Consider the following 144,179-nt stretch of genomic DNA (forward strand, 5'->3'; position numbering starts at 1 on the left):
CCTGCCGGAATTATTTCACAACTGAAATGCTTCTCTTCCGACTTGTTTTTTTCTGTCATGTGCTGTTTGCCTTTGTCGTGGATAGGGCAGTGAAGATCATGACGGGAACAGAGTTAGAGAAAGAGACAGGGAGGGCAGGGTTGGGGGAACAACCCAAGCTGGACTCGAACCTATACAGTGCATTAGTGCGGTTAGCTGCTTTCACTGCCATCTAACTTTGATTCTTGAACACACATGTCCCTTCACACATTCCCCAAAAGTCTAAATTACACAATACACACTAACATCAGATCCTTTACATCCAGTCGGAAAGCATCGATGCATGCGGATAAAGTAAAAAGCATATCTTTTCTGCTCACTGGCAGCAGTATTGCTATGTTTGCACCTTGATATACTGTACTTCAGCATGTTTGTAGTCTGATACTCTTTAATGGCACAAGTCAGCTGTTTGCCTGAGTCACACTTACTTCCCATTATGTAGCTGCTTGACGCATCTTGAGTTCAGTTCCACAGAAGTGTCACGCAAGGCCCGTCGGCAGGAGAGGTGGGGGCAAAAGGATATGTTGTCCAGGGCCCAGGGTGATACGTAGGGGCTCCAGAATTAGGTCCCCATTCAAATTGTATAATTGTGTAATTGTAAGGGGCCTTTTCAGATGACTTTGTCCTGGGCCCAGTGAAAGCTGTCAACGGCCCTGCCCATGGCAATGATAATGTATAACCAAAATGTCTCAGTCAGTCTTTCATTTCTGTAGTGTACAGTATAATCTTAGTTGTTTATTTTCTTAATGTATGCTGCCATCACCAATGATCTCTTCATGAATATTTACTAAGTAATAAACCCATACTACTGTATATTTACTTGGCTGACCAAAGTACACTACGTTTTATAGCCAAAGTTTCTCCTGGCTGGTAATGAAAATGGCAGACATGGAGAAGATCCACCTACTCATGCATGAAACGTGTACATTTCCAAGTCATAATTAAAGGTGGGGTTGCATGTTAAAGGTGGGGGTTGCAGGTTAACCATTTTAAGAAAATGTACTATTGTGACATCACGTTGGGGGTTCCGCAGGATCATAGGAGTCTATGTAGAACCTTAGAATCCTGGCGGAGTTCCCCCAACGTGATGTCATACCTGCAACCCCACCTTTATTAATATTATGTAGGCTATATTATCATACATTTGTGGTGGTGGAAAAGATAACATCTGTGAATGGGCGGAGTCCATCCTGGAAATAAACTACTAAAAAAAAAGAACTCTACCTTTAAAATACCAGTCAAATCACTGGTCACCATGGGGAAACAAGGTAAGAGTGAGGGTATAACACAAGCTTGTAATTGTGGTTTTACCACAGGTGCCACCATGATGTCATGAACTGTGAATGTTGCATCATTTAAAAATGCCATCAGTAAACAGACTGATAGATTAGCTTAAGTTGTGAATATGTTTATTACTGTTGAAGAATTTTGAAGGTGTTTTCCTATTCCCATCTAGCCTAAAATTATTGCCAACTTCAACATATACAGTTGATCAGTTTACTGCCTCAGGAAGCTATTTGAACTCCTAGAGACATGTTTTGTATACAAAATACATGGTCTCATCATCAATAATGAAAGCTTTTCAGAGTGAGATAGAAAACCCACAACCCAGTTGACATATGGCTCTGGTTGGCAGCTGTTGTACATGTATTGTATCCAGTACATTTTGAGTTTCTGGTGTTGACACCTTGTAATGTTTCAAAACAACGACTAGCTCCATCTGCTGGACAAAGGCAGTGCTCAAGTCACTTGACGTTTTGCGGATAAACTGTACATGATGAATGACATAAGTTTAAGGAAGTATGTTCAAAAATAAATTACGAATACCATCTGGAAAACAATATACCGGTAGTGTATACTTTTACATTTCTAATTGAAGATTTACATACCAGCTTTTCCTAAAATAATAGCCAGAGCTATTAGCAACATTTGGTAGTACCAGGCTACAATTTGAGGACTTTCATACAAAAAAGACACCAGCTGTTACGCGAGGCAGGCTTTTATTTATTAACAATTATTTTAGGCCAAAAGAGGCAGGTGACTATGGGGCCAGGCTATACAGTACATTGAGGTATAGGTTAAAAATGTCCTGCTATTGCACATTAATTCTTATGTATTGTGAAGTATTCTAAGATGGCAGCACTCGATTTACACAGCCCTCATCTACAGCAACTAAATGGCACACCTGTCTCATATCATACTGTCATGGACTAACACAAGTCCATGACAAGTCCATGACTTAGAGACATCAGGTGAATTTCATTGAGCTTGGTAGCAGCTGCTTTGCCTCCTACCTTGGCATTTGAAAAGTGTTTACTCCTGAAGACCACAGCACCTCTGGACTGGAAAGCACCTACATGTAGCACATGCATGGGCATGCATGCATACCTTTAAGGTTTCATAGTAAGCCTTCCCTACAAGGAAATGCTTTTCAACAAAATAAACAAACATGGCTGAGCCAAACACCGTGAGCATAACATAACATGGTACAGCAGGCAGGGAAGCTCACAGAGAAAGACAAAGGGGTCACTTGTCCCGGGCTGGTGGAGAGAGGGGCCCCAGAATTGGGTCCCCATTACACTGCATGTATTGGGCTTGGGGCCCTTTCAGATGATTGTCCTGGGCCCGGCCAAAGCTGTCGACGGACATTACAGTAGGTCTACTTTGGGGAGCGTCAAAGGTAACCCTTCCTTTTTCCTCAGCAGTGTACTAGTGTCTCTTTTTGTTACATAGTCATAAAGTAGATTTTACTGTCTTAGTAAAGTCAACATCACTATTTGAGTTCATGTAAAATTCTTTTTTTATTTGTGCATAATACAACACATAGAGAATGGATATAAAATGATTATCAATTTTTGTTTTCACAATAAATGAAACATTTCAAACCTACCACTGGCAGCACTGATGAGTCAGACTATACTGATTGTAAGAGGACATTTTTAAAAGATGCTATATGCAGGAAAAGTATGGCAGGTAGTTAGAAAATATTCCTGATGTCACCTGAGACTAAGTAAACATTACATTACATGGAAAAAATATATAGTTTTCAAAAACTACATTAAGTTCATAATTTAAAACTAAGTCTCCAGCACACTTTTTTAAATGTACAGTATTTTGGATTTAGTTTCATATCCACCTTTGTTTACCATCCTACATATAGCACCTTCTATGAAATGTGATCGATCATGTCACATTTTTGAATGGCATTGGGACTCTGAACGTCTTTTAGAAACTTAACAGCTGACACAACCTCAGGTATGGCTTTTTCTCTTTCATCTGCACAGTAGTATATAATCTGGCATATAAAAAAACAAACAAAATAACAATTACAGTCACTCCATTAAAACCAGCACAAGATAAATAATATTAAAAGTTAAATTATACATATTAACATGGGCATGCGGAAATTAGTACGGTAGGAATACAAACCCTGAGCCACGCGCTGAAGGCCAGCAAAACAATAATAAGAAATAATCAACTGATCCAACAGACATCTGCTCACATAAGTTAATTTGGCACATAATGACGACGACAGGAAGAGAAAATAAAACAACTGAACTGAAGATCCAACAGCCGTCTATTAGTTCATCCCATCATTATAATGACGAGTAAATAAGCAAAAACATTTAACAATTGAAATTGAAATGGCCACAGAAAAAAAAGACGAGTGGTTTCTAAGTATAAAGGATGTATACCGCTATGATAGCACTGCTGTAGTATATACTGTAGAGCTGGGCAACTGCATAAGTGCAAATGCTCTTTCAGGCACCTGGGGGATTTCATGTCCTGTACTGTACATATACTTTGGTGAATAGCTGGATGTAGTGTGTGTACTATAGTGTAGTGTAGTGTAGTGCAGTGTAACGTGTAAGCTGATATTGCAGTGTAACCGCACAAATACACCTACCGCGACATGAGCGAAGCGAGCGACGGAAGTAACTAACTTTGTATTGAGTCGCGTGACAAAAGCGATTCTGGAGACTTGTGGCGATTCACGCGACGAGAGCGACAGTTTGAAGTTGAATCAACTTTCTATGACGCGGTTCGGCGACCAGCCGCAACAGCCAGTGACTGTATAGAGGTCAGTGACCACAGCCAAATGGGAATGTTTGAACGCTTTGCCTTCTGCCTGTGCGGACATACTCTGGTCTCTTCAATCGCTTCGTAACGCTTGCTGCTGCACTCTGTACCTTGAATCGCATCGCGCCTGGTCTATTCGTGCGGTAATGTGTAAGCTGATAGTGCATTTGATACTGCAGTGTAGTATATAGGGGCTGATAGAGTATTTGATATTGCAGGGTAGTGTAGTGTAGAAGGCCAGATTTTCCATTAGGAGCCAGCAGCGAAGTGCCCAGGGGCTCATACCATTTGAAACATTACATTACATTACATTACATTGCACTTAGCTGACGCTTTCGTTTTTTCAAAGCGACTTACAACTATTATTCAGGGTATTGGTTACAGTCCCTGGAGCAATGTGGGGTTAGGTGCCTTGCTCAAGGGCACTTCAGCCATGGATGGAGTGGTCAGGGGGGATTCGAACCGGCAACCCCTAGATTGAAAGACCAACTCTCTAACCACTAGGCCACGGCAACCAATGAGGGGGCACCACATAGCACAAGCTTGAGGCATGAAGGGGGCACCTGCCATGTAAAGTGCCCGGGGGGGTACCGCATCAGCTTAATACAGGCCTTGGAGTGTAGTGTAGTGAAATGTAATGTAATGTAATGTAGAGTAGTGTGCTTGTGTAGTGACTGGCTGGTTGTGGCTCGCTGGATGGTGTTCTGCTGGTGTACAAAGCAAAGAGTCCATTGTGTGTGTGTGTGTGTGTGTGTGTGTGTGTGTGTGTGTGTGTGTGTGTGTGTGTGTGTGTGTGTGTGTGTGTGTGTGTGTGTGTGTGTGTGTGTGTGTGTGTGTCAGGCTGTCTGTGTTAGTAATCATGCAGATCTCTGGTGTTTTATGTCCTAAACACCAACAAAGTGTCCATTGTGTGTCCTGTTTGTCTGTGTGTGTGTGTGTGTGTGTGTGTGTGTGTGTGTGTGTGTGTGTGTGTGTGTGTGTGTGTGTGTGTGTGTGTGTGTGTGTGTGTGTGTGTGTGTGTGTGTGTGTGTGTGTGTGTGTCAGGCTGTCTGTGTTAGTAATCATGCAGATCTCTGGTGTTTTATGTCCTATACACCAGCAAAGTGTCCATTGTGTGTCCTGTTTGTCTGTGTCTGTGTGTGTGTGTGTGTGTGTGTGTGTGACAGAGAGAGAGAGAGAGAGAGAGAGAGAGAGAGAGAGAGAGAGAGAGAGAGAGACAGAGAGAGAGTGTGTGTGTGTGTGTGTGTGTGTGTGTGTGTGTGTGTGTGTGTGTGTGTGTGTGTGTGTGTGTGTGTGTGTGTGTGTGTGTGTGTGTGTGTGTGTACGTGTTAGTAGTCCTGCAGTTCTGCGTTGGTCTGCGTGCGCTCCACCATGAAGAAGCAGAGTGTGCCGATGAAGCCCATCACCACCATCAGCAGCAGCTGCCAGCTCAGCAGCAGGTAGCCACTGTAGAAGAAGGCCACCGCCGCAAAGATCGACTGAGGAGAGATGGGAGGGTAGACAGGGGTGTAGACAACCTCAACAGTTTGGTATGGTTGAACTGTAATAACCCTTCGGTGAATACCCGAAACGTCAGGGAAAAATAAAACAAGTGGGAGCATAAAAACCCTGGTTGAAGCGGACTTTTTTCTCTTTTTTATCTGATCATTTTCTTGTCCTGCACCCAGATCAGACGTTTGGATGTGCAGACTTTAACTCACTCTTCGAACGCTAATAACACCTTGACAAGACTACTAATCACCAGGACCTTGTTTATCGAAAGCATGGTTGCTAAGTTGCTAACTTAGTTAGCAGCGATGTTGTCGAGAAACGTACCCCAGACTAACAGTCAGTGTTTGTAACTCAACGTCTCTGTGTTCTTTGCTAAATATTATAACAATAATCAAATAATATCAAAAGGGTATTCTATGGATGATTTACCTCATAAAATGTATTGTGGACACTTAAATTACACACATAAATTTGTTTTTTTTTTAACAGCTGAAATATGATTTACCTGGATGAACTTAAAGATGGCAAAGGCAGGCGCGCTTTGCTCGGCGTACACGCGGCCCAGAATGCTGTAGAGCTGGGTGTTGAAGCAGCTGTCTCCCAGGCCCAGCAGGAAGCTACACAGCAGGGCTATGGACACACTGAGGAGGGAGAAGCATGGAGAGACAGGTCAATACACACCAGTAGGGCTGTGACGATATTGTGGCGAACCGAGAAATCGCGATACGTTTCTCTTACCAACGTTCAACGTTCTGTTACCCTTCAGTCCAGAGAACAACCACATGATATGATGTGATAGTGCTTCCACGCTTCAAAAAATATTATTTTTAAACTTTTAAAAAACTATTAAAAGTCTCTTGTATGCTATTCTGCCTATAAACGATCATCAAATAAATCGTTTTTAAAATCGTGGGGTATATCGAACCGTAGGTCAAAAATCGTGATACGAACCAAAGTATGAGTTGAGTGTATCGTTACAGCTCTACGCACCAATACATGTAATCATAAAGAAGTTGCACAACAGGGCTATGGACGCACTGAAGAAAAGGAGAAGCAAATAGGCCTCAATACATTAAATCATTAAGACCTAAAGATAAGTACGTAAAAAAACTCATCCAAAACTTCAATAATATACAAATCGTCTAGAAGCTGAATAGGGCAACGGTGGTCGATTGGTCATACTTAATGCCACGTGACTGAAAATGAAAGATGGTCACATCTGTATGGACTAATACTATGCAGTAAGATGAGCACAACAAGGGACCACATAACAGTGACCACACCTGTAGAGACTTAACAGTAGCAGTCGCAGTGACAACACACTCGGGAGCAAGACTGCATTACACACTTAGCTGATGCTCCTACAATTATTTAGGTACAGGGTATTGGTTACAGTCCCTGGAGTAATGCAGGGTCAGGTGCCTTACTGAAGAGGACGTCAGCTGAGGATGATGGTACAGTCTACCACCCATATTCTCACTACTGTTACGGGATTTGAATCTGCAATCTTGCAGTCCCATCGTCACAACTTTCTTAATCATTGATATCATTGGAGTCACAGTGAGCACAAACCAAGACACTAGCCAGTTGGCTAAGGAGCCATAGCATATATACCCGGGGGACCGGGGTTGGAGTCTGGCTCCAGGTCATTTTCCCATCCTTCCACAATTTCTCTCCCACTTCTATCCACACTTCTATGTTTATATTCAGACTCTCGAACTGTCCTGTCCAAATAAAGGACAGAGGTATAGGTCACTCAGATGGCGACGAGCACGCTTCAGCAAAAAAGTTGTCCCATCTGCCATCACGGCACTGAGCAACCTTCCATAATAACCCTGTATGGTCCCTCCCTGCCTGTGTATATAGTGTATAGTACTGTATGTGATTGTTGGTGTGGTGGTTGTACGGCTTTTTGTTTGAGTATGTGCTTATCTTTTCTGACAATATTTGTGTTGGAGTGTGCATGTATGCGTGGGTGTAAGTGTGTGTGCATGTGACAGTATGTGGTTATGGTGTCTGACAGTATTTGTATGTGAGTGTGCCTGTATGGTGCTTGATGTCCTTATGATATCCTTGTGTACATGTATTGTGTATTAAGTTGTATACTTTTTCATCGTCTTCATGTTGGCTGTAATGAGTTATGATGATGGTGAAACACAAATGTCCCTTAGTTTGGGACAATAAAGGCTATCTAATCAAAGGCCAAAACACATCTTACAAAATGATGCAGTGATCACACACCTGGGGGCCAGGTAATACAGTATAAAGGTGAGAAGTACACACCTGGGGGGGCAGGGTGTTAGTCAGCACACATCTAGGGGGACTAGGTAGGTAAGTATAAAGGTAAGTACTAGTACCTAGGGGCCAAGCAATATAAAGGCTGCAGTGAGCAGTAGGGCTGTCTTTAACGATTATTTCTCTCCCGATTAATCTATCAACTATTTTTTTCGAATAGTCGATTAGTCGAACGATTAATTTTTCAAGTACTCTAGCAATTTAATCTTCAAGGAAATTGGGGAAAAAAGAAAGAAACCGTTAAAATTAGGTCCCTGAGCTCACAATGAGCTTTAAATCAAGATAGTAGCTTATTTATTCCGAGATACAACGTCCAATTCATACGTGCTGGGCAATTTTAGGTTTCAATAAAGTAATAAAGCATTAGTAAAGTAAGTAAAAAAGCATTGAATTAAATGAAACGATTAGTCGACTATGAAAGTTCTTGTCGACTAATTTTTATAGTCGATTTGTCACGATTAGTCGATTAATCGTCCCAGCCCTAGTGAGCAGTACACACCTGGGGGCCAGGTAAGGCCGGCGTTTCGTAGGGGTCCATAAGACCACAGGGGCGTCGTCGGGGATGTTCAGGAAGATCAGGTAGAAGGCCACAAAGTGCACCACCATGCCCAGGAAGACCACGGAGGTGCGGCGGAAACGGTTGTTCTTGCACACCAAGCCGAACAGGCCCCCACCTGTAGGGGAGAGAGACAGATGGGTAGAGGTGCCAGGTTCCTACTACTTACTAATTTGTCCTGCACAGACGACTTTTGATTCTTGTTTCATCAGCTGTTTTTATCAGCTTAATGCTTTCATTTAGCATGCAAAGTTGCCCATGTGTCAATCAGTTGTGTTTTTATTGTTTTATTTCTGTGCAGCACACTGAGTGGCATGCGTCTTTGAAATGCGCTATACATAACATAATATTGCCTTGCCTCGCCTCGTCTCGTCTCGCCCTGCCTTCACAGGCTACATGAACAACCTGTTGCGAGTGGATAATACAATCAGATAACATGTGGCAAGGTGTTTGGCTTCTGATCATGTCTGTTTAACTTCTGTCACTGCTCAGAAGCTGGTATTCCACATGCATTGCTGACAGTTGTCGTGCTGTGTGTTCTGACATGGGTGAGCGACTCACACAACAAAAGTTAATAAATGCCCTTCAGCAAACTTTACTGGTAGACTCGTTCATAAGGTACAGTAATACAGTCTTCGTCTAAGGCAAGGCAAGGCAAGTTTATTTATATAGCACATTTCATACACAGGTGCAACTCAATGTGCTTCACAAAGTTAACAAATGTAAATGAAAGGAAACAGGGAAGAAAGAAGGAAATAAACAAAGTCAAGAAAGTCAAAAAACATTTAAAACATAAGGTAAAAATAATAATAAAATAAAATAAAAAATAAAAATTAAATAAACCAACAAGTTTTGCATTTCTTAGATGTAATTTCCTGCATTTTAACGTCCCATGTACCGTTTCAGCTCGATACGGAACCCACACTTTTATCTCTAAATTCCCAAACAATTATTCAGTATTTCAAGGGGCTTGTGGGGGGCCAGAACCTTGCCGTGGGGCCGCCATTTGAATAGCCCTGGTCTAAGGCATTGGCGACTCTAGCTGTGGCGCAGACAGGAGATCTTCATCTGTCCAAGCTAATGAGTGGCGAGCCACAATAAACAACAACCAAAGACTGCATGCATTGCTTGTCATGTGCATTGCTCACTACAGAATAGCCTCATGGTTGAATCAGCTGCTCAATATACAGTTTCTCCTGCCTTAAAAGATACATTTGTCAGACATCTGTACACACAGTACAAGCAACATGTTGCTTTCTCTGCGCTATTTTCAACATAGGATAACTGTACATCTGAGTACACCGGTACCTTCTCATCACTGTGTGTATTTCGCGCAGCAACCTTTCTAGGGACTGATGTAATATAGTTGAGGAATGTACATTCTGGTTAAGTGAATTTTCCAGCCTCAGTCTGTGTTAATGGCGTTAAGTCTGTGCAAGTCATAGGACCTCACATGTATGCAGTATGTATAGCAGCAGTCACAGGACGCCACCGCTATACAGCAAGAGATGACATTGGATTGGCTTGTATAGCAGCGTATTACATCATTTGCATGCCATCGTTTTCGGAAAACCTTCCAGGAATGAGTAAGTGGGCAATAAACTGCCCATGTGTCAAAAACAAGGAGGCAAGCATATTAAATTAATAAAAGTACTCTACCTTACCCTACTTTTCTAAAAATAAGCAGGGAGGCCTCAATGAGACCACAATTTTAGGAGGAGAAAACAACGGGTGCTTTCACTAACTAGAACTTTTATCATTAGCTAGTACAGACATTACTTGCAAGCTGCAACAGAACAAGTTTGCGTAAAACCTGCATGATTGGGTTCTCAAAATGCTGAGGGTTTTTTTTGTCAGATAGAGGTTGCAACCCCAGCTCTCCATAAGAAAGACCAAGGCCATGATGAACTTACCCACGATCTCTCCGATGCCAACCACTATGCCAGAGAGGCCGATCAGGCCCCTGGCTTGGTCTCCAAAATGAGCTGTGGCCCCGATGCAGGTGCCATACACCCCACTGTAGAACGACAGCTCCAGACCTGCAAAAGCGGAAGGCAGGGTTTTTAGTTTGAATGGTGAGCCAACTTATTCATGCATAAAGCATCAATACTGGATGCTGTTTAAGTTTGAAATGCAATACAGGTACAAAGATATATTTTCTGTTCTATATATTGATCGATATACCAACCCATTAGTGATAGGCCTTTACAGATTAACTTAAAATATGAATCTATGATGATATGATACATTTAATGTGGTATTATACTAATATAATGTATTTATGTGCATGTTTCATCACCTTACCACTGTAGGAGAGTATATCATATAATTTATATTATATTAATATAATATAATATAATATAATATAATATAATATAATATAATATAATATAATATATCATCTTACCACTGTAGGGGAGTATACTGTATATAATATAATATAATATAATATAATATAATATAATATAATATAATATAATATAATATAAAATAATATAATATAACATAACAGCTTACCACTGTAGGCCATGCAGCAGCTGAGGAGCAGTATGGTTTTACTGCCAAGCAGTCCCAGGACTCTCCCTGGGAAGAGCATAGCAATAAATATGTGTTTATTAGCACATGGCAGATCTCACAGGCAGGAAGATTTATTTCAAACATTAGCGGTGATGACTTCACTTACCGAACTCACTCCTGGCCTCCTTCACTGCAGAGTTGGCTCTTTGCCTATACCTAAAAAGGACAAGAGGGGAGAGAAGTATAATTGGTCAAAATATGACCTGAGCTTTGTCTATACCTACAAAAGACATACGAGAAGAGAAGTGTACAGTTTGTTAGAACAAGTGAAGTCAGTAAGGGTTTGCGTGTCAGGCCGAGCATGTCTAAATAAAGTTTCCTTTTTATCTCCTGAAAGCTAACACTCAGTAAAGAATATATGGAAACACCTATTCCCCCTTGATGTACACACACACACACACACACACACACACACACACACACACACACACACACACACACACACACACACACACACACACACACACACACACACACACACATACACACACACACACACACACATTACAGAGTGATCGTGTTAATGTGGTGGAGGTAGCATAGTGAATGTGAGTGGATAGATAGCCTTACATTGTAAGAATGTACAGCCTCACATAAACTAAAAAATTAGATACTGTAGGAACGGAAAATGGGATTGCTGTGTGTTTATTGACTACAAGTCCCAAGATGCTTTGTGTGTTCGATTGGCAGAGATGCTTTTGTATGTATCCTAAGAAGCTTGGTGAATTAAGGGATTCTGGGAGAGAAATAAGTAAAGACTTGCCTTTTCAGTTCGAGCTCGTATTGTCTGTGAGTTATTCCAGTAAGAACCCATACTTGAAATTACTAGGTTTTACACTGGTGGCAGCCGTGCTCTACTCACGTTCGAGTTTCGTCTGAAGCTTTTGTTTAAAATCTGATAATCTGACAACAGTTCAGCCTAGGGATGGCGAAAATTGAAAAAACTCTTAACCGGTTACTGAGACTCATTAACCGGTGGTTAACCGGTGGTTAACCGGTAATCTTAAATTTTAAAACGTTCGCGTGCCTGATATACACAGCACTGATTTTTTTTCATTTTTATTTTTCACATAAGCCTTTTTTTTGCTGCGCAGACAGGACCTGCCATGTCCAGCCACTGTTGCCAAATGGAAAATGCTGAATTATCGTACTAAAATCTCAAAATTATCGTTTTTTGGGAGGAAATTATTATTATAATTATTAATATTATTACAACCGGTTAACCGATGGCAGAAAATTTTAACCGGTTAAAGTTGATCCGGTCGATTATCGGTTAACCGGTTACCGGTTAACATCCCTAGTTCAGCCCAAATGTCCGAGGAGCAAGCTAACATTATTTATTAACCCGCCGGCCCCGAATGGACCCGAGTTGCCCCCTCCACCAGCCGGACGGAGGGATGGGGTGGTAGCACCACAGCTAATTCACTGACAGGGGGTCTAGTGTCAATCCTTTTTGGGGCCTTTTCACCTCCAACAATCAGACAGGACAGGTGTGAGAAACCAGTGGGGGGAGAGAGGGGGAAGGATCGGCAAAGGACCCCGGGCAGGAATTGAACCTGGGTCGCCGGTGCTATGGCACAGCGTCCCGGCCTATTGAGCCAACGCACCCTCGTCTAGTGCCAATGTAAATGGACTTTGAATTCATGCTCCTAAGACTGACTGACAAATCATATAGGAGCAATATTTAACCTTCTCTAAATGTCCTGGTTGCATGCAGAGGGACTTGAAAGGCAACTTTTCAACCCACAGGGGCAGACTACAATTTGACGGAGGCTTTTAATACAAAAAGAACACAAAATACCATAGAGAAAGACACTAACTGTGGCACAGGGTACTAAAAGAGGCAGGCTTTTATTTTATTTTTTAAGTTTTAGACTAGGTTATTAAAAGAGTTAGACTATCATTAGGAGCCATGCTATGACACTGAGGAAATAAGGAAGAGGTGTCGAAAGTAAAAGTAAATTCAACAACACTAGTACATGATATTACATAGCTGTTACACCGTTAACTCTGAGATAGATAGACTGTGTTGTTACTAAAAACAAAACCCACTAAAAACCTAGTGCAGCTGATCCTAGACAAGTACACCAGTCTACTGGTAACTCAGATAAGTTACCTGTGTTGGATTTTTTTTTAACTTTTACTTTTGACACCTCTGAAATAAGGTACATTGTCATGTCTACAAGATGCTCAACACAGGAGCAGAGCACACACGCCTATCCGTATAATAAGGGACAGGTAATCAAAAGTCGTGTCTACACTGTGCAGTTCTAGGTTCTATGGAACTAAAAGTGGAACTATGGAACCTTTTTGGTTTGTTTCACACCAGCACGGTTCTTACCTGGGCCGTGGGTGGAGTGAGTGGAGGCTGGGAGTGGCCACAAAAACGATGGAGATGTCACACAGATGTCAAACAGCAGCCCAAAGAGCACAACGGCTCGCAGTCAATAAAACATGAACATCAATCGGAGCATTCTTCCAGATGACTCGCCTCACTAGTTTTGATCAAAACAGTCTCAAAACTACGCTTTCCACTGATGTAGCTAAAAACACCTATTCACTGCAATTCACAATTTCAAGGCTATTGTGCCACCCTTTAACATACATCGAACGCGCTGACAATTTGCAAGGAAGTCATGGTAGTACAAAGGAACAATGCTGCAAGAGAAGGGCAGGATTTTGTCCTCTTCATTTTCAAGGGGCTCTTGATGCACACTTTTACAGACAGGGCAACACGTCACATGTTAGAACCAGGCTTCTCATGCTTAGAACAACGGCAGAGGGAGTTGTACAAATCATGCCGGTTTACTGGAATCTGGGCGGAGTTAAGACAAAAAAAAATGGGGTGTGACCATGCGATGGAACTTCAAACGCATGGAACCAGTGCTAAGTGTAAAGGACATAGTAAGGTCTTACATGGAAAAAAGGAAAAAAAACGGAAGCGCTGCGTGGATCCAGATCTTTTGACACGGGTGCTCTACCAGTAAGTGGATAAAGTTGACATCAAAAAAAATGAAGAGCAGGAAACTGTGGCACTCCGTTTTCTTATTTTTTAATAGTTCAAAGGCAAATAGACTTCATTTTTTTAAGGTCTTACATGATTTGCTTGGAGAGCAGGCTCTGGCTCTCCTCTTCGGACATGACCTCCTGGCTGTGATGGGGCGACCTCAGGACCAGGAAGCACAGTGTGCCCACCACCGACACCACCAGCAGAGAGATGAACATCACCCGCCGGTTCTCCTCTAGCACACGCACACACACACACAGTGATTAAAATCTGCTATTTAGTTCAGTATTATTGAATAGAGGAAACGCAGGGTGCCCCTCACCAACACCACATCATCACCATCACCTGCCTGTTCTCCTTCTAACAGACAACAGAACAGCCACCAACACTATTACAATTGTGTAATAACTATTGTTATTAATTACTGTATAATACAATGTCTGTTCTCCTTTACCAAACAAATCACACACATCATTCACATGGATCACAAACATAACACACATAACACTTAAAGGGGTATGCCACTATTTTGGGGCTTAATACAGTTAAAATCGTTGGCTGGAGTTTATAAAGGTGTTAAACTGTCTTATTTTTCATGTGAAGCGTTGCCTTGCTTTAAGACAAGTTATAAGAGGGAATATGTCGCTAAGCTAGTGAAAGTCAATGGATCCGTGTAGCATTGTAGCATGCTACATGGATACATTGACTTTCACTAGCTTAGCGACATATTCCCTCTTTTAACTTGTCTTAAAGCAAGACAACGCTCAACATGAAAAATAAGACACTTTACCACCTTTATAAACCCTGGCCAACGATTTTACCCGTATTAAGCCCCAAAATAGTGGCATACCCCTTTAACTGTTATTTACCATTGAATAACAGTTTCTATTCTCACACACACACAATCATTCATAGGGATCCCAAACTTAACACACACTAACACAGTAAGAATTCTTATTTCTAAGTGTCTGTACACTGACTGTATTCTCTGTGACGCATAGATAATTTTTGCTGAGGTCCCAAACATAGCACAAATACCTAACATCTCTTAATACATGCTCTGTAACGTTGTTCAAATGACTACACAAGGGGATATAGACGGTTTGTGCTTTGTTGGATTAATGGTGAAATGGCCTCTAAATTCCACTGCACGTTATATTTTCACAGTATTTCTATACACGTCATCTGACCAATAAATTTTTTTGTTTTATAATAAATCATTTTCATTACCTCCTAGTTCCTAGGAAAGGCTTCAAGACTCAGAGACTACAATAACAAACTCTGACACCCCCCCCCCCCCATTTGTATACAAGACATAGCCAACGGGACAGTGATTATACAGGACGTAATTAAACTGATACAGTTAAAAATCCTTTATCACAATGAAAGGCTTTCATGTTTTTTGACTCAAGCCTTCCTCAGGGCGCAAGCAGCAGTACACTGTCTGCACAGTGCCAGTTCATTTACACTGCATTTATAGGGAGCATATAGTACGTCATATGTCTTTATGTAGGGGATGATGTTCTGTAAGGCAGTCATTGTTGGGGCAAAATTGGGTCCTCATTACATTCTATGTATTGAGGGGGTCTTGCTGTTCCAAGCCTGGCGAAAGCTCTCAGCATCCCTAGTTGCAAATGAACTACTGCACTATGCACTATTTTTTTCCTTGAAAACATTATCTGCTTATTGGACTGGTACCTGCCAGAAAACGTTAAGAAGTCGTAGGCCTAAGTCCCTCATACACGTGTCCAATTGAATCGCTTTACGCTTAGCATTGCGATCACCTCTGAAGGCTGCTACACAGAACAACCCAGACCAAACTAAAAAAAAGGGACTTACCTGTGATTTCATCTTTGTCTCGCCAGTCTAAGTAAACATACAAGTTCCCAAATATCATGCTGAAAAAAAGGGACAGACATGACAGAGTAATGTTTCTGTTGCTAACGAATGTAAGCACTGGCCTAAAAGTAATGTTTAAAAGTGAATACATTTTCTAAACATACCAGCTTATTATCTTTGTTAAACAGCATGTGATACTAGAACAGGCTATTGTGCAAACAGTGGCGTCAGCATCTCTTGCCATCAAATTGCCTTGGGACATTAATAGGGACCAGAAATGGGTCTGACTGTTATTTCCTGAACAGACATGCCCACATATGCATACGCACGCACATGCGCATGCACGCACACACACACACACACACACACATACGCACGCACGCACGCACGCACGCACGCACACACACGCTAGACATCCTGACTCTCCTGGCCACCCCGTCTACATTAAATTACCAGAATGAAGTTAAGTACTTTAAAAAGAGCCCATGCAGCCACATACAAACACCTGAACCTCCATTCCACTGGACACGGACGTTTGCCTCAGCCCATCATCTGACCAATGTGACAAATGTGCACAAGTGGTGCTTATTTATAGCTTTGTGGAAAAACACTTGAATGGTTCAGAGGCCAAACCCTCCAAGTGTATTTGTGATTAGTTTGCTGAAGAGATCACTTCATCTTGTTTTGTTTGGGCTTGATTCTCATCATTTTTTGTTATTCTGATTACTTGAGGAAAATACTATTTTTAAGTGTTTTAGGCCTTTAATCTTGTCAGGACAGTGAAGGACAGACAGGAAATGAGTGGGGAGAGATTGGCGAATGACCCGGCCAGAATCGAACACGGGTCGCCGGGTTAGTAACCCAGTTCCCTACTGTGCGGCCACAGCAGGGCCTGGAAAAATACTGTTTAATAATGCATTTTACTGATTGTTTTGACGATTGATGCTTTGATTGTCCTGATGTTTGCTTGTAGAGGGTTTTGCATCTGAACTGTTCATGTAATTTTCACTTCACGTCTACTGAGTGAAAAGGCCCAAATACCTGCACTGCAGCAGGGCCCAGAACACCCCTGTGTTGCGGTTTATGGTGGAGGCATCCGAGTTGTCAACCAGGAAGTGGCCTTGGGCTGTCCACAGCACTACAAATATGGAAGAAGTTTACAGACCACTGTTAATCGAGCACCACAATCACAAGGAATTCGTGGCCAGAGGAGCTAAACCTGCAAGTCAGTGAAGTTTATTTAATAAGTAGTCCATGATACAAAGTGAGAATGACTGGCTACATCTAAATCTCTCTAGAAAAGGAGTATTCGTTCTTGTGTGTGGACGGTAATATAATATTGTATTTGTAAAAATATGACAGTACATGGTGCTACAGGGGCATTCTGTTAATGGCTAATTCAAGAGGGATGCTGCAGTCAATTGGGGTAAACGTCATTGACATTTTAAGAAGCAGACATCGGCGTGGCACAACCACAGTTCATGCTACTATAGTGTGAAGATGTTACATTAATTAATTGTAAAAGATGTTTACAATTTACATGTAGTGAATGTTTTTAATCCATCCAGTGGTGGCATCATCTGACTTTTACTGCTAAAAATGTGAATAAAGGTCACAAATAAAACAAAGGTTCGGGTCACCACAACAAAGCGTTCTGTCTGTATACTGTACTTCCCTTTTTTCCATGTCACTCATTAACCAATCATATCTATCTGGGTCGCCACACAACCCACTGACCAAACAACCTCATGCCAATAAAATAATAAACGCACAATGCCGACACAGCAGTCTGTAGGTTTATTATCAGGGAGAGTTTCCACTGCTGACTCCATATGAACATTGCACCTTGGCTACAGTTTATCTACAAAACTATATGGCAGTTCATGCAAGTTTCTGTTTTCAGCAAACTTACAAGCAGCTCCCATGCCGATGAACACTGACGTCACATACAAGGACCACACGTTCGGAATGATAAACACAGCCGTGTAACCACTGCGAAAGAGAGAAAACAATGCCATGTTGTTTGTGTGTTTGTACCCAATGTATTGTCTTCTTCTAAGAAATGCATTTTCACGGACAACAATAACACATTTCACGGTAATTGTATTATGATGATTGAATTTCACGGCTGTAATTTTCGAGTCTGAAATGTTGCCTTTGCCACTTACCTGTAGAGAAGGCCGCTTAAAAACATGGTCAGCCGAGGTCCAGCGATGGCCACAATGGTGGGCGCCAGCAAGTTGGAGAATGAGAAGACTCCATATATTAAACCCAAGCTGGTAAAGTGAAATTATAGAGAAAAGCTTTATTTGGAGTATCTCCTTTGGCATGTGTGACACTGAGGATACTGTGTGGGGCATTCAGATTGATAAAGGCTCTATCCTGACTGCACAGTTTTGTGCTGTATTTACTTCACAAGTCTCTTTGCAGCTTCCACATTGATGCATGTCAAGATAATTATTCTATCACAGCCGGTGAGGCAGAGGTGACTCTCTAAGGATCATTCAGACAGTGAGACACTAAACAGTTGCTGCAAACATTCACGTCCCATCAAAGCAGCAGCATTCTGTGCCATGCGGCTCTGTTATTAAATCAACTTCTTCCCGGTAATCAAAGACTCATGTGGAAGAGCATGAGTAGTACTCTGAGTTCTCCTTGGGTCAGAGCCCTACTGTAGACGACACGTCATTGGCTCTTTCTGAAGAAAGAAAAAACAACTCATTCCTTCCTGCTGGACCATGTGCCGGTATTCCCCTAAACTTGTGTGTCCAGCACAAAGATTAACGGCAGATTGAAAGGCCCCGCAAAAATGTCTGAGATCTCCGAACCTTGCTCTCGTGACGGCCATGTCCATTGCAACATCCAACACGTTTGGCTTATTACAAAGTAAGTTCGTGTAATTACGTAAAGATTGTGTTACAGGGCTTTTATAGTTCACAAAAAGTGATGAAAATATACCTTCACCAACCAATTTCCTTTTCACCCTTATACAGTATATTGCATTTAAATACTTGAAACATAGCTTTAATCTATCCACACATGGATTTCACAAACCAAAAATTAGGTTGTCTATCTAATGTATCATGAGACTAGTTTAAAAAAGGCTCAATAAAACTTTGTGGCCTACATCCCACACACCTTCATCATCACGTTCACATGTCCCACATTTACTAGAGTACCAGATGAGGGCTGTTCAAAAACAACTTCAGAAGATAAGCCACTAAACTCCACCTGCTATCTGTAAACTATAAGGGAAGGGTAAGCAGGAAGACATGTCTCCATCCCACATCAACATGGATCATTTGACATAAGGCGTGCCTTAACACCATTGAACAGGTCATGATGACCACAAATACACTCAACATTCCAAAGACTTTGGGGACATTACTGGTTCTTCAGAGCAATCCTATGGTGAAACAGCATAGCTAAAAGTGCTCTAGAATCGTTGGTAGAACAATTTCAGGGCTCTAAAAAACCATAAAAGCAGTAGTTCTTTAAAGAACCATTTTGACTGTGAAAGCACATCCCATTCCATGCAGAAGAGTTGCTAGAAATCTTGGCCCCCATGAAAGATTTCAATTTAGCAAGGCAATGTTATTAAAATAAAGCATATTAATTATAAAATATAATGTCAGCGGTAGGCTCTACAATCATGAATGAATGAATGAATGAATGAATGAATGATTTATTTATCTTCAGACCATTGTTTTGACTTTCAATTACATGTATTGCATGTATGATCTGAGACTTAAAAGAACATTTTCTAATGTTAAGAACCTTTGACATATTGTAATAACGGCCTTCACTCTGCTGAACCATACAGAGATGTAAAGACCTATTTGGGACAAAATATTGGGCAGCATTTTTAGATTGTGGGAGAGGAATCAACACCTCTGAAATGCATCTTTTGAGTATTGCGCTATATATTCATGACTTAATTTACAAATGCAGCATCGGTGTGGTGTGTGCGGTCTTTACCTGTGGTAGCCACTTCCAGCAAATGTCTCATTTTTTAGGCTCTTCAACACAGTTTGCTAGTGGGATTGAGAGAAACAGGCAAAGTGGTAGGGAGAAAGAGAAAGAATGTATTAGTTACATAATTATATTTCTACTGGTACACTTTTCATATAAGGAAAAGAATAAGGCCCCATATTCCAATTCCATATGGCTTTCCTGTATCTATAGCAACATATTAGTGCATACATTATTTACTCAGTAAAATACTTTTTTTATATATATATGTTAGACTACCTGTTTTCACAATAACAATATCAAGATTATATCAGGGTTATCCTACATCAAACAAGGACTTCATAGCAGGAACTGCAAAACATTCGTCTTACAATCTAGCCAGTTCAGTTTCCGTGTGTAAATGCTGCCTCATTGTGGTGAAACAGCAAGGTCTATTTTGTAGAATCATTGATATAATCATTGATAATGATATTCTTTTCCATATTCTGATATTTTTTAGAGCATTTTTACTCATTATTAGTTCATTAACCCTATAACCTAGGCCAGTGTTTCCCAACCTTTTTTGTCACGTGTACCCCCTAAGCCTTTTGTCATACCATGAGTACCCTCTCACTCATGCTTTATATCCCAATGTGACTATGCTCCATACATTTTTTCATTTTCCCAAGTACCCCCTGCAGTGTGCTCGCGTACCCCTAGTGGTACACGTACCCCTGGTTGGGAAACACTGACATAGGCCATGGTTCACATTTTCAAGTTCAACATATGAGAGCCATTGCTTTCACACTCGGCTTCAAAAGTACAGTGAAATTCTGATAATAAGTTATCTCTTTGAAAGATGCTTAAGCAGTTCAGAACAACCTTGCTGAAGACGTAAAAACGTGCAAACCATAGGCTATTGGATTTGGAAACAATCATTTTAATTCAGTCCTGGATTATGTAGTGGTGCTGTGCTGTGCTGTGCTGTGGTCACTTCGGCTTACTTTCTAAGACTTGTGAGACTGGTGTAAGCAGAGGGAGTTAAATGCATTCTGCTTACAGAGGGGCGTGATAGCCAAGATCAACTTTACTGTTCAGCTTCTCTTATTACAAGTCTCTCTGGTAGCTTGAAAAGTGGAAGAGACGTCGTGCTCACACTATCAACTGTTACTTATTCAACTTAAATGTTTTTTAACCGAATGCTGAATGCTGGTGCTGAGTAGATGAATGGAAGAAGGGCAGCACTCTTTAGATATTCGCTAATTCATCCCCCCACATCATTTTCAGATTTTCATTTCCGTGATCTCTTGCAGTCAAAACAGTGTTCTTCAATTACACTGGGGGGGATTCTGTTACAATGCCTAACCATTTATGTTTTGGTGGAGTTTGACAAGAGCCTCCACACCAATGCTAAGTGACCTTAAAGCAGTAACTTACAAAGTAGTGTTCATTCCTGGTCAACATACATGTTCAAATAAACATCGTCCCTACACAGAGAGATGATCAGCTCCTCCAAATATGCTGAGTGCAGTCATAGTTGATGGAGGGTGGCAACGTGAATTCAGAAGCGGCTTTCACCCTATTACAAGTTGACACCCTGGACTGAACCAATGAACCAAACTGATTTACAAAACATTATTTTGAGCTTGGAAAACTACTTAGTCCAAATACTGCTTTAATAGTACACTGCACACGGGCACGAGACAGTCCTTTGAGGGATGGAGATAAGTGTGGCTAAGAGTAACACACGTGGCCATCACAGGATGGGCAGGTTAGGCCTTCCGATAAGGACCCGTTCAATTGAGTTGAAGGTAAATGTCAAGTCATGCAGATTTTTTCCCTTGATTTGGCCATTCGGAATTTGGTGGAATGTCCCTCCTCACTCATGAGAAATGCATTTAGGGGAAGGCACTGCTGGTTATTTTATTTCTGCACCTTGTTACATTTCTATTGGACACCAATATGCAATATGTACAGTACATTGAATTGAACATGGGCTAATCTGGAACAAGTCAACTTTGAGAGCCAAAATACATGTCCTTTCCATGGCAATATGATTCTGTCCGATTGCCTTTACTCTTGGAGTGGTGACTACTCTGGTACACAGAGCCTGGACACTACAGCAAGGCCTGGACTCAGAAAAAAAAAGTTAGGAAAACATAATGAAGGCATGACTAGATCAGGAATCATTACAGCTAGCCTATATTCTTTCTCAGATATTAACATCATGTTTGTTCCTTCATCTCATTCACACGACATGGGCTGAAGAGCAAGAGCAATGGCCAGAGTATAGAGGAGATGCACACCAGCACAGTCAGTTTGGTTTAGGCAATATGCAGAGCTGACTAAATTACATCAGTCCAGTTTCCCTCAAATAAAGTGCAACATACTGATATTTCCTGAATTACCTAAATATTTCAGTCCTTTCTTGATGTTATTTCTCAGTTTAAGTGCATTGACTACAATAGTCAAGCCTACTGGCATTCTAATGAAACGCTATCTCAGGCAAATTCATTGCGGAGGACTGCTTCCAGTCCCTGACTGTGCAGGCTGCATCTTGCTTGTTTGGTGTGCATTTTGGTGTGCATTACTTTGTTAACCCCTTAGTGCGCCGTACCTCCAGTGGCACGCTGTAATAGACATTGAAAAGGGACCTACCATAGCACTACACTACTATGACACAACACAGGCCCTTTAGTAATGCACCACGACTTGGTCATTACCATACTGGTAACAACAAATGTATAAAGCCGCGTCTTAAGGGGTTAAATTACATAGCCTTACAACTTTAGTCTACAAGCTGGTCGCAGTGGCATGGCACTGAATGTGTGGCAGCTAGGACATTGAATGGTGTGTCAGTTTTGAGAACTAACAGTATGACATCTGAATTTTCCAGTCATTCGCCCTGCGTAATTAATTGACGAATAAAGTAAATTCAGAACACGAGATGCGCCTGACCTTGTCGGCCAGCCCTCTACAATAGCCCCCACAGAGCAGTAATAGGACGCGACATGTGATGCATAGCCTACCGAGTAGCCCAGTGCCCGGAATCTATAATACATTCTCCAGATCACAATAATAAACTCCCCGACACCTAATCAACTTGATGCTTCACAACACATGGGGCAATTAAGTGGCAGCCAATAACGACTCACCGTTGAGCAACTCTTGCGCCATAATAGTTTACAAACAAAGGCCAGACGATCGGCTACTATAACCAACGTTTCGGAAGCATAAAGTTACTTTGTTATTGTTTTGTGACCATCTCGTTGCTAAAATGTAGCATGTTATCACACGTCACTTTAGCTAGCCTACTTGAGAAATTCGAGAAGGTAAATAAGGAACCGATTTGGTGATATAATCGTATCCGTAGAGAATAGTTCTTAAGATATCGCTATAACCAATCTATCCATAGCTAAACTAATGCCCACAACTTACTTCGATGTTCCCCAGCGTTGTGAAAGCCGTAAAAATAAAAAGAAACCCTATTCCAAGGACGACCACATTGAATGTCCTGAGGTCTGCCATGGCAAAAACATCAAACTTCCAGATATTCCTATTGGAATAAAAACAAATAATCCTCGCGCAAAAATAATCCTCATGTAAGATTACATTCCTGGAGCTTCTCTGTCCATCATGCTCATCACTGCCGTGATTTTAGTTCTCAAAGCTGCATCAGAAATCAGCTTCTGGTAGGGAGGCAATGCCCAGATCCGACTCCACATCTGAGTTTCCAATTCCAACCCCTGAGGTAATTTGTTGAAGGTCCTGGCAGAGACACGCTGACCACAAAAGTGAATGTTTCTCGTGACCTGCACAGACTAGCGCTAGATGTTTTTGATAAGTTGAATGTCAGCACCATGTGATAAGTTGTAGCAGGGATCTCACTGACAGCGGTGAAATCTCAGTTCAAAACTTTAGTGCAACAACACGTCTCCCATGGTGCGTTTGCAGTTAGCGGCAATATAAACTTAGCTAGCATCGTGGATGATGGCGCATTTACCAGGCACATTTGAAACATCGATTTCACGTCACCCTTCTAAACTAGTTGTATGCAAGTACACAAGCTGTCCCCAGTTGTGATAACACTGAAGTGCCCGAGAGCTAATGTTTACAGGTCGTAGGCTGCAAATTCAAGGAATGGAGTGCCAAGCACGCGCGCGGAGCTGGTAGATGTGAAATGTCAAACGCACGCCAAACTGAAGTTAAGTTTAAAAATGTCACAAGATGTTAGTTCACTATGTGCTAGTAACGCTACCAAATGTTAACTGTTTAGTTTGTACGCGACTTCAGAGTAATGTTCGTAAAAGGCGACAGGGATTTTTAGAAACGCTAGTCCTGTACGGCGAGTCTTAAGTTCAATTCGTTATAGCACGTTCTTTCCCATCAGGCAATCCTCATGTTGTACACAATCATCATGGCGGCCCAGGATGGTGGGTTTTTGGAAACTGCATCTTGTTGGGTGTTATTTTCACTTCGTATCATGTATATCGGCATCGGACATCTAGTAAATTACAGGAACTATTATATTGAAATGTTATTGTGTTTGTAAATCCAACTTGTGAAACTGATTTGAATGTTAAACAGAATATTTATTGGTTAAGATCTGGAACATACCAAAACCGTGCTAGCTGGCAAAAGCTTGAAGTCAATGTTAGCATGCAAGCTAATCCATTACAACTGTCCAGGCTAGCGCTTTCGATTTTGTTGTGATGACTGTCATAAACGGTCACGAAAGGTTGGTCACATTTGGAGAGTTGCGGGAGTGGAAAATAATGTGACGATACTTCATAACTGCGTAGTGCAACGGTTCTTACTTAACCTGCTCAGTTACCGTTATTGGGGTGGCTGTCAAATGTTTTGGAAGTAGCTAACTTCTAATTGTCTGCTAACGTTTTGTATAAATGAACAATTCTGACAGATCGACCAACCTGACACCTTGGTTTATTATAAACGTCTCTGTCCTGTTGAAATCCATCCAAATGTGTTACCCAAGTTCACCACACTTAGTCGCATCCCTTGTTAGCACAAATTTCCCTGTGTCATCTTTCAAGTGCACCATGGCATGCTATTTTGAGAAACTAGCTGACCCATGTTATGAGGTCAAATGTGTTGTGTCCTCATGACTTGTGTTCAAATTCAGTTATATGCCCTCAATATACTAGAAATGGTATCCCCGAATAATGTGTGCCTATAATCTTTTACCTCAGTAGCACCATGTAATTCACATACGTGGGGAAAATACTCCATGACACCCGTATATGATTATTCGTGGTGTTTCTAGTTTTACTCTTTCCTCTGTCTTTTGGCAGGAAGTGAAGGTGTAGTCATGGCAGCAGAAGTCAGTCTCAAGGACTCAGAAGTTTGCTGTGAGAATGACGGCAAAGGGGACGCCGCAGGGACTGAGCAGACATCTCAGACAGATGGGGAAAACTCTTCAGCGTCGGCCCCTAATGTTAGTAACGGAGACGACGACGAGTCCGACGAAGGGAAAGAAATGGTAGATGTGAAAATTATATGGAACAAGAACAAATATGATCTTAAAATCCCTTTGGATGGAACCGGAGCCAAACTCAAAGAGAAGATTCATACTTTAACTGGTAAGTGTTATGCAGGCATCACCTCTCTTGAAGATATTAGCGATTTTACTGCATGTATTCAGTAAGTCAGTGTGTCTTCACTATTGGGTTGCTTGAATTTGGGGAAATATTTTAGTTGCTATGGTAGGACGAAAGATGATTAAGCTTAATTTAGCTTAATGTAATTAAAAAGTTACTAAACTGCGGTCATCTAGTAAGCATTAGTCATCTAGCAATCATTGTGACATGGCACTCCACAGCACATAAGTGTACACTGCGCACAACGAAATTGCAATTTATGCCTCACCCGTGCAAAGGGGCAACCACCAAGGGCGCCCCAAGGGAGCAGTGCAGCGGGACGGTACCATGCTCACGGTACCTCAATCATGGAGGAGGATGGGGGAGAGCACTGGTTAATTACTCCCCCCACCAACTTGGCGGGTCGGGGGTCGAACCGGCAACCTTTGGGCTACAAGTCTGACGCCCTTACCTTTTACCCATGACTGAGTATTGCTCTCTCGTACCACATGAAATATCAAAGCTGACAAATGAGTGTTGTGTTTGTAGTCTACGTTTTGAAGTTTTTGTTTAGGCCTACGCTAACACCAATGGGGACATAAACAGCACATGGTGATTTTGTAAGGGTATTTATCAATGCCAACCAAGTCCCAGTTTTCGTAGGTATTGCTTCTAACCATGCCCAAACAACTTATCATGTTCATTCATTGCCACCTCGCATAGCTTAAAACTACAGTGTTTAAATTGCATTCAAATAAGACACCCAACCTACGCAATTCAATGACTATTTTCCTGAGCCTCCCCCCAAATGAGTATGGATTGCGCCTGACGTTGATAAAAATGTGAGAAATTCCCAGATGTCCGACAGTGAATTGAGATCAATAAACAAACAAATGGGTCTGCCATAATTAACTTTGACATCCATGCAGGTCTTCCACCTGCTATGCAGAAAGTGATGTACAAGGGACTGCTACCCGAAGACAAGACACTACGTGAAATCAAAGTAACGAATGGGGCGAAAATAATGGTCGTTGGCTCAACAATAAACGACGTTCTAGCAGTAAACACGCCAAAAGAAGTTGTTCAACAAGAAGTGAAGGCTGAAGAGAATAAAAAGGAGCCTTTATGTCGACAAAAAGTAAGTTCTGGTCACGTTAGGATTCACCCCATTTTTTGCCATGGATGAACAGGTTTTAAAATCTTTTTCTGTATTATTTTCTTTTTTTTACCTCAGCAACATAGAAAAGTATTGGACAAAGGCAAACCTGAAGATATTATGCCATCTGTTAAAGGCGTTAAGGTATCGTAACAATCTTCCAGTACTGTTTTATTTTTCTGGTCAACTATGGTCTGAATTTGTTGATTTTTGGGGGTCTTGTAAAAAAAAATATTTATGTCTCATTGAAGTTCCTGCACTTATCTTGCTTTTGTGGAAATTGCATCAACGAGACATTCATTATTCACACGCTGACCTTGTGTTACCTCTTCACCCTGATGCCACCTGAAGAATTCCACCAATTATTCTGTCTGTTAAGGCATATGGCCAGATGGAGGGTGATAATGCATTTCCCCCCGTGGTCGTCTTCTGTGTCTGAGCTAGGGACGCAGCAGGAAGTGAGCCCTGTGAAAGGGCCCCTTGTTGTGCTGCTAATGAGCAGCGAGTGATGTCTTGTTTGTTTGTTACATAGGAGCGCTTACCAACGGTGCCTTTAGCCGGGATGTACAACAAGTCCGGAGGCAAAGTGCGGCTCACATTCAAGCTGGAGCAGGATCAGCTCTGGATCGGAACGAAGGGTGATGCTGTGCTATCGTATCAAAATAAAAATGCATTTGACGTCATTTGTCAAATGTCTGTCAATATTGTTTCTGTCATGTTCATTGATTTGATTTTTTGTTTTTGTTTCAATTGTCCTTTCTTGCAGAGCGAACAGAGAAAGTTCCCATGGGTTCTATCAAAAATGTGGTGACTGAACCAATCGAAGGCCATGAGGACTATCACATGATGGTATGATCATTGCAGTATTTGTTGTGGTAACTCTTCGTTTCCAGCTCTTGAGCAGTGCTTGAGGTTCTCTCGTTTATTTGTTTGTGTTTCAATCGAAGAACTTACTGCAATCTGTGACTCACGAGGAGGTTTTTTATCTTGTCCCTTTTTCTCTCCCTCCAGGCATTTCAACTGGGTCCGACGGAAGCCTCTCAATATTGGGTGTACTGGGTGCCTGCACAATTCGTGGATGCAATCAAAGACACGGTCCTCGGGAAGTGGCAGTATTTTTAAACAAAATGTGCCTCCGCAACTGACACTGAAGAACTGGGATCCAGAACAAAACTGAGAGATCAGAATAACTGGAGACTTCACTATACGTGTCTTGAACTTTGATTTTTGTTTTGTTTTGTTTTTTTTTGTTTTTTTTTGATGCATTCAAGAATAATAGCAAACTGAAGGATTGCTGGCGGACTAAAAAAACCTCTGGGTTGAAACTGCACTAAGTGACAGCAACCATTTAAAAGAAACACTCACAGAGAAATCCAAGGAAATTCAAGAAACAATTGTACAAAGTTGTGCAATTGTACATTTCTCCCAGATATTCTGAAATGAATAAAAGTTATTTAAGGAAAATGAAACGATGCACAAGGACATAATCAATCTAGTATTTTTATTTGTATTTTTTTTGTGCACCAACCCAAGCAAGCTTGCCAAAGTTGACCGCTGTTTACAATACCCCTTGCTAAAGGTTCAGCTTTTCCTGTTATGTAGACGATGTACACATGATGACTTCTTGCTTATCATATTTGATATCAAGTCAGTTTGACTTCTCTGCATTAGTCATTTAACTTTATCAACAGTTGTTAGTCACTGAAATATAAGAGTAACATACTCTACAAAAGTGTCTTGACTATCCAATTTTATTTAAATGTAAAACAGAATTCTTACAACTCATGAGTCAGTTTTGTGGTGTTTTATTGGTTCACATATTGTTGTAACTCTGAGGTGGTCAGAGCACTTGTGTTTGAAAAGAAAGTGACCACTTTGTGACTTATTCTTCTAGTTTACTGAGCATTCTGGTCAGCTGTTGGAAGTGTCTATAGGGAGAGAAGTCTTTCTAAGTATATTCTCTAAACTCAATTCAGGGGGAGTTTAAGCATTTCCACAGTAAAAGAAAAAGAAAGCCCATTGGGAAACTCCAACTCCCATTGTCATTGTGACACAGCACTCCACAGCACACAAGTGAACACTGCACACTGCACACAACGAAATTGCATTTATGCCTCACCCGTGCAAGGGGGCAGCCTTCAGTGGCGCCCCATGGGGAGCAGTGCGGTGGGACGGTACCATGCTCAGGGTACCTCAGTCATGGAGGAGGATGGGGGAGAGCACTGGTTGATTACTCCCCCCACCAACCTGGCGGGTCGGGAGTCGAACCGGCAACCTCTGGGATGCAAGTCTGACGCCCTAACCGCTCACCCATGACAAGTGAATGCTGTGAAGTGGGTTTTGTTTGTGTTTTGGGGAGATATGCTGAAAGCAAGATAATTTTCTGGTTGCTGCAGCACATACTGTATAGCCATACCAATTCTGTTTAAGTTTCAATATTCTATCATTAATTCCCCCCATCTTTATTTGCCATTGATAGTTATTTACTAATGGCCATTACTTTGTCACCTGGAAGTGTAGTCTGTAATCTGGGCTCTGAAAGAGGTCGGAGACATCTTTTCTACTTCACTGACTTTAGTGAGGGATCCTGTGGTCCCTAACCTAGGGCCCCAGCCAAATAAGAGAATTGCTGCCATTGCATGTTATAAATCCCTCCTCCTATAACCTAGGGAGAAGCTCTTGTGTCATACTCAGGATGAATGATTGTGTTCAAGCGAGGTAGTCACCCATGATAGGTTGGGCGCTTTTTGTCTGTGTGTGTGGTTTTTTTGTTGTTGCACAGATGGGTTAGTTAACTGAACTATAAGAATACTCAATATTAGTAGCAATAACTTACAATTTTCTTAGTAATTACACAGTAATTATAGTGTTCTTATTGTTCAGTAGGTTAGTTTAATTACCATCCAGTCTGCCATCTCGCCTCAAAATGGACTTGTCAGTTCAATTCACTGACTGTTTAATATTAGTCAGTGGTATAACTGCTTCATAGCGTGTGTGTGTGTTATGCCTCGTGTATGACATTTTTGGTTGCGACTGAAAGGTGGTGGGTCATTAGGGCACAGAATTGCTGGGATTTGATAACATCCCATTTCAAAAGCAGTCAGACAAAAGACTTTGTAGTTAGTTTGTTAAAAATGTAGAGGAAGATGTTGAGTCACACGTTTTATGTCTGTATAAATTAATACATTGAGCCTTAACCCAGGAGTACTTGGCAGAATGCATAATAATGGGTACTTTAATTCAGAATACAAATAATGGTTTGTGGATGCAGCCGTTGCATAACTAAGGCCTAAGATCCACCATTCACTTCTGTTTGATCTAGAAACTAGTCAATAAAATGAACAGGTGGCAGTTAGTGTTTTTATGCTGTGCCCAAGCAATTTGGTCAACATTCTCTGCAGCGTATTGGCGGTCCACGTGCCACACTGAGGTGCCTTGAGCGTGCATGACACCTGCACATGATCTGGCCTCGTATGGTATTGCTTGGTCAATGCGGGGTACAATGTCTTTATGTGTACACACTACGTGCTGTGAAACTGCAATGAGTTGAAGAAAACACATTTTCTTTTTTCTTTTAAAGATCCATCAGTTGCGCAGAAAGAGAAACACAGGTTTTAACAGAGTAGGCCTAGATACCCAGGTTTAAATTGATCATCCCCCTATACAATCACAAAAAAAGGAGGACTGTAAATTAATTTGATTGAGATCCTTCAAGAAGTTAAATCTCAGCAATAAAAATAATTATTTGCCGATGGCTCATGAGATGTCCCGGATGGTGACATGCTAAATGTGGCCCTTGTGTCCAAACAAATATCTTCTTAATGATTGATTAATAATTTGGCACATAATACAAGGTACTCTAATCTTCTTGTGAACCTGCAACACATTGTAGGCCTCTCAACAAATAACCCACACATGTAGCTACGGGGCTGGATATCGCCTCCATTTACAACACTGTTCAATCATAACCATAGCAATATCTGAGCCAAGACTTCAACAGAGACTTGAATGTGTGCAAGGGCACTTGGTATTCAGCTGTAGCATAGCACCCTCTGCTGGCCATGTCTGCAGATGATGCATACCATTTTGAGAGGTTGTCTCTCAAAATGTGTTATGGATCATCTGCAGATATGGCCATGCTGTGTGTGGGATGTGAAGTAGTGCAGGGGATTTCATAGTGGGGGCCGCGAGCAGGTTCTAGGGGACCGGTTGGCAGGAAGAGTATAGCAAAGCAAAATGAATTATTTAATAAACTGAATGAACAATTTTCTTCAAGATAAACCGAAAATAAGATAAACTATATTCCCATTAGTTAAGAGCTGCATTATAAGAGACTCGCCAAAATCATGGCATTGCTTTGATATTACAGAGACTTTTTTTTTTTTTTCATTACTTTATTTATAGAAAGTAGCTTTGTGTACAATATCTCAATGTAGTTTACCAACAGCATCTTTGTGGACAATGGTTCGGCAGTTCACTAACATTACACATCAAGTACTATACAGTTCAATAATCATTTCAGTTTCCAGTAAACAATAGGTCAATTTCCCTACACATGCACACTTCTGTACTACTATAAATCCGGGTTTTTTTTTTTTTTGTACATGAAATCGACACTAGACAGTTGACGCATACAATAAGCACAAATAAAACAAAAGAGAGTATGAGAACATAGAGGGTGAGAGACAGACAGAGAGAGAGAGATATTACAGAGACTTGATCCTTACAATTTTGGTGACACGTTATAACAGGAACTCGGTGCAAAGGGGTTAAAGGCATGATTCACAAGAAAATAAGTTACTGTGACTACCTTGCACAAAAACAGTGGGGATGAGAGACTTCTTTTTCATTTGGCACAGCAATTTGGAAAAAAAAGATGTTTTTCTTGCAGAGACATTCATACAGCCTGTCAAGCTTATATTATGACACTTGAAATGAGAGGTGTGTGTCAAACAAAAGTATGGACACGCTGAATTTGGGTTTGCATAATAGTGAGCACATGAGCCATTCTTGATGCACTTGCTGAAAAAAGCAAAAAGCATTATCCAGTGTAATGAGTTGAAGTTCAAAGCATGTTATTCCTTGTGAAGTTTAAACGTGCACGGTGTGGGGTGGTGGCCAGAGTATTGCAACCATGCTGCTTATTGTAACTGTGCTGTCTACTGCCAAAAAATGAAAATGTACTAAATAATGGACTAATATTTACTAGTATGACCAAACTAAGTTTTGCAGTTAAAAAGGCATATTTCTGGAAATTCAAAATGGTGAAAAATGAAGAAGATCCCCTTTTCATGTGGCGGGTGTCCTTACTTTGGGCCCTATCATAATTGCTGTGGGAGGATCGTGACTAGTGATATGCCACCTGGTAGGGCCTAAGCCCTTTGTTTTTAAATGTAAAGCCTGTCAAATGCAAACTTGCATATGCAGTCTGGGTCACCTTTTGTTTGGGTTAAATTGCTCCGAAGCGGAGGATGCATGACTTGATCTGCTCAATGATGGCGGCTTCTTAATTGGACATAATTAGTGCTGAAGTCGTCACCATTTACCACCTAGGGAATCCTCAGCTTTGTTAGGATCCACTGCATATCCAAAATAGCACAGCTCATCATCTCTTCACGTCATACTCATAATAAGCCATCTGAATATGCAACATGTCAGACAACAGAATTAGGCCTACTGTATGTTTCATATCATCAGTAGCCCAACGCTCGTTTACAGTATATGGTACCAGAGGTCTTTTTTATTGGGTTTGAAACTGCTCAGATAAATAATTTGATTTAAAGACTTGTTTATTTAATGAAAGGCAACCAAGATACTAGTCTGTATATAAAGTCTATAGTGGAGGAACATCCATGATCTATGCATTAGATATTATTGTTCTGACCACTGAGCTGACTCCCCAGCATAATCCCTCCTTCACCTCCATCCACTTGTTTAATAGCTGTAGGCCTGTCTTCATTGTGAAATACACTGCTCTATTTGGAGTAGCCCACACACACACACACACACACACCCATTGAGCTACACCCACTTAAATGCGACACACCTATTCCCGAAAAACATAACCTACATCAGCATCTTCAATATGTTCTCATCATGAGCACCATTGCACCAGTTGAATTCCAGTTTTTACCTTCTGGTTCCCGCTTTAAATGCCCATTAGCTAGGACAAATAGATATAAGAATTCATTTTTACCCTCTGCTATTCAGCTGCTAAATTCCAATAGGAAGCATAGATAGCCATGAGTTGTATGTTTAGCTATTGCAAGACTCTGTAGATCTTTCTTTTAGATTATTCATTTATCTTAACCCCTCCACCTTTTTATGCGTTTTAACGGTTATTTATGTCTGTTAAATGTTTTATGTGGGTGTGTGTGTGCGGGTGTGAGAGGTGTACCACCACTGCGAAACAATTGCCCATACTGGGACAAATAAAGGCTACTACTACTACTACTAAACAAAAACTGTGTAAAATTGAAAGAAAAATGTCTGCACACCGAAAGCTTGGCCTATCATTAAAAAGAACACAAAGGGGATTTAAGTGTGCAGACACAGCTACATGTGTAACAGCTCAACAACCACTCTATGATAAGCAGGTAGGAATAGGGTCTTCCCTTGACATACTGTAGATGCTAACACAAATGGTAACAGTAGGCCTATCTTATTGATCCTGTGAAATTATCGAATCAGATCACCCCAATTGGTAAGCAAATTGTAATGGTATTGTCATATATGATAATAACCTAAAATATCCCCGCTCAAATTGATGATGATTTATTCAGTAAACTCAAATGTGTAGTATAATATCTCGAATACACCAGAAGATATTTTGGAATTTCTGTCCCTATTACTTTCTCTTCATGTCTTTCCATAGAAATGAAACTAACCTCTCTGGCTTTATAGAGTAAGACCAGTCAGTATTTGTTTTTTAAACAGGTTGGGTCATTCCTTATGTTTCTTTGTTACTTCTCTGTTGGCTATGCATGCCTAACTTTTATTGCAACAGCCCGAGTGTACGTGTGGAAGTACATACCAGCAGACCGTTCAGCCATTGTTGTCTCCAACAGGTCAAACCTGGTTGGTCATGCAGGTAACCATGGACACCACTGTCAATCAAGAGCATGTGTCACGCACACATTATAGTAGTGATTCAGTTAGTTTCACAATGTTATTTTTAATCACATGTAGCTGAAGATGATCTTGCTCATCTGGTTTTAGATGGAACTGCTGTGCTATGTTTAAAAGGTTCCCACCAAGTATGATAGGTAGCAGGCTTCACTCAGGTTTCTTGATAACTTTTAAGGGTGCTGTCCCAAATAAATACTTAGAATCAAAGAAAAGGGGGCGCACCTTGCATCAATTTTTCTTTATTTTGTGCACAGACGCGTTTCTGCGTGTGCCTTCCTCAGTGTGCAACCAAACAACTAAAATATTGGTTTGAGATGAAGCTGCTGTTTGATTTTCACAATGGAGGTTCACCTTTGCCTGTGTATCTCCACCCATAGACATACTGTATACATAGTCGTAACTACCATAGAGGACACAGAGGTCATGTCCTCTGTATTTTTTTCAGAAATGTAAAATTTATCTATGATGAAAATCAATCTATGATCAACAATGATAAATTCAGTCTGTATACGCCACCCCCATTTATCCTCTAGGCAGTGATTTTCAGTGGCCCCCTGCTGTTCACGCTGCTGAGACACGACTGCACAACGACCCACAGCACTAACCATCTAGTGAAGTTTGTGGATGATACAACTCTGGTGGGCCTCATCACCAAGGGCGATGAGACTCACTACAGAGAAGAAGTAGACCTGCTGGCCACATGGTGCAAAGACAACAACCTCCTGCTGAATGTCAAAAAGACCAAGGAGATTGTTGTCAACTTTCAGAGGGTCCAAAAACAACTGCCACCACTGACCATCGACGGCGATGCTGTGGAGAGAGTGAACAGCACCAAGTTCCTTGGAGTGCACATCAGCGACGACCTCTCTTGGACCACCAACACTACATCACTGGCGAAGAAGGCCCATCAGCGTCTCTACTTCTTGCGCAAACTAAAGAAGGCAAGTGCTACACCCTCCATCATGACAACATTCTACAGAGGAACCATAGAGAGCGTCGTGTCCAACTGCATCACAGTGTGGGGAGGAAGCTGCACAGAGAAAAACAGGAAGACACTCCAGCGTGTTGTGAACACAGCGAAGAAGATCATTGGAATACCACTCCTCCCTGCAGGACATTTACACCACACGCCTTACCCGGAAAGCACTGATGATCATCAAAGACACAAGCCACCCTGCACACAAACTGTTCAGCCTCCTGCCCTCTGGAAAGAGGCACAGGCTTCTCCGTTCCCGTACCACCAGGCTGGCAAGCAGCTCAATGCACCAAGCGATCAAGTTACTGAACACTCAACCCACTCTCCCTCCACTGTCAGCCTCTAGCCAGGAAGGCCACTGACAACCCCCCCCCCCATCTGCGACTGAAACATTCCACCTGCACTACTATTTTTGTGACTGAACTCTCAACCTGCACTAACTCAAAACACGCGCGCACGCGCACACACACACACACACACACACACACACACACACACACACACACACACACACACACACACACACACACACACACACACACACACTGCACTTTCTGCACTAAACACAAACACACACACACTGACACACTGCACTTTCTGCACTAACACACACACACACACACACGAACACACACACAGACGCAGACACACACACTTCTACCTGCACTAAACACACACACACACGCACACACACCTTCTACCTGCACTAAACACACACACACACACACACACACACACACACACACACACACACACACACACACACACACACACACACACACACACACACACACACACACACACACACACACACACACACACACACACACTGCTGCTGTTGTACTTGATAGACCTTTTTGATATTTATTTTTCTTCAAAATGCTACTACTACTATGTCAGAACGCTATAAAGGACTCTTTTAGGGAAAAAAAGCACAACAATTACCTCTTAATGTATGTTCTCTACAAGTCTTCTGTTGTCCAGTCTTGCACTTTAAATGTCTGTATGAGCACTGTCTATGTCCATACTGTCTTAAGTCCATGTATAAGTACTGTCTATGTCTATACAGTACTGTCTATGTCCTTACCTAGATTAGTCTATGTCTGTATGGGAAAGCAAGAAATGTAATTTCAAATTCTTTGTATGACCAGTGCATGTAAAGAAATTGACAATAAAACCCACTTGACTTGACTTGACTTGACTTGACTTGACTTGACTTTGATTTGACTAATGAAGTCAAACGTACAAGTTTGACCGAAGAGTTTGAAGCATTCTAAATTTACAGTATGCAGTACAGCACCCAGTATTTGACCTCGGTATTTGAAAATGTCTCGGCCCTGACTGTATATACTGTATGTTTATCATGTCTTCATCTCCACCCATCTAGTAGCAGTCAAGCAAGGACAGCGGAGCTGATGGTGTCTCCTGAGCCGTGATGACGTCACTGGGACATACCTTTGGATGGAAACGATAAAGTGGCCTGCTACCATACGCATGTCATACGAGGGAAGGAGGTGAAAAAAGCTGGTTGAAATAAAACATGATTGACCTGTCCCTCTGCACAATTTCTGTGGCATGAATCACACTGTTAAAGGCGTTCCGATGTAATTTTCCATAAGACACCATTCGTTTTTCAAATTGCCATTTGTTTGAACGTGACCCTTGAACAAAATGCCATAGGCATAGCTTGTCAACACTCTTGATGATTTTGTCTCGCGGTCCCCGGGGCCATTTTAGGACTGTTAAAGGGCTGACAAAGCTGGATCTACAGGTACAGCACAGTAGTACAATGCAACACCATGAGAAAAAAAATCAACTTTCATCACATCCACCATACAACCAGTGTGGTTTTTTTGGGAGGGGGGCTTATGTTGTAATTGGAGGATGGTTTTGCTGTCTGCGGTGCAGTAGAAGACCAACATTCTAGGCAAAACATTTGCTGTCTGCCGAGGTCGTCTATTTAGGCCAGGGGTGGGGAACCTATGTCTCGAGGGCCTTGAGGCCGTCTTATCCGGTCCCCGATATAATTTTAATGTTATGCACCTTCACATGAAATATGACATATTTTGCAAAGGGATCTTAGAAATTACATTTGCAATACAATTAAGTAATATTTCAGGGGACCTAGAGAAGGTGTGGTCTGTTGTAAAGGTGGCTTCAATATACATGTAGGCCTAAAGTGCAGGAGGAAAATCCTGGTTTGTGTTCATAGTACGGCCCTTGGAGGAATTTGAAGTGGCCCCTCGAATGAAAAAGCTTCTCCACCCCTGATATAGACTAACATAGTGATTTAGAACCCAGTAAACATAGCTCGGATGACTTGAACAGAATGTAACAGAAAAAAGGCAATGCTATCTCAGTCCATATATGCCTCTTTTCCACTGCCTGTTTTCAGGTAGGCCTACAGCTCGACACAGAGTGACTCGGCCACCACTTTTTGCTTTGCAATTGAGCTGCGTCCTGCCTATTGGAAAAGCAAAACGTGGTGGCCGAGTCTCATTTTGTCGAGCTGTAGGCCTACCAGAAAACCAGCAGTGGAAAAGAGGCATCTGTGGAACTCTTCCTTGCACTGTATCAGCGTCATCAATCTAATCCATGCCCGCAGTCTAGTCTTCCCTTTGTTTACAGTTGTCTGTAGCAACAACAGCAATAACAGTCAATTGAGATTTGGCTGCTGAACAAGTTACATGTGTTATATTTTATACTGACTTTTATACTTTTTCACAAACTACAATAACTACAAGACTATAAGAAACAGTTTAGACTTAGACTTAGACTTTATTGTCCATTAAACTTAGATGAAATAAAAATGTCTCTGTAGTGGCATAAAGACACACAAAGACAAACACACGTCACTCTCAATGCATCACTCACTCACACTCACATACATCACTCGCAATATGAATAAATAGATACAATATGGTTAAGAATAAGATAAAAACCATAGAATAAAAATACATAACTCTGTCTATTTCACTCAGATATTAAAACCATGTAAAAGTGACCATACTACTGTTAAAAGGTTGTCCCAGGGTTGAATGTCTCGCTTGCCCCCTTATAGCTACGCCCCTGGTTGGATTTGACATTTCACAGGTTAGGGGCCATCTCCAAAGATTCACACCGTCAAATATCACACACAGCCATGACGTTAAAATGGTTGCACTGTCAAGTAAAGAGACAAAGGATGACTTGCACAACAATGTCCTCCCATTAATATGGTGAATTCAGGTAAATAAGCGAATGGACCAAAGGTGCCCAATTTACCTGAATTCACCATACATTTTTTTCCATATGGGTAGTATACAGTACAATAGTATAGTATAGTGTTGTGTAGTGTAGTGTACTGTACTGTACTGTAGCATAGTGTAGTATAGTATTTTTATTTGACCTTTATTTAACCAGGAAAATAAACCCGTTGAGATTAAAAATCTCTTTTACAAGGGTGTCCTGGCCAAGTGACGGCACAAGTTACAAAATTAAAATTCCAGTTGCATTAAAATAACAAATCAAATGACACAATTACAAATCAATTAAAACAGTTATAGTCATGTACTACTTTGGTATAAAGTAGTACATGAGGTGTCGATAGAACATGTTACCTTGGGTCTCAATTGCTTATAGAAGATGAACAAAAGATTGGCTGACAGGTGTAAAGACTACTGTCACTGCTGTTTTACACAACAACACAAAGACATAATGCATGTATGTATGTTTAATGTTGTGTGTGTGTGTGTGTGTGTGTGTGTGTGTGTGTGTGTGTGTGTGTGTGTGTGTGTGTGTGTGTGTGTGTGTGTGTGTGTGTGTGTGTGTGTGTGTGTGTGTGTGTGTGTGTGTGTGTGTGTGTGTGTGTGTGTGTATCCAGCCCTGCTGAATCTTGCACCTCCAGGCATGATAATTATCGGTTCTGAAGAGTACAGCAGGCTTATGGTGACACAAATGATTTCACAAACTGACATTTAAAAAGCGACAGCCATTTAACGATTGTGTCTGGAGCACTGACGACAATGACATAATGGGAGAGCGGCCTGTGCAATAGAAAAGGTAACAATTGTGGGGAATGTGAAAAGACCTTTTTTTGCGCTCAGAGAAATGAGGGAAAGCTTGTGTTCACAGTATTATACTGTAACTCAAAGTACCAAACTGATCCGTTCCATTTTTATTACATTACATTACACTATGCTTTCATCCAAAAGCGACTTACAGTTTTTACAGGGCATTGGTTACAGTCCCTGGAGCAGTGTGGGGTCAGGTGCCTTGCGCAAGGGCACTTCGGCCATGGCTTGGAAGTGTAGGGAGAGGTAAGGGTGGGATTCAAACCTGCAACCCTCTGATCGTCATTCTCATCAGTTTTGCACTTTACTTTGTATTACTCACTTGGTTACCTATGCAGACATTACCTTGGATACTGTGGCTCTTGATACATCGCAAAGACTTGCTGTCTCGGTCAAAGATGCAACAGTTACACACATACCAAGAATTTCTCTTTTTTGAACTCTGACATGTCACCCATAATGTTGTGTGCATTGCAAAATTTTGAGTAAAACTGTGCTTTTATCCTGCAAATTGAACCCTCACACTTCACTTTACTGGTGCAATGTGCCATTGTTGAAGATTGGCCAACAGGCTGGTCCACTTGAGCCATATAACTTCCCTCACTAAAATGACAGGTGTCTCAGTTATTTTGTCCAACCCCTGTATAATTTAAGTTATATTATATTAACTTACTTTTCTCCTGTAAGATTAACAGATGTTGTATTAAACTTACTCTGCACATTTTGGAAATAACTTGTGTGCTTATTGAAATTTGTTTCAAAATTCTCACTATTTAACAGAGGTGTACTCAATATTGCTAAGCATTGTAAGCCCTGCAAGTAGCCTAAAGAAGCAACTCAGACATCTAAATATGACAAGTTTATTGCATTCAAAAGAACAAGAAAAACAACAATGTATGTCCGCAAAGTGTGTTTAGTCTACAGGGCATTTCTTTTCAGGAGCATTGCACTTGTTATGTCTTTGTAGCAGCAACCACAGTTACGCAAATGGCCCTTTATTTGATTGCAGGTGCTTCAGAGCCCAAATAAAAAGCTATTCAGGAGTTCAAACTCCTGTGGTTATTTGAACTCCGAACAGAGTTGAGGAATATTGAATTTCAACAATGACAGCAGCACATACGGATCCACTTTTGGACTAAAGAAGGTGAGGAGGATTGGAGGAGTGGACAACTGTGATGACTTCTGCTCTAGTCCTCCTGTGGCATCCGATGTCATCGTGGAACCCAAACAGGTCAGACAAGGTGCTTAAACGTAACCTCGGACAAAAGAAAGGGTAAAGTGACAAGAAGGAGTTTCATGATAAACACCTTAGCTACGCCGATTATGTGTGCATCAGCAAGCATCACACACACCCCATGAATGGCCAACCTCCCACCCACACAGAAACTTTAAAAGGATGCTTACGGCTGTGTCGCTTCTAGTGTAGTGTACCGGATCCTTCTTCACACACTTGTACTGGGACTTTTCTCATCAACTGATTGGTAAGCCACCCAAATGCTTTATTCACAAATTCATTGTGTTAAACACACAAATAGTTGGCATGAAAATAAAATTGTGCACTAAGCGCACTATAATGTATTTACTGATAAGATTTGCCTATACCTGGATATCAGGAAACTTCTTAAGTAATTTCATATCTATAATAATAATAATAATAATACCGGTAATAATAAAAATGATAATAATCATTCTACTACTCCTAATCATAATAAAGAAGATCACCTTGAATGAATATAAAATTAAATTGCTTAGAGAGATATTGATGTTTACTCTGGAAAGTGTTTGCGATTCAGTGGCTCTCTCAGCTGTAGGAGTGACATAAACCAAAAATGTCCATAAACTGCACAGTTATGTCTTCAATTTATCCTATTTTATACCATGTGCCATTTTAATGTGCCTTCTTGTTTTTTTCTAAATAGATTAAGTGGAGGTGTTCCCCGGTAAACCACTGATATTGTGTGAGAATGAGACACAGTCTCATTGCTTTGGCCATCTTAGGTATGTAGAATTTTAACTGTACAAATTATTCAACTTTTTCATGTATATATATCATATTTATATTCATAATTGATTGTGACTTCATGATATGATTTTTGGCTATTCTTTTAGGTTTGTGCCACAGTGTATCTGCACAGGTAAGCTTGGAATTCAGAATGCCGACAGAGTAGCAGGAGAGTCAATGACATTTTGGATGAACAAAAAAAATGTTTAGTGCCCAGGGCCGTAACACGACATTCTCAAATACCGAGATCAAATACTGTGTGCTGTACTGCTTACTGTACATTTAGAATGCTTCAAACTCAGTCAAAGTTCGTTTTCATTCATTCACTGCCTTGAGGATAAATGAGGGTGGCGTATACAGACTGAATTTATCATTGTTGATCATAGATCGATCTTCATCATAGATAAATTTTACATTTCTGAACAATATACAGAGGACATGACCTCTGTGTCCTCAATGATTGTTACGGCCATGTTAGCGCCTAACCCTCATACAGTAGGATCCACCCACATTGTGTTCCCTTCCATGCCCAGACCATACGACTTCCATGGGACTCCCAAGTTGTGTGGGTGGTCAATGGAGCTAAAACTTTGCAAGTCCCTTGCATGGTGCAATCAAGGAAATACCAAATCAGTGGCTCTTACTGTGCACCTGTGGTCATCTCCGTTCCCTGACTGTTCAAGCTCATGCGGCCCATAGCATCATCATCAGATGGTTTTGCCAGCGCCTAATTTTTAATGATGATAAATATGATGTTGAGTGGAGGTGCAAAACGCACACCAGAAACAGAGGTGCTGGCAACCAGTAAAACACTTGCAGGAGGAGAGAAGTGCCGCACACTCTCGAGTTAGATAAACAAGTTTTTAATGTGACAACGTTTCGGCCTGAGATAAATATGATGTAACATAATTTCGAGCTGAGCTGTCTTTTTCCTCTTGTTTTAATGCATGCTCAAAACCTGTTGAGATATTGTGTACAAGTGAATGAACTGAGTGAGCCGAGTGATTTTCTTTTGCTTACAGCAATTTTTATTTTTAAACAAGCTGCATAACTTGTAGATCACATTGTAATGAAATTGTAATAATGTGCACTGCATGTTAATTATGAGGGTTTTTTTCATTCAGAAAAACCCAGATGGTAACCCTGGTAACGATGGTGGCATTAGTAAAAATGGTAAGAACATTGACATTTATTGTTATTTATTATTTATATATTATTTATTTGTTATTATTTGTTAAATGACCTGAGATTTATCATTTTTATCTTTCCCCTTCCTTTTTTTCCATAGACACACAAAGGTATGTATAATTTAGAAATGTGTATATCCTTCAGTATTCTGTCCAATGTCACATATGTTTCAGCACGGTTTGTTCTTAGCCAATTACTGTGTACTGTTTATGTTTCCACTGAATGCAAAATGTCTCCTTTGATAGTTTCCTGACCTGCGCTGGCCTGGGAGCCACGGGCGCTCCCATGTCACAGGAGAAGGTCAAGAAACTCATGGGACTGCTGGATGCTGGATTTGATCTTTACACTTATTTGGTGAGGCTGCGTTTGTAAACAATATTAAATTGGCTTTGTTACAGGGCACAGGTGCAAGTTTGTATTATTGTTTGGGTAACACTTTATTTTAGGGATACATCTATTAGCACTAATACATAAAATGTGCCTGTATAAGTAACTTGTAAGGCATGTACAAAGCAAAATCAAACCTTTGTTAGGCATGTATTCACAAATGTCTTGTTCATGCACAATAAGGGATTTGTTACCAATTTAACCTTAGTAAGGACCTAGTAGGCGTTTGCTTAGTGCATGCCTTACAAGTTACTTATCCAGGCATTAACATTGTATGTATTAGTGCTTATAGATGTATCCCTAAAATAAAGTGTTACCATTGTTTGTATTACATTAGCTTTGCATTACTGTGCACACTATTAGGCTGTATTATTTTCATTCATGATTATGTTTTAAGATGTTGGGGTAAACCTTTTTTAGGTTGTTCTTGGCTGAGAGGAAACACAAAATAGCCCATATGGGATGTCTGCAGTAGAGTGACCAAAAAAAATCGTTTTTACTTTGTTTTTCACCACTGTGCTTCACCCATGCAGAGGTCTGGCCGTCAGCAGCAGATGATGGAGATGATGATGGGGATGGGGATGATGATGGGCAATAGCTCAGAGGAGTCCATGGGGGATGATGATGCTTCCTCCATGATGGGGCTGCGGGACCCTCGCTTCATCAGCAAGTGGTTCAAGATCGGCCTGCAGTCCCAGCTGCCCTTCCTGTCCAAAGGGGACCTCTCCTGCCTCAAGAACGCCAACCTCACCTGCGCATCATTCCAGGCCCTGTACGTACCCCTAAAATAGGCTTTCTCAACGGGGGCTCCAAGCTCTACAGCTGCCCAGGGGGGTGTTGTGAGGCTTATTGTGAGGTCAATGGGCATTTGTCAGCCCTAAAAGAACGAATAAAAATGCACACACATACGGTATGTTATGTTGCTGCTCCTAGTTTATTGTACACAATGTTTCAACCTCAGGTTCTGTATAGTGGGAGCAGTAACAGTGTGCAGATTTTTCTTCTTTCTTTTATGATTCTTCTTCTTCTTCTTCTTTTACGATTCTTCTTTTCTTCTGTCTTTTCTGATTGCTTTTGATCCAGCTGTTTATATAAAGTATTTGGATGTGCATACATCCCAAACAATATTCCTGAATGTATTCCCCTCCCTTGTGCTCATGTGAGTTTTGCCCTACAGCAGCTGATGGATATTACAGGGGTCACTGAAAACAACAGGGTCGTCCCCACTTGTCTCATGATCTTCATAGTTGTCTTTTGGCTCCTTTTTGAATCTCTATGCCCACTGAATCGCCCTCATGGTACCCCTATTTGTTGTTTTTGTTTGCCCAGGGTGATGTCACTGAGCGATCACCTGGGTGAAAGGAGGACCAACAAGAAAGAGACGCTGTATCGGGAATTCATCATGCCTTTCCTGTCCAGAAAATCAGGTTAGTAGCTATGGCTTATTGTTTGTGTGGGAAATGCAGTCACTAAATATGACCCACCCCGCATTCAAATAGAGCAGTGGTTCCCAAACTTTTCCCCCTGCGCACCCCCTTGTACATTACAATGTGGTTTGCGCACCCCCTAAGCAAATGTTTTGGTGTGCTGATGGCCACTCAAGTATAGCTTCACTGCACAAATGCAGTGTCATTTGGGGAATCCTCATTTACAATAGACCTGATGTTTCTTCCAGCATACAATTCACCATACAATTCAAAACTACTTACTGTATCATTAATCATGTATAAAAACACACATATTGGCCATTGCTCAATTCTGCTTGCGCACCCCCTTGTGACAGGCCATGCACCCCCAGGGGTGCACGCACCCCAGTTTGGGAAACCCTGAAATAGAGTATTGACTGAGTAGATATGTGAGAGGTTAAAAAAAACAACCTCATTTAGCCTACAAATAATTAGCCAGGTCGCGCCCTCCTAGTGACGCATCACCTTCAGCGTTGCTTCTCGTCAGGCCAGGAGCAATGCAAATATCGTTTCTGAGCTCCAGAAAAATCGGGAACTCCTCCCACTTTGTCGGGAAATAAACAACCAGTAGCAAACCAAGGGAGGCGACGAGTCAACCAAGCCGTTTGGGAAATATTAATTGTTATGCTCTTGGTCAGACCAAGTCTTGAAGAGATATGAAAGTCGATGATAATCAGCCTAACAGATAATAACATATTTAACTTTTCCTCCTGCTTGAATCAGGTTGTGCGCAGCAGACTAACGGGAGTAAAGAGTGGCTGATGAAGAACCTCCGGTCCTTCCTTGACATCGTTACCCTTGCAGAACTCATGAAACTCAACGCCAATTTCTCTGCTGTAAGTTTCTAATGCTTCTTCCGAGGCTTTAGATCGTGGGCCTGTACTAAGAAGCTGGTTCAGGAGTAAACCAGGTCAAGGTATTAAGAAAATGAGGACTGCAGCCTATTCTATAAGATGCTTTACCTCTTAACTTAACCTGGCTTAACCAGTTTCTTAGTATACCTCTCAGAGGTGGGGAACCTTTTAACTATTCACCTCTTAACCTCTTAACCTCTTAACTTAACCTGGCTTAACCTCTTAACCTGGCTTAACCAGCTTCTTAGTATATCTCCCAGGGGTGGGGAACTTTTGTCATTTGAGGGGCTACTTCAAATATTAAAGTCCTCCCAAGGGCCGTACTATGAACACAACCCAGGATTTCCCCCTGTACTTTAGGCCTATATTGAAGGTGGCCAAGATTTAAGATTCTGGCCAAGATCTACCTGTAAGATTGCTTTACCAAACAAGTCACATGTCACATGGGAAACTGTATAACATTAACATTATATTGGGAGCCTCACATGCCGTAAACGGCCCCCAGGCCATAGGTTCCCCACATGTGCTAGATCTGTTTACCTCTCGCTACACCTACATACCTGACATGCCCTTGAGCAAGGTACTTTACCTTTGATTATTTGAAGGAATGTAACGAATACCTTGTGATAACTATACTGTAAATCACTTTGGATGAACGCATCAGCCATGTGTAATGTAATATAGAGTTCATCGAATGGCCTTTGTGTAGGGCCTACCAAATAAGCTTGTATTGCCTTCTTTATTGTGAGCCATACAATCCATACATTTTTCACTTGGAACGTAGACGAAAAGTAAACATCATCAAGTAACATGCTATAAATGTATGTCTTCAGCTCGATGCCTTGGACAAACTCACTGCCGAGCACTTGGTGGACTTGGTGCTGCGCCCGAGCATGGACAACACCACCATGGACAACTCCACCATGGACAAGTCCACCATCATCATCCACGTCCTGCAGAGCCTGGTCCGCCCACTCCTGATGAAGAAGAACTCCAACATGACCGGCAACATGACCATGGACATGATGCCAATGGGAATGCATGGCAACGGCACAGTAAGATTATTATTATTATTATTATTATTATTATTATTATTCGTGGTGGTAGTGACATTGGTGGTAGTCGTGGTGGTGGTGGTGTAAGTAGACAACGTTGTAGTGGTAGCTGGTAGTGGTGTTATTAGTACCATACAGTATATTCATATTTTCATACCAGTTCATATTTCACGCAAATTGATCTGTTGATCTGCCTCTGTCTCTGGCAGGTTCTGAAAGGACTCTTGATGAAGCTGAAGCCCCTGGGAATGTTCATCCACAAATTTGTTGCTGCTCTTGAGCAGGTACTGTGCAGTTAAAAAATATATATATTTAAATATATATTAATATATATTATATTATATATTAAATATATATATATATATATATATATATATATATATATATATATATATATATATATATATATATTTAAATTATAGTTTATACATCCTCAAATTAGGTGCAAAAGTATGTTGTATGAGTATTCAGCCATACTGTTCATACTCAGCATACACGGCATATATTGAATATACTACTAATGTAAGACCAACCCCACACTCCTGTTTGTTGTCGCCAGAATGGAAATGACCATATTTCAACGAATAGTGAAAAATGTTCCACTGGTAGAACAATGCACATTGAGAGGTTTTAATAATGTAATCGGACACCTCCAATGTTGTTATTCCTAAGAGAAATATCCATTTCAGCAGTGAAAAAAACTCCAAAACTCCAACTCTCATTGTCATTGTGACACAGCACTCCACAGCACACAAGTGAACACTGCACACTGCACACTGCACACTGCACACAACGAAATTGCATTTATGCCTCACCCGTGCAAGGGGGCAGCCCTCAGTGGCGCCTCATGGGGAGCAGTGCGGTGGGACGGTACCATGCTCAGGGTACCTCAGTCAGGGAGGAGGATGGGGGAGAGCACTGGTTGATTACTCCCCCCACCAACCTGGCGGGTCGGGAGTCGAACCGGCAATCTCTGGGATGCAAGTCTGACGCCCTAACCGCTCACCCATGACAGTGTGTTGTATAAACTCAGTATATACTATATACTTTGAATATACCTACTACCAATATACATTTCATAGTCTAATCTTGTTCTTCTGCAGAGAAACGACACATCCCTGGAAGTCAAGGAACTGCTGACCCAGAAGATCGTCAACTGGACCCTGTCCGAGCTGAGCGGCTTCTTCTCCCAGAACTTCACGTTGAACAACCAGACCTTCATGGGGCAGGAACCCTCCGCCATGACCTTTAACCTCACCAGCGTGAAGGACTGGTTCACTCACCTGGTGGTGCCCCTTCTGAAGCAGGCCCTACCCATGAACGACACGGAATCTCTAAAGGACCTGACGGACGCTTTCAAAGATCTTTTGTGAGTACACACGTTACTACATCCGATCCGCCACCACGAACCACAATAACGACTATTAGAGCAGCAGAGCAACGTTATTGCATTGCTATGTCACCACAACATCTTTTGGCTGGGATGATGGCAAAATTACTGCTGTTCTTTCAATTGCATTTGTATCTGATGATTGTGTGTATATTTTCGTTAATTCCTCTACTAAGAATTGTGCCCTTCCTAGCAATACAAAGTTTAACATTTGATCAATGTCTACACTGTGATAATGTGCTTTACACACGTGACTATCTTATAGGGAACTGGTCATATCGCTGCATTATTGGCGACCATTTTGAATGACAAATTATCTCCTACCATTCATCAGATCTGATTTTGTTTTTGTCTCCCACAGTCCCTCACCTTCCAACGCCACCATGGACCCTGACATGTTCAGACCTGCTGACGTCTGTAGGCCTAACCACAACAACGACGGCAACAGCAGCGACAGTACTTGTTTGGTGAGTCTTGCTGTCTACCTTTACTGTACATCAACCACTCCCTACCAATGTGTTGACAGGAACAACATGGCTGTCTAATTGTAACCCTTTTTGCACCTGCTTAAGAACGCCATTGCTATTGTGCAAATGGAAAATCATTTACAGTCCGTGAGAAAAATATCCTCCCAGATATCAATTGTCCACCTAATCGTATGATTTCTTATAATCTAGGTCTGGTCTCTAGTCTACCTTTACTAGTACATCAACCACTCCCTATCAATGTGTTGACAAGAACAACATGGTTGTCTAATTGTAACCCTTTTTGCACCTGCTTAAGAACGCCCTTGCTATTGTGCAAATGGAAAATCAATTGCAGTCCGTGAGAAAAAAAATCCTTCCAGATATCGAGTTTCCACTTAGTCGTATAATTTCTTATAATCGTATAATGGCTTCTTTGAGATGAGACAATGCTGTTTTGTTGTGCTTTGCGTGCGCAGATCACCAAAAGAGCCGAGGACCTGGATGTCGTCCTGAGGTGTGTCGCTAAATCCAAGATGAACGTGACTGGAGAGAAAATCAAGGCCTTGCTTTCAGAACTGCTCTCAACCCTGAGACGTCACAAGATGATGGTATTGCATTCTTTTCATTGGAAACACACTATTCATAATAACCATACTAGTCTCTCTGAAGAAAGTACTATTCTACTCTTCCTGTATTGTCTCTGACATCTCCTTTATGCTATTATTATCGATCTTCACATACTTTTTGAGAGTGCTTTGAGCCTCAGAGATTGATGTATTCACGGGGACAGTCCTCCTCAGTCGTCATCTTTTCACCTGAGCTGACCTTCATTCTTTCCTAAGCCTGCTGACATCCGGGCTGTAGCTTAGTGCAGTGACATTGAGGACAATGCGCGTCCCTATGTGTCAGACTTACAGCACATTCCTTGTCTGCTACTGTAGTAGTAGGTTACTGTTTGTGGTTGGGGTGAGGTAAGGTGGAGTGGGGGAACGATTCCAATGTGACATTGACAGAACGAGTAGGGATGTCAAAAAAAAGACAGAGCAAAAAAAAGACAATAGGCTACTGTAGGGGAGAATGCCATGAACCCCACCCATCCCGTTTGTTTACCTTTTCCCTCCATTACATACCGCAACCAACATTTTTTTTGTTTCTCTGACTTCCAGGATGGCCAACGCCCCATGATGTCGATGATGTCTGGGCCTGTACCTCCAGTCATCTTCAGCAGGGAGCAGCTGAGGGACCCAGAGCTGATGGCAATGTGGGCAGCTGTGAGGCTTGTGTCCGCCCTGCCCATGGTGCCCGGAGGCAGCAACAGCTCCTCCTCCTCCTGCCTCATCAACCAGCACTTCAACTGCGAGGCATTTCAGGCCATGTACGTTGTAATTTACTCAGCAACAAGCTGCTCCATTCCCCTGGTAGTAGTCAGAAACCTGCCTGTCCCTCTTACAGGTTTGCTGTTTTTACAATGACATACAGTAAAAAAAAATAAAAAAAATGCAGTGACAATTAAACTCTGAGAGAGTACGCTGGGACCTAATTCAATCTAGAAGATGTTAAATTGACACGCTTAGTGTTGAATTAACATTTTCACTGTGCAGTGGCCAATTCCTAATGTATACTAAAAACTCTAGTTGTAAAGGTTTTCAACAAAGCTGAAGTGTTTCAATTTTCTAATAAGAAAATCTAAATAGTGATGGGTGAACACACTTCCTCCTGTGTTTCACAGGGTCCAGTCCCTTGGCAAACACGTCATGGACAAAGATGTGCAGAAGAAAATCTACATGGGCTTCATCAAGCCTTTCCTCAAACGCAATGACACCCAAGGTATGTAGTGTGAAGTGATCATAAAAAAATCATAATGTGAACAAGGTGAATTAAGCAGGGTAAGGGTTTGAAAGTCTCATGTATGTAGTGTGGAGTGGAGTGTAGTGGAAAGTGCGCACATCCAGCAAAAAAAGCATCAGCAGGTGCCAAATCAAAAAACTGTCACATATAGGAGCGGGAAAGCATCTGCACACTGCTTGCAAAAGACTTAATTTATTAGGATGCCTGAAGAAGATCTATGATCGAAACGTTGCTCCTAAGAAATTAAGTCTTNTGCAAGCAGTGTGCAGATCCTTTCCCGCTCCTACATGTAGTGTGAAGTGATCATGAATAATAATAATAATGTGAATAAAGTGTATAAAGCAGGGTAAGGGTTTGAAAGTCTCGTGCTTTTCTCAAACTTTTGTTTCAGACCCTGGCTGTGTCCAGCGTGCAAATAACAGCAGAGAGTGGCTGGAGAAGTACCTTGGGAAATTTGCTGCCCTTGAAACACTGAAAGAACTGAAACTCCTGAACATGAACTTCACAGCAGTGAGTTTATTTTTCTTTTTTGTCTTTTTATTTGTCTTGGGCTGGTAGTACTGTATTATATATGTTACACAATGTATATACTGTATGTATGCACAATTGCACATGTTCAACACATAGACTGTACAAGCCCTGTCAACTCCCAACAAACAAAGGGGAAGCACATTTTAAAGGCCTTTATTATAAACGTATGGCTAAATCAAGAAAAATCATCTTCCCCTCTGTTAGTTGGAGTTGCCTGGATTAACTTTTTTGTTGAATTGGACTGATCCCCTTCATCCAAGAGTACCCAATACACTGTGACAGTTTGAAAAATGACTCTTTTGTAAAGGAGTTCAAGGCCTGTTTAGTTGTTTGTAGCATGCAGAATGACACCTACAGAAAAAAAAAATGACCTAACATGTGATCTTGTTTTTTTTCTTCAGATGGATGTTCTTCCTCTTCTCACTCCAGTCCAACTAGCGGAGCTGGCTCAAATTCCTGGACAGCTCAAAGACCCCGAAGTTCTGAAGAAGATTTTAAAACACGTCAAAGACGGAGACTTGGAGATATTCCTTGATGAAATTCTCCCACTTCTTCAGGTATGTGTTCCGCTAGTCTTACCTGGTGAACCACGTGTACACAGAAAACAGACCACAATATTGGCCAAAGTAATAATGTGACTTTACTGGTAATAATATCTGTTAAAATATCTAACAACAACAATAGTAGTGTCAGGCTCTGTGGTAGTGCATTTGATAGTGCAAAGTGGTTGTGCATTTTTTTTCTTGATTCTTTGTTTCTTAAAAAGTTAGTGCTGCTGCACTCCACTCATTTGTCTGCAGTAAAAGTTGAGAAAGCTTCATTTTAGGGAGACCAAAAGTGGGGATGCAAATGCACCACTGCATCCCCCTTTCCGGCTCCTATGTAGCAGTAGTAGTAATGACTTTTAGAACCAACATTTCAGCACTTTATCAGTGTTTCACAAAAACAACTTCTTCTGTCTTTTCTCCAAACCCTTGATCATACGTAGGGCCCCAACCTGACCCAAGCGGTGAGTTCTGTCATACTGGAGCACGTGCTGGACAGAGCCAACCTGTCCGACCCCTCCATCAACGACACCAAGGTTCTGGAGTGGCTTAACAAGAGGCTCCTGCACCTGCTTCCCAACATGAAGCCAGACCAAATCAAGCCGCTCTTCAACATCATCAAAGGCAGACAGTGTGAAACTCTTCAGCATGGGTAAGAGACAAACCAGACATGCCAGTGACATTTTAAAACAAGATATGCAATACTATGTAAATTAACACTATGTACATTTGTTATTGTCACATCTGCTATTATTACTTATGGTAGGCAATGGAAGCGCAATATATCGAATTATATCACAATATCAAGTTAGCTGTCAAACGATATAAAATTTCCTAAAATCTTCAAACTTCATTAAATTCTTTTAAAAAATTGTTGATATTGATTTTTCCCATAATCCAGCAGCCCTAACTTACGGGTGTTTTATGTTCATCCACAGACTTCAGGTGCTCAGCTCCATTCACCCTAAGCTGAAGGAAGGGGCCAAAGAGAAAATTCAGGAGAATATTCTGGAGTCTCTCAAAGGTAGACAATGGCATGAAAATCTATGTGCTTCATGTAAATAAATACCTTAATAATAAAAAAATAAAAAAATGTTTTCGTATTCATTGCGAGAAATCAAAACATGTGATGTAATATAGTACTGTGTGTCTGTCATGTTACCGTATGGTTTATTTAGCTTATTTATTTACCTGTCTTTTGATGTTTTATGTAGGACCATCCCCACTGCGCTGCTACAGGAACAACAGCTTCTTCATGTTCCTGAATGACACCTTCCTCGACTTTGGGCTCCCGAACCTCACCACTATCCTCTCCCTGATCCCACCCGGACGACAGCCGGAGGTAGAGTTTTTGCCCTTTTTCATTCTTTCTTTTAAAACAGTTCAGCTGCTACATACATGTATTTGAATATGTAGTATGTGTACATTCAGTTCAGACTGTAACAGTTAATAATCATATACATTGCATGATATAAAAACGCTGCAGACACTTGTCCAAAACGAATTTCAAAAGTCGCTACAGACACAGAGAGGCACTACAGAGCAACCTGGCCCAGATCCGTCTCTGACCTGGCCCCCTGCCCGATGCTAGACAAACCTGATGTGTGTTTGACGCCACCTGCAGGCGACCCAAAACACAGCAGGCGAACACACAAACAGACAAACAGAGACAGAAAGGGACATTACGGTACAACATCTGGGGTCCAGATAACAAAAGTATACCTGCTGTCATGGCCGCTGACAGCTTTGGCTGGGCCCAGGACAAAGTCATCTAAAAGGGCCCCCGACCTAATACATATGTACAATGTAATGGGGACCCAATTCTGGGCCCCCTATCTCCCTCGGCCCGGGACAACATATCCGTTTGTCCTCCTCCTATGATAGTAAGTTTAAAGGGACATGGTAACACTTTATAATAATGTTCCTTAGTAAAGACTCAGTAAATAATTAACTAATGATGAATAAAACATTAACAAATGTTTTTATTATTAACTAAGTTTTATTAATGCTTTATAAAATATCTACAAATGATATATTCAAGATTTTACAAACCTTATAACAGATTATTTTATTCATTTACAAGCAACTTGTAAATGTTTGATAAATATAAAATATTAACATAGCATTTCCTAGTCATTTACAAGCATTTGTTAACATTTCCTAGTCATTTACAAATATTTGTTAATCTTTTGTTCATCATTAGTTCATTATTTACGAAGTGTTATTAATGCTTTATAAGCAGACATTATTATAAAGTGTTACCAGGGACATTGCAGGAAATGGTCAAAAAAGGTACTGCAAATATGCTGCTAATTGAAATTGGACTGCCTATTGCCAAATTTGATCTTTACATGAAAGTTTACTAAGTATTAAACAAATATTTTCTAGTATGGTCCAAGTACAGTCATTTTTGCAGCTAAAAATGGCTATTTTTGGAAATTCAAAATGGCGGACCATGGAGAAGATCCCAATTTTCATGTATGAAAAGTGCAATTTTTCCAGTCATAATGAGTACTTAGAATTTGATGGTGGTGGTAAGTATTCATGAAAAAGGTAACATTAGTGAATGGGAAGCATGAATTCTGGAAATAAACGAACTAAAAATCTCACACAGTGTCCCTTTAAGTAATCCTTGGTCTATGTGTGTACTGTAGGTGATCAACTCCTTCCAGCCCTCTGAGCTGGGCGCCCTGATGAGCAGGCCAAACTCGGTGGACAACGACACACAGCTCTGCACAATCTTCAGCAGCTTCAACCGAACCCCAGAGTTCCTTGAGACCGTAAGTGGGGCGCATTTCTCGAAACCATATGGTAGTTTCTAACTACGTCAGCTACGTACTTTTGTTGTCTCCATGCAATTTCCCATTGCCAGCTACCCAAGTTGCTAACTGGTTTGCAACTACGCTGTCAAGAAATGAAACAATGATCACTTTTTGGGTCTTCATGAATGGTAGTCACATTGGCTTACTGATTTGCATCTCATTGTTTACATCTGTATTGAACCTGACCTGGAGTTAAATTGGGTTCTTTGCATGATTACATGAAATAAGTGATATGACCATCAGGTTCCTACAAGCTGACAATTTGGAATTCCTCGTAGTATCATCATTAAAAAAAAAATCATCCTAAATGGATGACTGTTTGAGGAATATCCCCAGGTTCACTTTGCCACTAATGTTGTCGTTGTTGTTGTTGTGCTGGTTCATACAGGTGACTCTCCCGGCTGATGTGGGGCGCCTGGTTCTCCCCTGCGTCTGGCCCCTGGCCCTGGCTGCGGATGACGAGGCTGAGGCCGACCGCTGGTTCAACATCAGGCTGAAGCCCTACCTGCCCTTCCTCAACAAGCAGCTGCTCACCTCCACCACCACCCTGGGAGCATCCTGTCAGCCCTTCAGCAAGCTGTACGTCCATGTTGTTCATTATTGTAGTCATGGTGGAGAAACGTATGGCCTAATGGTTAGGGAATTGGGGTTGGAATGAGGAGGTTGCAGGTTCAAATCTTATATGGTTCATAACTGAAGTGCCCTTTGACCAAGGCACTGAACCTCACATTGCAATGGGGACTGTAAACCAATACCCTGTCCCTAAATGACTGTATGTTCATTTGGGTAAAGGCATCAGCTTACTGCAATGTAATGTAGAGTACCTGCCCTCGGCACTCTCTGACAGCCCTTCAGCAAGTGTGTTCCTCCTTTTATATTACTTTAGTACATTACATCACATTACACTTAGCCAATGTTTTTATACAAGTGATGTCCAGTTACTGATGGGTATTGGCTTACTAGTTACTACTGGGTCTTTATCTCTAGGTGTTCCCGTCACCAATTTTACATTATATTATATTATACTTAGCAAATTCTTTTATCCAAGTGACTTCCAGTTACTACAGAGTACCGGCTTCTTAACTTTCACCAAGCAAGCTGTGCATGCCACTTGTACATTATATTGGGCACAATTATTTTATTAATATTATAACTAATTATTGTACTCATGTTATGTATTTTGTGATAAAAGTAATAGAAGTAGAAAAGCTCGGAGCAAATGTAACCAAATTTAAATGAACTTCACTTAACTTATTGTACTTTCGTACATGATGTAATAATTATCCAACTCATTACCACAGGGCCGGTAGATTGTGGGTGATAAAATGAATATGATGATTTGTGAAAGATTAGTGACAGATTTTTTTCAACAGTGTTGGATTTCTGGGTACAAACCACTCCTTCAATGGCTCCGACTTCACAAAGGATGAAGCCTTTGTCACAATCAAGCAATACCTTGCCTCAGGTAAAGACTTCAAAAGAGTAAAAAAAAATAAAAAAATCTAGCACACACTGAAGCCCATACTGATGCACCTGTTCTATTGTGTGTGTGTGTGTGTGTGTGTGTGTGTGTGTGTGTGTGTGTGTGTGTGTGTGTGTGTGTGTGTGTGTGTGTGTGTGTGTGTGTGTGTGTGTGTGTGTGTGTGTGTGTTGTGTGTCGGTTCTAACCTCTGGTCATTACCTTGATCAGTAGAAAAGAGGCCGCCTTTGTGTTATGAATCTTCCTATTGTGTTGTGTATTTGTTCGCTAGTTTCAGGGTCAAGGGTGGAAAAATAAATACATGTGTTGTTCAGACATTGTCACACATGCAGACTGCACATGGAGACAAGAAAGCTACCGCACACTATCCACATTAGCAGCGTTTAAAAGCGACGTTTCTTTCTATTGATGTTTTTCAAACAATCCAAGATCAATTGACCGAAACTATTAGACATTGTAAATGTGGTCAGTGTGCGGGAGCTTTCTTGTGTCTAATGTTGGTGACCCAAGGGTTCCCTTCTGACACACCTGGCTAGGGCTGGGCGATATGAAAAAAAAACAATATCACGATATGGATTACTTTATATCACGATAACGATATATATCACGATATATATCACGATATAGCACAATTACATAGGTTTTCAGTCATTCTCTTTATTTGCTCTTTATTTTTTCATGTCACAAAACAACCTGTCTTTCAAATGGATCTTTTTATTATTATTTTTACAGTTAGGCCTACATTAACTTATAGTGTGTATTGTGACAACATGAAATGTAATTAAATGATATTCAATTGTATATAATTGATAAAATTACTATCACGATATAAACGATATAGGAGAAAGGTCACGATATACACTTTTATATCACGATAACGATATATATCGTTATATTGCCCAGTCCTACGCCTGGCCAAAGGACGTCTGCAAGAATAAATACCACACAAACATTGTGTGGCCTGTGTTTGTGTGTGCGTGTAGTACGTGCCATCATGAACACGGGCGGCTCATGATCCGATCTGTTATTCTGAATGTTTTTTTATGCAAATTGAAGGTTGTACAGTATTCCAGCCGAAAACCTGTGGCCAAGACATGTGCCAGTGTGACCACATTCCCTAAATTCAAATTCAAACTGCCGATGACTCAACAATTTTGCTCTGAGTGCACTGAGGGCACCGAAGGAACAACATAAGTGATAAAAGAAAGAGGAAGACAGTAATTAAAGTACATGCACAGGAACGGGTTTTGTAAGTAAGAAGAATGCCACCATTTTAGTCACACCCAAATGCATGTCATTGTCACGAATGGTACAACAATGGCAGTTGGCAGACGATGCCAGGGGACCTGGGTGTGGACTTTTTTGTCTTATCTTTTATGATCTTTTACAGATACTGATCCCAAGTGCTACAACGCCACTGACCCCAAGCTGAACTCCACCGCCTGGTTTGTGAACTACGTCGGCGGGTTTGTGCCTCTCATGACCTCAGATGATATGGAGACGTTTGGCTCCGATGACAAAGTGCGTTGCCCTCTTGTACAAATAAAACCAACTCTTCCATCTTTGCACATTTCTGCATAGTGTCTTTATATATCTACGTGCAGATCTTGTACATTTCAGAAAAGATTCTACTACACACTTGGCCCTATCTCAATGCCCAGTGTTCTAGCGTTGCTTGGACGTGAAACGCCCAGTGATTGGATACTCTTTGGTGAACTCCGCTGAGTATCCAATCACTGGGGGTTTCACGTCCTAGCAAGGCTAGAACACTGGGCATTGAGAAAGTCTTTAAAGCCTTGATATATGCACAGTAGCTATTTTTTACGCTTTGGTCAGTGTAACATTCTCAGTACTCAATATTCTACACAGCATAATGTACAGTAAATATTAACATTACACTGGCCACCTGCAGAATTTTGACAAATGCACTTTACAAAAACTCTCCCATGGCTCTTTCCATATAGCTTCAAGTGTTCACGGTCAACCCTCAGAACATCCAGCTCTTCACCACCACTGGAGTTCCCTCGGCAACCGTATCTAGCTTCACTCAGCTGATCTTCCTGCAAGATCCCAACTTCAATGTCATTGGGTGAGTTCTCAAAGCATGGGTCAGACCACCCACTTCAATCCCAACCCCAACCTAACCAGACTCCCTGCCCAGCACCATGTAGTCATATTTGCAGTCATGTTCATTCAACACTTGGAGAAGGGGACCAGCCAGAAGAGTGCTAAATTTGACTCTCCGAGTGTTAAATTACGCTGTAAAATTGATGACGACTGATTATGATAATGTGCTATATGTACTTTAACATTGATTGGTTGATTGATTGATTGATTGATAAAGTCTTATTTTTCTATATAATGTGCCTAACACTCCTTCTACTACATCCAATACCACCAGCACATCCAACCCAACACCCACCCACTATCATTATGAAGTTATGATTTCTGAGGTATTTTCCTGTGCCAGTGTTATCATATCGACATCCCTCCACCCTCTAGCCTTCCCCCATCACTGCAGTGTGGGGTTCCTGGAACTGCCTACGGCACCCTGAACGAGAACCAGTCCCTCAGCATCATGACCACCCTCAACCAGACATGCTCCAATGTCGACCAGGAGGTGAACATCCAAAATATAAATAAATAGAGTTTATTTATGCAAGGACACAAATTAAAAATAAATAAACAAATAGACAAATGGTAATCCACAGTAAAATTTACAGTGTTCACACTCACAGAGCAAGACATTTTGAGAGTCTGATGTACACAGCAAAACGTACTTGTTGTTTTGTAATCATAATACAAATCATAACCACAATACAAATCATAGTACCTAAATGAATGTGATGGCACACTTTGGAGTACAGGTGTTCCGTGATGTTCTGCAACTGATGTTCTGAACAATGTTGATTTGGTTCTGTCTGCTGACTGGTGAACGTTCTGGGTCTCTTTCAGGTCTTCTCGGCACTGGCTGGAAACGTCCAGACAGTGACTGCAGACACCATTAGCACCCTGGGCCAAGGCGTTGTGGGCTTGAATGTGGCACAGATCAACGCTGCCCCACCCAGTGTCATCTTAAACTCCCTGTCCACCTTCAGCACTGTGCCGACCTGGAGCCAAGGACAGCTCTTCTCGATCGTTAACATCCTCTTCAAGCAGAACTATCAGGTACTGGACGTTCAGGAAAAAGACAAAATGAAGAGTTCAGATGCAAAACCCCCTAACTCCTTTTCTGAAGACCTGCACTTCTATATTTTTAAAGAACCCCGTTGTTGGTTTGGTTTACATTCATGTACTTGATAATACATATATATATTTAAATTACATAAATAAAATAAAAAATATGCAATTTTGATTGATTGTAAATTTAGATTTGTATTACATAAAAAATAGTTTTGAAATGTTTCTGAAAAGGCACTTAGGGGGGTTTGTATCTGAACTCTTCAAATGCTCTTCATGCAATCTTCATTAGCTATGGATTTCTTTTCTGTGATTGGCTGATTTAAGTGGGAGGTAAAATGGTGTAACTACAGTACATACCTTTGAAGTAATTTCAAAAGGGCCTCTTTGAATCTCCATTCGATAGTTGAATTCAAAGTGCTCATCAGTGATAACTCACATAGTTCAGTTAGAAGATATTAGCCAAGTAGTTATTCAAGGTCATTAACCCATTGTGTCCTGGAGACACATGTACGGGTTTTTCAGGATTTTGAGATTTTAGCTGTTTTATTAACTATGGGGGTATGTTTGAGCTGAATGAACAAATTACAATGCAAGGGCAGGGTCTTGGCTTTTAAATGTAACTCAATTCATGTGTGTGCTTCGGAGGCTGAGATATTTAGGATTTAATAGGCACCCTTTCCCAAAAAGGGCTTAGGACAAAATGGGTTAATATGTGGCTTAGTTTGGTGTTGTCTTTGTGTGTCTTTCTACAGATTACCAGTCCTGCAAATCTGGTGAATCTTGGAAGCCTGGTTGGAGGAGTTCCATCAACGACCTTCACCACCATCACACCACAAGTCGCCCTTCAGGCGTCTCAAACTCCGTCCTTCATCACCAACCTCCAGAGCGCCCGCCCTATTGTGCAGCAAACATTCATCAAACAGGTATCCACACTGTGACAGCATGAATTGAAAATAAAAGCATGAAACCGCGGTGACAGCATGAATTGAAAAACAAACAGTCATGCATGAATAGGCAACTTTGTCAAGGTAAAAAATTATGTAAGAAGAGTAAAAATCTAACCAGTAGTTGGATTTACCATAGAATACCATGGATGTACATTTTTACATGAGGTGTTAATTGGATAAAAGCCTGTGTAACTAGTCTGTGATTGGCAACTATTTGATTGTTGGTGCCATGACTTGATGTTCTCCTCCTTTCCTTTTCTCTTTCTAGATCATAAAAGTCGATGCTGCACCTGCACAGCTGTTGACCAACATCCCCGATGCCATGGCCACAGAAATCCCAAAAAACCTGCTGTTCTTCCAAAACACTGGAGATGTGACAGTCATCGCCAAAAACATCAACAAGAAGAAATGGAAGCCACAACAGGTAACACACTGATCACTCACTTGAGAAAAATGAATTGGCCTTCAGACTTCCATGCTTAGTGAATGACATTCAGGATGTACTCTTCTCATGACCAAGTTCTCAGTTTTCTAAGTAGGAAAGCTGGTGCACTGATGAATTAATCTTCTGTTTGCAGGCTATGATGTTCTTTGATACAGCTGCAAGCGGAGTGGAGCCAGAAGAGTAAGTTTGAAGTGTTTAAATAATATTGAATAATGTTTATTACATACTATTTATATACTTTATTATGAAATACTATAATACTGTATATTGGTAAGACAAAGATTTAATGACGTATACCCAATTTCTGTTATTGTATGTTGTGTTAGTTGCGCTCACAACTTTGCGCTCACACCACATAATTATCACATAATAATCTTGAGCCTCAACAATCATTCTGAATCTGTTGTCTGCCTAAGGATTCTGATTCCGATCCGATTCATGATTCCGGTTCATGATTCCGATTCTGACTCTTGATTCATGACTGTCTGACTGTGATTCCCTCAGGCTGTCTGAGTCGGTGTTGTCGGGCTTCACCTGTTCCCGTGTGAGGACCATCACCAAGGTCAAGGTGAAGAAGATCGTCAGAGCCTGCCGGCGCAGGAAGAAGAGGACCAAGGTGGTGCTGAAGCAGAAACAGGTGCACTTTCATTTCAGGACATTTCATAACTCAGTTATTTTCATAAATTAAAGTGGTTTTAATCAATCTATCTTTTGTCATGTTCAACACATGTACTGTACAGGTCTTCTCTTTCACTGAATAAATGATTTGCATTATGCATGTGGTGCGATGGTTGACAGTAAAACATTTTTATGGCATCCATTTCCGTAATTGTACTTTAAAGTCATGACATCTTTATTCTGTTTTGCGTTTTGTTGTCCAGTTGACCTGCATGTACAACCTCATCAAAGAGGACAAGCCAACAGACTTCGTGAACTATCCCTCTGACATGTTGCTCTACTACAAGTAAGTCGCCATCTCCTCGGTACAATGACTTAAAACCAGATATGATTAGGATAATGTGGCAAGTGAGACAAATAAATAGCCAACATTTGCATTGAAAACCAATATAATCTAAGATCTAAAACGGGATCACATTCACATAAGAGGTTGAGTCAAGGAAATGATGCAGGTGTACTGGCCACTTGAAATTGCTAACTGAGTGAAATGATCTGCTTATATGTATTGTTTTTGCTCCCATTGCATTTATTCTGTAGGTATAAAGACATACCGAAAGCCAACTGCAAGTCTTATTTCACGGAGGTTGGATATGCAGACTTCAGCGTTTTGAGAAGAGCACTGGGAGGAAGAAGGAAAATTTTGCTGAACAACGCAAGGAACTGCCTGGTAAGATGTTCTTCACAGTAACATATACTAACAATTAATCTTCCAAACAATGCTTTCAAAACAAAGGTTGAGACATACCAGTATACCATACTCAGAAGCAGGGGCGGTTCCAGACATTCATTCTTGGGGTGGCAAAGGGGTGGCGAAGTGTATTTCAGGGGGGCATGCTCCTACACTAAGGGAAAATTATAAACGCTATATAATCGACACACACACTTATGTGATACAGTGAATCCCTTAAAGTGAAACCCTGCAACCTAAAGTTCTATGTCTGAAATTATGTCAAGCATTAAGGCTATTGGTCACAATCAGGGCTCTTAATTGGGGTGGCAAATCATATTTCTGGGGGGGCAAATGCCACCCCCTGCCACCCCTTAGAACCGCCCCTGCTCAGTACGTCTGGAGCAGCTCTGCTCTATTGCTAAGGCAGTTGGTTGTGTGAGCAGAAAGTTGCAGGTTCGAATCTCATACCATTGGGAATAATATGGGTGGTTTTCTGCACACTCATCCTTGAGCGAGGCGTAAAAGCCCATATTCCTCCAGGGGGTAGCCTTGGCCTTATTGTTGGGGTCTCGCAGGGCATAATCAGACCTGAATCCCAGAATCAGAATCAGAATTCAAGTCATAATTAAATGGTCAGAATCAGAAGCTTGCAGGTTTGAATCCCATTCATGGGTGTAAATATTAGCCTGATTCTCATCGACTTTCAAATCTCTTGGAGACTTGGACTGACCAAGACCATAACAATTAACGTTCCCAAATGGCATGGCTGACCCGCCTCTCTAGGTTTGCTACAGGTTGACTGGTGTCCGACAAAGTGGGGGGAGTTCCCGTTTTTTCCCCCCCCAGGGAGATCAGAAACAATATTTACATTGATCTTTGCCTGAATAGAAGCAATGGTGAAGTTGTTGCGTCACTAGGAGGGCATGGCCTGGGTAGTAAATATAGCAATGCTATTGCAAACAATATCACCCACCCTTAAATGTCACACATAATGTCCATGTATTCGATATGAATATCCCAACATTACGACTGACAATTGTGATCCGATTGCAGGGCATTTCAGGCACCAACATCAACAGTGCGAACCTTGCGATACTGGGCAACATGGCGTGCACACTGGACAGGCCGTACATCCAGAACTCCGACCCCAGCGTGGTGGAGAAGATGAAGGACTGCAGTGACTACACCGAGGAGCAGAGCAACGCCCTGCAGACCGTCCTCATCCAGGGCAAAACCAAATACGGGTGAGTGAGCCATTGGATTCAAACTTCGAACTTTTGAACATCTGGGGCTGGTTGCACGAAACACCTTCAATTAAGGGTTTTCCTTAAAGTCTGATTTAAGTGAAAGTCAGTTACACAAACATCCATAGTATTACCCTTATGCTTCCCTTAAATATTTATTTTTTTTTCATTCAGGATGAATAAGTCGTATCGTGACTAATAATTAACTTTGAACTTTTGACATTTGAGAACTGCCATGTGGAGCACTACCACCTTCAATCAAGATGGGGTTTTTTTTGACAAGTTGACAAGTTTGACATTGACAAGTTATGAGACACGATTCCTTAATCCCACGAGTCATGGAGAATCTACATACCCAGTCAAATATCACAACTTGGACATTAACACATTGAAATGTGCCACAACATCCCTGCTGATCTTCTTCTATGTTCTTTCAATATTTCTTACAAAGAAGCTAAAATGTCCTTTGTTGCTCTTCCCTTTCAGACCACTATCCAAGTGGAAAGTCAAGACCCTCAGAGAGCTGGGAGTTATGCCACTCTACTTCTCTCATGACTTCTGGAAAAACTTTGACAAGGTTGGCAAGTCACAAAATTACATGTAGTCAGTTTTGTCTTAATAATAATAATTAACAATATAACAATAATGATAATAATAATTTTAATAATAATAGTAATGGTAATAATAATAATAATGATAATAATGATAATAATAATAATAATAACTCCTTAGTTTTATATAGGATGGAACCCAAGGTCACTTTACAAAGCCGGGAGGTGGCTTGCGGATAAATAGTTATTTTTTGTTGTCGATGCTGATTTTAGAGAACCAAGAAGAAGTTCTTGAAGCCCTTCCTGAAGGGTCTGAGGAAGAGGAAGACCCAGAAGAGGAAGCTGAAGAGGCTCTTCAGGCAGCTGATGAGAGGCTACCGCTCCAAGAGATGTAAGCATTGGTGGTGTGGATCGGCACTGCCCTCATGATCCGATTCGATCACGATTTGGAAGGTTTCGATTCGATGCGATGCGATCCGATCCGATCCGTTCCGATTCAATTCTACAATACATTGCAATGCATTACATTTTTACTGAAAGCAAAGCAAATGTTTAATCAGTCATGATGAGGCAATACAAGTAGTCAGATACTGAGCAACAATTTATTGGCTGTTTTCTGTATCAGTCTGTATCAGTCTGTATCAGTCTTGCAATGTTTTGAAGTGCTTTTATTTAATTTAATATTCATTTGCTCCCGAAATATCCATGGAAGTAATTGAAATTTAAAAAAATTGCCGCATCGATTCTGGAACTTGCCGGATCGATTCTGGATCGTCCATGCCCCGCATTGGATTGCATCGCCGAATCGATCATTGTTGACACCACTAGTAAGCATCATCGTGATATTACACCTGTTATTGGACACTTTTTGGGGGGCTTTTATGCCTTTATTCATTTAATAGGACAGTGTGAGATGGTGACAGGAAGTGAGTGGGAGAGACTGAGGGTATTTCTCAAAACCTAGTCTGCACACTTCCAAGTGTGCTCAGCCTAATTAGTCACGCACTGTGATTGGATACTCTTTGGTGAGCTCTATGGAGTATCCAATCACTGGGCATGACAAATTAGGCTGAGCACACTTGGAAGTGTGCAGACTAGGTTTTGAGAAATACCCAGAGATAGGGGAGGATCAGGAAATGACCTCAGGCTGGAATCGAACCCAGGTCCTCAGCGTAACAGTGTGGTGCCTTAGCCGTTTGACCCACAGCTAAGACCCGTTATTGTACACTTTGAATATGTCCAAAAGAGATCACTGTGTAGTGTTTAGTAGCTTATTTCGCAAGTTAGCCCGATGCATCAGCTGGTTTCTTTCACTGGCCTCGTTGCCATGGCGAAAAGGAGTTGAGCTGAGTTCTCTGGGTGTGCAGAGGCCTGGCTACTTGTATTGTCAAACTCACAACTATGATCTAATGCAATATGATTTTATGCTATTTACTTGAAATATTGTTGGGCCATTTTACCTAGCTATGGCATGGTCTCTTCATTCCTAATCAGCGTTCAAGAAAAGTTTCCATTCATCAGTTGACATACTGTAACTAGGGCTGGGCGATATGGAAAAAAACAATATCACGATATGGATTACTTTATATCACGATAACGATATATATCACGATATAGCACACTTAAACACCTTTTCAATTATTCTCTTTATTTGCTCTTTAATTTTTCATGTCGCAAAACAACCTTTCTTTAAAATGGATCTTTTTATTCTTATTTTTACCGTTACATAGGAGAAAGGTCACGATATACACTTTTATATCACGATAACGATATACATCGTCATATTGCCCAGCCCTAACTGTAACCTCATGTCCCACCCCCCAACTCACAGCCGCCACATGCACAGAGGGCACCATCACCAAGACCATCATCAGCGACGACTCGTTCCCCTTCGGCTACGACGCCGACCAGTTCAAACTCTGCCTCAGCGCTCAGACGGTCAAAGACAACCTGGCGGACCTCACCGAGAAAGTGGACGTGGACGAGTTCCAGACCGTCATCCTGGAGAAACTCAAGGAGGTAAAGCTGTTCACAAAGCCACTAATGGAACTATTCAAAGATCTGAAACTCCTATGCACAGCCAGGTTCCAGGTGCTGGTGAAGTGCAGTCATCAGTAATCCACAGTAAACAGGAAGGATCACCACACACTTGTGGACTTGATTTTGCTGCTTATTTATTTAGTGTAGGTGAACAACGCGTTTCGCCTTGCGCTTCGTCAGGTTCACTTTGACATTGGCATACCTCCCTCAGGTGAAATAGGTGATTACCGGGTCACATGACCTCACCAAAACACCGCGACAGATCACAATAAAAATTAAAAATAGAAATTCACGTTTCATAACACTATTACGCGACTTTTCTGACGGAACTAGTTACCACGTTGTACTCTGTTGATGATACACACAGACCAGGAGAACGAACCTTTCGGGGGAAGGTCAACATTACTAATTGAAGGTCAGCAGGTTAGCTGTTCTGGACCCATGTAGAGAGGAGGCCTAGAATTCGGTCCTCATTACATTGCACATATAGAGTGGAGGGCCCTTTCAGGTGTCTTTGTCCGGGGCCAGGTCAAAGCTGTCAGCAGCCCTGTACACATGCATATGCTCAGTACAATAGGACATGCAGACAAGTAGCTGATTGTCATCAAAGCGTGCATGGGAGGGGTAAGTCAAGTAAAGGGGCGGCTATTTGAGGAAGGGCAGAAACTACTGCAGTAGGCCTAGATGATATGAATTATCCATTGTCATGCAACGTGTGTACAGGGGTAATTAGCCTACCCAAAATACAATTCAAATATTCAAATCAAAACTTAACCAAATAATTCCTACCAACCACGAAGTCTGGATAACATTGTTCGTAGAAGATACCCATTCACATAATGACTATGTTCCTGGATCCCCCTTGATCCCACAGAGGTGGTATCACCACCATTCAATATTCTTGATACTTTGATTGATATTGACACAGCATTTGGTGGCCGTGTTTTTTTTTTAAGGTATATCCGTCAGGGCTCTCGGATGACCAGGTTCAGTTGCTGGGCTCGGTGTCTCGCGTGGCCTCTCTGGCCGACATCGAGACCTGGAGCATCTCCTCTCCTGACACCCTGGCTGCTCTTATGAACACAGATGACGGCGAATGGGATGCTGACAAGGTGAAAAGCACATTTTTTTTAATTATTATTGACAAAAGACCAAAAAATGGAGACATTGAGAATGGACTAGCTCCGAAACGTCTGTTTCTCCAGTTAACCTTAGACTTCTGTTGTTTCATTTCGGCTTCAATACACTTTTTCACACAAGCCTTGTGTGTGCCTCCTTTTGTCCATTATCTTAAATTATTATTGCTCACAAGAGTTTTTTTCCACAACATTTTAAACTGAAAGGATTGTGAGGCCGAAATTCTATTTTTCTCCCATCACAGTATAAATCCAAGTGATTATTTTGTATGTTATGCATGTTGTACTGTATGTATGCATTTCATTTACCGCTAAATACATGTAGGCCTACTATTTACAGTAGGCTATGCACGGCATGCATATACAGCACAGGGCAGCATGTAAGTGTGTATGTAGTATGCACCCATGAAGACCTATGTATTGTATGTATTCATGTACAAATGTATTACTCCTTTGTTTTTTTCAGAGCAAAGCCATCGTGACAAAGTTTTTGAAAGGGGTCAACAACAGTATTGGTGCCTCTGAGCTGAACTTCTTGGGAGGAGCCAACCTTTGTGCACTTGACCTCACCACTGTAGAAGGCATCGCGTCTGACAGCATTAAGTGAGAATAAATGATTATTAATAAATAATAAGAAATCGGTTCAGATTCTGTTTGAAACAAATGCACGTATTATATAAATTACACGTATTATTAAAAATGGTTACATGTGTAATGTCGTACTGATATCACTACCGGTAGTTATCATCTGTCAGCTACCACAGTTTACTTCACAGAATGTACATTAGGGACATTTTAGGGACAGCACCTACCAACAAGCCATCCGCCACTTGAACTTGAACATGCACTAGCACTTGACAGCCACTCCACTGCCTGGCCTTCTACCTCTTGCCTACCTTGCTCTATGCACTTTTCAATGTTTGTTTTCAATGTTGTATGTGTAATTCCCTGTTTATGTATGGCCCCTCTTGTTTTCTTGTCTTTTGTCTTAGCTATGTGTATTTATGTTGTTAAATTTGTGAGCAAACCAAAAGACATTCCTAGCAACTGTATGTTATACTGTTGATTTGGCTATAAAAAACTTGAACTTGAAATTGAACTTGATTACAGAATGTGGATCAGACTCAAGTAACCCTTTTAATCTCGTCTTTTTTGTTCTTACTTGTTTCAAAATATCAGGGAGGCAGACACTCTGGACATTTCCAACTGTAGCAGTGCAAAGAAGAAGGCACTATTCACGACGGCCAAAAAGGCCTTCCCCATCAGTGTCACCACAAGGAACACAGACACGCTGACCTCATACCAGCTCATTCAGCCTTACCTGGGTAAGAAACATCTGCAAGTAGCGAAGAATTCACAGTAAACTCTAATGGTACCACGCACTGATGAAGGCTTGATAGCCGAAACGCGTTTGCTTTTTGGACATGGTGGTAATATAAATAAATAATGAGACGCAGTTTGTGAGTTCGGATTTTTCTTCCTTACGTCCACCCAAGTCTTGACTGGTGCTTCTCCTGTTCTCTTCCCGGTTCTGTCTATTTCTTAGGCGGTGCTGACTCTACCTACATCAAGAGCTTGACATCATCCAATGTTGAAATGGACATAGAGACCTTTGTTGATTTGGATGAAGCCACTGTGCTGGTGAGATAGTTTTGAAATGTATTATATAATTGATTTTTTGCACCATTACATTTCATTGGGTCATTATTATTATTCACATTTTTGTTTTACAAAACGACAATATACTGTATGTATAATGTAGAATAACATGGAGTAACACAGAATTATTTTATTGATCATCAAAGGACATCAAAGTGTCCAGCAGCATACAAATATCCCTTCAGAAGTTATAATAAACATAATATACACAGCAGATTAAACATACAAACCATATAGTGATATTTCATTCTGTTTATACAAGTTGATGTCAAACTACCGTTACATTGCCCTCTTCATCCATCTGACAATTTGAAAAAAAAACTCCTGCACGAAAGTATTAAAGAAAACAGCGAAATGTGCAGGAGTTTTTCTTTTTTACAAATTACTTGCTGGGTGACCCATGGGTCATCTCCAACGCACCTGCCAGCTGAGGTGTGCGAAAAAAAACCCACAAGTTTAACCTCTTCATCCATCTGGCAGGACCTGTCGGTGTCTGACGTGTCGTCGCTCCTGGGCAGCAACCTGCCTGACTTGGAGAGCTACCAGAACGAGAGCGTGGTGCAGAGCTGGATCTCCAGACAGCTGCAGACGGACCTGGACACGCTGGGCCTGGGCCTGACCGGAGGCAGAGTAGCCACCACGGCATCCGCCAACTCCACCGCCACCACTACCACAGCTGCCACCACAGCCACCACCACCACCACTACCACCGTCGCCGCCACGGCTACATCTGCAGGTAAGATGCTGCAGGAAGAAAAAAAATCTTTATATTATATTTATATAATTACTTGTATTACATTACATTGGTATTTAGCAGACGCCTTTGTTCAAAGCGACTTACAAGGAGCAATTTAAACAAGAACAGGGTAAGGCACAGTGTACAGTTGCAACACTGATAGCATTGTCCTTCAAAGAGTAAAGAAAAGGACAATGCATTAAAAAGTAAAAAAGTAAACAAAAGACCTTAAGGTGCAGTATACAGTTGCAACACTGACAACATTGTCAAACACAAGGTAATAGAAGCAACATTAAATAATAGGAAGGTAACAAGGCAAAGTATTAGTACTGTCAGGGCCGCTGACAGCTTTGGCCTCGGATGAAGTCATTTGAAAGCCCCCCACCCCCCCACCCCACCCCATATATATGATAGAATTAGGACCCAAGTCTGGTCAAGAAACAACTGACCTGTTTGTCCCCCCTTGTTGGCTTCCCTGAGTAGGCTACTGGTAGTAATCGTGATAGCAGCAGTACACTCGCCTCCAAAAGAGTTGTCGCCTACCCATCTGTTTGGAATAACAGCTAATAACCTGACTTTCAATTAATCACTTGGCTTCAGAAGTCACTCATATGAAAGCTACAACCCTCTCGAATGAAAATGTATGTACAAAAATAAATTTCATGCACCAAAGAAAGATTGACCCTTTAATGAACACAGACAGGGCAGATTTTGACAAGACAAAAGTTTTGTCGCCTATCGAACATAATGTGAAAATGAGCAGATAAGTCACTTCAAAACACTTCAAATACGCAGATCGGGTGTCATACTTCATCACTGATTCACTCACACCTCTCCAGAAAATCAACTTTGGCCTTAGGTGTATGTTTAGGGTCATTGTAATCATGGAAAGCAACACAATGAAAATCAATGGAGTTCAATGAGAGATGGTGACATATTTGCTATTCGTAGAGCAATACATTTTCAACTTCATGATGTAATCAATGATAAAAGCCCTCACACACCAGCAGCATGCATGCAGCTCCACATAAGAGCTGTATCCCTCCCATGTTTGACTTTAGGCACCATGAATTTTTTCCAAATTCTTCACCTTTAACACCTCTCTTTAACACCAGTCTCTCCCACTGTCCTGTCTCAAAAAAGCCAGCCAAGAGTATGTCAGGCCTAATTCTGACAAAAATGAAGGCTAATGGGACTCATACTCTGAAGTCAAGATCCCAAGATCAACCATTTTAGAACTGATAGCATCAAAACTATATGGTGTTGGAGATGAAGAATATGAAAAAAGAGAAATGGTGCATGAAGTGAAACATGGTACAGATACAGCTCTTATGATGAGCTGCATGCATGCTGCTGGTGTGTGAGGGCTTTTATCATTGATTAAATCATGAAGTTAAACATGTATTGCTCTACGAATAGCGAATATGTCACCATCTCTCATTGAACTCCATTGATTTTCATTGTGTTGCTTTCCATGATTACAATGACCCTAAACATACACCTAAGGCCAAAGTCGATTTTCTGGAGAGGTGAGAGTGATTCAGTGATTAAGTATGACACCCAATCTGCATATTTGAAGTGTTTTGAAGTGACTTATCTGCTCATTTTCACATTATGTTCGATAGGCGACAAAACTTTTGTCTTGTGAAAATCTGCCCTGTCTGTGGTCAATAAAGGGTCAATCTTTCTTTGGTGCATGAAATGTATTTTTGTACATACATTTTCATCCGGGGAGGGTTGTAGCTTTCATATGAGTGACTTCTGAAGCCAAGTGATTAATTGAAAGTCAGGTTATTAGCTGTTATTCCAAACAGATGGATAGGCGACAACTCTTTTGGAGGCGAGTGTAGTGTCATTATATTATGCTTTTACATAACAATTACTATGACTGCTACTACTACTATAATAATTGCAATAACTAGTAGTTACTTAACTCATCACCTTGCTGTCCATTATCTGCTATTATTATGATTAATAATAATAATAATGTTTAAAGTACTAAAAGTAGAAGAAGAGTAGAAAAGAAAATGTATTTGTAAATATACATTGCTCACTCTTAATTTATTATTGTTTCTCAGGGAACAAAGAGACGCCCTACTCATTGTCCTTCATCATCCTGATGTTGAGCCTGGCCTTCATGAGGAACCCAGGGGCATGATGGGTCCCCAGCACACAGGAGCTCCAGCCAGGGGTTCGGGTAGACAACGCTAGGATGATTCGAAGGGCCAACACCATTGACAAGCAGCCCTCTGAGGACACCATTTAGTAGTTTTATAAGGTCACCCAAAACTGTAATCCATTATTAGGGCCCATCATTTTCTGGCTGTAAAACTGTAGTAGTGACTTATGGAAAAGGGATGAGTAATATATTTTTTTAATCTGTAAGCTAATTTAATTCATTATTTGTTGTTTGTTTCTGTGTGGAGATTCTAACGTTGAAGTACTTTTGTTGAAGTTTACTTTTACCAATCTTGAAATGTTTTTCTGATGTTTTTGTAAGCACTGACATGGTACAAATGAAGTAAAAAATGGCTATGCCTTCATTCTCTTAAAGTGTTATTGTTCTGTGTCCATTGATGTTATTCATTGGTGATGAAATCTTCACTTATAGGCCCTGCTGTGTCCAACTGGTAGGGCACTCCCCATGCAGGTAGTGTTTCTCAACTGGGGCTTTACAGCACCCCAGAGGGCACTGGGGAACCCTAGCGGGGCGATGAGGAGGATACATCTACGTCATTAGTACATTATTTTAGTTTTCAAAATTAAGCAGGGTGTTGTCAGGCTTATGATGAGGTCAAGGGGTCGTTGGAAGGCTTGTGAAGAGGTAAAGGGGGCGTTTGTTCAAAAAAAAAGGTGGAGAACCACTGATGTATTTCATTACCATTGAATTCCATTATATATATATATATATATACACATGTACATATACTCTGTGTGTGTGTGTGTGTGTATGTATGTAAATATATATGTAAATTACCCACTTATTACAAGTGTGTGAAGTAAAGAAATACCAGAAATATTATCAGACAAATGACTATCCGCTGATATTCATTCCTGATATTCAAATCCATTGATCTGGGGAGTCAGCTGTTACAACAGGCCTATGCGGTGAATTGAATTGAATTGAGAGGTGGGATTACTTACATTGGTACTGGTGGGAAGGAATGAATGAATGAAAAGGGGACAGAGTACTATTGAGTTTTTCAATTGTTTATTACACTGAAGCGTAAGTGAGAAATGCTTGCACTAAACACATCTACTGACTGACTATACACAGGCAACAACAAAACAGGTGGCAAACAAAAAAAAATGTTTGGGTGAAAGATAAAGAAAAAAAGTTGAAAATTACAGCACAGTTAGAAAGTTCCAGAAAGCAATTTAAACTAAAAAAAAAAAAAAATCAAGCAGACCTGATAAACATATTTAATTTCTTTCTCTCAGCATTTGAGAATTGTTTTGAAGCAGGGATCAATACACATTTTATACACCGGTTTTCAAATTCAGCCGGAGTATTCTGCAGTTTAAGGTCCATATTCTCACCATGCAGCCAGCCCAAACTCTGTTCTCTCTGCTTCAGTATACATAGTAGTACAACACCATGAGATATTGGTTACTGCGAAGTTGAAAGCCCTTACGAAAGCCAATTTAACCACTGTCATACCCAAAATCTTCAATTTCACATGGCTGAAATTAGACCCAATCTGCCTCCAATATGACGTTTACCTTGGATACCGCATAACATCCAATATTACATTATTTGACAGTAAGAGACAGTAAGCAGAGTAAAGCATTTAGTTCCAGAACATGACATTACATATAAAGTAAGTCCAGTATACAGCCATTCAGTTTGGTAAAATAGAACAGGGTGGTTAGTCGGGAGAAAAAAAAGTGTCAATAACTGCTCAGAACAATACTACAATCTAAATTTAAAAACATAGGAAAGAAGAACAAGATAAATATGGGATATCTTGGGGTTTATGAATGCACTGCACTGGTGTAAACAAGACTCTGTGGGGGGAGTCCAAATCTGGTGAGAATAGATTCTCCTCAAAGCCACCGTGTTACATTTAGCTAGAGCCCTTACGCAGAGCGACTTTAAGCGCGTCGGTTCACAAGCATAGTTCCCATAGACCTACAGTATGTAGGGTTTAGATGCTTTGCCCATGAGGCTGCTGCTTCTGTGATGGAGGAGGAGAGTACAGGAGAGTGGACGGGGCTCTGCTGATTCCGGAACCCCTCCAAATTCTGGCCACGTTGTTTTACTGTAGGTGATGACGCCTGATTGAAGTGTTTCATCTGTACACCTCTTCCAAGCATCCAGACAGCCCTATCCAGCACCCCACCCCAGCAGTACGGAAATGAATGTGGTCTACCTAGCTTGCGAGAAAATCAACGGGCAAAGAAAAATCATCCTTAAAAGAGTGACATGATTAATAACACAATACATCTTTCAGAGGCCTTGGAGAAACGCAGGATGCGTATCTGATTAAAAAAAAACATCCCCTTAAAAAGTTTTTTCTTTTTCAAATCAAACAGCATGAATGAGAATTCCCTGCTCTGTGTATTATAATGCCTTTCCTTTTAAGTGAAGATAGTGGTGTAATCTAAGGCACTTGAAAAGGAAATCTGCTTCAACCGCGGTCATAAAAAAAGCCCCGCACCCGAGCCTCTCAGCACACTAGCCTATGGGACTGCCAGGCTTTGGTGAACCAGACATGCAGGCAGGATTTGTTGTAGAGAGTCCGCGGCAGTCAGCCATTTTATGAAGAGGCTGGCACACTGTTCCAGCCATTACAAATCCTCCTACTACCATTCATCATCCTCATAGTCAACTAGGATTTTCCAGACAGAAGAAAATCTCACAAAATAAAGTTGATTTTGCTCATTGTGAACGCAAGTTGCCAAAAAACGTCTCATCTTCGCTTTTAGACCGATTAATACTTCACAGATACAAAATAAAATTAGCGAAACTAAGAAGCCATTTATTTAAAAAAAAAAAAAAAAAACACCTATAAAGAAGGTCTTAAGAAGAATATTCAAGAACATTCAACAGAGTTAGACATTCATTTTCATCAGCCTCCCCAAGTTCAGCATCATTCCAATTGGGCTACATCATTAACTCTTTACATTCCTAGGTCTTCATAATGGGACACGTGAGCATATTTGGTTAAGTCCGAAGTCTGTACTCTAGCCCCTTGGCCAAGTTGAGATATTCCCTTCCCAGCGTTGTCAACTTTACAAGGGTCAGATATAGTATTATAAAACTGTGTGTTGCCCTTATAGACCCAGAAAGATGACCGCAAGAGAAAAAGAGAGAGTGAAAGAGCAAGAGTGAGTGAGTTATCTCAAAACAGTGGAATTTAGCAAGTAATGTCTGTGCTACATCTTGAATACAATATTCTACCAAACAGAAATTCTTTATTTTTTGCTCTGTTTTCTTTTTTTTTTGTGTGTGTGTGTGAACAAAATCGCCTCCTAACATGGTGAAGCAAATTTCTAACACATCATTTTCTCCTGATGACTACAATCAGGACTTTGCAGGGATTAATCAGGAAACCATTCCACCAAGGTGAGAAATAAACAGAAGGTTACATTCAAACTGAGATCATCTGATTTCTGCACTGTACATGGACCAATTTAGAATTTTTTTTTTGACTGTTTTTCTTTTTCCTTTCTTTCATTTTCAAACAAGTGTCTTGATAATATCTCAATATATCTTCAGCAAGATAAAGAGTTCTTCATAGAAAAATATGTTGTACTATCGTGTTAAAGAGTACCTACTACATAAAAAAGGCCTCTATCTAAAAATTACTGTCATGTTTATGTGCTTTTTTTGCCTGTAACAAACTAGTCTCAGTAGAAAACTTTTTAAACAATGCAGGCATGTATCAGAGAGGGAGAGGGAGAGAGAGAGAGAGACAGACAGACAGATAAATAAATCCTTATCAAAGTAGTAGTACAGCCTGCCGGGGTTAGAACCGCAGCGGCTCGTCGAGTCAAAAACACAATAATGCTTTGTTTATTTTTTTTACTAAGAGACTGCCGTCTACAGACCAGATGATAGCTGCTTAGAACTTGGTCCCACCCCCAACCCAAATTAAGTACTTTCTCAATGGTACCTTTGTTGAAAAAAAAAAAAGCAAAACAACCAAAAACAAAAGATAGAGAGAAAAGAAAAAAAAGAAGAAAGAAATGAAGGACGTGTGAATAAACAAATAAAACATCTTGTGCAGGAACTAATGCAAGGGAGGCATTTCTTATCCTTGTTGCAGACACAAATTTAAGAAAGGAAGATATATTTTTTAAATGGTCTGAGTGTTTAAAACCATGTAAGGCTTTTTTGTTTGTTTTTTTAACCCCAGACACACTAATGCAGTCATTTCATGCTTAAACCGGTTGCTGTGACAACCATTCACAACAACAACTCATTTGGTGGTTGAACAACTGAGCTGACGGCCAGATTAAACACACGCTGCAGTTCACTGACAACACAGGAACCAGACAACAAAACAAAAGATGACAGAGTAAAGAAAAAAAATACAGATGATGAAAACAAGAAAAATAAATGAAAGAAAGAGAGAAAGAGGACCCTCCCCCCACCCCTCCAAAATAGTTTTGGCACCTTGAGCTGAAGATACTTGCAGGACATGACATGACATAACAGGTTTCCAGGCTGCTCATCCATCCCCCCCTTTTTCTGCTCTCAATCACACACTCAAGGCGACTCCTTTGATTCATTCATTCATTCATTCACTCAATCCATCCATCCATCCATCCATCCATTCATTCATTCGCTGGGCTCCTGGGTCATAGCCACTATGACTGGCTGGGGCACGGGGCTGACTCCGTCCTCCTCCATCTTGGGTCGCTTGGCCTCAGGTTCCCCCGCGCTGGCGCTGGAGGCGGCTGAGGAGGCCTCGTCTCCACCGTCCCTACTGTGGGGCCGGGTCACCACGGCCGGCGGGGAGCTGGAGGCCTGGGCCGCCAGCATCTGAAGAGGGTTGGTGAGCGCTGTGGAGGAGAAGAAGACAAGAGAAAAGAGGAGAGGAGAGATGTTAACTAACAACCAGGATCTGAAGAGGGTTGGTGAGCGCGGTGGAGGAGAAGAAGACAAGAGAAAAGAGGAGAGGAGAGATGTTAACTAACGACCAGGATCTGAAGAGGGTTGGTGAGCGGTCCAGGGGTCCGTTTCTCGATTCTTGTCGTTGCTAACCGTCTTAAGACCGTCTTAAGACCGTCTTACCATTCCCTTGGATTTAGTGGTGAGCGTCGCTGTCGAGAGAGAGTTGAGTCGCTCTTACGAAGGACGTTGCTACCGTCGTTAGCAAAGACACTTTCGAGATACGGACCCCAAAATAGTCAAGTCCGAGACAAGTCCGAGTCCAAAGACGCTCCAGTCCGAGACAAGACCGAGTCCAAAAATATTGGAGTCCAAGTCAGAGTCACATGTTGGTCAGTGTAAAACGATGAAAAGGATGAATGTCAATAATGTGAATGTTTGAAGGTAACCTATATGCCATGAATGTGAAGACAAACTTGTTTGTTATTGGATTTCAAGCTCTACTTTAGAATCTATGAGGGCCAGTATTCTAAATAAAAAAATAGCACAGAAATGGCCTCTGACCTGATTCAATTCATACGGCAGACAGACTGATTCCACTGATGTCTAGTGTAACTGATAGCGAGAGCGACTGATTTACGAGTCAGTGCACCAGACAAACTGATGGGCAGATCGCCGTCTTGCTTACTGTCATCATGTGATCCATGTTTGCCAAGAGCACTAGAGAGCTCGTAACCTGGCCAACGGAGTGTCTGTAGAGTAGGCGCTTGACGACATGCAGATAGACACATTGAAAGTACAGTACTGAGCATAAATCAACTGATAAAAAAAATCTGTTTTCTTTTTTAAATAGATAGTCATCATGATCGTATGACAGCCCACTGAATGACAGAGATAGGAGATGAAAGGAGTGTTCATACTGTGAGTGAGTTTCGAATGTGAGATGATAGTGGCAGACAGGCAGGCAGATGGAATGATAGCTAGAGGGATAGATAAATAGATCTCTCCCTCTTTTTCCCATGAGCCATTTGACATGAGCTTGTGATTTTTGATGCCTTTGCATGTACTATACAGTATAAGTAAGTGAAGAAATTGACATTAAACAGCATTCTGCTTATGATTGTTAGACAGACACACTAGATTGCCCCCACTGAAGGTCAGTGCTGGTCACTGATGGAACAATACATACAGTAGATCAATTGACAGTAGGGATGCAAACGATTCATCGATTAATCGACTTTAATCGATCAATGCATTAATCGATTAAAAAGCATTAATCGCAATTAATCGCCAATTCAACTGACAAGAGACCCAAGTGAAATGGCCATGAGAAGAGTGTGTGTGAAGAGGGGTGTGAATAGTGGGAATATTTAAATCACCCTTGGATTAAAGAATTTAAATGGAATTCATTTAAATGTAGCATTTTATCTCAGTTTTTAATATACATTTTTAAATTTAGTAGGTTTTTTTTTGAGAAACATGGAGATTTCAGGGGAAAAACGCAGCTTATCAATTAATCGTAAGGCGATCGATAAGGCAATCAACTAAAGATTAATGAATTAATCGATAATTTGCATCCCTAATTGACAGCCATCTCAAAGACTGAGAGAAGGAGAGTGTCCATACGGTAGGCATTGAGTGAGACACTGGGAGAGAGCAGACAGAGTGATGGAACAATGGATGGCTACATCTCTGGCTTTTTATCATGATACGCTCGATATGTGAGTGAGCTTCAGCCAGTGACCTGTAGATTGCCCCTCCCGTAGGGGCGTTGGGGGCAGATGCTAGTAGTTGGCACATAGATAAGGTACATTGATAGAAAATACAAAACCCAAATGCGCTGGAGTAGGGGTACTTGGTAAATTGCAACCAAAAAAAACATCATTTTCAAATCATTCTATATATACATTGATATATTATAATATAATACTGATAATATATTGTCACATTCTTCCACATTGGGGTTTGAATATAAAAAAGAGTGAAGTGTTTAGTGATTATTATGATACGAGTATGCTGAAGTGTTATTATTGTGATATGAGTATGGTGAGGTGTTATTGTTATGATACGAGTATGGTGAAGTGTTATTTTTATGATGAGTATGGTGAAGTGTTATTCTTATGATGAGTATGGTGTGAAGTGTTATTCTTATGATGAGTATGAAGTGTTATTGTGATACGAGTATGGTGTGCGTACCGTAGGCGTTGGGGGAGATGGTGGTGGCGGGCAGCGCGTGTTTGCCGTTCTGGGTGATGGCCTGCACGGGCAGCTGGTGGTGGCCCAGGGCCACAGTCGTGGTGGAGGTGGCGGCGCCCGCTGGCTGCACGATGGCAAAGCTCTGCTGCCCCCTGCTGGCGCTCAGGTGGCTGCTCACCGCCTGGATCACACTACTGCTGCTGCTGCTGCTGCCCGTGGGCATGGAGGGGTGCGCGCCGCTCGACATCTCTTCTGGAATCACACGTGGAGAGACAAGAGGCTTAACAACAAGCAAGTGAGGAAACGCTGGCAGCAGTGCTATTCAAAAGGTACTACTGCAGTCTGCAGTTCATTTTCAAAAGACATTCATTAACTAATTGATATTTGTGAGAATGGAAAAATGATGAATTGATGAATGATGAATGATGAATAATGATCAATTGTCAGTGGACAGCTCACTTTTGCAAACGAGAAAATGACCTTTGAATTTGCGCTTTTTGCAAGATATTGAATTCAACTTCTGTCGTCAGTGACGTCATCACGAGGCCACAAGCACAAGGGAGGACGAGAGTTGGGATAAAGGAAAGAATGAACTGACGCGTGTGAAATGAAAGCATAGCCACGGCTGCTGCTGCTGGCCGTATATTACAGGGTTCCCTCTCTAATCCAGACATAAGATTCCATGATTTTCCATGACTTTCCAGACCCAAAAAACAGAATTTCCATGACCATTTCGGTAAAAAGAAATTATGTTAAAAAGTTTTTTTAAAGTGTGAAAACTGAAGATTATCTTCACCCCTCACTGAGCCACCGCCAGACTTCAGTGGGCTCATTGCATTCTAAAATGTTGCACATCAAAGTGCAAAACTTAACTGTCTCTGGCAAAGAGTTGTAGTATAACCAGTAAGACACAATGTAGTACACCAAACAAAAAAGTGTTTGCTTTTACACAACTGTTAAGAAAATTCCATGATATTCCATGAATGTGCATGCAAAATGGTAAAATTCCATGACTTTCCATGACTGGAAAAACATTTGTGAAATTCCATGATATTCCAGAAATTCCATGACCCGTGGGAACCCTGAATATTACCTCGGTGCTCGCTGGCGTTGGCCAGGATGTAGCCGTTGGGGGAGCTGGCGGAGGTGGTGGTGGTGAGCACGCGCACCATGGTGACGGCGGGCGCCTGCTGCACCACGTGGATGGCCTGCGGCACCTGCCCCGCAGCCTGCTGGGACAGCAGCGAGGCCGGCATGTAGGCCAGCGGCTTGGGCATGCCGGCCGAGGCCTGGGCCGGCACCGCCATGATCACCGGCTGGGAGCCCACCGGAGAGCCTGCGGGGGGGGGCAAGGGAGAACAGACACATTACATTACATTACATTAGAGCCTGCAGGCCGGGGGAGAACAGACACATTACAGTACATTACATTACATTACACTCACTGTAACTGACGCTTTTATCCAGAGCGACTTACATTTACTATTTCTCAGGGTATTGGTTACAGTCCCTGGAGCAATCTGGGGTTAGGTGCCTTGCTCAAGGGCACATCAGCCATGGATGAAGGTGTAGGTAGAGGTCAGATATAAACCCCCAGATTGAAAGACCCACTCCCTAACCACTAGGCCACGGCTGCCCTTACATTACATTACATTACATTGCATTGCATTTGGCAGACGCTTTATAACCAAAGCGATTAACAAACGAGGACATAATCATAGCCAGCATCATAACTAATTTATCCCACTGCTGACATTGACAAGGTTTCCAGACACCAGGGGCCAAATAACAGAAAGTTCCTAAGTCTGAAATCCTATCTTATCTTGAGATAGGAAGGGATTTAGGAATTTTGGTATAACAGAAGGAGGTTTCCTAACTTAACTTAGGAAGAAATCCTATCTTATCTTAAGATAGGAATATAGCCATTACAGAAGCATCCTAAGTTAGGAATATCTTAACTTAGGATGCCTAAGTTAGGAGACCATACACCCTGTCCTAAACTCAGGATACCTCTGTTACTGGTGCTTTTTTTTGCATTATACACAATGTCAGCAACATGGGGCATCAAACCATAACACCTAGAGCAGTGATGCCTGGGTTAATGGGGGCATTTTGTTTTCAAGAGAGAAAAATGGCACTGGTACGGTTCCCACAGTAGCTTCCCAACCAGGCAAGGTACAATTCCATAGTTGCCTGATGTAGGCCTAAATAATTTGACCATTTGAAGCCTGTCATTGTTCTATCCATGCAATATAGCTTACCTTTATTTAGAAATTAAAAAAGAAATTAGTTTGAAAGCCAAACACATTTCCTATTAACAAGTGTAGGCTAACCTTTGAATTAGGCCTACTTTGACCATGGGGTTTGCACATCAAAGACTGATTTTGCAACGTCCAACAAAAAAGCAACCGACTTCACGTTGCCTACGGACTGATGTTGTGACAGGCTTATGAGCACAACGTGCGCTCCCTCGCCAAAGTCTTCTCTCAGGAGTTGAACAGGACAAGTTACAATGCCTTGTCTATAGGTCTACGGATGAATTTATAGACCACACAAAACTAATCCATTTGTCCTCACAAAGTTAACGGTGTAGATATTATGCTAAACACTAAACAGGGTTTAGCATTTCTAGGTTGCGTAGCGTTGTTCAAAAGTTAGCCTATTTAATGATCCGATTCCTCTCGCTCTCCCTCGTCCTCTGTCAGTGCAGTCACACAGGAAGGCGCACCTTGCTCTCCCTCCCTCTTCCCATCTTCATGCTGTCATTCAAACTAATGTTTCTATGATCACGTCTTTAGTTCACACGGAGGCATCCCAGAATGATGACTGTTTTACACGCGTTGTTTAGGCTGACAGTCGATGACTTGTTTCGTCGCCCGTTTCATTGATTTGAATAAGCTAGCCTACTTGATCATGGGAATTTGCACATTGTTAAAACAGCATTCAGGTGGCGGATTTGCGACGGGAACTGCTGAAACTGACAACACGGCTATGAGGAAACTTTTGAGGAGTCTTAGCTACAAATGTAGCCTACATGAATGATGGAAAGTAACGCCCTCGCCCTCCTTTTATTCACTGTATTTTTTCGTCCGTAATTATTAATAATTAGGCTATGCGTTCTCCCCCCAACACGTAGCCTAGGCTACAACTTGCTGCCCGTCGCTTCAAAAGTGAAGTCGTTACATTCTATCAAACTCGTGCACATTCGAAATGGCAGAAACAGACACGACCAATCGAAAAAATCAATATGATAGAGGAGTTAGGAATTCCTAATTTAAGATAGGATGGGAGGCCAAAAATAAGATAAGAAACGGCTAGGGACTTAGGAATTCGTTTTGTAATAGGCAGTTAGGATTTTTCCTATTTTACTGTTCCTATCTTAAGTTAAGATTAGCATTTAGGATTTTTTCTGTTATGTGGCCCCAGGACACGTTACCCATCAACACTGGCATTGGATGGTCTGCTGACCACAAACGTTCTGCAACGTTCTGGGTCTCAGTGTTATCAATAAAATGCCATAATAAACAATTTGTAGCATCGGTTATCGGCGTGCAAGTTCTGCTCCTGAAAGCTTTGGATTACGACTTTGGAACTAACCTGGGGCCTCATTTATCATCAGTTCGTAGAATGCCTTCTAAATTGTGTCCTACTACGAGTATAGAATGTTCGCAAGCACTCGGGGAAATTTAATCAAAAGACGGAAACACAAATGGACGTAAACAGTTAACACTGTCAAATAGGCCGCACGCGCGCACGCACACACACAGACGTGCGCGCGCACACACACGCACACACACACGCACACGCACGCACACACACACACACGCGCGCGCTCGCACACGCACACACGCACACGCACACACTCTCACACGCACACACGCACACACTCTCACACACGCACACACGCTCACACACGCACACACGCACACACACACACACACACTCACAAACACACACGCTCACACACACGCTCACACACAGGCTCACACACTCACGCTCACACACACACACACACGCTCACACACAGGCTCACACACAGGCTCACACACAGGCTCACACACAGGCTCACACACAGGCTCAAACACACACAGGCTCACACACACGCAGGCACGCACACAGGCTCAAACACACACAGGCTCACACACACGCGCGCGCGCGCGTGCGCGTGTGTGTGTGCGCGCGCCTCACCTGGTGCGCTCTGGGTGTATCTGTACACATCTCTCACCTGGTGCGCTCTGAGTGTATCTGTACTCGGGCACGGAGGCCAGCTTGGAGCTGAAGTCGTGTTCGTGGGGGACGGGGGAGCCCTCCCTGGAGAGGCTGTCTGGGGTCTGCAGACCGCTGGAGTGCGGCGACAGCAGGCCCGAGTGGGTGGGGGACGCCGGGGCACTCCTGCAACGCAAACAACAACAAAGCACATGCTATAGTCAGCTAGGGCTGGGCAATATGACGATATATATCGTTATCGTGATACAAAAGTGTATATCGTGACCTTTCTCCTATATCGTTTATATCGTGATATTCAATTGTATACAACTGATAAAATTACTATCATTTAATTACATTTCATGTTGTCACAATACACACTATAAGTTCATGTAACTGTAAAAATAACAATAAAAAGATCGGTAACACTTCCAAATAAGGGGCCATAATTAACAGTAAAGTAGTTACAACCTAATACTTAAGTAAGGGTTAATAATCATTACTTAATGCCACATTAGACACATATTAATTGTTATTATTATATGGTTGTGACGTCATCTGTCGAATGCTCCATTCATTTCAACGGGGCTCCCCAACGTTCGGACGTCTGTTATTTTTCGATAACGGACGGGTTGATCTATAACAGACCGCTGTCAATGGCAACAAGACTTTTCACTGCTAAAGCGACTTTTCAACAAGACTCTAATCAGCTGCTGTGATAGACAGCACCCGTTGTCCTGGCTACCGCTGTCAATGGCAACAAGACGTTCACTGCTAAAGCCACTGCTTGTATACAAGTCAGTGGCTAAAGCGAATGTTTCATATCACTCCGCAGGGGGTCCGGTCTTTTGTCACTCTAATCAGCTGCTGTGATAGACAACACCTGTTGTCCTGGCTAGCCTACCTAGCTGTTGCCTAGCGGTGTTCCACAACGGCACTGTTTTGTTTTGCGCAGCAACAATCTTAACATTAAATAGGTCTAAAGAAATGTCCCCGCATGTGTGAATCATGTAAGTATATCCATATAATAAGCGGGTTAACTTTCGGCGAGTCGGTCGCTTTGTGGAATAGCAGCACTTCAGAGAGAACAAGACCCCTCCGCTCCACGTCGGGGTCTAAAGATTCTCTCTGTCGTGCTGCTATTCCACGGTAGCGACCTTCTCGCCGAACGTTAACCCTTACTTAATGCATTAGTAAGCAGTTACTTAACTATTAGATAACTATTACCTTGTGTTACAAGTTAATAGCATATTATTATTTAACTAATAGATAAGTAAGGACACAGTTAATAGTTAAGTAGCTATCAGGTCATACTTAACTAAGGACCAAAATTAACACTTACTTAATACAAAAGTAAGGCATAACTAATGGTTAATTAATACTTAAATATTGACTTTTGGCACCCTTATATTAGAGTTGGCTGAGGATAACTAATGGTTAATTAATAGATAGATATTGTTGTTTGGGACCCTTATATTAGAGTTGGCTGCGGATAACTAATGGTTAATTAATCGATAGATATTGGTGTTTGGGACCCTTATAATAGAGTTGGCTGAGCATACCTAATAGTTAATTAATTAATCTACTGTGACATCTAGTTTTCACTCGTTCAAATCACTGTAATAGTTGCAACAGGAGCGATTATATAGCAAGGATTAGACGTACACTTCTCAATGATGGTGGGGTGATGAGATGTAATTTTTTCATGTACCATTTACTAATTTTAATGGTAAAAACCCTACAATAAATGCAGAACATTATGAAGAGTAATAGTTTTGAAGCAAAACTAAACCATTCCTTTGTGATAATTAAGTTAATGTTTGAGAATATTAGCTCCAAGAAGTGCAGTGCATGATGGGTACGCAATCTACAGACAACAATATTTCGGTATTATTTAATCATTAGATTAGGTACAGTTAATAGTTAAGTAGCTATTAGGTCATACTTAACTAAGGACCTTAATTAACACTTACTTAATACAAAAGCAAGGCATATCTAATGATTAAATAATACCAAAATATTGTTGTCTGTAGATTGCGTACCCATCATGCACTGCTCTTCTTAGAGCTAATATTCTCAAACATTAACCTAATTATCACAGAGGAATGGTTTAGTCTCGCTTCAAAACTATTACTCTTCATAATGTTCTGCATTTATTGCAGGGTTTTTACCATTAAAACTAATAAGTGGTACATGAAAAAACTAGAATGGGCACTCGGTAGAGCGCAAACCTTCGCCTACGCCACTTATTTTTTTCTGGCCATCTTCAGAGTGTGGGGCATAACATTCTCCAAATGTTGGTGTTAGTTTCATTTAAATCGGACCGGAATATCGTAATATTACATTTTTGGCCCAGTCTTGACCTCTTATTCAATTCAGCATGCACACGTTGTTCTGGCATATAGTGCTTGGCAAAGAAAAATGTTTTTGACCTTTTCGTGACCTTGACCTTGAGCTTTGACCCAATCACTCCCAAAAAGTAATCGATTGTTCCTTGGGTCATGACCAATCATCCCAGTAAATTTCATGAAAATCGGCGCAATTTACGTTTTTGACCTTTTCGTGACCTTGACCTTTGACCCAATCACTCCCAAAAAGTAATCGATTGTTCCTTGGGTCATGACCAATCATCCCACTAAATTTCATAAAAATCGGCTGAATTTACGTTTTTGACCTTTTCGTGACCTTGACCTTTGACCCAATCACTCCCAAAAAGTAATCGATTGTTCCTTGAGTCATGACCAATCATCCCAGTAAATTTCATAAAAATCGGCTCAATTTACGTTTTTGACCTTTTTGTGACCTTGACCTTTGACCTTTGACCCAATCACTCCCAAAAAGTAATCGATTGTTCCTTGGGTCATGACCAATCATCCCACTAAATTTCATAAAAATCGGCTCAATTTACGTTTTTGACCTTTTCGTGACCTTGACCTTTGACCCAATCACTCCCAAAAACTAATGGATTATTCCTTGGGTCATGACCAATCATCCCACTAAATTTCATAAAAATCGGCTCAGTTCTATCTGAGTTATACGAAGTACAAACAAACATTTTGTCCTTGACCTTTGACCCAATCACTCCCAAAAACTAATCGATTGTTCCTTGGGTCATGACCAATCATCCCACTAAATTTCATAAAAATCGGCTCAGTTCTGACTGAGTTATACGAAGTACAAACAAACAAACAAACATATTCACAAACTAGAATGGGCACTCGGTAGAGCGCAAACCTTCGCCTACGCCACTTCTTTTTTTTCTGGCCATCTTCAGAGTGTGGGGCATAACATTCTCCAAATGTTGGTGTTAGTTTCATTGAAATCGGACCGGAATATCGTAATATTACATTTTTGGCCCAGTCTTGACCTCTTATTCAATTCAGCATGCACACGTTGTTCTGGCATATAGTGCTTGGCAAAGAAAAACGTTTTTGACCTTTTTGTGACCTTGACCTTGACCTTTGACCCAATCACTCCCAAAAAGTAATCGATTGTTCCTTGGGTCATGACCAATCATCCCACTAAATTTCATAAAAATCGTCTCAATTTACGTTTTTGACCTTTTCGTGACCTTGACCTTTGACCCAATCACTCCCAAAAAGTAATCAATTGTTTCTTGGGTCATGACCAATCATCCCTTCAAATTTCATAAAAATCGGCTCAATTTACGTTTTTGACCTTTTCGTGACCTTGACCTTTGACCCAATCACTCCCAAAAAGTAATCGATTGTTCCTTGGGTCATGACCCACTAAATTTCATAAAAATCGGCTCAATTTACGTTTTTGACCTTTTCGTGACCTTGACCTTGACCTTTGACCCAATCACTCCCAAAAACGAATCGATTGTTCCTTGGGTCATGACCAATCATCCCACTAAATGTCATAAAAATCGGCTCAGTTCTGTCTGAGTTATACGAAGTACAAACAAACATTTTGACCTTGACCTTTGACCTTTGACCCAATCACTCCCAAAAACGAATCGATTGTTCCTTGGGTCATGACCAATCATCCCACTAAATTTCACAAAAATCGGCTCAGTTCTGTCTGAGTTATACGAAGTACAAACAAACAAACAAACAAACATATTCAGAAATAAATAAATAAATAAATAAATAAATAAATACACGGCGGGCAAAACATAACCTTCGCCGACTTTGTCTTGGCGAAGGTAATAAATACACGGCGGGCAAAACATAACCTTCTGGCGAAGGTAAAAACATAACCTTCTGGCGAAGGTAATAATTACATCTCATCACCCCACCATCATTGAGAAGTGTACGTCTAATCCTTGCTATATAATGGCTCCTGTTGCCACTATTACAGTGATTTGAACGACTGAAAACTAGATGTCACAGTAGATTAATTAATTAACTATTAGGTATGCTCAGCCAACTCTATTATAAGGGTCCCAAACACCAATATCTATCGATTAATTAACCATTAGTTATCCGCAGCCAACTCTAATATAAGGGTCCCAAACAACAATATCTATCTATTAATTAACCATTAGTTATCCTCAGCCAACTCTAATATAAGGGTCCCAAAACCCAATATTTAAGTATTAATTAACCATTAGTTATGCCTTACTTTTGTTTCATGTAAGTGTTAATTTTGGTCCTTAGTTAAGTATGACCTGATAGCTACTTAACTATTAACTGTGCCCTTACTTATCTATTAGTTAAATAATAATATGCTATTAACTTGTAACACAAGGTAATAGTTATCTAATAGTTAAGTAACTGCTTACTAATGTTCAACATATGCATTAATACCGTATTGGCCCGAATATAAGACGATCCTGAATATAAGACGACCCCCCATTTTCAGGCTCATATTTTGGGGAAAAAAGTTTTTTGAGGACTAAATTTTGTTTCACATTGGAACTTCTTTCAAATGCAGTTTTTAATTTGTTGGAAAATCTGAGGCTTTTTACATAGAACAAATTTCACAATATAATTTTCATGAAATTTTCATGATAAAAGACCACAGATGGCTACTCATACCCTTTTCCTTTCTTTGCTCCCTTTACCTATCAAGCCGCAGTAGGCACCTACAGCCGCCTGGACGCGCCTGTTCTAAGTGTGACGCAACATAGCCTACACGCAGAGCATCTGCGCCAGCCAGGCAAACAGTCCAGTAGAGATAGGCTACCTATTGTGCAATGCACAGATTTTGCAAAATGCTTAGCCTAGTTGACAGTAATATCTAGCCTAACTCGCCGTTCATTTCATGCATTCAAAGTTTTTCGTTGGACTGTAGAAATCGAACACAGATCTGAAAGCAGATTGACGCATTGCATTTGAAACCCATGCGCTGCCGTTCAGCACCAAGTTGACATTAGAAGTCCGCTTGGCATTAATTTCGTGCCAAGGGTAAAACTCTTAGTGATTTTATATGAACAAGACAATCTCTTGCCCTAACCATTATTCTATGTTGTTGAATTGTTGAGGGATATCGTCAAATAGGCATGCTTGTCAAAGGCGCCGCTCTCTCGCGCACACAGATGACCATTGATCGGCTGATGATGACAGCATCCAAAACTTAGGCTACAGATTGTTCGTCAAATCACCCTTCATTTCTTTAGTTTGAAGTGGTGTTGTCAGGTGACCAGAGAGAACAACCAATGCTTTCCTGATGAGACTGTAAAACCGAACACAAATAAAAGCAGAGCAACAAGCCGCGATTGACTGTTTCCCCCCTTGCACTGTCGACCGCATCGCGTTGACATTGACAGTTGAGACGTGCGGTGCAACAGTCATCACGAAACAAGCATCTGCAAATTTGATATGGACAAATCAATCTCTTAACCTATCCATTATTGAGTTTTGTGGCATTGTTGTGAAGCATAATGACCGCATTCAGGTTACGTTAAAAAAGTAAAAAAAAAAAAAATTGTCTAGCGTGTGGAGATAAGACGGCCCCCCTTTTCAGAGTACTATTTTTATAACAAAAACCATGTCTTATATTCGGACCAATACGGTAACAATTAATATATGCCTAATGTGCCATTAAGTAATGATTATTAACCCTTACTTAAGTATTAGGTTGTAGCTACTTTACTGTTAATTATGGCCCCTTATTTGGAAGTGTTACCAAGGGATCCATTTTAAAGAGAGGTTGTTTTGCGACATGAAAAATAAAGAGCAAATAAAGACAATAACTGAAAACGTATGTAATTGTGCTATATCGTGATATATATTGTTATCGTGATATAAAGTAATCCATATCGTGATATAGTTTTTTTTCCATATCGCCCAGCCCTACTATAGTCAGCAATGACAAACTCCTGCAATCACATGCCACACAAGCAGTCAGACATGACAAACTCCTGAAACAAAACAATCATCACAAACCGCACATACAGTGAGTAATGACAAACTCCTGCAACACAACAACAAAGTACATATCACAATAATGGTCAGCAATTTTAGCTTTTAATTTAATTTTTTCCCCATTTTAGCCATTAATACTTGCCCAAATACTGTCTGCATACCTGACCTTATGAGACAAGTGTTAAGGGCAATCAATAATAAAGGCTTAATTGTGACATTTGTGACATTTGTGATGTTGTGCAGAGTTAGGCATGTATTAGTGGCAAACAAGTGACCCTTAAAACAGCGTTAACAAAAACGAAATAACTAGGCAGTTGGCAATCAATACACAAGTAAAGACACCTGTGACAACTCGTGAATGGCATAAGGAGCACTGTTCAAATGATGGATGATGCGTGACATCAATGACCATGCAGGTTCAAAAGTGAAACAAAATGGAGGCTTACATTACAGAAAGGTCTTTTTCGTGACACATCCTGTCAACAACTATGCAATATTGTCTTGTAACCTCCAAAGGGTCAAATCTGCCCACAAACACACTGAAACATCAAGCTCATTTTTGGGTGAAATGTGAGATGTGAAAGCTGACAGGTACTGGGGAAATGTTGAAAAGTTGTGTAAGCACTACAAAACAAGCGAGGGAAAAAAAACACCTTTGAGGTGCTAAAAAATGGATTTGCTGCCATGAAATGGACGAAATATTCCGTGGCGATGGCTGTGACAAACTCACCTTACTCTGTCCAGATAAAGAGAACGGCAGCCGAGAGACAGAGAGAGAGAGAGAGAGAGAGAGAGAGAGAGAGAGAGAGAGAGAGAGAGAGAGAGAGAGAGAGAGAGAGAGAGAGAGTGAAAGAGAGAGAACAGAAAGAACAGAAGAGAGAAAACAAAAGAGGACTGACTCAAAAAAGCGGGCCTTAAACCTTAAAAAAAACTCCCCGTCTACAAACTTTACAGAGAGAAGGAGGCCGACGAGAGGCCAGCGACAGGGTGAACCTCTGCCTCTGCCACAGAAAAACAGACCACAGACGCGGTCAAATAGAGAAGTGTGTTTTGGTTGTGTACATCCATGTCAGAGTGCAGTGGTAGTAGTAGTAGAATGAGACGAGACGCAGAGATAACGGAAGGAAATGAAGCAGAGAGATAAGAGTCGCTGAACATCCGCATGTGTGTACACGCGCAACTTTAGCCTCCTGAGTTATGTGTGGTAGAGCAAATGAATCTTAGAGATTCACTTAGAGAGAAAGTGAATGGGTGGGAGAAAGAAAGAAAGAAAGAAAGAAAGAAAGAAAGAAAGAAAGAAAGAAAGAAAGAAAGAAAGAAAGAGAGAGAGAGAGAGAGAGAGAGAGAGAGAGAGAGAGAGAGAGAGAGAAAGAGAGAGATAGAGAGAAGGAAAAACGCAGCGGGAAAGACAGAGGCCGTAAACAATGGAGGCTAAGAGCTGGTAGGACACAGTGCTTAGTGCGTCGAGTGTGTGTGTGTGTGTGTGTGTGTGTGTGTGTGTGTGTGTGTGTGTGTGTGTGTGTGTGTGTGTGTGTGTGTGTGAATGTGTCCGTCTGGTACCTGGAGGAGAGGGGTCCAAAGGGGGTGCGGAAAGACACCCCTCTCTGGCGTCGCTTCCTGAAGGCCTGCTCCACCAGCTTGGCCTCTGTGGACGGGTCCACCCGCCAGAACGAGCCCTTGCCTGGCTCCTCCTGCGAGCGCGGCACCTTGATGAAGTAGCGGTTGAGCGACAGGTTATGCCGAATGGAGTTCTGGAACACACAGGGAATGGGAAGGAGGTCATTTTAGACTTTTAAAAACATTTTGCTGGTTATAATTTACCCTTTTATTCAGGGCTAGGGTAGGGTTAGGGTAGTAGTGCTAAGCCTGCCATCGTCCCCCTTACTATTAAAAACAACTAACTAAGCACCACCACCTCTCAGCTGTATCCTTCCTCACGGCTCCTAGGACTCTCCAATGCCCCCAGGGGGGCTGTAGAGCCCCTGTTGAGAAACGCTGGGTTAGGGTTAGACTTTCCATTATTTCGTAGCAATGTTGTAACAATACAGCAGGCACTTGCAAAAAAGGGTGCTGAATGCCTGAGCCCTTTTTAAGAAAAGCTGCCCTCAGTCTATAAAAACCTAAATATCTCAGCTTCTGAAGCACATAAAAATATGCCCTAAGTTGCATTTAAACATTAAGACCCTCATCTTTCATAGAACGTGTTCATTCATCTCAAACAAACAGAGATTTTTTAATAAAGTTGTCTCAAATCTCATGAGCCTGAATGCTGTGTAATGCAGCTGCAGGCGCCAGGGCCAATGTTGCGCAACGCAACATCAGGCATCAATGGGTTAAAACTAGGGCTGTCATTTTAACGCGTTAATTCGATTAATTAATTACAAGGCGCATTAACGCGTTGTAAAAATTAATGGCATTAATTATTTATGGGTAGACATACGTTCTAAGCGCATGGCGTGGCAACTGAATTCACTCACTCACGCCGTGATAAATACAAGCCGTCCGTCAACTTCTAAAGCTAAAATACAATAAATACAACAAATACAGACGCTTTTCTGTCTTTTTTCATGAACAAAAGCATATTTTTGTATTTAATTATTTTTAGATATTTTTGAATTATTACGAGATGTGCCAGTTGACGCTGCATTGCTGCGAACAGCTGTTCAGTTAAAAAATAGCTGTGGACCAACGACGTTTTCCTTCAATTAACACAAGCAATCAGACAATCTCTACAGCTTAAATACAACTAATAACATGTCAGACCCAATGTGGTGTTTTTCCCATTATCGATTTGTCTATATTTGATAACTTTTAGAAAACATTTTATCACGAGATGTAAGATACCAGTCTGCGCTCGGCAGCTGGTTCATCTGATATGAATACAGGTGCATTTCAAGACAGTTTATCTTTTGATTTGGCCATGGCAGTTGTATAATAGTTGGACTTGTGGTAGGCCTACTTAAATCTTTCATACAACTATAGCCCAGCATACGAATGAATTGACTGTCCAGGCTTTGAAACACACGATGCAAATATTTGTGTTCATGATGTGTGACCGCGGTAGCCAAGCTACTACATAGAGCCTACCGCAATTTCAGCAGAGGTTTCTGCTCATCTGCAGAACAACACTTGTCTATTCACTACAACATCAAACCACTTGATAGATAATTGCTACCTTTTCCACGCTGCACATAAGAATCAAAATATTACAGGCTCCGAAATTACCCCATGACACAAGCTAGAGTGCGTCAACAGCAGAGTAGCCTATGATTTCAATTTGACAGCACAAAGTCATCGCAAGTGCTGGAAGATGATCTTCTCAAGTTGGGTTGTGATTACAGCGATTTGAGTGATACATGCCACGTTCAGAATAAAATAATACCACTGTGAATCTTTGCCACAGATGTCAAGTTGACAACTTTGATCGCTAACTTCCACTGACACCTCAGACACTGACATTTTCTAGCTTCAACCAATCGCTATAGAACTCTAGCCTACAGAGATAGGATGTCTTACCTTTCGTGCAGATAGTTTGGAGAAGTTTACATCAGTCAGTCTTTCTTGTCCTGTCTTATATCCATAGAATATTTTGGTGTAGAATCAATGTTTAGTCCAAGCAAGGGTTATTGGCTAGCTCAGTGCAGTTATCATTCCTGGCTAATCCAGCTCCCCAAAATGTAAACAAAACGTGAATGAATGCACGTCATCCGTTTCATCAGGGGGTGTTCCCATTTCCTTGAACTCTGACCTTTTCTGATAGATAGATAGATAGATAGATAGATAGATAGATAGATAGATAGATAGATAGATAGATAGATAGATAGATAGATAGATAGATAGATAGATAGATAGATAGATAGATAGATAGATAGATACTGTAGACTCATTTTTTGTGTTGGCTAATGTAGCCTATTTATTCACTAACTCTGTTTACCAGGCCTATTTTAACATATTAGTACATCATAGGGCTTATAGGCCTATTGTAATTATTATTATTATTATTATTATTATTATTGTTTCGCGTCATGAAAAGAACATACGAGTAAGTGCGATTAATTAGATTAATTAATTACAAATTCTGTAATTAATTAGATTAATTTTTTTAATCTACTGACAGCCCTAGATAAAACAGGTGGACGCCTGCTTGCATGATCACAAGGTTGAACTGGAAAGGCAAAACCAGGTCATGTGGTGGAATATGTGGCACTGGACTGAAACTAAGGAATTCAGGTTGCCCTTCGCAATATTGAAAATCGAGGAACTTCGGAGTAATCGGGGAAAAGAACACCAAGTACATGAAAGGTCAAGGTGGACAAGGAGGAACAATATATGTCACCGTGAGTCCTCAGGCAAATGGGGTCTGGCCAGACTGACCACAGCCCTCCAATCAGAGACGAGCTGTTGAGATTTTAGCTGGGGCACACAGAGGAGGAAGGGAGGGAGCTGCAGACTTATGGAGATGGGATTTCTAGCTCCTTAACGGGATCTGGATCATAGTGGCTCGTTCCTTTCAAAGAGCCGTTCCAAAAACTGGCTCTTTTGAACGTTTTTTTTATTATTTATTCAGTCTTAAGGAGATAATACTTTTGGCTCCCATCTCTGGGTAATTTTGTCCAAACAACAACTGATTGTTCTGCCACTCTCGGAGGCAGACACTTATGTGTTTTAAAAAATATATTTTAAACTTTTAAATTTAAAATTTTAGTAAGTGTGAAGGTCAAAACGAATGACAAATTAACAAAAAAAAAAGATGGTAGAGTGGCTCCCCCAGCCGTGATTCGATTCCCATGCTTCACTTCTAGGAGTCGTTCAAAAGAACCGATTCGTTCACAAATGTCACAACACTACTGCAGAGTGGAGATGGGTTCAGGGTGCTGGGAGGCGCTTGGCGGCTGGTTATTCTGGGATGCGTGCCAGCTATCTAGAGCTGCGCGGTGACACGGGGGCGTTCTACTGCACCAATTTCAAGTGAATTACAGAGGCAGTGAAAGGCACATCAGACACAAGTTGCTGCTAGTGCTACCCGTCAGACTTCAGTGATGACAGGAGGAGGACAAATTAGAGGGTTTGATGTGTGGAGTGTGTGGAGGAGGAAGTGTCTGGGAATCAAAGATGGCTACTCAGCACTCAAGGAGGGTGGCTTTGCATGGGGTCACAGCTTGGTTGGATAGAAGCCACTTTAAAATATCTCTACAATGTCTCTTCAAATTAAAGGTGCCCTGGTTTACACACATACGAGACCTACAACTATATATTGCATCAACATTCTCATAGTTTTGTTGTACTTTTCAACTTAAACCACTGGACATACAGCCAAACGATCGTGTTTATAGTTTAAAATCAGTTGTAAACAAGTATGTAGTGGCCAAAACGGAACTGCTATAATGTTCACTACCACATTTCCAAATATGTTCCATTCATAATCGTTTCAGATGCTTGTGAGGCTGTGAGCCTTGTCTTGCAAGTGCACGAGTTCAAGGCTGGCAGCTAAACACACTTCCCTTTGAGAAACGCACCTCGTCTTCCCTGTAGCAGGGCTAATGCTAATGCTAGTGTTACCGCACTTCAAGATTCAAGATTCAAGAATTTATTGTCATTGTCAAAAAGACGTCTGCCGTCCTGTAATCGGGATAATGCTTGGTGATAACTCACTCGTTTGTGGTTCTGTACTGACTGTAATACAAATTGCTCAGCCGTGACTAGGCAGCCAGCCCTTGTCGGCCGTCCTGTAGTAAGGGTAATGCTAATGGTAATGCTAACCCACCTGCCAGCCCTTGGCTGCCGTCCTGTAGTGAGGGTAATGCTAATGGTAATGCTAACCCACCTGCCAGCCCTTGTCTGCCGTCCTGTAGTAAGGGTAATGCTTGGTGATGTGGGCGTAGATGCCGCTTAGTGTCAGCTGTCGGTCCTGCGCCGAGGAGATGGCCTGGACGATGAGCTGTGCGTAGGAGTACGGGGGTTTGGACTCATCCTGTGGGGAGACAGAGAAGAGATAGTAATAAATTAGTATAGCATGAAGTAAGCATAATTGAATCATATTCGTCAGGGTAATTCTTTGGAAACACTATACTAAATGGTCATGTTGGTTGGGCAACAGTGCCCTAATGGTTAGGGTCACCTTTCCCTACAACTGCCCTTGATCAAGGCACCTAACCCCACCTTTCTCCAGGGACTGTAACCAATACCCTGTAAAACAACTGTAAGTTGCTTTGGAGAAAAGCAGCCAAGTGTAATGTCATGTAATAATTTAATGGTCATGGCAATACAACTTTTTGGAATTTGAGGAGGGGGGCAGAGACCGATGGGAAGACAATGCCATGAGCACGCTGTACAGCATAAGCATAAGCCCGTACTGGTAATTTCATGCTCCATGTCCATATGCGCTCCGTATGCACCCCCTTATAATGTCTGTGAATTGAATGAATTACTGACGTTTGCTTATCCCGTCCGAATGTGCCATGAAAAATCAAAAGGTCCAGGGCTAATTGCAAATTACCAGGGTTCCATAGGTAATATCCCTTACGAATCGGGCTATAGGCGTACAGCAGAGGTGGTATTTCATCCTTACACAAACATTGAATGATCACCAGGAAACAAACCCACAGCAATTTATTGTGCTCCATGCTTACATAATTCTTCTACCGCTTCATGTAATCACACTAAACTCTATGACAATCTCCATGCTCATGCGTTCATGTCCTTGTTGTTGTCCAATGAGTTTTCATGCATACAAGAGGCATCCAGTTAGAGAAAGTGTGTGTGTGTGTGTGTGTGTGTGTGTGTGTGTGTGTGTGTGTGTGTGTGTGTGTGTGTGTGTGTGTGTGTGTGTGTGTGTGTGTGTGTGTGTGTGTGTGTGCGCGCGCAAGTGTGTGAGCGAGTGAGTGAGTGAAGGGCCGTACACACACGTCGCTGCTAGTTACTCGCTCAGCGAATTAACTCAATAGAATGTCAATGTGTTCCAGCGAGACTAGCAGGCGAGTAGGGAGTACTGTACAAGCGATGCGATGTGGGCGGGTCCCGAGTTGAAAATATTTCATCTTCGAGCGAGGCGAGTAAGCGAGTAACCAATTGGAAGGCAGAGTTCGGTACTTCTCGCCTGTTCATTGATAGTTAAAGCCGCGGGAACTTTCAGCGAACGTTCCATGAAAGAGAGGCGAGTAGGCGAGCAAGCGAGAAGCTAGTAAATAGCAGCGATGTGTGTGTACGGCCCTTAATTGAGTATAAATAGCTAGGAGGAAGAGGGGTATAGGAAAAGATATCAAGAAAATGGACTAAAGAGAGAAGATGGACTAGAGAGCACTAACTCAACACTCCAAGTCCAAGGGCTGCATGCGGCTTGGCCATTTACCTTGGGGCTGTCTCTGCCGGAGCTCTCCCGGTGCTGTTGCTCGGAGACGGCCTTGGCGGCGTACTCGGCGGCCAGCTGCAGCTCCGAGGTGATGTTGCGACCAAACCGGTAGCCAGACGAGCCGGCGCCGCGAGGACTCGCCGGGCAGGAGTTGGGGACACTGAGGGACAACAAAGGGACAGGAGAGGAGAGGAACAACATCAGTGCACTGTGTGTATTCATCTTTTAAAATCGAAATACCCAGGCAAATCTGACCCCTGAGGTCTTTTCGGTACAGTCTTTGGCTATCGTCTGCCGTCTGTCCCTGGCAGCCAGGAGTTGGGGACACGGAGGGGGACAAGGGACAGGCGAGGGGTAACGACAGTGTTTAATCAGCTCTTAGTCAAGAGTCAAGATTGAAGCTTAAATAAAAGCTTACAGCCATGTCAACACAGTTGATGGGAATCTGTTTTGGGACATCCCAAACAACAAATGGAAAGATAACATGATCCAACATATACACTGTAACAAACAATTGACAAATAAATATAACAACATTCAAGGACCAGGCAGGTTCATGTCCGTCCCTCAATGTCTTTTTCTGTACAGTCTCCCTTTCCACATTTCTGTCTTTGGTAACTGTATGCTCTCTGTCCCTCCACTGTGTGGTTGTATAAAGAAATGAGGAGTGGTAGCTACGCCCGTCATAAGCAAAAGAAATTCACTGTCATTTCCTCAACTTGAGGAGCACGGCTAGGAGAGATGAGCTATGGCTTTGTGATTAAGGGACTTCTCCATCTTCATAACAATTAGTTTGAATTCTAGTCAGATTCACAGACAGGCCAGTTTTCAGCTGTTCCTGGTCTGGGGGGAGAAAAAAAAACATGCTCCGCAAATTTTACATGAAATTACATTTCATTGCATGTATCTGACACTTTTATCCAAAGGGACTTTATTTACAGGGTATTTCTAATTTGGTGACCGACCCTGAAGCGATGTGGTGTAGGGGCACTTCAGCCATGGATGGAGGTGTAGAAAGAGGCAAGGGTGGGATTCGAACCTGCAAACCTCTGATCTTAAGGCCACCTCCCTAACCATTAGGCCACGTGCCCCTAAAGATCACCAGAATCAGTGGTCTGATTAAATCAAATACTACAGCCTTCATTGACACTATTGAGAAGAGGTTTGCCAGACCAAGCTGGTATAGTATAATCCTGGTGGGAGAGAGCCAGTTTAGATCACAGGGTGCCCCTAATGAAACCGGAGCCATATACTAAAATAGGAAAAGCAAAATAAAGTGTTACTCGACACGATCATGTTCCAAGCTAATGTGGGGTAATATTTACAGAGCAATAACTACACAGAAACATTCATATCCAGCCGTTCCTTGCTGTGCACAATTTACGGACTTTTATTCAGTTTGTGGAGAGTGTAAGACGACTCCATTCATAAACGGGTCATAAAAATCAGTGTTTCCCGCAGTATTTCTGTTTGTCAAAATAGTGAATGAAAACCCCTTAAAGTATGTTTTTGTTTTTGGTTAAACAACTTGCATAACATTAGACATTACACAACTTACACAACACAAATTTCCATTGGACCTACTCAAGGTGCGACGTGTTTTAATTGCCAAGCTGGGTGCCTGAACTATAAAGTGCTGGGTGAAACCCTGAGAGTGGCTGAACTTCTCCCTCATGATATGATGGAATTCACGCAATCCAACTGTGGCTGGGAGTAAATGTCTAGAGATATCATCATCATACATTTGATAGCATGACTGTCAGTCAATAAACTTTGCTTGACAATAAAGATTCAAAAAGCTTAATTTGTCAAACGCGATGCCATGATAGAAAAGTGTCTTCGATTGAAAGCTTCAGTCCGGTTTGTGGTGTTTGAGTGATGAATGTTCCATGAGAGAATAGAGTTAAGAATAAATGAGTTAATACAAAGTGCCGTATTGGCCAAATTCTCAGCCTGAATGACACAACTCAAAACAAGTATGGAGTTGGTGGAGAGGATCCAGGAGGATGGAGTTATTATGACATGCAGATGCTGCATCATGCTTGGCTGATGGCTTTCAGCACATAGCACAAGGAAGTAAAATATCAGCCAGTGCTGACGTGTAGCTAATGCATCAGGCTACCACTGTCGAGGAACCCCTAAACAGCCGACAAGGACAAAAAGCAACAGTAGCCTGGCAGTTAATGAAAAGTCTGGCATCAAGGCTGAAGGTTGCCGGTGGCAGCAATGGTCGCCATTCAAACTGCTTAACTGCCTGCACTGTTATGGGCCAGCACAATCCTGTTGCTACCGTGCTAAGCCATTCTTTACACAGATCCAATCATAGAGGTAAAAAACCTTGATACCCAGATGGAGCGTTGTGATTGGAGTGCAGCTGGCCTAGCTATAATATCACCCTACGGTGCAGTGCTAGACCAACCAACCAGGCAAAAATACGTTCTGCGTCTAGAGTTCATCTAGTTCACTAGGGCTACAAAGAGTGTGCATGGTGCAGACTAATTAGTTCACACCAGGCCATGTGCAGGATGATCTCATCTGCCCTCGCTCTCCACAGGGGGGTTGGAGAATCACAGAACACACATGTCCAGAACACACACGTCCAGCAGGTGGCACTGTAGACCCCAAAATGTAAACATCCATTTTGAGAAGACGGTCCAATCTAAGCATACCAATCTACGGTACACTGTAAGCTTATATGTCATGGCATGGCATAGGCTGGATCATGTGCTGGGACCCTAAGCCTTATGCATACAATGCTGTGCAAATACAGCACAGCCATGCAAACTTCCAAGGACGGTCTGTGTAGCAGTAAAAGCAGTGAACACACACACACACACACACTCCATTCGGCATAACCTGTCGCTCAACCGCTACTTCATCAAGGTGCCGCGCTTGCAGGAGGAGCCGGGCAAGGGCTCGTTCTGGCGGGTGGACCCGTCCACAGAGGCCAAGCTGGTGGAGCAGGCCTTCAGGAAGCGACGCCAGAGAGGGGTGTCTTTCCGCACCCCCTTTGGACCCCTCTCCTCCAGGTACCAGATGGACACACGCACGCACACACACCTCACTTAATGTCTTGGTTGAAAATGGACTGGTAAACTAGAGACGACACAGCAGCAGTAATGTCTAATGTTCAATTGATTTGTCAATGGGCATTACTGGATGTTGCTTTAAATACGCGAAAATCATAAGCATATCCAAATCATGATTTGCAGTTCCATATTTTAAAAAAAAGTCTCATCGTATACATGCAGTCCACCATGTACGCCTGCACACCACAGCCGTGGCAAGTGTATGTTTTTATTGAAGTAATACATGTTGGATGTGCCCTCTCTTTGCCCAAACTAAGCATGCTCCAATAGTGACGTCCTCACGACAATCCATTAACACACTTCCCATCCTTGAATTCTCACTTGTTTGGGAATATTGCACAAAACTACAATTTTGTCCTGAAGAATTCCACTTCTTGTGCATGTATTTTCCCCACTAAAAAACAGCTGTGATCAGGATTTTTGCCAGCTCCTTTATTTCCTATTCTCAACGTTGTTAAAAGATGCATAAATGCTGCAGCCGGTCTTGAAGATTGTGCTGCGCAGATGCTGCTCCCCGTCGTAATGGTATGAATAGGGCAACTGAGAAGTACACACATCTAGGTAGGCTAGGTACCTAGGCAAGCACCTGAGTTTGCAGAACAGGTGTGAGATGCAACCGTAGCAAGATGTACCTAGAGTCAGAACAGCCCAAAAAGGGGGTTAGAACAGAAGACAGGAACAAGTCAGACTACTACTTGGTGCAACAGGCCTGACTGGAACTAGACTGTGGAGAGTACAGTCAAACGGAGCCAGTACTTTACAGCTGGGGTCCTTTCACTTTTCCAAAGGGGGGAAGAGAAACAGAGAGAGAGCGAGAGAACGCGCACACGCGCACGCACGCACGCACACACACACACACAGACACAGACACAGACACAGACACAGACACAGACACACACACACACACACACACACACACACACACACACACACACACACACACACACACACACACACACACACGCACACGCACACGCACACGCACACGCACACGCACACGCACACACACACACACACACACACCAGGATGAGCAGGAGTAGTAAGTAGGAGGAGCAGGAAGAGGGTTGAAGTCCAGACCTTAGGCAGCGTTTTCCCCTGTACAACAGACTAGAGCGAAGAGACAAGAGAGAGAGGCCTCGTGCTACAATAACACCTTAAGGGCGGGCGACCACGGCCACGCCAAGACTCCATGCCAGCCACACCCCTTCAAAACACACAGGCAGCGCCATTTCACAGATAACAACAACCCCCTCACGCCTCAACTGAATTGCTTGGAGTTGGAGTTGGAGTTGGAGTTGGAGTTGGAGAGAGAGAGAGAGAGAGAGAGAGGGAGAGAGAGAGAGAGAGAGAGAGAGAGAGAAAGAGGGAGAGGGAGAGGGAGAGGGAGAGGGAGAGAGAAAGAGAGAGAGAGAGATAGTGAGTGAGAGAGAGAGAGTGAAAGAGAAATGAAAAGATAGCGAGAGAGGAAGAGAGAGTGCACGGCCTATCCCTGCGCTTGCTGAAATGACACTATAAACAAATGTATGCAGGCTAACACATGTGCACGCCTGGGCGAAGACCACAGCAGTGCAGAGCAGACACCCACAATACCACTTGAAGACAAACGCCTTCCCCTCACACACCTTCAAAGTTGCCATCCCCAATAAGGGACTGTATGATGCCATAGCTGCAGACAGGTATTGGAAGTTAAGTCATGCCATGACATAGCAGGAGAAAAAATAAGTTTTAATCTGTGTGTGTACGTGTACGTGTGCGTGTGCGTGTGCGTGTGCGTGTGAGTGTGTGCGCGCCTGCTGCATGAATTGGGTTTGCTTCTATTATTAGGCTGACAGAAGCGTGCCGGTGCCTGTAGTACCTACAGTGTAATCTCTAAACGGCTGACATATTCACGCCAAAAAAAAAAAAAAAATCTGAGCTTTTGGGAATGGAGACACAGTTGGTCCATCCGGGTCACACTCTGTAAAATAAACAACACGGTGCGCTAGCAAGTCATTGACCGATAAGCATAAGCACTGTCTTAACTTATCTAACCGGTGTGGGAACTGGCCCCGACATCATTCTGGCCGGCCTGAAAAGGGCTTTAGTGAAGTCAAGTGACCATGGGTGGGTGTGATGAAAAAGGTGCTGAATAATTGGAAGACAGCAGCATCACTATTCAGACGCTGTCGGTATTTAATTACTGATTTTTTTAAACACTTCAAAATGTTTACACTATCTGTCCCACATGATGTTTATTTTGATTACTTTGTATGAGTGGCTGCACATCATGCATCAACTCTATCTTTGGGTACAAATAAAAGTTATCTAAAATTATTTTACGGTAACACTTTATTGTAGTGTTACATTTATTAGCACTAATGTATACAATGTTAATACCTTCATAAGTAACTTGTAAGGCATGGACTAAACAAAAGCTAAGGCCTACTAGGTCCTTACTGAGGTTAAATTGGTAATACATCCCTAATTGTGCATGAACAAGACATTAGCCAATACTTGCCTGACAAATGTTTGATTTTGCTCAGTACATGCCTTACAAGTTACTTTTACAGGCACATTGTATGTATTAGTGCTACTAGATGTAACACTAAAATAAAGTGTTACCGATTTTACTTTTATTATCATCATTATTATTACTACTTCTACTACTACTTCTACTAAATCTCTGCATCTGACCAGTCAAGGTAATGGCTGGGAGACTCTGACCAGCGTGAGTGTTTATCTGTTGCCAAAGAGGCGAAGCCATCTGATGTGTACCAGAGAGAGAGAGAGAGCCCCGTCTGCACTAATCATTTACCCCAGCATTGGCAGGCAGACACCACACCACTGCACTGCACTGACTGATTATTAACCTTATCAACTCAACACAAAACCCCATTTGTTTTGATTTCATTTTTAGCCTTTGATAAACACTGGCCTGCTGGTTACACAACCACCACAACAACAAACGATGAAGGCACTGTGGCTACGGTGGGGTCAAGAGGACAAACACAGCAAGCCCATATGGAGGCTTCATTGTTCACCATATCAACTGGAACACTGTACACTTTGGTTTCCATGCCATTTGTCCTGTCTTTGATTAAAATGGCTGCGTCGGACAATGCCTGCAGGCATAACAACAACCACTGGCTTCTGCGAATTTACAACAACATTATTAACCTTTATCATGATAAACCATCACCATTCCTGTTTGATTTCAATTTTGTCTTTTACTAACATGGCTGTGCCCGATAATATCACAGGCATCACCCATCCATCTACATTTAACAAGCTTAGACTTTTCTTTTGATTCCATTTGTGTCGTCCTTGATTAAAATGGTCGGGTCTGACATCAATGACACACACAACTCGGCTTCCATGACGTAACACCATTATTGACTTCAACTTAATTTTTTTGTCTGATCAAAACGCAGTCCGCACCTGATAACATCATATATAATGATATGCATCCACCATCCTCAACGACATTCTACACTTTCACGTCATGCCCTGCTGCACAGTATTTCTATGCATGTGATGACATGCACCCTCGCGTCACAAGCACCGGCTACTGTCGAGTTTAGACAGACAAAGGAAAACCAGTATGGCAGCTTGGGTTTGTTTTCAGAAATGTGCAGGAGACGACCATATCTCCAAGACAGGCGTGACACAAAGAGCCGATCTACAAAAGAAAAAAGCAGCGCTGTTAAATCAACTGAGGGTTGCGCAAACACGTCTATCGACTGATAATGCACACAAATATGTACGCAAGCGGGGGTAAGGCATGTGTTGCAGGCTCAGGGTAGGGCTGTGCAATACATCGAATTTAGATTGTGATATCAATATTGCTGTCAAACGATATCAAATTTCATAATATCGAGTTGAAACAATATTTTTGTCATTTGTCTATGCTGCCAAAAGGTAGGTTATGCTATACATACTGTATAAGCAAAATACATTCCCCTCCACTTGAGCCATTGCGAGCACAACGCAGACTCGATACTCAACACTCATGCAGAAGACCACTGTGTGTTTCTCTATGGCCCTCCACTCAGACTGCTAAAGGGAGGGAAGATTGTGAATTGTTTAGCACAATTATTTGTCTTTAAAAGAAAAAATCGTGATATTGTCAATATTGACCGAAATAATCGTGATATTGATCTCTCTCATAATGGAGCAGCCCTAGCTCAGGGCTGTGTTGGGTTCATTGGTGCATTGTATGTTTAGAAGCTAGGGATGCAAACGATTAATCGATTAATCGACTTTAATCGATCAATGCATTAATCGATTAAAAAACATTAATCACAATTAATCGACAATTCAACTGACAAGAGACCCAGGTGAAATGGCCATGTGAATAGTGTGTGAAGAGGGGTATGAATAGAAGGAATATTTAAATAACCTTTGGATTAAAGAATTGAAATAGATTTAATTGAAATGGGGTATATTATCTCAATTTTTAATTAAAATGTGTAGATTTAGTAGGTTTTTTTTCGAGAAACATTGAGATTTCGGGGGGAAAACGCCGCTTATCAATTAATCGTAAGTCAATCGATAAGGCTATCATCTAATGATTAATGAATTGATCGATAATTTGCATCCCTATCAGAAGCACATACAGCGCGGCAATAATCCGAGTTCCAGACAAAAGTAGTGGGTTACACCTTACTTGATGCTGGTGTCATACTGAGTCATGAACATTATGTCAATGTCAAATGTTTTATGGTCATAAAAAGTTGGCCTTGGTGTTGAAAACCTGAAAATGTTTATGGCAAGGGGGTGCTGTCTCTCACAACGCGCTAAGCCCCCCACATTTGTGCTTGCATGCCCACCCACGGGGACACCGGTTAAGAGTCCGGCCGGGGTCGATTCCCGATCCTCCCCTGTTTCTCTGTCCCATTCGCTTCCTGTCACCATCTTCGACTGTCCTGTCAAATAAAGGCACAAAAGCCCCTAAAAAAATAAATAAAAATATTCAAAATGTTTATGGCATTGACATAATGTTTATGACACGTCCATGACTGTGTCACGACACTGTTGTTATGACACCGCCATGTCATAAGCTTGATGCTGGCGTCAAGTTAAAGGGGTATGCCACTATTTTGGGGCTTAATACAGTTAAAATCGTTGGCCAGGGTTTATAAAGGTGGTAAAGTGTCTTATTTTTCATGTAAGCCGTTGTCTTGCTTTAAGACAAGTTAAAAGAGGGAGCATGTCGCTAAGCTAGCTAGTACTCCCTCTTTTAACTTGTCTCAAAGCAAGACAACGTTTAACATGAAAAATAAGACACTTAACCACCTTTATAAACCCCAGCCAACGATTTTGACGTTTCCTCATCCTCATGTCGGATCTTCCTTACCTTGAAACAATGCAATAAAATATGTTGGGCCGTACAGCCAACAGTCTGCACACCTACCTCACATTGATGCATTGCACACCACATTGGGCACTGGGCACGCAGTCACTATGCTTCCCGTCCTGCACCCACTTACGCGGTCACATACACACACACACACTCACATTCAGACGACCCCCCCCCCTTCCCCCCTTCCCTCTCTTAACTCAGTGGTCATGTGATGCCTAACATACATTTCTATGTGTGTGGAATTCAAAACCTCTGACACATCTGCTGTTTGTCCAGGAAGGCTCGTTCGGGGGATTGGTGGTGGTCGGGGGCTAGAGCAAGGAGACGTGTGTGTGCATGTGTGTGTGTGTGTGTGTGCATGCATATGTGTATGTGTTTGGTTTGGGGTGTGTGTGCATATGTGTACGAGTTGGAGGGGAGGCAGGTTGTGAGGGGGGGCATTGAGACGTTCCACCCTCAAAACTCCTTCTGAAGTATCCACTTAAGTTTGTTTTGTTATTGTGTTTTTTTTTGTTTTTTTTTTAAACTCCAAATTTCACGGAGGCAAGACAAAAAAGAAGTCCAGCGACTTTTGCTGTCTATGTGGTAACTGGCTGCCTCACCCCTTTGGAAGTGGAAAACTTGTTTGACGAGAGAGAGAGAGAGAGAGAGAGAGAGGGAGAGGGAGAGAGAGAGAATAGGAGGAAGCTGAGGCCTCCTGTGGGGAGTAGGGACTCAGGAAGGCCACAGCATGCCTGCCTGTGCCTAGCTTGCTTGCCTAGCTTGCCTGCCTAGCCTGCTTCCCTGCCTAGCTTGCCTGCCTAGCTTGCTTGCCTAGCTTCCCTGCCTAGCTTGCCTACCTAGCCTGCTTGCCTAGCCTGCCTGCCTAGCTTGCCTTGCCTTGCACGGCACTGCCTTCTGTTTGTTTTGGGTGCACGAGGCGTAGGGCAGAGTAGAGGAGAGTAGAGGAGAGTAGAGGAGAGCAGAGCAGAGCAGAGCAGACAAGGGGGAGGAGGAGGAGGAGGAGGAGGAGGCGGCGCAGGGAGAAGTAGGGGGAGGGAGATGGGGAGTTAAGGCAGGGGCTTGGGGAAGGAGAGGGGGAGGTGTGTGTGTTTAGGAAGGGTGGTGTGAGTGTGTGTGTGTATGTGTGTAAGATTGCGTGTTTGTGTGTGCGTTTTCGAGAAGGGGTGGCATGTGTGTGTGAGGTTGTATGTGTGTGTGTGTGGCGGGGGTGTATGTGTGTGTAGTGGGGGGGCTGGACCGGGAGCGGGAGGTGGGAGGAGGAGGGGAGGAGAGGGAGCCCTGTGAGGAGGGTCTCGGAAAAAGGAAACTATCTGTGGCTCAAAACACAAAACCACAACACTTTCCCCCTCGGCCAATCAGGCGGCCCCTAGTTCGGCACATGCCATATATGGCGTGCGCACACACAGGCCGCTCACACTCCCAGCCACACGCTGTGCAGTGGACCGCTGCGGCCAGTGGGGGCAGCCTAGTGTGTGTGTGTGCATGCGTGCGGGCGTACGCTTCAGACTGTTGCTGTGTGTGTGTGTGTGTGTGTATGTATGTGTGTGTGTGTGTGTGTGCGCGTGTTTGCAAGCTGGAGAAAAATCCTGGGAAAAGCATGGTGGAACAGAAGGGGAAAACGTGGGTGGTTGTCTGTGTGTGTGTGTGTGTGTGTGTGTGTGTGTGTGTGTGCACGCGCGCACTACTTCACTCGCTTGCCTCAAGACTTTTTTTTTTTTTTGCCTCCACAGCCACTCAACACACAATAGAGTGGAATCAGCAGCAAGGGGAAAAACTAATGTTTTCACTGCAGGCCCATTCTGATGACAGAAACATTAGACGCAGTCAGTCAGTCAGACGAGGGCTTCCAAGAAGCTTCCATCCAGGCAGCCCAATCAGCACAGACTTCGCAGGAACTCCACTGCCAACACGCCAGTGTTACTGAGAGAGCCATCCCCAGTCTTTTCTCTGAGTTTTCAGATTCGTGCACCGCACGTAGGGAAAACTCCGAAACAGAGCAGCCTTAAATACCGAATACTGACCACAGGGGCGCACTTCTCGAATGTGTGGTTGCAAACCAGTTAGCAACTTAGTAAGGTCGCCTTTGGGGAAATTACATTGCAACCAAGCAAGTTGCTAACTTGAATAGCAATGACACTGTGTCGAGAAATGGACCACAAGAATAACATTCTCCTTCTGCTCTAAAAAAGGTCATAACAGAGCAGCCTAAAAAAAAACCCCACTAAATCCAGACCAGAATAATGTTCTAGTTCTAGCTCAGCCAGGAGCCTGGGGAGGGCTTTGGGATTTGAGAAGACTATTTGTTTAATGAATTCACTTAGGAGGCTCCGCCGTGCCATATCAGTGTTTATACACGGTGCATTAAGGCGGCTCTTTGGGGAGCACTGTGTGTGGAGACGTACCATGCGGCTAGTGGGGTAGTAGCCACAGCGCTAACAGGCTCCAATTGGATTTAACGCCTCAACTCTAGAGGTGAATAGATGGAAGCTTGGTCGGGAAGGATACTAAAATCAGAGCCAAACGAAATGACGTGTGTAAATATGGGAATGAATGGATGGGTGGCTGAGTGGGTGAGTGAGCGAGCGAGCGAATGAGTGAACAAATTCAATACAGTATGTTTATGAAACCCATGAAGTGGGGTGTCATTACGCACAGTAACCGAAACAGAAAGACCACTGCCATCCTACATCAAAAGGTCAGCTGTTCTAAAGCGTAGCACTTCCACTAATGTTATAATATCACTCTTTACATGAGCTTTAATTAAAAACTTGACAGATTTGCCCTCGGACAGTAGAAAACCAAACAATTATTGACAGGTGGAGATGGTTGCCTTGCACAAAATGAACATTGTCTCACATACAAATGTATGAAAAAAAACACATGCATCTCACACATGCATCACACATCACACACACACGCATCACACACACACGCATCACACACACATGCATCGATCACACACACACGCATCGATCACACACACATGCATCGATCACACACACACGCATCGATCACACACACATGCATCACACACACAAATGTGCCATACAGTACGTAGACGCAGGTGCAGTTTGGAACTGTTTGGAATCGAGGCTAGCATGCTGAGGACATGAAACTGTAAACAGTGCCTACAGTCACTCCAACATCCAGGCCAGAACACCACATGCTGTTCACTGCAGAGCTTGCAGGAGGAAACGGGCCTCTGAAAACAAACTGTGGAGCCTTAGGGGGAAATGGACTCTAGAATCACACTGGCAGAACTGGTAGAAACAACACTGGAAGAAACAGACTGTAAAACTTTAGGAGGAAGCAAAGAGTCTGCCGATCTTTAGGGACAAACACACTGGGCAAACATACTCTGTCAAACTATAGGACGAAACGGACTCGGAAGATAAATTGTGGAACATAAGCGGGAAATGGACTTTAGAATCAGACTGGCAGTAAGTGAAGGAGGAACCTGACTGTAGAATTTTAGGAAGAAACAGTGAGTCTGTTTTGAACTTTGGGAAGAAACAAACTTAGAAAAAAGGATCTAAAATACAGGAGGAAACAAGCTCTAGAATCAGACTTTGCTCAGATCTAGGAGGAAACGGACAGAGAAACCTAGAAGGGAAATGGACTACTAGAAGATCCAGACTTCAGGTCCTTTACGATCGCTATCCAGTCGCCTGGATAATGCATTGGAGATAGCCAGGCCAAAATAGGGAGCAAATGAGTGAATGGAACAGGAGACAAGCAGGAGATTGTGCATTTGAACTACCAAGAGGAGGAGGAAAAGGACTCGATTGTGACTACAGGAGGAAGCAGACTCTGGGAATGGATTCTTCTTCTGATCTACCAGAGGACGTGGACTTTTGAGCTACAAAGCAGGAAGCAGAGTCGAGACAACAGGAAAAATGTAAACAAAAATCCTGCAGAGCGTCCAATTCACATGCCACAATGTATTACTTCACATTTCGGTCATATTGACCTTCTTGAGGCAGTGCGGTCAATTGCAGGTTCGAAAAAAAAATAAAACCCCTCAAAAATTAGGAGGGTTCTGAGGCAACTCTGCTAAGTCATTTGTTTGATCTCACAAATAAATGGTGTGTGTGGCAAAAAACAAAACAAAGGACTTAGCAGAGCTGCCTGGGGAGGGAGGGACCTTTCTTATTTGTGACGTTCTAGATGCCCGTTGCCCCTTGAAGAGCACCTGCACTTAATCGTTTGAGACCCAAGGCTGCGACACACCATCTCGCCCCTACCACAACTTTGAACCAACCAGCTGTGAATCAGCTGAGCATAATGAGCAAGGATGACCACTGACCAGTGATGATGATGACATACGCGTGTGAAGGAAACTGTGCTCGGGTGCTTACTTTCAGGACCTCGGAACTGACATTTCACTCTCACCTATTCAGGTGAGTCTACAGCACTGGTTTTCACCCGTTTTTGCACAAACGTAGTCTAACAGTAATGAAAATTGTATGAAATAGTAATAGTATAGAAAATCAAATAGACTAAAGCCCATCCCCAGCAGTCTCCTTCTCAACTTCCCCGAAGGCTTCCCTAACGGCCCCTGGGGGGCTGTAGATCCTCCCCTCAGGGGGCAATGACAGCTGAGAAGGGGGCATTCAGTCCCAAATGGGGGGGGCTCTTGAGAAAGTGCATTTAAAGTGATACTGACCCATTTTTGGAAATAAGCTCATATTACACCCCTTTAGCTAAATGATTGGGTTTTACCTTTCTCTTGTACTTCCTGCCATTCTCTGAGTACGGCAGTGCAAATTTTACCTCCAAGCTAGCAGTTAACATTGAGTCCTATGAGACCAGTTAGCCGCCAGCTGGTCTCATAGGACTCAATGTTAACTGCTAGCATGGAGGTCAAATTTGCACTGCCATACTCAGAGAACGGTTGAACGTACAAGAGAAAGGTATTACCCAATTATTTAACTCAAGGGGAGGTGTAATATGAGCTTATTTCCAAAAATGGGACTGTATCACTTAAAAGTGAATGGAAGCTCTTGGGTGGGGGCGTTGGCATGATTGCCACAAGGTCAGAGGTGGCGTTGGCCTGCTTATGATGAGGTCAGGGGGGGATTTCTTCAAAAAAAAAAAAAAAAAAAAAAAAAAAGTCAGAGGAGCACTGGCCTACAGGGAGAGAGGGACTCTGCAGGTGTCATTTACCTGATGGTTCCGGTGGGCGAGGGCAGCATCTCCTCGTGACTCATCATGGACTTGAAGTCGTTGTCGGGAATGTTGATTTTGAGCGGCGAGATCTGGGGGTAGAGGGGCCTCACTGGCGACATGGGGGCCTCCTCTTTCAACACCTCCTTGAAGTATAGCGCCGTGAACTGGATCTTTATAACTGTACTTGGGAACCGAAATGTGCATCTAGACAAACAGAGAGAGGGGGGAGCATAAAATGTGTTAAATATTATGTAGAAGTAGGAAACAATGGACTCAGACAAAAGATGAATTGTTCATATTCATAGCAAATATTAGATGTTGACACGGACAGAAGCATCACCTGCATAAGAAACGATGGTGCAGGTGAGGGATACAATCAGGCACGTTTTATATAGACATTAAAGGAGCTCTATGTAGGATTAAAAGTTTAATTGATCGCTGTCCCAAGTCAGCCAATGCTTATTTGAGTCATTAGTAAGTGAACGATGACTCTCGTGACCACTTTCACGGTCAGTCTGCTGAGAACACCAAATGTAACTTTTTGTTCAGAGTGGTCCGCTACAAGTGTCGTGGGAAACATTTCAGTCACTTCTCATACGAAAAATCGCTTTACATACTGTATTCAGATGTGTATCAACTGCTGGCATTCTGTGATGAAAAACATTCTCACAGCAACTTATTTCAACAGCATTTTTTCATGATGGTGTCGATTTAGAGACATGAGAGGCATGCTGCGGGCACCACGTTAACTACGTCAACCTACATTGTGCCCCTTTAAATACAAATTTCCTACGGTAACACTTTATAATGATGTTCCTTAGTAAAGACTCAGTAAATAATTAACTAATGATGAATAAAACATTAACAAATGTTTTTTTATTATTAACTAAGTTTTATTAATGCTTTATAAAATATCTACAAATGATATATTCAAGATTTTACAGACCTTATAACAGAGTATTTTATTCATTTACAAGCAACTTGTAAATGTTTGATAAATATAAAATATTAACATAGCATTTCCTAGTCATTTACATGCATTTGTTTACATTTCCTAGTCATTTACAAACGTTTGTTAATGTTTTGTTCATCAATAGTTAATTATTTATTAAGTCTTTATAACTTAATGCTTTTTCGCATCCATTATTCTAAAGTGTTACCAAGCCTATAAAAAACGAAATATCTCAGCTTCTGAAGCACATAAAAATATGCACCAAGTTGCGTTTAAAGACCCTCGTCTTTCATTAGAATGTGTTCATTCATCTCAAACGAACAGATTTTTAATAAAATTGTCTCAAATCTCATGAGCCTGCCTGAATGTTGTGTAATGCAGCTCCAGGCACCAGGGCCAACGCCACATCAGGCATCAATGGGTTAAATATAAAATGCGGCAACCGAAAATATTCGGGCGAAAACGCAAAAAAAGCCAATTGAGTGCCTGAATCGAGGCCAAATAGAAAATGAATTGGACACTGGCATTAATGGAGCTAATTTCAGTTCTACTCAAACATTTGAAGATTTCAAATAAATAATTATTTTCTTTGAAAAACGTGTCTATCTAAACATTTATTGTAAGCCGTAGATTTGAGCAATATTTAAAAATAGTGAAAAACCTAACATTTGGTCACTTTTAAGTGAACCGTATTTCGTTTTTCTCAGTTTTCGGTTTAGGTATTCGGCCAAGTGATTAATTATTATTTGTTTCGGCCCCAATTCATTTCGGTGTATCTCTAATTTATATTTCAACTCACAGATTTGCCTTTCTATAAATTGGACAAATATCCCACAATAAAGATATATGTTCAAAATGCTACCTATAGACGAAAGTAGTCAATGAGGCTACTTAACAATAACAACAACAACAACAACATTCCATCAAAGATGACAACTTCCCCGACAACCTGATACTACAACCCGCTTGACTGATAAACATAAAACAGTGACAGTAGGCAGCTGTGGAAATGTTTATCAGAAGAACCCTTTCAAAAGAAAGAAGCAAACAGCTGCCCTCAATGTGTACTGTTGCTGATGATGTCCTGACAAAAGAGATAGTGGTATTGTTTTGGTAGTGGTGAGACCACTCACTGCAACACACACACACACACACACACACACACACACACACACACACACACACACACACACACACACACACACACACACACACACACACACACACACACACACACACACACACACACACACACACACACACACACAGCTGAGTCAGTCAGTTCGACAACAGCGGCCAGGACATGTCTGTTTAAGTTGACAGAGCATGATGCATTCACTGACTAATCTGATACTTCGTTGGAGTACCTGCAAAATGGTCTTCATGGGAATTGCTCATTTTATCTGCACCGAAACACGTCTGTGTAATAATAAAGAAACCTATGCATGGTGCAACGTTTTCTCATTTTTCAGTTTTACAATATTTTGGTCAGCTCTCTTAAAAGAAGAACAACTTGTTGGGTGAAGCCTGCTACAACCTTTATGTCACTTTATAGACAAAAACATCAAATCTCCCATTCCCCAGTTCCCAGAGGAGGGGGAGGCTGGGAAGCAGGTAAACAAGGTCAGCAGGGCACAATGTCCTTAACCGCAGAGATACACCAGCGGCGATCTGAGCGAGTCGAGCGACGGAAGTAATTGACTTTGTATTGAGTCGAGAGACAAAAGCGATTCTGGAGACTAGAGCGATTTGCGCGCCGAGCGCGACAATTTGAAGTTGAAATCTTTTCAACTTTTTATGACGCGGTTCGGCGACAAGCCGCGACAGCCAATGACTGTATAGAGGTCAGCGACCACAGCCAATGGGAATGCTTGAATGCTTTGCCTTCCGCCTGTACGGACATACTCTAGTCTCCTCAGTCTCTCGTATCGCTTGCTGCTACACTCTGTCGCTTGAGTCGCGTCGCCGCTGGTGTATCTCTGCGGTAAGGAGAGATTGCTGAGATTTGCACAGGTGATGGCAGAGGAAGAAAACAAGGTGTTTTTTTTCACAATGGACAAGTCAGACAACTGTAGGCCTTCTTACTGTAGCTAGCATCCTGTTATGATTTCAGCCCTGCCAAAGTAGCCTAGTTAACCTTCCAAGCAGGTCACTACAACGCTCTCTCTCTCTCTCTCACTCCCTCTTTTCTCTCTCCTTTTCTTTCTCTGTTGTTTTCCGCCTTCCTCTCTCTGTTCTCTAGCTTGCTATTCTTTTCTTTCTTCCTCTAGCCGTACTTTTCCTTTTTTCCTTTCTTCCTCTCCATCGTTATCTATCTTCTTCCTCTCTATCTGTTTATCTCTCTTCCTCTATCGATACTCTTCTTGTTCACACTCTTCCTTTCTCCCTCTATATCCTTTTCTCTCTCTCCCTCTCTCTGTGGTGTGTTTCGGGGCTGTCGGCGGTGTGGCCAGAGAGTGATGTATGGCCGCAGGGTAGGCGCTAGCTAGCTGGCTAGCGGCCTCCGAAGGCCTTATTTACACAAGTGCAGCACCAGGAAGACACATGTAATGCTGTGCCGCGCCAGCCCAGCCCCGGCCCGGCCGTACACAGTCCAGCTGTTTTGAAGGACAAGCCTGGCACTCGGCCAGTATCCATTTGTCCCCCCCCCTCTCTCTAGTTTTCTTTTTCAATCACTTTCTCTCTTCCCTCAGTGTTATTCCCTCACTGTTCATACTGATCTGCAGCAGGAGGAGGAGTGAGTGCGATGTCCGCAGCAGCGATCACCACCACCACCACCACAGATGGATCTGCCGTCAGTGATGACATGGTGGGGAGGCTCAGACAGACAGAGGTAACCACCAACCAAGCAGCCAGGCCATAATCTTATTAACAGTAGTGAGCTTCAGCTACGAGGGTCTGTGGCACAGATTTGCCATCAGCCTTTGATGGCATTAGGATCTTTTACACCAATTGGCTCTTGATTCAATGACAACCTTTTTTTAATGTGCTACTGACACTGACTAGAGTAGAGTAGCCTATTGTATACATATCAATGAAAAAAGAAAAACTGACAGAAATGAGAAGGTATCAATTCGTTCAAAAGGAACACAAAATGCAAATGCACCAACCAGTTTCTTTCTTTCTTCTTTGTTGGTCTTTTTGACTTTATACATGATGGGACAGTGAAGGTGGTGACAGGAAGCGAGTGTGGAGAGAGAGAGACAGGGAAGGGCCGAACAGATTTACCAACACAAGAATAGACAAGGTGGCACATAAACGGACTGCACTGCACTGACTGAAATGCCCTGCTGCTGCTGCTGCTGCTGGTGGTGATGGTCGCTGCTTGAGTAGAGTAGTCCATCACTTCAGCTAAGATCAATGATAGAATTCATATAGACATGACATGAGAAGGCATGTCGTTCAAAAGGATCAAAGCCAATGCACCCACCAGTACCACAAAATGTATCCCAAATGTAAGTCATAGGACAACACACATCTTTAATGTGGCATATAAGTAATACCCATCATTTTGTATCAATGACGGCGTTGATTACACTTATTGCACACTCACATCAAAGACTGATCAGATAGCCGGAAAACTAGACTCAAGATCACAAATTTGTTACAATGGCTCAGAAACCCTAAATTGAAAGCGCCTGGAACACACTCATTTCATGTACAGCATGCTCGGTTTCTCTTCTGGTCTGTAAATTAGTTGTAGTTAGTTCACAAATAAACTTGCCACCCACCACCATCAACTAAACTAAAACAAATGCCAGCATCAATGTCTGACAACTGTATGCCAGTACCGGTCAGGTGGACAGACGGGCTTACAGCAAGAAAGTTGACCAAGACTATCTTAATTGACAGTAAAGGAAATGGTGAATAGTAAAAACATATTGATACGTCTTCTTGTATACTCGAAAACACATAACGTAATTGTTTGGGCAGAGTAAAAATCGTCCTGTATACCTACGCACCTAAAAACAGCATGAGCATAATTCAGCAAGCCAGCACGAGTACATAGTCTACGATCCATGAAAGCACAGCAAAGGGGGAAAAGATAGACTGGCGCTCAAACCGGCCTTGTGAATGCTTTCAATTACACAGTCATAATAATAAACTGACCTCTCATAACAGCTGAGTGCAACGCCAAGGTACTTCCCCTGTTGACCACACACATAGGGGCTACAGTGGCGAGGACGAACAGTTCGGAAAACTTGTTCGGCTAGAAGTACTACGTTGACACAAAAAGCAGCGGGCTGCAACGCACACCAATCATCCTGGGTGATGTGCTGATGGATATAATGCTTTTTTTTACGGCTAAAAACAGTTTGACAGACGACATTCTGAAAGGAGTGCATCTTGCTTTATAATAAATAAATATTGTTGTTAAATTACTTACTGGCATTTGTTTGTGTCAGACAGCAAGTATGGAACACCAGCTGCAGAAACAGCAAAGCCTAAATGTAGGCCTACTGTGCAAAGTGGCAGCTTTAAAAATGTATAGCAATCAACAGACTGTCAAAACGCACGATGAGCTAAGCTGAGAAAGTGTAAATGCATGCATGCTTGTAGCAATGCATGATCAAGCAATACTGTAGTTTTTAGACTGTGACCTTAATACTATGACAGATAACCAATCATAAATTTGACAGTGTTTTGGCGGTTCAAATGGTAGACATGATTACCAGGGTTCTAAATTAAACACTCACCAACCTGCTAAATGATAGTGGTAAAAAAGAAAATGTACTAGCCACTTTGGCTGTAGTGACTCTGTGTTTAGCCGGTATACAAGCCACTTTGGTTGGAGATGAAGCCCCAATGATTGTACAAAATTGATTAGGCCTATGCAATGTAGATGGCCTATTTGAAGGAAAAGCCAAATTCAACATGTCAGCTTGGGGCTATTATGTAATGATTGTGAGTCTTGTAGGCCTATATAACCTCGTATGCAAGAAGCCTCCTGTTACACTATCAACAAATGCGTTCTGTTGCAATCAGCAATAATCAGTGCAGTAAGCAGTGGTCTCTTCGCACATTTTTCAGTTGTGTTTCAGTCCACTGCGCACAGACACACCGACGTTGCTTACTACAGTGGCTGACACACCACGAGACAGTCTCTCTGACATGGCTGCTAACAACAACAGTAGAAAAACGTACGCGGGGCACTGGTCGTCCAAGATCCAATCAGGTGAACACACACCCCCTGCATGGCCGTGTTGACAAAGTCCAAATACAGTCCAGAATCTACAGGTATTGACACACCACACATCGAGCCCTTAATCCCCATTTTAGTAGTATTACAAAAAGAACACAAAGTTGCACAAATGCAACTGCAAAGGGGGGCATCATTGTAAGAAATAAAACATATATCCTCTCAAAACTACCTCAGTGTACCAAAACAATAACGAACGTGTTACAGAAGTGTTTGCTGGTCCACAGTTGCACGCTTTCAAAATGTAAACACAAAACAAGCGCACAGTCAAAAACAGGAATTGCACGTCAAAACAATGTGGGGAGCTCGAGCTAAGGTTACAACTGTTGCAAGACAACGTCAGCTAATATGTAGAAGCTAGCTAACTACCATGGGCAGTTTGCTATGGCTGTCAATGTCACATGGCTGCATAAACTACGGGCGCATCATGAAAATAGCATGCTCAAAAGTTTGGCTTCAGCAAGCAACAAACCCAAGGAAGCGTCTACCCTCTGTAGTGACAAATACACAGTCAGTTGGACATTTTTGAGACATTGCAGCAACCCAGTTAGCCGTTTAGCTTGATTCTTCTGCTAAGTAGTGCTAGCAATAGCAACTAGCACTACTGTAAGTGTTCAATGTACAGTGAATGGAGCTAAGTGATTACAGCTAGCCCAACTTTAGCAGGCTTAAGTCTACTTACTCGTTTGGTAATTGAAGTGGTGGAGCCCCTCTCCTCTGGAATACACCGTCTACAAACACACCATTCTTTCCAAGACAACGCAAATAAAAGTTTGGCTCTTCAAATGTGATCTGTAAATGCCGCCTGGATATGAAACTAGAATGACCCATGTTGACATCCACCGAACCATGCGATGAATTCCGGCCCACCGTCACTGTCCTCTGCCGCATTACAAACTCGAAGTCCCTGCCTTCCAGGCGTGCAAGGGCCGGTGCTGGAGGTGAGAGGGGCATGGATGTGATCCCGGCCGAATTCGACGAGAGTGTGTATATCGGCGGAATAGCCACTCTGACAGGACTACACGGTGCAGACTTTAACGCCAGCAAGGCCCGAGCACCGGTATCATCTCCGAAATCAGCCATCTTCTCGTGCAATTCAAAGCGAATTTCAACGCAATGGCTGAGAGCTAGAAGGCTTCACTTGGTTGCTGTTTGATGGTAGTCACAACATGGACAAGGAGAGTGGTAATCCACGTCATGGATTTCCAGATCCGGGCTCGCTGTAAACTCACCCTGGGGTGCGCCTCGGGTGCCTGTCTGGACTGTTGAAATTTTAATGCTGTCGCTGGCAATTCTGTGCAATAGTTATACTGTTTGACAGACATCAGTCATATATTCATTTCACTGGCGAAATAATGGCTTGGATGTATGAATAGAATAATCCTGAATTTAACTTGGGCGTTGGGAATTTTGGACGACAAATGGTTAATACTGTAGCAGTTCCTGGAACCGGACGACACGTGCGTTACATGTGGCACTTGTAGAATGTATCAGCACCAGCGGAAGTTTTCAAAAGTAGTTTCTATTCTTTGAAGTGATGTATTCGGTGTCAAATGATATTTTCAGCTCATTAGTCTCAGCATTAAGAATGTTTAAAGATGCACAGGTGATGACGTCCGCGACTGCTGACCAGTGGCTGCCCCCCATGTTTATAAACACTTCAAGTACAAGTAAGTCTCAAAACATGGAGCGGCTCAGAACTCGGCTCAAATGTTCCCAGAATGTTATAGTTTGCACGGCAGATGTCGCTATTTGCCTAAGAAATAGGCCATACGTGTAAAAGCACAGTGAACATCTTTATCTGGATGACAAATATTCCTACTATTTAACTATTAATAGCCATCAGTGCTGGGCAAGTAACTCAAAAACTGTAATGCATTACTGATTACATGTTAGGCTGTCTTTTCAAAGTAATTCCTTTCACTTCAATATTACTATATTTGAAAAGTAAGGCATTACAATACCTTTGCATTCCTTAGTTTCTCTTGCCAAAATAATTAGGCCTAAATATGGATCTGTCAATTTGCAGTGTAAATAAAGCTCACAGGTCATGACTCTTTCACCTCCCATTCAGGAGGTATTTCGGCAGCATGCAAACTAAAAAGTAGCAGGTAGGTTCAGGAAAACAGTGGCTTCTTTCTGACCCACCACATTGAACACCATCAAAATCCAGGCTACAGTAAAATGTATTGTAATGTACAGGTACAGGTAATGTACAATCTCAGTGTATTATAATGATAATGACATAGTTACTGCAAAATGTAATGCATTACAGTAATCAATTCATGTTGTAATGTGTTACTCCCAACACTGAGTGATAACCATGAATGATTAGCCTAATATAATAAAATCCTGAACACATGTAGCTTAATTAGCCAGATGAGATGCTGAGTAATTAAACAATCATTGCCCAACTCATAAAACGGCTGAAGAGTTGAAAAGTTGTACCCTGTACCTGAATTCACCATACATAAAAATAGATATTAAAAGAAGAAGAGAGAAAGGGAAAAAAAACAAGCAATGATGCATAAGCATGTATAAAAATACCATCAGTGTTAAGAGGAAGACATACCAGTGCTTCCGCATATATGAATGATATCTGGAGTACAAAAAGTGGCTTCGAGCCCAACAAACATGTTCACACTGACGGTCTGAGCCTCTACACAGTGTACACGCACACACGCACACACACACTCACATAACACATGGCCCTATTTTGGGACCTTTTTCTTTTCTCTTTTCCTTTTATTTACATGCATGCCTTTTGCTTCTGTAGTGGGTTTTATTTCTTTTGTTACTAACAGTCTGTTTTATTTTAAATTCTATTGCTTGTAAACATCTAGCCTGCCTATTGGACACCAGATGGAAATTAGCCCTTGGGCTACAATCTGGCATGTTTACATATATGTACATGTATGTATATGTTCATTAATGTGCAATGTCCTGAAAAAATAAAGTAAAGTAAAGTAAGTAAATCTGACAGAGCTGCGTCTGGGGCTTCTGAGTAGCCTTATGATACAGTTTTTAGACTTATCCAGACAACACATGAACTTAAACATTAAGTTCCTCAAGAGAGCCTGTAAAGTCTTAGTCCTGAGTCATAAAATACTTAACTAGCACTGCAACTCCTAGTCTTTTTCAGCAGTATCCTCAAGCAATCATTACTATGCTACTTGTAGTTTACGCAGGGTCTCTTTTTGTAGCTGACCCATAATGGGGCTGCATGACATAGGAGTACAGTAGACATTAAACAAGTTTACTTTCACATCATCAGAACAAAATGTTCTTACTAACATGCTTGCTTGGACATAGCCCACAACACTTGTCTCTGTCTATACATGTCAGCATCATCTTCCAACTTGTCAGTGATAATGTGCCCAAGATATTTTACACTACCTGATACACATATTGATTGATCTGACAGGTAAAACGTTGGAAAGAGGACTTTATGATCCTCCTTGGCTCTACATATCAACACAACACTCTTTTTTGCATTCTGCTGTACATCAAACTCAACCCCATACTCAGAGCACACATTCAGGAGTTGCTGAAACCCAACAGTGCTGGGGGACATAATAGCCAGATCATCTGCATACATCAAATGGTTAAAACAGTGTTCCCTATCAGATATCCTGTCTTACACCTCCCCAGTTGTTTGGAGAGGTTGTCCATGTACAGGTTGAAGAGTGCCGGAGATAGGAGTCCCCCTTGTCCAACTCCATTGCCTACACAGAAAAGGGGTAGATTGACTGTTTCCCCATTTCCCCTGCATATGTTGATTCGCATGTAGTAAATCAGAATACGCATGATGCACCTCAAGCTTTTCCACAACTAGAGACAGACTTCGGGCCTCAATTTGCTGTAGAGCTTCTCCTACACTTCCTGTACAGGGGTGGGGAACCTTTTTCATTCGAAGGGCCACTTCAAATTGCTCCAAGGGCTGTTAAAGTCCTCTGAGGGCTGTACAAACCAGGATTTTCCCCTGAACTTGGGCCTATATTGAAGGCAGCCATCTTTACAACAGACCCCACCTTCTCTAGGTCCCCTGAATATAACATAATTGTATTTCAAATAGAATTTGGAAGATTCCTTTACAAAATGTTTCATATGCATAACTGCATAACATTAAAATTATGGGGGGGGGGGGGTGTACAAAATGGCTTCAAGGCCCTCGAGACATACATTCCACACCCCTGTTCTAGTACTTGGGACTGTATCCTTGTCAAAGACCTCATCAGATTCCCCAGCACTTTCCCAACGTCCAAACATAGTGTTGCCTACTTCAGTCACAGCTGAGCTCGCCTCATTGATACATTATGACTGTCTGCTTAGGGATTTCAACAGTTTGCTTGCAGTCAACCAGCAGCCACAATGTATTATGTAAATGTACTTTAACACATTAGAACTTTGCAACATCTGACAAGTGAACCAAAGTATTTTCCCAAGATTTTTATATTTATTTTTAATGATAAAATGGGGGGAAAGGCGGAAAAATCAGGTCCGATTTAGTTTTTTGGGTGGGGTGGGGTGGGGGGTTTATTTCATGATAGGTACCAACTTCCGATACAAAATATCTCTCAAATGACCCAATGCACCATCACTGAAGTGGGCGTAATCATTTTCCAATTTTTTTGTTTTTAGGCCATTTATTCCACCACCCCCCCCCCCCACACACACACACACACACACACACACACATCTGTAGCCTATTATCCTGTGAGGTCTTGGAGTTACACAAGATCAGAGTTGTCAAAAGTTAAAGTAGAAGTACTTTTGTGGTGTAATTACAACACACATGGCATTACGTAGGCATTACACCATTTACTCCATTGTATCTATTGATATAGATATACTGTGTTGTTACTGAAAAACGCTGAAAACCTAATTAAGGACCCACCACCAACTTGATCCAAGCAGTGCAGAGGTAGCTGATCGTAAGACAAGAACAGGTCTACTGGTTACTCAGATAAGTTTCTTGAGTTGGGAGGAAACTGTGTTTCTTTTTTTACTTTTACTTTTACTTTTGACACCTCTGCACAAGATAAATACTTCTGTCCAGCGCTTGAAGTGGAAAAAAAGAGGTGCAGGAACCCTGATCGTCCGAATACCATCCAAAAAGAAGTGCAGGACCCCTGATTTTCCGACAATCCCATCAGTAGGCCTACCAAATAGTGACCATGTCAGTAAGACGTATTCTTGGACGGGGGGGTTGGGTGTCCTCCCCCAAGAAAATGTGTGTTTCTTAGATGCAATGTCATGCATTTTAATCAATTAGGCATCCAGCTTAATGCTGTTCCTCCAGATTAGTGCAGGACTGATGAAAATTAAGAGGTGGGAGAACTGAGTTCCCCCTCACTTCAAGCACTGCTTCTGTCAGATGGAGAAATAAAAAGACTGTAGGGTAAATATCTCAAGAGTAGTGACTAGTCAGGTGTGTATACCTGACATTTCAAGAGACATGCAGCATGTGTGACTTGTGAGTTGAGTCTTGCTGGTCTTTAAACAAGGCCCTTCATGTTCGGTAAAAAACCTTAATCAGCTTAAAAGAATTCTTTGGCATCAAACTTCAATGCAGTATATAAATGATCCAGGCTAAATGTATACACAGTAGGCCTAATTATATGTGTGAAAAAAGTAATTAAAGTGAAAGTGAAAGTGAAAGCCCACCTGGGAAACTCCAACTCCCATTGTCATTGTGACATAGCACTCCACAGCACACAAGTGTTCACTGCACACAACGAAATTGCATTTATGCCTCATCCGTGCAAGGGGGCAGCCCACAATGGCGACCCCGGGAGCAGTGCTGCGGGACGGTACCAAACTCAGGGTACTGTACCTCAGTCATGGAGGAGGATGGGGGTTAATTACTCCCCCCACCAACCGGACGGGTCGGGAGTCGAACCGGCAACCTTTGGGATACAAGTCTGACACCCTAACCGCTTACCCATGACTGCCCTTAATGCCCCCTTGTTAAATGAGGAGGTATCTGTGATTAATCATTATTTTGGACAACTGAGTTATATTTCACAGCTGCCCATGCAAGTCTTGCTGCTACCAGGCCGTTCAAGACGTAATTTGAATACAACCTGTTTGTTTGACAATGTGTAGGTCATATCGAACCCATGACATCACATGTGATCCATCAACATTATACACTCACCGGCCACTTAATTAGGAACACCTCTCTACTGCTGGGTTGGACCCCCTTTTGCCTTCAGTACTGCCTGAACTGTCTACAACAATACTCGGGTAGGCTGTGGCATTCCAACAAAGATAAATTGGTACTAATTGGCCCAAATTGTGCTAAGAAAATATCCTTATTCCATTATATCTCCAGCCTGAAACATAGATTTAAGGCAGGGTTGACCCATGTTTCCATGCTGTTGACGCCAAATTCGGACCATTCCACCTGAGTGTTGCAGTAGATATCAAGACTCATCAGACCAGGCAACACTTTTCCGATCTTCTAGCGTCGTTTATGGTGAGCCTGGCCAAAATTTTTGCCTCATTTTCCTGGTCTTAGCTGTCAGGAGTGGCACTAAATGTGGTTTTCTGCTGCTGTAGCCCATTTGCCTCAAGATTTGATGTGCTGTGTAATTGGGGATTTTCTTATGCATACCTCGGTTGTAATGAGTGGTTATCTGACTTAATGTTGCCTAAGTATCAGCTCCAACCAGTCTGGCCATTATCATCAGACCTCTGCCATCAACAAGGCATTTTTGCCCACAGAATCGCTACTCACTGTGTTTTTTTCTTTTACGCATCATTCTTTGTAAACCCTAGAGATGGTTATGTGTGAATATCCCAGTAGATCAGTCTTTTCTGAAATATTCTAATCAAGCCTTTCGACACCAACCGCCATTCCATGTTCAAAGTCTTTTAAATAACCTTTCTTCCCCATTATGATGTTCTGTTTGAACTGCATCAGATCATCTCAACCATGTCTACATGCACAAATGCATTGAGTTGCACCATGTGATTGGCTGATCAGAAATTTGCCTCAATGAGCAGTTGTAAAAGGTGTTCCTAATGTAGTGGCCGGTGAGTGTATTTATAATAAATATAATTGCCATGTATCAGACTGTAAAATATTACAAAGTAATTTTTAAATGATTGGGGCATCTGCAAAGCATGGTGAGAGCGATTACCCACAATTGGAGAAAGCATGATGTAATGGTGAACAATTCTAAGAGTGGCTATCACACTAAAATAACCCCAAGAAGACAGTGACCATGGAACCAAGAGTTCAGAAAGGACCACAAAACGACATCTTACCAACTGGGGGTGTTAATTACCCCATAAAATCGAAGGGTTCATGACTCAACCATAAGAAAGCGACAAGGCAAACATTGCATGTCAGAGTTCCAAGGCCACCACAGCTACCTCGGAATAGGAGAGCATCAAGGCTCGTCTCAAATTTGCTAAAAAACACATTGACAATACACAAAAAGCTTCTGAGAAAACATTCTGCAGACAGATGTAACAAAATGTGAAACATGGTGGTGGGAGTTTCCTGCTTTGGGGCAGTTTTGCTGCCTCTGGACATGGATGACCAGCTATGATAAGTAAGCACGAATTTAGCTCTTTATAAACAAATCCTGAAAGATAGTGTCCAGTTATCCATTTGTAACCATTCATTTGTGTACGTGCATGGAAACCATCCACTGTAGCTGATTTCAAAACAATTATGCGAAGAAGAGTTGGGGAAAAAAACATTCACAGTGATGTGCAAGACCGCTTGTCAGTTCTTGTAAACACTTTTGTTGCTGCTGGGGGTGGTGCAACAAGTTATAAGGTTCAGGGGGCAATTACTTTTTCACACTGGCTGACGGCATTATTGAAATAATCACTGAGAAACTGTTTGCTTGGGTCAACCTTGTATAACTTGAATTTGTTTGGTGATCTGGAAATGTTAAATGTACCAAATGTGCAAAAACCGTGAGAAATCAGTAGGGGGGCAAAACACACACACACACACACACATTACCATTCTAAGGAAGGAATGATGTCTCCAAGGTCACCGTGTGCTTATCTGCTTGTGTATTTTGACGTCTCTGAGAGTTGTACTGTAGTACAGTTCTATCTGCAACTACTGTATCTTCATTGCAGAACTCACACTATGAGACTCGTGTTAGCAGTGCAGGAATAGATATCTTTGTGGCCATGGTCCTGAGCATACGACCCTGAGCTCCCATTGAGCTGGTTCCTGTTGCTATGGCCCGGATGGAGAAATAGGGAGAAGGTCAGGGGTAATAACAAGCAGCCCTCGCTGCTAACAAGAAAGCACTTTCACCAGACACATCACCTTTTGTGTCAAAATACATGATTTATTTACAGTATCTGACTACTGGCTGAAGCATAGAGGGAAAAAAAAACAATTGGACAAAGAGAGACATCAAAAGCTGTGGTCTCAAAGACATTGTGTCATAATGTATTGGATGTTTGTAAAACTGTGTCAGAGGGGATCAAAAGGTTGATTGTAAGACACCCCAACGTTAGGTTTCAGGTATGACATCAAAGTCACAACTGCAGCTTACTTGTTGTCACCATCATAAACGGTTTGTGACTCAAAACATTGTAAGACAAAAGAATGACAGTATTTTGTACTTCTCATTGATTGACCTTGATGCTGGCAAGCCTTGCAGAAAAATATATGATTGTCAGCTTTCACTCAATTGCTGTTATAAACAAAACAGACAAAACAGAGGAGATACTGAACAAAAATGGAGTAGCTAACCAAAACAAACGAAAGTGCTTTATAAGAAAAATGAATACATTCAGGGGCAAATTGGTAGCAGCATGGTAATAAAACAAATCAGTGGTTGAACACGGAGGTATTTAGGAAATAAATTATCCTTCTATACACTCGCCTCCAAAAGAGTTGTCGCCTACCCATCTGTTTGGAATAACAGCTAATAACCTGACTTTCAATTAATCACTTGGCTTCAGAAGTCACTCATATGAAAGCTACAACCCTCACGAATGAAAATGAATGTACAAAAATAAATTTCATGCACCAAAGAAAGATTGACCCTTTAATGAACACAGACAGGGCAGATTTTGACAAGACAAAAGTTTTGTCGCCTATCGAACATAATGTGAAAATGAGCAGATAAGTCACTTCAAAACACTTCAAATACACAGATCGGGTGTCATACTTAATCACTGATTCACTCACACCTCTCCAGAAAATTAACTTTGGCCTTAGGTGTATGTTTAGGGTCATTGTAATCATGGAAAGCAACACAATGAAAATCAATGGAGTTCAATGAGAGATGGTGACATATTTGCTATTCGTAGAGCAATACATTTTTAACTTCATGATTTAATCAATGATAAAAGCCCTCACACACCAGCAGCATGCATGCAGCTCCACATAAGAGCTGTATCCCTCCCATGTTTGACTTTAGGCACCATGTATTTTTTCCAAATTCTTCACCTTTAACCCCCCAAGAAGTCTCTCCCACTGTCCTGTCTCAAAAAAGCCAGCCAAGAGTATGTCACGCCTAATTCTGACAAAAATGAAGGCTAATGGGACTCATACTCTGAAGTCAAGATCCCAAGATCAACCACTTTAGAACTGATAGCCTCAAAACTATATGGTGTTGGAGATGAAGAATATGAAAAAAGAGAAATGGTGCATAAAGTGAAACATGGTACAGATACAGCTCTTATGAGGAGCTGCATGCATGCTGCAGGTGTTTGAGGGCTTTTATCATTGATTAAATCATGAAGTTAAACATGTATTGCTCTACGAATAGCGAATATGTCACCATCTCTCATTGAACTCCATTGATTTTCATTGTGTTGCTTTCCATGATTACAATGACCCTAAACATACACCTAAGGCCAAAGTTGATTTTCTGGAGAGGTGAGAGTGATTCAGTGATTAAGTATGACACCCAATCTGCGTATTTGAAGTGTTTTGAAGTGACTTATCTGCTCATTTTCACATTATGTTCGATAGGCGACAAAACTTTTGTCTTGTGAAAATCTGCCCTATCTGTGTTCAATAAAGGGTCAATCTTTCGTTGGTGCATGAAATTTATTTTTTTACATACATTTTCATTCGGGAGGGTTGTAGCTTTCATATGAGGGACTTCTGAAGCAAAGTGATTAATTGAAAGTCAGGTTATTAGCTGTTATTCCAAACAGATGGATAGGCGACAACTCTTTTGGAGGCGAGTGTACATACTGTATAAAACACTTGTCAAAGGCAAGTCAATATTGTCATTTGGAAATTATTTCATAGGAAATTTAAGACCAAAAACACCATAATTTCACAAAATGAACCTGCAAAACAACAGCAAAAAAGCGCTTAATTGAATAAAGTCGCTCTGTTTTCAGTGTTGGCAAAGCTACTAGATGCCTGCTCCTCACTACCAAGTCAGTCACGCAAGAAATCTGTGGTGCATTTCTGGAGAGCGAAGCAGTTAGCAGTTAGCAACTTGGATAGTTGCCAATGGGAAATTACATTGCAACCAACAAAGTAGCTCACGTAGTTATATGCTTTCCAGAAATGCACCCCTGAATGGTGGGTACATATTACTAACACCACTCAATCTGTAAATACTGTTTTGATCAGTAACTCATTGCACGTCTGCTATTTGCCCTTTTGATTAGATGCTTAACTGCATTTGCTGCCTTGTACTTTTACTTAAGTAATGATTAGATTAATCTAATTTAACATACCATTGGAGTAATTGGAGAGGTGATTAGTGTAAGCATGCCAGAATAGTTAGACCACAACTACACTCCAAGAACAAAGTTTGTTGTTTTTGTTACAATGTCATCTTATTCTTGTTGAGCTGCTGTTGCTGTTCTCATTCCACAAAAGCGATTATGAAGGTGGTGGTGAGTGTGGTTTAATTCGCCTTCACTGATTCGTTGATTTGTTGATTCGTTGATCTTGGTTCAAACTTGAGCATGACGGGCTTTTTCGGACGATACATTCCATCTAATTCCACTGGTATCTGAAAAAGAAACACACCATTGTCAGCAGCTGTATAACTTTTCTGTTTAATTTACCTTCATAAGTAGCCAAAGAAGTAGTCGAAGAACTATTAAAAACCGAGAGCTTCAACGTTTGCTTCTTGTTACAGTATCATGTTGCCGAATGCCGTAGTAGAGCTGGCTGGCTGTCAGAATGAGCGTCGCAGAAAGATGACGTGGCACACCTCAGTCAATACAGATTTTTAATTCGTTCACTGAACTGGAGATTTAAAGATTGAAATGAGGCGGCAGCATAATTGTATCATCCCAATGATCCTAAACAAAATAAGAAAATACTGTTTATGCGTGTACGACAGATTTAAAATCTGTGCCCCGCTGACTCCTGTTGTATGGTGGTTTGTGGATATCGCGCAAACCCAAAATCTCACGGAAGGCTTCAAATCAAACAAAGTGACACAGGTGGGTAGCTCAGTGTATGATAAACCATAATTAAGGCCCCAAATGCAAAATACCGACCTATTCCTTTAAATAACATGCGTATATAAACAAAGAAAAAGAAAATGATGAATGTACATTGATGTGACACAGCATCCTTCATGCATCAGTTCCTTTCTCTGTAATCTTTCATTTTACAGGCAGCACAGAATGAAGTGAAATGAAATACTGTAGTGTTTCTTCAGGAATTTGGCTTGTGACTATGTCAAAAGTGTGAAGGTCCAAACAGAAGGTTCCTTGTTGAAAGTGGTAGTCTGAATGATCCGAGGCACACAGATCTTAGCGAAAAAAGTTTAAAATCCTTTATTTTAATGGATAACTCCTATGCGTTTCGACTGCAATCAGTCTTCATCAGGGCGAACTGTAGTGTTTCTGTCTCATGTGTCATAGCCCATTATTACCGCTAGCCTACAAGAAATGTGGCGTTAGTTTGACTTCAAAGAAACAGAGAGGAGGCCATAAATAAATAAAAGTGATGTAACATTATGTCCACGGGGTATTAGTGAGACAGTAGGGAAGGGGGAGGTGAGGGGTGGGGCTCAGGCCTCAAGGGCCACTACTAAACGCGCACTTTGACCACAACACTAATGAGCCTAGCCTTTTTAACACCGCCATTTAGTACCCTGGAGACTTGGAGTCGAAGCTGGGCAAGCTGTCCTCTCCTGGCTACAATTCACTACTCAGGGGTGAGTTTCTCGAAAGTGTAGCTGTTAGCCAATTAGCAACTTTGGAAGTTTCCAATGGGGAATTGCATTGCAAACAACAAAGTAGCTAACATAGTTAGCAACTATGATTTCGAGAAACACACCCCAGACAGACAAGACAGACAGACAGACAGACAGATAGATAGATAGACAGATAAAGAAAAAAGCCACCGACCTGCGTCTCTTTGCAGCTCTCCATGGTGAAGTTCTGCAGGACGCGCACCAGAATCAGCTTCATGAGCAGGAGTGCATATCTCATGCCGATACAGTTGCGGGGTCCCAGGCCGAAGGGCATGTACGCGTACGGGTTGATGCTGTCCTTGTTCTCTTTGCTGAACCTTCAATTGTTACACAAACATTGGGTCTGAGTTAGTGCGAAAATATTGGTAGGTGCAAAAAGGCGTCCCACCAGAAAAAAATATAATATGCTACTACTAAATAGGATAATGAAAATTTTAATATGACACAATTAAATATTTAACATAACACTAGGGCTGTAACGATACACTCAACTCACGATTCGGTTCGTATCACGAATTTTGAGGTACGGTTCGATACACCCCACGATTTCTGAAATGTATCTCATTTGAAGCTTGGAAGCATCATCACATTGAATCATATGGTTGTTCTCTGGACTGAAGAATAACAAAACGTACACAGGACGTATCACAATACTGCCTCCTTACATCACGATACAGTATCGTGACTCTGAGTATCGCGATTTCTCGGTTCGATACAATATCGTTACAGCCATACATAACACAACACAACACAACATAGTAATAATAACAAAATCACAATAGTTATAATAGCGATAACAATTACAGTTTGGTTCACATTTATAATAGTCATAATTACATTACAAATGATTGATTTATCAGCCTATACCTCTCGGGGTTGAATTTGTCCGGTGACTCCCAGATGTCGGGGTCCTGGTGCAGGATGAGGGCCGGGATGGCCACCAGAGTGCCCTTGGGGATGGTGATGCCATCGATGACGATGGTCTGCTTACACATGCGCTCCAGACGTGGCGCTGGAGGCCACACGCGCAGGGACTCCGAGATCACCATGTCCAAATACTCCAGGTGCATCAGCTTGTCATAGGTGATGGGTGCCTTAAAACACACACAATACACACGCACGCACGCACACACACGCACACGCACACAGCTCTTTATGGTAGTTCTCTATGGTAGACTCAAAGTAACATTCAAATTACCGTTCTTATTTTCAAAAATGTCCAGTATGTTTATTTCATGCGAAAAGAAAAAAATGGTGTACATGTTTCTTAATTCTACTTACATTGTCGGGGAACACTGAATCGATCTCCTCAACAAGCTTTTGCATTACTTCTGGGTTGGTGGCTATGTTGTAGGCCACAGAGGAGAGCGTTACACTAGTCGTCTCATATCCCGCCAAGATGAAGATGAACGATTGGGAGAGGATTTCGTGCTCGGTTAGTCCTAAAATGTTTTTAAATAAAAAACACAAGGAGGGGTGTTAAATAAAACTACTGTTTTGTGTACTTATATCAACCAACCTGATATTCCAAGAGCATGGATTAAAAACAGGCTAAGGTAACCAACAGGATGTGATAAACCTGTTAAAAAAGATAGCACACAAGTGCCATTGGGTTAAGAACATTAGGACTCCAGGCACTTCGATTAGATGACTAACATTACCTCAAGGTTAACTTGACCTGGTTTACTAAAGAGCCGGGTTCTTGGAGTATGCGCCTTAACCAATGTGTTACAGTACAGTAAATAAGGATGATTAAACATTACAATGTTATAAGGTTAAAATTGACTGTCACTGTCAACGGCCATCTGTGAAGCTTCGGCTCGTAGTTAAAATTTTTAGGAGATGTGCGCAGTGTGTCTGCGACAGGGTGGAGAGCTTCGGCGACGCTCCGCAGACGATTGGGCTTGTGGGCCTCAATTGAGCTAAACTCCAAAGAGCCTCACTGATACAAAGCAGGTCGCCTACCACTAGCCCCTCTCCCCTCCCACAGTGGTGGGCCCGCTATTGGGCTCATTCTTGAAGGCACATTCTGTGCCGATCTGCGACACCGTGAAACATTCTGGTTAGAAATTGTGTCCACGTCATCCACTTTAGCTCTGCACTTGACTGTAGGGCTGCACGATTATGGTCAAAATCGTAATCACGATTATTAATCACGATTATTGATTTTTTGCAGATTTTTTTGAAAATTATAACAAGATGAAATATAACCAAGAATGAACTATATACGGGATGAGCAAAATAAAATTGTAATAGTTATGTAAAGGCAATAGCATGAAACCTATTGGACAGATTTCTGGCCAGAAACACCAGCCTGTCAGTATGTTCTGGCTGCAAGGACGCTCTTAAAGGTAGGTCACTGTTGCCACGATTAAATCACGATTAAAATTCCGACTTCGATTTCACTAATTTATCACGATTTTCGATTATTATCGATTAATTGTGCAGCCCTACTTGACTGTACCTTTAACTGGTTGTTCCTCGTTACTCTTCGCCGCCTCCTCGTCGGTGATTTGAGAGCGCATCATGAGCCGCAGGAAGTCCACTCTCCCCTTTCAAGACAAACACAAACATCCTCCTCAGTCTGTCAGTTACAACACTGCAGGACATTGACGAACTGCCAAACAAAACTGCACTCCTCCCTTTAGGCTGACAGTGAACCGTGCCGTTGCTGTTCCTGTACCTAATCTTGGACCAGTGTGACAGAATAGCTGGTTTCTATAAAAAATGGTTACATACCCAGATGTCAGAACCAACAGTGATTGGTCGTTAGTAAATGTCCCTCTTAATTTAGATAAGCTTTGGCCATTCACTGTGTTTCTTTGGGTTACTACAACTTGAGGACACGAGATATCATTTCACACAGGCTGACACGTTCATCCCGAGAATCTGAGTGTTCGGGAACCGGAAAATACTCGTTTTTCCCCCCTGCAAACCGTGACAACGGTTCAGCCGGGTGACACATGGTCGTGACGGGCAGTTAAGTAGCCTACACATAGACATACAGTACAATACGTACATGGCCATTGTCCTCCTCCTGGTGCTTGTCCTTCATCTTCTTGAGTGCAGTGTAGAAGTAGTCCATGAGAGTTTTGGAAAACATTGAGAAGCCCATTTTCTCCAGATAGCGGCCCAAACCAGGAAATAGAACTGAAAACAAAGCAATAAAGAATTGTTAATTCAATTGCAATTAATATGTACACATGACATGGACTGTACTTTTAATGGATATATTGACATAAAATTACTTCCGGGACAGGGCCGGTGTAACCTTTGCATTATACAGTATTATACAGTGTATAAATAACATTTCAGTAGAAAATAATTCCAAAACTCTTAGATAGAACAACTAACGCTCCTTTTTGACTAATTGCAGTGGACAAAAAGAAATGTGGTCATTGGGTGGAGGAGGATGTTATGTGCATGCCATACAGCAGGTGGCAGCCAAGGATTGGACATATCAGAGCCGTATGGGACATATATAGTATAGCCAATTGGAAGCCAATTGGAGCCAATTTTGGTCCCCTAGGGGAAATTCTTTCTCTGCACTTTATCCCATTTGGACTAGTGAATCACATTGAAGTACACACACTAGTCCGTAGCAGTGGGCTGCCTGCTGAGCGGCGCCCGGGGAGCAGTGTGGGGGGTTAGGTGCCTTGCTCAAGGGCACTTCAGCCGTGGTCCGGTCGGGCATTGAACCGGGAACCCTTGGGTTGCCAGCCCAATGCTCTAACCACTGAGCCACGGCTGCCCCCAGGGTCAGGGGATCCCAAACTTCACCATGACAACGACCCCCATATACTGCTAGATTCCAGCCAAGTTCCCCCTTACATGGATTCTGCCACACTGTTTTTCTGTGAACCCCCCTTTCACAACCATTGTCTAGGTCTGTTTTTTTCAGTTGCCCACTGGCATATGTAAAATAATAATGATGACAGTATTTATTTTCAGGGATGCAATGCATTATAATGCAGTTCATAACTAATGGGACTATTGTTTAACTTTTTCTTTTGGTTTATTTTTTGGTGCACATAAGTTATTTAATTCATTCAAATATTTATTTCGTTTTGCCATTCTTTTCCTGCCAACTTGACATGGCCTCCCTAGCACCCCCACACGGCCTCCCAGGGGTCCCCAACCCCCACTCGGAGCACCACTGCTCAAGGTTATACAGAGTGAGCACACACACAATCTACATGATTTTAATTTAAGGGGCTCTAGGTAGGATTAAAAGTTTAATTAATCACTGTCCCGAGTCAGCCAATGGTCCACGGTCCGCTGTCAGAAAACCCCACATGCAACTTTTGACAGCGCGGTCAGAACAAGTGTCGTGGGAAACACTTTTCAATACGAAAAATCACTTTACATACTACGTATTCAGATCTGTATCAACTGCTGGCATTCCGTGATGAAAAACATTTTCACAGCGAGTTTATTTAAACAGCATTTTGTCATGACTGTGTAGATTTTGAGACAGGCATGCCACAGGCACAGTGACTGCGCAAACCATCCTACATTGTGCCCCTTTAAAGCATGGTAAGTAAAGCAACCAGACTGAAATGGTGATAAGTGCACTGGATTGTATTGCAGGTCTTCAATGTTGGACCAAAAATCAAAACAATTTGCTAATGCTGTTAAGTGTTTCCCAAACAGAGGTTGTGGAGGCACTGCTGGGGGCGTTGTGGACAGAAGGGACTTTTCATAAAAAATGGATCGACTGTTTGAACATGTTTCCATTATATTCTCTTAACTGGCATTGGTGATACTTACTCGCAATAAGAAATATGGGGTTGGAAAAACTGAAACTCATCACTTTCTTTACATTTTCAATAAAGGGATCTTTTGGGTTGTTGATGGCATCTGTCTCCACACTGAATGATGAACTAGCAAGGACATCCATATTGTATAAGCCAAAGAAACTGTAGAAAAAGAGCAACATTTCAAATAATCCAGAGTTAATACATAATAATATACTGTCATGAGGCACATAAAGGTGTATGCTGCTGTTGGTAAAAGTTACACTCACTCTTTAATGTTAACAGCTTCTTTTAAGTCTTGTTTTCTCAGATACCCCATTAGCCGGTCAGCATACATTGTCACTAATGGAAAAATCTGGAGAAACAGAAAATGGATGTTAGAGGTTTTAAGCCTTTTTGTGCTTATTATTATTCAGGGTGTCTGCAGGTTTTAACAAGTGCAATTTTAGACTTTTTAGACCTTTTTTAGACCATCATGGGCTAAATTTTAGACCTTCGCGGCATATTAAAAAATGAAATATTACATTACATTACACTTAGCTTTCATTTTGTTCAAAGCGACTTACAACTATTATTTTTCAGGGTATTGGGTACAGTCCCTGAAGCAATGTAGGGTTAGGTGCCTTGCTCAAGGGCACTTCAGCTATGGATGGAGGTGTATGGAGAGTTCAGGGGGGATTCGAACCGGCAACCCCTAGAAAAAGACCAACTCTCTAACCACTAGGCCACAGCTGCCCCACCACTAGGCCACAGCTGCCCCACCACTAGGCCACGGCTGCCCCACCACTAGGCCACGGCTGGCCGATTGAAAGCCAGATGACACACACACACACACACACACACACACACACACACACACACACACACACACACACACACACACACTACTGTGCATCTGAATTAATGCAATGCATAAACATAAAGAGATCTGATCATAAATGACCAGTGAGAAGGTGCAATGCTCACTTTCACAATTTCAAGTGATCAAAGCCAGCAATTGTGAACATATAATAGCCTGTCTTCACATTGCACTCACTGAGGTTTTTAAATGCGAATGGATGCCATACCTGCAAGCAACACACCTATATCAAGAGGACCTAACCAAGATAATAGAACAGAACAACATGAGCGACCACCACTGCTGCCATAAATTGGCGTTTATTTGTTTCATCTACTGGAGGTGTCCAAGATAACGTCTTATGGCAGTTGTATTAGCAAAATAGTTAGAAATGTTGACCAACTCAGCCCTTGCAACTCAATCCAAAGATTCATGATGCCTTCCTATTAATTTAAGGGGGTTGTACCAGAGGTCTCACGCAAGCGAGGGCGTAAACCTGCATCACACTCGGACAGCTGAAGAGAGCGCGAGAAAGCTTCAAACTAGATGGGGCCACGGCGAAAGAGTCCGATATAATGCGCAGCTGGCTATTCTTAGTGAAAAATCCAGCGCTCGTTTTAACTTGACGTAGGCTTACAATATTTACGAGCCACATGATAACCTGACAACACAGATTAAATGTTTGTGCGTGGACATGACCGTAACAGCCCAAATGCCCATCAGTTTGCAGATCGCCACCACAGAACCAGTAGGAAATACCAAGGCATCAAACAGAATAGGCCTACAACAAATGCACTTCCATTGGGAATGGAACTTTGTTAACTCGCTCGTGATTTCACACACACCGTTGCTACTCTCTTTCGCTCACACAGACACAACCGAGCTACGCCAACTTCGAGGCTAACAACTGGCTAGACCGTTATATAAGCCACGGCCATACCAACACCTAACTTTTCCATCATCACCGCAAGGACTAAAAATCACTTCTCACCTGAAACGATTCACACTGGTGGTGACATATTCCCTTGCACTGTCACATTTGTCTTCTGTTTTAAATCGACACATTTCCTTCCTCATAGAAATCCGTTCTTTTTCAAGGAGGTGATGTGACTGACTGGAGTGACTTCCCTCATTAGTTAACTTCTTCCAGGTGTTTACGACAGTCAAGAAGCTTAGTTATTTAATGTAAGCCTATGGCCAATGCAACGCCATTGATATCGCTAACAATGTCTAGATATCGATATGACATGACACCACCTATATGGTCTAGTAGTCAGACTGCGCGGTGGGAGGAGGAACTAGCTACAGTAGGCTAAATTTCCGTATCACATCTGTAGTTTTATTATTGTACGTTCCGCACAGCAACATGTCATGTAGAACTACATGGACCATAACTGCCACCACACCAGGAGAAAAAAAATAGAGCGGCGTGGAAAAGGACGTAAAAACAAAGCGAAACAAAACAAATGAACATTAATCCTTTGTCGATATTTTGCCTTGAAACGTAGGTCTTAAATTACTCAAACTCAATTTTAGACTTAGAGTGCAAGAATCCCTATATTTGAGACTTTTTTAGGCCTAAAATGGAAAATGTGTAATTTTAGACTTTTTTAGACTTTTTTAGACTCCGCGGACACCCTGATTATTACTATTGAATGAAGCTAATTCTGTATCTATAGTCTGGAATATATGTTTGTTACGTATACACAAAGTTGTGTTAGCAAATAATGTTTATAATGTCATAGTAATGTTGTAGTTAAATTTCTTCAGAGCAGCAAGATTATAACTTAGTTTAGTTACCAATATACAGTATTAGTAAGACTATAAAAGTCTAATGGGTGGCACTCTATCCAGCTAACACCCTCACTCCTAGGCCTTGAATGTATCCCAAGTGGGTTTTAAAATCATTTTGTAAAAATCAAAACAATATTTATGTGTGTGTTGCTGTTAACTATGTATTTGACTTCTATTGTTTATTGGGTCAGACGCGGGCCCCAGACATTTGAGAACATTTCAAGTGGGCCCCAAGTTGGAAAACGTTTGGAACCCCTTAAATAGGGAAAGAAAGAGTTTGCGATGTCATAATATTATTTGTGTTTTGTGTGTAATAAATGCTAGCTTCTCTGTTTGAAAAGCCGCTCCCTTCACCTCTTTCATTCGTCCACTGGTGAAGGTTGGGGAGAGGGTGTTGCGGATCCTCTTCCACTGCTCGTCCTCCACAGCGGTTATTCCATCAGCCATGGGTCCATTCAGAACAGCTTTCTAGGGGGCACACAGACGGTCGTACTCAAACTATAACGTGCAAATATGAGCAAAAGCAACAACAACCAGAGCAATTATACTAATACTTTCATGATTTCATTTTCAATGATGCCCAATTTGTTTCCAAGCCTTGTAACTGCAAGATTTAATGTGAAGCAGGATGTTTTCAATCTAACATCGTCTCATGAGAAGTGTGCTGGTATGTGCTTGGTGCTTCCTCTCACTCACAGAATTACCAGAACAGACAGAAGTATATTGTTTATCATGTCACCGTGAAAAATGATAAGTTCCAAACTATGTAGGCTACAGTTCTAATGTACCTGATCAGGCAAAGTAGTTGAGCACATATACATCATATATACACAAATGTAGTAAATTTCAAGTAACGTCGGCGGATTACAAAGCATGTCACATAGGGGTGTGCAAAATAATCGTTGAATCGATGCATCGCAATACTTACTTTCACGATGCAATGCATCGATTCATGACAAGGTATCGTGATACTTATTTTCTCAATATACTGCATGGATTCATGACAATTGATTATTTGATAACAATAAAATTCTATTTGCCACGGGTTGATTTTGTTCAGTAGAGAGTAGGTAATATTTCTGTTGTGATATAAGCTCTCTCCCAGATGATAAAATGCTTAAATAGAATGAACTGACTTATGAAAGCTACACAGCAACTGAAAAATAAGCTGTATTTTACACATTTACTGAAGTAAATATCGCAATGCATCACAGTAGTACATGAATCGCAATGCATCGTGATAGAATCGCATCGTGGCATGTGTATCTTGATGCGCATCGAATCGTGAACCCTTTGCCAATACCCACCCCAAATGTCACACAACAACATCTGAGTTACCCTCTGGTGAAGATGAATGTTACTCAGTCGAGAAATGTCAGGTTAAGGATACAACTTTTACTTGTCTGAAGTAAAATAAAACTAATTACTTGATGTAATAAGTAGACACAATGAAAGCAATACATCTGTTAACCAAAATGTAAGGATTTTCTACTTAAGAATTATTAAAAAATGTGTGGCAGTGGCAAGTATTTGTGAGAAAAAAGCTATTGCAGGGAAAGAACAGTTTTCTTAAAACTGACTCCTACACCCAACACCTAAACTTGTTGCACATTAGAAGGGAAACATTTATGGTTCTCCTTCAGTATCTCATTGCCGGTCAAACTCAGATGAAACAAAAAATAAAAAAAATATATATATATATATAGTGGTGGGTGAGAATGAACCTACCCGTCTGTTGGTGAAGGTTGAGTAACATTCCTTGACCATAACTGCCTTTATAATGGCAGGATCGGTCACAAGCAGCATCGGGGATCTTCCCTCAAACATCCTGAACAACAAAAAGAAAAGCTAAAGCCCACTGCCTAAGACATACACCGTTGTTGTTTTTAAGGTAGTCACACTTACCCCCAAACTCTTCCGTATTTCTGGTGACACTGTTTGTCAAAATTAACAAAGCCCTACACAGAAGGAGAAGATTGTGTAAGTCATACAAATAAATATTAGGAACACCCAGAGCTGTGACAGTTTTGTTTGATTGTTTTACGAAACACACTGTCAAAATTGGGCAGTTAAGAGTATACGACTTACCTGCATGATCATTGATCCTAGGGACCCCATGAAGGGCCATGGTCGAGGTCCAGGAATACCCAAGTTTTTGAAATACCCATATGGCCACGTTCCATATCTTAAAGGGAGAAATACCACACAAACACTCAATTAGGCCAGTGGACTATGCAACATGGCATCCAGTAGATAAGGAATTTGGAACCTTTTCCATTCGGGTGGCCACTTCAAATTGCTCCAAGGGCTGTAAAAGTCCTCCAAGAGCCGTACTATGAACACAAACCAAGATTTCCCCCCCTGCACTTCAGGCCTGAAGGCAGCCACCTTAACATCAGACCCCACATTTTCTAGGTCCCCTGAATATATCTTAATTGTATTGCAAATGGAATTTCCAAGATTCCTTTACAAAATATGTCATATTTCATATGAAGCTGCAGAACATTACAAGTATGTCGGGGCCGGATAAAAACGACTTCAAGGGCCGCAAATGCCCCTCGAGACATAGGTTACCCACCCCTGCAGTAGATGATCACCTTACATAACCCGAGCATGGAATGACCTTACAGTAACAAAACGATGCAGCAACATTTGCCAGAATCAATGCAATTATGATATTCAGGTCTGATATACCAACCCGTAGCAAGTTCATACAACAGCATATTCTTATTTTAAGACCCCATGAGCACGTCCTGCTTGGACTTAACACCTTGCCATCACAAACAATGGACGAAATGCCGTGAGAACTTGTTGCAGATTTACTTACAAAATGAAGAGAGTAAAAAACAGCACCAGAAGAGTCCATGTCTCCACTGAAAAGAGGGGCAGCATTGCGCCTATCCTAAAAGACTTTTACCCTCGTGTAAACGTTACTTAGCTTTACACTGTAAAGACATACAATAGGCGAGACAAACAGCTTAGGGTAGCCTACTGCGCAGTCTGAAATCGAAAGGGTTTGAACAGGAAGTGACTAAGCGCAGTTTCGAATCAGCTGAGAAGTGTTGTTTTGAGTCTGACATGTCATTCGCGTGATGACAGCCTTTTCTCACAAAACCACCTGAAATACGTTTTGTTTCGCGGTTGGTTGCTCATGCCTACTCAGACAGGAGGGAAAAGGATTCCTGACATCGTATAAAAGTTGGGCTATATTGGGACTTGGGGGACTACAGTTCCAGGAATATGGCTGTAGCCTCTTTTGCCCAAGGTGATCCGAATACATTAGAATATTCACAGACTAAACATCTTATTTTAGATGCATGTCCACACACTTCAAAGACATTACGCAAGATTAACAGTGCTACACATGTCTTAAGTTAACCTGTTGTGCGTAAAAGCTGTGGACCACAGATGCGCGCACAGAATGCATAGGCCTATGGCTCAAACGACGTGTGTTATTGCGTGTGCCCCCCATCTTCAGGAAAAGATGTGGTGTTATTGGTAATGGATTGGGCTAGCCAGTAAGGAGCTTCTTAGAACTATTTGGCTACAAGTGCTCCATCTGCAACTGGTGCAGGGCCACCGCAGCAGGCGGTCTTACCTGGTGACAGGTAACGTCGCTATGAAAAGCTAAATGTAGGTAGGCTAAGGCATGAGAACAATAAAAACATAAAGGCGTACTTACATTAACAAGAGAGTTATAAACACAACCAAGAGAGTCCACGTTTCCACTGAAAACCAAGGCAACATAGCGACAGGATGCACAGCAGGTGTCCAGGGACGTAGAACTGTGTGGGGTTGTCAGGTGGTGAACTTACAGCTGCACTGGGAGATATATTTGCAGTGGAGAACTTAGGACAGCACTTGTTATGGCCCAAAGAGGGACCTTCCCCTAACCACGTGATAAGTGATGAAACTCGCTGATAATATGCTCACTACCATAATAGGCTGTTTACCTAAGTTATTGCACAGGGGTAGGCCTAACAGATGATACGTTTAAATCCATAAAATACATTTGTGTGGAACAGCGACCATGAATAGGCATAGGCCTTCCTATCATCCAGTTAGAGTTGCTACTTTCAAATTCAAGCAGTTGAGTTAGGGCTGCCGCTAGGCATAAGCAGAGTAAGCAGAGTAAGCAGAACCCTTAGGGCCTCAATCACTTTGCCCCCCAATTTTTGCCTCCTAAATTGAGATCAACTAAAAAAACGTATTATATATTATTATTTAATTATGAGGGGGGGTCCTGACTAGTTATGCTTAGGGCATCTAAAAGCTTAGCAGCGGCCCTGCATAAAGTGATAGTTGCCAAATGAAATCTGTCTACAATCAATGGACATGTTGAACAAGGTCAGATTTTGCCAGTCACACAACAGACAGGCACTAGACACCAAACACTATGGCATATTGTCAGTGTGTGGTTAACCAGCATGAAGCGGTAGGCTACATTTAAAGATCCATTTTAGTTAAGATAAAATGTCATCACATTATGAAATATTGTTCATAAATATTAAATATCCCACCTTTCTGCGGATTCCAGGGGGATTTGTTTTGATGATGGCTTTTTATAGGAGCCCAGATGACATTTTTTATGGGTAAGCGGTTAGGGTGTCAGACTTGCACCACAAAGGTTGCTGGTTCGACTCCGGACCCGCCAGGTTGGTGGGGGGGAGTAATTAACCAGAGCTCTCCCTCATCCTCCTCCATGACTGAGGCACCCTGAGTATGGTACCGTTCTGCCGCACTGCTCCCTTCAGGGTGCCATTGAGGGCTGCCCCCTGGCACGGGTGAGGCATAAATGCAATTTCGTTGTGTACCCAGTGTGCACTTGTGTACTGTGGAGTGTTGTGTCACAAGGACAATGGGAGTTGGAGTTTCCCAGTTGTGCTTTCACTTTCACTTTTTTGTGTAAATGCCAGGTTCAGACACATATAAGTGAACAGCAAAACATTTAATTCCTCTCAAAAGATGGGAAATCATTTTACTGTATGAAATTCTGTCAACATACACTCACGGGTGGAACAGAGATGCAGTGGTTCATGTCCAATAGAAGAATAGTTATCTGTACAGTGTTTGGCATTGGGTGTGAAGCTGCAGAAGTCATGGAATTCAACAGAACATTACAATGAGCCTACAGCACTATTGAAAACACTAAAGAAAGACCATCCAGGGCAACGAAGTCTTCATATCTCAAAGTCTCTGAGCACAGAATGTGTAACACAGCTTCAAACGGGAACAAAACATGACCATTATTTAAAAAAAAGAAAAGAAACACACACACAATAAGTAACTGAGGACCGTGAAGCAAATTTTGATTGATGCACATATTCCTTTTCTTCTTTTTCCCGTCATTAAATTTTCACATTTTCAAAATCCTGTGATGCCCATATGGTTTCAAAGTGTATCTGATGTGTGTGAAGACAATTTGCTTCTGAGAGCAAACACAAAACTGGGAAACACTACATCCATACGTTGGTGTGTGTGTGTGTGTGTGTGTGTGTGTGTGTGTGTGTGTGTGTGTGTGTGTGTGTGTGTGTGACAGAGTCCTCTGGAGAATATTCAAGTGGCATTTCAAGTCCAATGTCCCTCTTGTGTAGTTACAGTTGGGATGCAGGGAGAGCGAACGTCACACACACACAGTTGGAGAAACACTGTTGTGGTGAGGATGAAACCTCGTGCGCACCACCGCAAAGGGATATTCTTCTTTGGATACTGGCTCTGATGACGTTTGTGACACAGAGAACAAGCACACACACACACACACACACACACACACACACACACACACACACACACACACACACACACACACACACACACACACACACACACACACACACACACACACACACACACACACACACGAGATGACCCAAAACTAGTGCTCAGTTCCTCATGCTCTTAACAGTCCTCAAGAACGCGACACTGAGCAGTTGAGATGGTCTGCATGAACACTGCGTCACATCTGATATCCGCGGTGGTGATGCATACATACGTACATAAGCAGTCATTTTTGTGAAGTGTTGGTTCATTAGAGTCCACTGTTTAAAATGAAAGGGGAATGGACTTGGAATGATGTATTTATGGGTTGTGTTGTACAGCAGTGATTCTCAAAGTGTGGTCCGCGACAGCGCTCAGGTGGTCCGCGAGGGGATTTGTACTTTTCCAAGACAAGCTAGCAGTAGACAATATTTGTAAGATAATTACAAAGCTAACCATAGCTGAAGTCTCATTTCACCACGATAAATCAGGCTTGTAAATGTGAATAAGTAGTAAGTGATTTGCATCAAAATTAGCACCAGTCAACTGTCAATTCAGTTGACTGGTGGTCCCTGAACATTTTTGGGGGGACAAAGTGGTCCTCGATCTGAAAAAGTTTGAGAAACACTGTTGTAGAGGATAGAGTACTCTTCACTGTATAAGCCATAGCTATCTATGCAGTATGTTTCTATGGTAAATGACTTGCCTATTGTTTATGGATACCCTGCTTTGAACACTCGTCCTAAAAAGTAGATTTAAAGTCACAGCTGCACACACAGGATTGTGTACGTAATCAAGACTCCATTCTCATTCCATTTCACACAGGCATGTGTGAAAACACACACACACACACACACACACACACACACACACACACACACACACACACACACACACACACACACACACACACACACACACACACACACACACACACACACACACAGCACAAAAATGTGGTCATACACTTCCAAATGTAGTGATTATCTCCGGTGCTTTTGCAAACAAGTTTTTTTTTTCATTTTTCCTGTGAACAAAATGTTTATCACTTATAACTTATTTTTTTCCTCTTCTTTTTGAAAACTGACATGATCACTGTTCAGCATGAGAGTACATTCAAAACCAACAAATGACCAGTCATAAATAACCTAGTATAGTGCTCATAGTGAAATGTCACATGTCCACGTATAGCTCTCCACTCCGTGGCATTCGATCTCTTCTTTTTCCATTTCCATTTCTTCAGCCTTTCTTCCTTCATCCTTCTGCATGATCCCGCCATCCCACCAGCAGACCCGCTCAGAGCCTTAACACCAAAGGGTCCACAAGAGTCTCGTATTTTTTCTCTCACTCTATTTTTTTTCTTTTTGTCTGTCTTTTTCTTCAACGAAAAAAAAAAAAATAGGAGTCCAGTACCCACTGAGCCCACGCCACTCCACTCCACTCCACGCCAAGCCAAGCCATGTCACCCACACACAAACGCACACCTCCCCAACAACAACACACGTGCGTGTGACACGAGCTGGAGGGTGGGGGAGGGTGGAGGGTGGGGTGGGGGGGTGGTGCGCATCACACAAAAGAGGAGAAGCCCGTGACGGGAGTCCGTGAGCCGGTGGCGTTGGTGGTGGTGGTGGCGGGCTGCCCCGTGGGGGTGTACACGCCCCCCACGCTGTGCTGGGTGACCACAGTCTGGTAGTAGGAGTCCGTGTCGCCGCTGGCGCACTCCTCGTACGTGCAGGCCAGAGACTGCTTCAGGCCCTTCTGCTGCCGCTTCCAGCTGTTGAAGTAGGACGGGTCGCTCATGTAGTGGTTCACGAACGAGTGCTTGACCTGCTCCTCCTCGCAGTCACTGTCCGACGCCTGTTTTGGATGGAGAGATGGAGGGAGGGAGGGATGATGGGAGGGGGAAGGGATGAAGAAGGAGACGAGAATCATAAAGATGCACAATTTATGAAATATCTACTGTCAGTGTAGATTTCAGGGTGTTTTTTTTAGATCCACTTTATTCACCATTTTGAAAAAAAAAATTTTTTTTAGGGGATTTTATGCCTTTATTTTGATAGGACAGTCTGAGATGGAGACAGGAAGCGAGTGGGACAGAGAGACGGGGTGGGATTGGGAAATGACCCCAGCCGGACTCGAATCGTGGGTCCCCGTGGGCATGCAAGCCCAAATGTGGGGGGTTTAGCACGCTGCGCCACAACGCCCCCTTTATTCATCATTTTGAACATTTAAATTGAATTTCTCTATTTTGTGCAATATTTGCACAACACTTGAAACAAGCCACTAAATCTCATTTTGAGTTGGAATTTAAGCGCGAGAGTTGTTTTCGCGCAAGAGTTAGTTATGTAACAACATCCTGTGACGCACAAAAGAGATGTTTTCTTTAGTGAAACTGCTATTGCAGCTGGCCCACATAGGGGATTCTGAGATTGCGAAAGTTTTTGGAGAGTTTGGGCTTGTCCAGGGCTGGTCTGGGAAAAAAAAAAATCAGGCCGAGCATTTTCAGCCAAGACCAGTCCGCCTGGCATTGAGAGAGACATTGAAGCCTGTGACAACATTTTAAGAAATCTATTACAACCTATTTGGACCTCAACAGCCAAAAGGAATATTTAAATGTGTCTCGGAGAAGTCAGCTGTAAAGCATGAGGACTCATACCTCTATATACTGAGGGAAGGGACCAGGCCAAAAACATCAACAGTCCACCTGGCAAATGCCCTGTATGCCTTATGGCCAATCCAGCCACGGGCTTGTCCCGACTTAATGTTGGCTATGGCCAGCGATGGTACATGCTGCTGCCTTCATAACTTTTTGAATTTTTTTAGACATCCTACAATTCCAGCCTTGTTTTTCTTTTCCTTTTTTCCATTCTTTATTGTTCCTTTTGTTTTAAAGATATAGACTGTGGATTTTTGTTGCTGTCCATACACTGTGTTTTTGCACCCTTGGGTGCCACCCACTATCATGTGATCCACCTGCAGCTTGTGACCTCTCACCCCCCCTTTGATAAGATGCACCCCTTTCTTTGTTCTGAGTACTACGCACTGATGAAGGCTTGATAGCCGAAACGCGTTTGCTTTTTGGACATGGTGGTAATATAAATAAATAATGAGACGCCGTTTGTGAGTGCGGATTTTTCTTCCGTAGCTCTTTCAGTGCCATGGACTTGAAAACGAGTCTTTTCAGAATGTATGGCACAGCGCCAAAGACTTGGTATCTGAATTTGAAAATGGCTGGCACTGAATGAGTTGTTAACTTGTCCCGACTGGCTCCACTGCTCCTTCAGGTGCCATGGCTGCCGCTGATGACGCATTAGAGTATGGCCAGCGGGCGGAGTCAGAGAGAACAGTGTTTACAGTTTAGCTGCTACAATGTGTACAATACAAACAGAGGAAAAAGGTACACATGGGGTACTAATTTGTTTTATATGTAAATATTAGTAGTATTATTTTTATATTGTACTCATAGTTTTATATTAGTAGTATTATTGTAAAAAACATGGACCATAGGTCATCAATGTGTCAATGGGATTCGCCCTGTTACTCCTTATAGAGGGCTCTGGTTATGACTATGAGGCATGTTGCAAATGTCACTCAATTGATGGGGACCATGTATTCTCAGAATAGTGTTGAATGAACCCTGCATTTGTTTTACTGCGTGCCCCCCCATGTCCACCTACTATGGCTATTGGGTGCTTTACCTCTGACTCTGAAGCCTCCGCGGGCCTCTCTGTGAGGGCCGTGCTCTCGGTCGCCACGCCACCATTGTAGTTGTTGCAGATGTCCTCGTCTGAGTAGCGCAGCCCCGCCGGGTTTGGCCGTGGGGGAGACCTGTTGTTGACAGAGGGAGGAGAGGCAATGGCAAGGTCAGAAAACGGGAAAGACAAACGTCAGGTCT

The 144,179-nt window shown here is 42.0% G+C and overlaps 6 protein-coding genes across 7 annotated transcripts in view; 2 read left to right on the forward strand and 4 right to left on the reverse strand.

Moving 5' to 3' along the window:
• Positions 1-5,362: 5,362 nt before the first annotated feature.
• On the reverse strand, positions 5,363-24,153 carry LOC134436039 (UNC93-like protein MFSD11). Its single transcript, XM_063185070.1, has 13 exons — positions 23,274-24,153; positions 19,863-19,918; positions 18,053-18,160; positions 17,797-17,876; positions 16,926-17,022; positions 15,885-15,943; positions 14,136-14,280; positions 11,145-11,194; positions 10,979-11,044; positions 10,375-10,500; positions 8,405-8,579; positions 6,116-6,251; positions 5,363-5,597 (listed from the first exon to the last, which is right to left on the reverse strand). The coding sequence occupies exons 1-13, from the start codon at positions 23,361-23,363 to the stop codon at positions 5,448-5,450; spliced, it is 1,338 nt and encodes a 445-aa protein (XP_063041140.1). The 5' UTR covers positions 23,364-24,153; the 3' UTR covers positions 5,363-5,447.
• A 12-nt stretch (positions 24,154-24,165) lies between these two features.
• ubfd1 (ubiquitin family domain containing 1) lies at positions 24,166-28,373 on the forward strand. The gene is made up of 7 exons (XM_063185080.1): positions 24,166-24,268; positions 25,148-25,435; positions 26,362-26,570; positions 26,667-26,732; positions 27,121-27,226; positions 27,355-27,437; positions 27,600-28,373. The coding sequence occupies exons 1-7, from the start codon at positions 24,235-24,237 to the stop codon at positions 27,708-27,710; spliced, it is 897 nt and encodes a 298-aa protein (XP_063041150.1). The 5' UTR covers positions 24,166-24,234; the 3' UTR covers positions 27,711-28,373.
• Positions 28,374-42,055: 13,682 nt separating this feature from the next.
• mslna (mesothelin a) lies at positions 42,056-70,621 on the forward strand. The gene is made up of 39 exons (XM_063185088.1): positions 42,056-42,288; positions 42,855-43,093; positions 43,651-43,748; positions 44,511-44,623; positions 45,475-45,696; positions 45,906-45,980; positions 46,800-47,065; positions 47,448-47,553; positions 48,030-48,161; positions 48,720-48,928; positions 49,283-49,380; positions 49,793-49,911; positions 50,334-50,489; positions 50,921-51,129; positions 51,416-51,501; positions 51,692-51,819; positions 53,132-53,257; positions 53,688-53,878; positions 54,673-54,764; positions 56,170-56,300; positions 56,744-56,868; positions 57,282-57,399; positions 57,735-57,947; positions 58,715-58,885; positions 59,178-59,333; positions 59,488-59,534; positions 59,859-59,991; positions 60,236-60,318; positions 60,570-60,699; positions 61,756-61,946; positions 62,433-62,523; positions 62,771-62,888; positions 64,329-64,516; positions 65,494-65,649; positions 66,140-66,276; positions 66,853-66,998; positions 67,220-67,314; positions 67,813-68,068; positions 70,147-70,621. The coding sequence occupies exons 1-39, from the start codon at positions 42,157-42,159 to the stop codon at positions 70,224-70,226; spliced, it is 5,562 nt and encodes a 1,853-aa protein (XP_063041158.1). The 5' UTR covers positions 42,056-42,156; the 3' UTR covers positions 70,227-70,621.
• A 636-nt stretch (positions 70,622-71,257) lies between these two features.
• foxk1 (forkhead box K1) lies at positions 71,258-116,586 on the reverse strand. Its single transcript, XM_063185096.1, has 9 exons — positions 115,648-116,586; positions 108,811-109,017; positions 95,211-95,370; positions 93,687-93,833; positions 89,423-89,613; positions 81,550-81,716; positions 78,418-78,660; positions 77,325-77,576; positions 71,258-75,079 (listed from the first exon to the last, which is right to left on the reverse strand). The coding sequence occupies exons 1-9, from the start codon at positions 116,046-116,048 to the stop codon at positions 74,856-74,858; spliced, it is 1,992 nt and encodes a 663-aa protein (XP_063041166.1). The 5' UTR covers positions 116,049-116,586; the 3' UTR covers positions 71,258-74,855.
• An 8,414-nt stretch (positions 116,587-125,000) lies between these two features.
• Positions 125,001-138,363, reverse strand: LOC134436077 (cytochrome P450 3A40-like). Of its 2 annotated transcripts, none has more exons than XM_063185106.1 (13): positions 138,210-138,363; positions 136,616-136,712; positions 136,433-136,485; positions 136,256-136,355; positions 134,882-134,995; positions 132,165-132,250; positions 131,909-132,057; positions 130,158-130,288; positions 129,603-129,690; positions 128,420-128,580; positions 128,006-128,232; positions 127,293-127,455; positions 125,001-125,938 (listed from the first exon to the last, which is right to left on the reverse strand). In XM_063185106.1, the coding sequence occupies exons 1-13, from the start codon at positions 138,272-138,274 to the stop codon at positions 125,831-125,833; spliced, it is 1,542 nt and encodes a 513-aa protein (XP_063041176.1). In that variant the 5' UTR covers positions 138,275-138,363; the 3' UTR covers positions 125,001-125,830. The 2 variants fall into 2 exon arrangements, with proteins under 2 accessions (XP_063041176.1, XP_063041184.1); XM_063185114.1 differs by lacking the exon at positions 138,210-138,363 and adding an exon at positions 137,355-137,713.
• Positions 138,364-141,843: 3,480 nt separating this feature from the next.
• The window catches only part of sdk1a (sidekick cell adhesion molecule 1a), a 447,949-nt gene continuing 445,613 nt past the window's right edge, over positions 141,844-144,179 (reverse strand). Inside the window, exons 44-45 of the mRNA XM_063185237.1 lie at positions 143,983-144,112; positions 141,844-142,141 (exon numbers count right to left, since the gene is read on the reverse strand). Coding sequence (XP_063041307.1) covers positions 141,851-142,141; positions 143,983-144,112 — 421 coding nt within the window. The 3' untranslated portion in view covers positions 141,844-141,850. The remainder of the gene's footprint in view (positions 142,142-143,982; positions 144,113-144,179) is intronic.

The sequence above is a fragment of the Engraulis encrasicolus genome, chromosome 2 (genome assembly GCF_034702125.1).
Source record: "Engraulis encrasicolus isolate BLACKSEA-1 chromosome 2, IST_EnEncr_1.0, whole genome shotgun sequence".
NCBI classification, from domain to species: Eukaryota; Metazoa; Chordata; class Actinopteri; order Clupeiformes; family Engraulidae; genus Engraulis; species Engraulis encrasicolus.

Bases quoted from the DNA above. Each gene is read 5' to 3' on its own strand.
- LOC134436039 (XM_063185070.1), bottom strand. From the start codon at position 23,363: ATGGCAGACCTCAGGACATTCAATGTGGTCGTCCTTGGAATAGGGTTT. The intron at 14,281-15,884 runs GTAAGTCCCTTT...TGCGTGTGCTAG, and splicing joins AGACAAAGATGAAATCACAG to AGGAGAACCGGCGGGTGATG. The intron at 11,045-11,144 runs GTAAGTGAAGTC...TGCTCTTCCCAG, and splicing joins GGAGGCCAGGAGTGAGTTCG to GGAGAGTCCTGGGACTGCTT.
- ubfd1 (XM_063185080.1), top strand. From the start codon at position 24,235: ATGTTGTACACAATCATCATGGCGGCCCAGGATG. The intron at 26,733-27,120 runs GTATCGTAACAA...TTTGTTACATAG, and splicing joins CATCTGTTAAAGGCGTTAAG to GAGCGCTTACCAACGGTGCC. The intron at 27,227-27,354 runs GTGATGCTGTGC...CCTTTCTTGCAG, and splicing joins GCTCTGGATCGGAACGAAGG to AGCGAACAGAGAAAGTTCCC.
- mslna (XM_063185088.1), top strand. From the start codon at position 42,157: ATGCAAAATGTCTCCTTTGATAGTTTCCTGACCTGCGCTGGCCTGGGA. The intron at 51,130-51,415 runs GTAAGAGACAAA...GTTCATCCACAG, and splicing joins TGTGAAACTCTTCAGCATGG to ACTTCAGGTGCTCAGCTCCA. The intron at 57,948-58,714 runs GTACTGGACGTT...GTCTTTCTACAG, and splicing joins TCTTCAAGCAGAACTATCAG to ATTACCAGTCCTGCAAATCT.
- foxk1 (XM_063185096.1), bottom strand. From the start codon at position 116,048: ATGGCTGATTTCGGAGATGATACCGGTGCTCGGGCCTTGCTGGCGTTA. The intron at 89,614-93,686 runs GTGGGTTAGCAT...TGTGTGTTCCAG, and splicing joins CGGCAGACAAGGGCTGGCAG to AACTCCATTCGGCATAACCT. The intron at 77,577-78,417 runs GTAATATTCAGG...GTGTGATTCCAG, and splicing joins CAACGCCAGCGAGCACCGAG to AAGAGATGTCGAGCGGCGCG.
- LOC134436077 (XM_063185106.1), bottom strand. From the start codon at position 138,274: ATGTTGCCTTGGTTTTCAGTGGAAACGTGGACTCTCTTGGTTGTGTTT. The intron at 132,251-134,881 runs GTGAAGGGAGCG...CTGTTTCTCCAG, and splicing joins CCAGTGGACGAATGAAAGAG to ATTTTTCCATTAGTGACAAT. The intron at 127,456-128,005 runs GTATAGGCTGAT...TAACAATTGAAG, and splicing joins GACAAATTCAACCCCGAGAG to GTTCAGCAAAGAGAACAAGG.